Source organism: Phlebotomus papatasi, chromosome 1 (assembly GCF_024763615.1).
Source record: "Phlebotomus papatasi isolate M1 chromosome 1, Ppap_2.1, whole genome shotgun sequence".
NCBI lineage: Eukaryota > Metazoa > Arthropoda > Insecta > Diptera > Psychodidae > Phlebotomus > Phlebotomus papatasi.
In genome coordinates, this window is record NC_077222.1 from 24,989,670 (window position 1) to 25,093,124 (window position 103,455).

Here is a 103,455-nt window from a genome sequence, read left to right on the forward strand (position 1 = left end):
CTTTCCACCAGGTTTTGTCGAATTAACGGAAGGCCTTCCTCCTGGTGGTGACCAAGATCGGAACACATGGAAGTCTCTCAATCGTTTGAGAAGCGGCGTAGCTCTCTTGAGAGACAAGAGACAGCAATTCTCCGAATAGGACATCCTTTGTGACTGTGGAGTGATCCAAACCACCCCTCACTTGTGTGTTTGTCCGTTGTCCCCTGCCTCATGCCGAATAGGGGATTTGATGTCGGCAAGTCTGCTTGCCATTGACGTGGCTCGCTTTTGGACAAGACGGACTTTAGGCCTCGACATTATTAATAATAATAGTTCACTTGTTGGCAAAGTTAGAGACCAAACGGTTTGAGATACAGACTTTGGAACCTCGAGAACATCTTTCCGTTCCTCCTCCAAGCTTCCGCTTTTTTGCAGTGCTAGAGGCCAAACTGTTTAAGATAGAGACTTGGGATCTTCAGGACCTCCTCTTCGTTTTTCATCCAACCTTCCCCTTGTTGGCAGAGCTAGAAACCAAACTCATTGAGATAGGGACTAGGGATCATTCCCCTGAAAGTCTATTTACGCATCAGTAATATGACATTCACTTTCTTTCTTCTCTCTGTTTCCCCTCCTCAAATAAATAATTTAGGTTACTTTCCGTATAAGTCAACTCTGGGCCATACTAATTTTCCCTGTTATCCTTCCAATTAATTAGTAAGACTAGAGAGCGTACTGCTCAATTAATTTGACCAAGTATGGTTTCACCTTGTGCAAGTCTAAACCGTTGTATACCGGTAATGAACTGGTTATAAACCATTAAGTATTTTTGAATAGAAACTCAATCTTGTATTGCCTTGAAAATGTATCTAAATTGGTCTGTTACCGACTTATCCATTACCGCCCTCATTCCATAAACGGGATAAGCGGGACTCTGAAAAATTGACTGTTCAAACTGTTAAATTGAAATTGAAATTCCGATGGGAGATATCAACTTTGGGTTTTCGTTGACCCCCCCCCCCCAAAAAAAAAACATGATCTCAAAATGTTTTCTTTCATTCTCTACGCAACCCATCTTTACCATCCAAAACCACTTTTTATAACTTATTTTATTAAAAACTTACTTTTTATTTTTTTCTAAAATAATTAATTAAAATTCTAAAAAAATTAAAAATATTTTTTTTTTTTAATTTTTCAAGGCTAAAATTTATCCACTGCGTAATTCTTAATACTCAACCAATTTGGTCAAATTTGGATTCTTCAGAAGGGTGTTAAAATTCCCATTATTGTATCAGTTATTGGTCATGAATCGGTATAATACTCGTATTTATTTATCTTTCTTATAAATATTTAATTTTTATTTGTGCGCAAGCTTGTTACTAATCTTCTCCTTACTGAAACAGAAATTTCTATATTTCCGAAATACCGATAGTGTAGATTAAATTTTCATCCACAAAATTGCTAGAAGTGGTGTACAAGTTTTTACCACATAATCTCTGCCCTATTAGAATTGTTTCTTGTCCTTAACTCAAGCTAAAAGAACCGCATCATCTAATCTTCTCTTCCCATCCGCCCCAAACTTGACCAAACCACCCACATTTCCCTCTTCCTTCAAAAGTCCAAACACGTATTTCGTTTCATATGAAAAAGTGAAATGCATTTTACCAGCCACCCCAAGAGATTCATGATGGGTTTTGGAGAACCTCAGATTGCCTTCCAGGTGTTGGGGCAACACATCAGAGAGTAAAACATTAAAATAACAGGTGGATGTGCAATTTGATGCTTTTTCCTCCGCAAAACAGTGCGGTACAAGAGAAATTATTGAATATAGCAGCTAAATTGGACGAACGTGGTTGAAATTTGATTATCTTGTTGGTTTACATGGGCGTGGGGGTGTTTCAAGGCGATTTTCCAATTGGCCAGAAATAAATCGGACACCATCTAATGGGTTAAATTGCAGTATTTCGGAAGAAATATGATGATTTGTCGGTTTTTAATGCAATATTGTACATCAAGTAAATACTTGCAGCATCACTCTATGAAATTCAATGAACGAGATATATTTTGGAGTTCGTAATTGAATTATTGAGGAAGGGGAAAGTGAGCTACTTTCGGACGGCTCAAGCTTCTAACAACTCATTAGTCATTTTTTCAATATATTTTTAATTTATTTGACCCAATATTATATTATATTTGAAAAGCTAGTCCATGTTTCAAATTTACTCAAAAGAGTCATGATTAAAATTCATTGAGAACATAGAAAAAATTGAGTTGTCACCTTCCTCTAATCTGAACTTCAAGAGAAAATAATGTGGCATTTTTCGGTTGGAAATAGTCAAAATAATTCACATTTCTTTAATAAAAATGTCAGCGATCTTACCCTTCCGCACAGTTAAAAATTATTTTAGGCCACGCCCCTTTCAAAGGATATAACCAATTTAATTGATATCCTTAAAATTATCGTGATAAAATGAAGGCATTCAGTTGTACTAGTGATAGGCCACATTATCAAATATAATTATTGGTGAACCCCAAAATGATCCAAATTGACTTTTCATTCTGATATATTACTTCGAAGTTGTCCATTAAAAGTTATCTAAAAATACATAATTCATAGTCCTCATCTAATTCTAAATAATACAAGAATTACGTTTGAATTTGTTTGAGTAGAATTTCAAAATCTGCAAAATATTAACAATGTAAAATGAGAAATAACTTGACGTTTTGTTAACCCTCTAACAGTGTTTCCTTTAATATGCGAAAAAAGTTCTAAAACAATGTTTTCTAGGATAATTATGATCCAATAAAGTCGAAAACACCATCTATTCTTCATTATCTCTTTTAAGCTGTCTATACACTAGAAAAAAATATGGATGAGTGGCCCTTCAATAATACTATTGATAAAATACTTCAATTATTGAAGAGAATTATTGAAGAAAATGCTTAAGGTGTCTACACATTATAAGAAATTTCTATCAAAAATGAGCTTCAAGAAGTGTTCTTCAAGAAAATTGCCTACACATTGGTGAGAATTTTTGACAAAAAGATGGATTTTTGAAGAAAATTTGTCTAATGTGTAGACAAATTTCTTCAAAAATCATATCCAATTGAAGGTAATTTCCATCAAGAATTTTTGAAAGAAATTACCCGCTACACATTGGAATAAAATTCATCAAAGTCATTCTTGACAGAATTCTTGACGGAAACCATCACGATTCAAGATTGTTTTTCACGAAAATTTGTTATTTTCTGCTGGAAAAAGTGAGAAAAACGTTTGGTGAAGTTCCTTGGGATAGTATTTAGTGAATTTCTGAAGAAAATCTTCTAAATATGCAAAGGAATAGTGTTTTTCTGGAGATATCGTTCCTGGTGGAATCCAACCCAGCCTTAAAAGGAACATTTCCTGTGATTTTCCTCCAGAAATTGCCGGAAGATAATCCATCTGTGTATTCTTGAGGTGTTCCACAGTACAGTGGCCTCGTACTCCATGGATTGCAAGACGGATGGAAAGGAGAAAATTTACGGGCACTTTGGAATCTCTATATGCCTTGGTTAGCAAGGTTTTAAGGATTTTACTTTAGATTTTTTATATTTCTCACCACCTTTTCATGCACTACTACTCAAACTGGGAGTCCCACGGAGGAATCGAAGGCCTGTGGTTATCCAGTTCTGGTGTTCCCGAAAGGAAGCAATCCCACATAATTCCTAGTGGTTGAGAAAGTGAATGATGTAAAAGATCATTCTGATGTTCTTCTGGGGGTTCAAGTGATGGCTCCTGGTAGCTCCGGACAGCTCTCGTTTGCATTGAGATCTCCTCGGTGGCTCTGGTTAGCTCTTGTTTTAATTGGTAACCAAGGCATATAGAGATTCCAAAGTGCCCGTAAATTTTCTCCTTTCCATCCGTCTTGCAATCCATGGAGTACGAGGCCACTGTACTGTGGAACACCTCAAGAATACACAGATGGATTATCTTCCGGCAATTTCTGGAGGAAAATCACAGGAAATGTTCCTTTTAAGGCTGGGTTGGATTCCACCAGGAACGATATCTCCAGAAAAACACTATTCCTTTGCATATTTAGAAGATTTTCTTCAGAAATTCACTAAATACTATCCCAAGGAACTTCACCAAACGCTTTTCTCATTTTTTTCCAGCAGTGAAACAACAAATTTTCGTGAAAAACTGTCAGAAGAGCAAGAGACTTCCCCATAGCAAAATTCCGCAAAAATTCCAATGAAAAACTTGCGTCCAAATGGCTAAATTCGCTGGAATTTGACGCTAAAATTCCACTAAGTTTTCCTATGGAATTTAAAGCCGGAAATTCCATGGAAATCATAGTGCTCCATGGAATTTACTAGTATGACATGCTGGAATTCCAGCGTTAAATTCCGCGGAAGATTTATATGGAAACTCACACGTGAAACGTCCGCGGGATAAGCTGGAAAAAACATATGGAAATTTCCACTATCTTTCCATAGTGTTTTATATGGATTTTTCCACTAGTTTTCTGAAATGTCAAACAAATAAAATGGTGTTGCGACAACTTTTAGAATTTGTTTCCAAACCTTCCCCAAACATTTCTAGTGATTCATGTGGCAATTATAATATAATTAATTATGCGATGCTGCGTTTCGTGTAGATAATAATGAAGTGATTACATTAAATAGGTCGCCAACCTAAAATAATACTGTTTTTATGTTAATTAATATATATTTTAGGAAAGAAATTTTTTTTTAATAAAATATTTTTTTATTGCTCAAAGTGTCAATTCGTTATTGCTGGTTTATAAAAACATATTATAATCCTTGTAATCTTTGCCGTTTCTATAAAATTCGGAAGTAAAATCATGAAGTGCATGTGACAGCTTCATTTTTTCTCCATTTTATTTTGGTGGAAAAATCCACATAAATTCCACGAGCATTTCCATGGATGTATTCTATAGAAAAAATCCAGCATAAATCCATTAAATTTTCCTTGGAACCTATTATGGAAAATTCCTATGAAATTTTTTACGGAAAAATAGTGGAAAATTCCAAGGAATTTTTCGCTTGTTATTCCTATTCCGCTTTCTTTTGCAATGGGGTTGGAAATGATGGCAATCTGTCAAAAAAAATTTTGATGGAAAATAAAAAAAACCCAGTGTGGAGGTATTTTTCTTCAAAAATTCCTTCAAAAATATGAATTTTTCTTTAAAAAATTCTTGAAATAATTCTTGATGAAATCAGCTCCAATGTGTAGACACCTTTACACACAGAAACTAATACATTACAATATTGACACTTTGTGTCATTTCTCAAGTTTTCTTGCGGCTTGAGGTTCTTTTTCGAGAAATTTTATCATTTTGCTCCTGGAAAACTTTAGAAAGTGTTTGTAGAAGTTCATAGGGATAGTGTTCAGTGAATTTTAGTGGAAATATTACCAAAAATGTAAGAGAGGAGTGTTTTTCTACAGATTTTGTGCCAGGTGGAATCCAATAAAATTTTAGAGAAGTTCTTTGCGATTTTTCTTTAAAAATTACCGGAAGTGATCCCTTGTGTGCATCATTGAGGAGTCCTTTGGAACTATGACCGCATATTCCAAATTCTAACATGAACGAAAAGGAGAAAATTGAAATATTCATATTTTTCTCTAAAGTCTCGGACAATCGAGAGGAATCTTTATGGAATGCAGCAGGAATTTACCAGGAGACCTCTGAGGATCGAGACACTATAGAGAGATTCTTGAGGATCACATTATATTAAGCAAATTGTGTCGCAACAGGATCAAATCTTGGTTGGAATTCCGGAATATGTATACAAAACAGTGTTTTCTGTTTTCTAAACAATTTGTGTTATCGACAATAAGTGGACTTCATGAATGTGACCATGAGGAGAATCCTATCATCCAGAAGACTGGACACTATCGAATGATTGGAATGTGTCCTTTTCAAAGAATAGATGGAATGGAGGAATGGAATGAAAAGATCTCTTTCCTCTTTTTCTGTTTACCAATATCGCGTTACTTCAATTGTGTCTGCCAGTGTCTCTGCTTCGGAAAATCACCCTCACGGTTTATTCCTGTATCTTGTCCTTGTCTGTCAGCTGATTCAGATACAAATGAAGAACTTCACGACTTGCGTCCCAACTACAAAAATCACGAGACCTGCTTATTCAATAGAATGTCCCATGGCCATCACAATTCAATTCCTTACTTTTGGCAGAGATCTTCAGCCTTGATCTCTTTTCCAGCTGGATTCTAAGATTGAGATCTGCCTTGCGTCAAAAGCCTCAATCTTTGTCCAGATGCTCAAATTATTCCCAATTTACATCCGAACGAAAACTGTTAACAAAATAGCATTGAATTCCAGTAGAAAATCACATCTCCTGAAACGTATACTTTTTCTCCACATTTTTTTTTACTTGCACCTAAATCCACTAAACACATCCCAATAGACTTCAAGAAGTAATTTTCGAGTGTTCTGCAGCAGAAGATTATGGAATTTATGTGATAGGAAAAATGAATTTATTGAAGAAAATATCTAATGAACTTGATATTAAATATTTTCTTCAATATTTCTTCCATTTCTTCCATATTCTGCTTCAATAATATTAAGGAAGAGTTATATTGATGATATTTGTCTCAGTGTGTATGGGTAAACAATATTGAAATACAATATGGAAGAAAAATGATCCATATCGAAAAGAATATTGAAGAAATTGCCTACACACTAGACAAATTCCCTTCAATAATCCAAATTTATGTCCATATATTTTACTAATGTGCAAGCGACTTTCATCAATATCACATATTGATTACAAATATTGATGAAAATTTTTTTCTAGTGTATAGACAGCTTAGTTTAGGCGCTAGGTGCGAAAATAATTTTTTTTTGAAACTTTGCTTCTAAAATTCACATTTTTAGTTTTTTTCAAGTTTTTTAAATAAAATACACAAAGTAGAATGACATATCTTTCAGTAAAAATTAAATTTATTTTAGTTAGATAACTTTAATCGGTATTTTTATGTAAATTGGAAATGAGTTTTTTGCACAAATATTTTTTGTTGTTTTTTCTCTGACCTGTCACACAAAATTGGGGATAGCAACTAAACGAAGAGTCAAAATGAGTTCAAACTTTCAACAGATGTTGGTAAAACTATTACCGATAACACTATAGCACTTTAAAATAAATAAAAACTTTGTAATCGCAGTATATGTGATTTTTGTGAAGACCGTACTGAGACGGTCTTATTGTTAGAGGGTTAAGCTTTATATCCCTTTAGACTTGATACTCAAAAATAAGCCACGCCCCCTTCAAATTTACAGATAAACCATGAACACTACGAGCGGTTGACAGAGCCATATGCGTGAGTAAAAATTGGTAAAAAAAAAGTAATTGTTTAATTGTCTAGGAAATTATTTTAATATAAAATACGAGTAAATATAGTTGCTTTTGAGGAGAAAAGACAAACAAATAATATTGCCACGCCTCTTCAATAATCCCGCCTATTTGTGTGGATTGGCCCCACCCTAAAAGTTCAAGTCTTATCTGCCGCTCTGTATTATTTTTAAAGTCATGGGGTTTTAATAATTTGGATGTCATTTTTAAAATTTCACTTTTTAATTTAATAAAATAAATTTCGTTGGGTGTGGCTTATTTTTTCTAGTAACTACTTTATCCTATTCTAGTCCTACTTTACTATGTGAATGAATTCAAACTGTATAATATTTTTCTATCTTCGATTATTATCGAAATAAAGTTGACTAAAAGTCACATGGCTTTGCAACTCATATCTGAATTAATTAATTTACTTTATCATTTTATAATTATTGTAAAATTTGTTACAAAAAAGTAATAAAAATTATAAAATTGGTAATTAAAACTTGTTAAATATATAGTATTATTTACAACGTTGCAGCAATTTTTACAAAATAAATATTAAACCGATATATTGTTACGATTGAATTTTATACATTTTTAACTGCATCTGGAAATAAATAAATATTAATAAATCTGAATTACAATTAAACAGTAAAATCTCAATTTGCAAATAATAAATTAATACGTATTTGCCAACAGATCCAATGATTAATTTTTGATGATACAATAAAGTTAGTTACTCGAATATTATAGCCTCATGCAAAAGAGACAAAAAATAAATGTATCACTCACTAAAAATATTTTAAATTTGATTTCAGGAAGTATATCATCACGTATTTCAGAATGATTCTCTTCCGACTTTCTAGATGTTTTTTTGTATTTTTTATTCACTTAATGTGTTCCATTCAAGCGAAAAAAATGATATCAAAATTCTGCTCAATTTTTCATGTCATCGATAGTTTCCACGTGCCAGTTTTTATTTTACGTGTGATTTAATATCTGTCCGTTTAACAAAGAATTCAACGGTGGAGAGGAAACACGGCTTTGATTTGAAATTCACACAATTCTAGTGAGTTGAAAAAATAGATATTTCGATGGAAAATTGCAAAACCAATATCAGAATACGTAAAATTGTGAATACCACAAAATTTCTCTTATCCCCATCACATTAAACCGTCTAAAATTCGGAACTTTTTTTTTGCTGTTAAGCCACAAGAGAACAAAGATTTTAAATATTCACAACTTTATTCAAAAGTTTCATATACCATCGGAAAATTCGAGTAAAAATTCATGTAAAGAGGCACATGATTAGGATGGGAGAGAATAATGGAAAATTCATTTTCAACCGCAACGCGATGTAGGAAAAGTAACAGAGTTTTTGTAAGAATTTTAGGTATAGCAAGGTTTTTTTTTAAACACATTTGATATAAAAGAAAAATTTGAGTAAAATATTAAAGTTAATATGAACAGACTTCATAAAACCTGTACCTAAATGAATGAAATGAAATATCGTGTATTTCATTCTTATTTTCAGCAAGAGGTAAAAAATAAACCTTGGAAAATGTTAATAAAGATGAAAAAAACATTTATGGTTAGTACACGAAGGCTCCTTTGAATTAGAGTTTTTTCTCCTATTTTTAAATAGAACTTAGGCCTCTAACATACTCGAGAAATTTGTAAAGAATAGATAGAATTAGGGGAAGGCAGGGCAATTTAAGACACCTGAAGTTTATAGTTCTATAGAAAGAAAGTGACTCATGACTTTCAAATTGTGACCTCTATCTTGATAAGTGAATTGACTTCTACAAGTTACCCTTATACTAAATATAAACCAAAAGATTCTTTTGCATGGTAAAATAGGTCACGCCTCCAATAAAAAATTCCACAAGAAAGTGATCGTAAGAAGCAATGAAGATGTCTTGATACTATCAAGATGTTTAATTGATGTTCAAAGTATTCTTTAAAAGATGGAACAATTTTCATTTGCTGCTTAATTCTGGCACGATCTCTTTTACATCAATTGTTAAAGGGCTTATGACCATAACTCGGCTTTTGAATTCAAATGATAGTAGGGGAGCCCGGGAATGTTTGGGTCACTTTTTCGTGTTTTGACTTTGAAACATTATCCCACAGAGACAAGAAATCCTTTTAGAATTTTATTATAACCTGTAGTATACTTATAGGTATTGACTAATAAGTTAAAGAATTTGACGGAGCATAGAAAATAAATATGCTTCCTTGGAAAAGTGAAAATATTTAATATGTCGTTTTGTTCCTGACAAAATCAATTTACAAAGAATGAATTGAAGCATCTAAACAATAAAGCCCAAGATAGGGTAGTGTGGTACATTTCGGACCAGGTTTTACCATTCTCAACTTTGAAACACATTATTGACAGAGAAATCGTCAATCAGAGCTTTAGGAATTTTTTTTTGTCTCCACTGAGAAAAAACTGGATGGTTTTTGGTGTCACTGGCTCTGATTGATGATTTCTTGTACATAAATACAAATAATATTGAACTAAAGTTCGTAAAAATTCTCACATTATTGACTTCCGCAACATGTTTTCTCTGTTGAAATTAACATTATTTATATTCTTTATTCCATCCATAATAAAATTCTTGCCAAAAACCATTGAAAGGAGCTTTATTTTTTTTATGATAAAAATAGCGAAAAATATGAAGACGTAAAAATGGTACATTTCAGGACGGTGTAGGTGTTTCGAAACAAAAGAAAAATGGGTAATTCGGAACAAGGCGTATTCGTACAAACTCTATCCACTTGATTTTTGGTTATTGGATTCCACCAATTGGAACAATGCAATGTAAAATGAACTACATTAGCTCCTTCTTCTTTCGGGAATAAGCGTTAGGGAATCCAGTCCGGCATTTTACTGGACTATTACCAGTCAGTTGGGTGAAGATGGTACTTTTTTAAACATTGCATTTTATCGCTAACTTCTCTTTTAGAGATTTCACGCTCCTGAATCCTTCTAAGGCCCTCTTTACATCATTCTGAGTAAAGTCCAATTTGACTGAACCTGATTACTGACCTTCGATTACAGGGTGCTAATTTTACTCTTTTATAAAAATTATGTTTCAATTTCTCTTATGAAATGGCTTAAATTGTAAAAATTTAACTAGGATTTTTTATGTTGACATCGGCAAAATTGACCCCACTGAAGATTTTGTGAAATGTGGAATATGACACAGTCAATTATCGCGCGTATTTTTCACCCTACATTAAATAAAATTTCAGAAGTTTTATGTTAATCTGGTACGTAAAGAACTAAATAAGTCAAATAAAACTAAAAAAAAAAACGAAAATAAATATTTATATGATTTTAAGTGACGTAATTTAAGATCCATTCTGAAAAAAACTCACATTAACAGCTAACAGACTGGGCTTTTCTACATGGTCATTGCTTTTTTACGCGTGAAAAAAATATTCACAAAATCACAGTACCAATATAATTTCTGCTCTTATTTAATGTTTTTTACGTTTTATGAGACAATATTTTTTAAAAAGAGAATTATATTTTAGTAAAATTGGCCAAATATAAATACCTTGAACAAAAAGCAAAAAGCAATTGCACTGTCAATTGTTCCTTTTTTGACAGTTACATATCACATAGTCCGTTAACATTCTCTATTTACATTCAGTGTTCAAAATTTCATCGATCACCATCGAAATCAGCTGATGACAGGAAAAATCAAAACAAAGAAATTTTTACTCATAAAACTCTTGTGAAAACTTTTGAAATATATTTAAAATTAGTCTAGGCATTAGTGAAATTAAAGTTTAGTATAAAATACATGTGAATAATGTGAACTACATTGTTTTGAACAACTGAAAATATTTCCCGCCTTCGACATTTTACTTACACTAGATGGCGCTGTTGTAAGTGAGTGATCTAATCGAAAGCTATGAAGTTGTCATATTCACTTTTCCATTGGTTCTTTGAAAATCGATGAAAAGAGCAAATAGCTAGTCTGTTTCCTGTGATTAGATTCTAAAATGTAAATTATGATTGTGTAGTGGTTTAATTCCATTTATTTTGATGATCAATGAAAAAATTGCCCTAACTCAACATCCCCGGTCTCCCCTAAGTAATCCACGAATCTCTGAAGCACTACTCTGTGACATTATGAAATATTTTGGAAGATGATATGAGAAAAAGTCTTGAGAAAATAGTTTTTTTTGCAGATCCATCATAGAAGATATTCTATGATGTGTTAGGGAGTGGGTGTGATCTAATTTTTAATACACTGGTCTTTTATACACTTCATATTTTCTCTTTATGTGATGGGATGATCAAGTGAAGAATGAAAAATTTTAAGAAAAAGTTTCATAAAAATCATTACTTTGCAATTTTTATTTCAAAGTTTTGTGGGGGCGTGGTCTGTCATTTCAATGGGCGGGACTTATATAAATCTTCTGTAATTTTAAATAAGAATCTAAGTGGGTAGTGAATTTCTCTGAATATTTTAAAGCGTCCTCTTGTGATATAAAAAAATCGTCGCGTCGTAAGTAAGAGTTCAAAAGAAGGCGTGGCTTAAAATTCCTCTCGAAGTAAAACCCCGTATTGTACGTTACTGCAAATTGCTTGACTAGAATTATCGTTTTTAAGCTTCGACTTTTAAAATTGTGCGTGGGTAAAGGGAACCTAAATAAATGGCGTAATGGGTATTTTTCGGTTAAGTTTTATTTTCTCACTACATCCAGAATTAAGCTTGAGGTGATATTACATTCCCTACTAATTAAACCTCAGTGTGGTTCAAATGTGAAGTGGTAATCGGGAAAAGATGGTAAAAAAAAAATAATTAAATTCATCCACCCGTGAAAGAGTCAGGAAACTTGTTTAACTTTTTTTTTACTTCGCCAAAAAATTAAGTATATGCAAATTTGTGAGGACTTCTTGGCAATTCCCAGGTATTTTAGGTCTTTTTTTCAGTTTTCTATGTGGGTAGAATGCCTCCATCCATTGTGACAAGGGAAAGATACATAGTTGTGTGTTTGTCTTCTAATTTGTGTGGAAGAAATCTGGTCTGAGATTGACATGTTGGGGAATCGGGAGGAAAAATGGCAGGGAAAAAAGCTCTCTTTCATATGTTTTGTGTGTTTGCAAAGAGCCAACCACCACCCCCCAAAAACCACCCAAACACACATTTTTCCCTCATTTCGTCCATGACTGTTGTTGTCGCATTTTACCTCCATTGCTGGGAAATGGGAAAATGAGGAGAGGATGGGATGGAAAATGCCCAGAGCAATACATCAGCAGAACTTTGTACAAGATCTTTGTCTCTTCTGTCTGTATCATGCGATTCGGGGGGAAATTGTTACAGTGTAATTGTATAACTTTGTGCCCAGGTAGAATAATTGGGTGGAAAAGAAAATTAAATTAAATTCTTGTCACAGAAATGACAATTTCTCTCTTGTGCTCGTGCCTTTTCTTCATGCATATAAAGAAGGGCATACTTTTGTGATAAGTCCGAAACATTTTTTTTCTTGGTTTTTTGTCCCTCCACCAACGTCTCAATACGCAGAAGAAAGTTGTTTGAAGAGATCAAGAATATGGAATTCAAAAAGCATTTCTTATCAATAAATTTTTGATAAGAATTTTTCAAAGGGTTACTTTTGTGAATAAAATAATGCAGAAGAAAAGCTATGCTTCCCTCAGTCTCTAGTCTAAAGCTTCTTGTTATCTTTATTCTTTCAGATTATTTTGCTAAAGAATTTGGATTTGGAGTTTGTTAAAAGAAAATATTAAAATAGTCTGTTATATTGTAGAGGAGAGTGGGGCCGTTTAGCTGGAAATCTTCATTTACCAAAGCAGTATCTAAACATGAATCATTAATTTCTTCTTGTTATTTAAATTTTTTTTTGTATAAATTTTGATATTAGGAGAGGGCGGAAAGGAGCTGTTTTACATAGATTTATTGGGCAATGTCTTGTTCTCTTTAATTAACCTCTCCAAATTGACTCAGTCAGAAATGTCTAATGAGATTTAAACTTTTATTGTATCATTATAATTTTTTAAAGAAAAAAAAAACAAGTTTTAAGGTGCCATTTTAAATGTCTATTCACAGAGGATTTTCCATTTACATGAAATATGCACGGGTATGACCTGGTACTTTTTCTCCTTTATTTTCCCCTATAGAAAAGATTAAATTTTCCATTTACGTTCAAAATTATCAAAATCGGACAATTAACAAATAATTTGAAAACAAAGTGGTTTAAGTTAAACTGATAATCTGAATAAATCTATAGGTTTTCTAAGTTTACTGTATGCTCCATCCTCAGGTTCCCCGTTGGTTTATCGTAGATTCTTCTTAGGTTTTTCTTAGGTTCTTCTTAGGAATAAGAAACTAAGAAAATTCTTCTTAGGAATGTTGAGAATTCTTCGGGAGTTTCAATTTATTTCTCAACAGGCTCCCCCGATTACCAAACTTCGAGTGTCTTATTCGAGTTTTCCTGCCTGACTATTCGACGTAATCATGTTGATCTTAACTTTAATAAGGGTACAGTGCGACACCAGTATAGTATCAACTAATAATATCCAGTCCTGTTGACACTACTGGCTTCATTGATTGCATTAGATTCCGAAAAAATGAATAAATTAGGTAATTGTAAGGGTCCCGGTCTCAATTCTGATAGCTAATATTCCGAAAGCCAAAATCTCGAATAGACAGGAATCCCGAAACTGTCATAATCCTGAAAGCCAAAATCCCAATTAGAAAAAAATCCGTAAAGCCTAAATCCCCAATGATATTTTGACTTTTGGGGATATTGACTTTCGAAATTTCAACTTATGCGGGAGTTTGTTTCTTCGGGATTTTGGCTCTTCAGGATTTTGGCTTTCGATATTTTGGCTTTTGGTATCTTGGCTTTTCGGGATTTTTGCTTCCGGGAAAAGATTTTTTATATTTTGGCTTTCGGGATTTTGACGTTTTGGGATTTTAACCCATTTGGGATTTTGGCTTTTAGAGATTTCGACCTATTCGGGATTTCGACTTATTCTGGATTTTGACTTTCAGGGTTTCGACACATTCAGAATTTTATCTCTTCAGGATTTTGGCTTTTGGTACTTTGGTTTTTGGTATCTTGGATTCTCGAGATTTTTGCTTCCGGGAAAGGGTTTTCTATATTTTGGCTTTCTGGATTTTGACGTTTTGGGATTTTAACACATTTGGGATTTTGGCTTTTCGAGATTTCGACCTATTCGGGATTTCAACTTATTCAGAATTTTGACTTACAGGATTTCGACTTATTCGGGATTTCGACACATTTAGGATTTTATCTCCTCAGGATTTTGGCTTTTGGTATCTTGGTCTTTCGGGATTTTTGCTTCCGGGAAAGGGTTTTCTATATTTTGGCCTTCGGGATTTTAACCCATTTGAGATTTTGGCTTTTCGAGATTTCGACCTATTCGAGATTTCAACTTATTCAGGATTTTGACTTTCGGGATTTCGGCATATTCGGGATTTTGACTTTCGGGATTTCGACACATTCAGGATTTTATCTCTTCAGGATTTTGGCTTTTTGGTATTTTGGCGTTTGGTATCTTGTCCTTTCGAGATTTTTGCTTCTGGGAAAGCTTTTTTATATTTTGGCTTTCGGAATTTTGACGTTTCGGGATTTTAACCCATTTGAGATTTTGGCTTTTCGAGATTTCGACCTTTTCGGGATTTCGACTTATTCCGGATTTTGACTTTCGGGATTTCGGCATATTCGGGATTTTGACTTTCGGGATTTCGACACATTCAGGATTTTATCTCTTCAGGATTTCGGGTTATTCGGATTTTCACTTATTCGGGATTTTGACTTTCGTGATTTCGACACATTCAGGATTTTGACTTATTGGGATTTTGGCTATCGGAATTCGGACCTTTCGGGATTTTAGATTTCGAGATTTTGGTTTTCGTGACTTTGGCCGGCACCAATTACAAAACCAGGTCTTTGCAAACAATGAGAAAAATCGCATCGTTTGAAGGTTCAGAGTGTGCGGCCTATGCACACATTCCCCTAAGTTAAATATTTATTATGAAAATTCAATATTTCCGATCATGACGACTTAAAGATTAATGGCACTACATCTATTTCGATATTGTCTATTTTTTTTCAATATTTAAAAGTCTCAGAGTTACATATGAAATTCATGCGTAATCTGCCCTCTTCGCCCCTACTTCATTAAAATATAAGAAATGATGAATGTGCTTTACAAGCAATATTTAAATAAATTTAATCTTCTCTATTTCAAGGTTCATACAATTCTAAGACGTATTTCTTCCTAAAATGAATAGGCCTTTTACAATGAGTATCCTCTAGCACTGACTGGTTTTTTTTTATATTTTCAAATTGAACTATTTCTTTCATCAGTTTTATTTAATTTTATTTAATGTATGTTGAGTGCTTCAGTAACTCCTAAAGATGAAATCTTTCTGGCTTAAAGTCTTTCAACAGAAATCCATTTAACTGATGGCTTTTTGTTAGTTATTTCTCCCTGATTTCACCAATTTCCGTACCCTGAAGAGCCATAGTGTTGGGGCTGAAAGGAACGGAAGAAAATGAATGTGCAGCGCTGTTAACAATGAGGACGCTCCCAATTGTTCCATCCTAAAATTGTGACTTCCAGGAAGGAGGTGGTGGACAGGCGAAATGAAAACACGAGCATTGGGTCTCATTAAATGATGTCCCGCGGAGTTACAGCGCGCCAGGAGTCTGATTTCGTGTCTTTGACGGTGCTATAAAAATCTCAAATGCCATCAACAATCACGCACCTGAGATGTGCTCAAAATCCTGGGACGGATGGTTGGCTTCCTTTCTGTAGACAAAAACCATCCTAACGATCCTAACAGACAAATACAGTATTTTCCTTAATTACATGCAAAATTGCAAACACTTCCTGAATTAATTTAACAGCATCACAAGCTCATCACAATCCTGCAACTTCCAACTTTTGAAGCTTTAAAAACAAAAAAAAAAGATTCAAACGAAGGAATAACATTTCAAAGCTTGAAATTTGAGAGTGTTTTAAATGAAAAAAGAAATAGAATAACTCCCTAAAACAACTGGAAAGATATGTCTGTATTATTATTTTAGCAAAAATATATGTGATAAATTGGAGTTGTTCTCCTGAATGTCACTCCTGGGGAGCATGTTTTCTTTCAATTTGCAGAAATGAGGGTAGAAGAGACAAATTACGAGAAAATTACAAGCCCTCTGGAAAAACACATACCTTTGATGAGCATGTTTCAGTCTGGCAAAAGCTCCCTTATTGGACTCCCAGAGTCATAAATGTTCTTAATTAATCCCTCCCGGCACTCCATGATAAAAACTTCTGCTTTCCTCTCTTGCATCGGAAGGATTCCTCCTTGGAACACGTAAACTCCTTCCACGGAATAGCGCACTTTTTTTCATCTTTTTCAGAAAAAGGAATTGTGCAGGGAAAAAATGCTATAAATGACATGATTAAAGGAAACAGATTACGCGGAATGCTCGATTTTATTTTAGGAAAGACCACTTTGCGTAAGCGTATCAAGGGATTTAGCATGGAAATCACTATTTTGAGGAGAAAGCTTTCAAGCTTCGTACACACTTTGGCTTCGAACACTGCATAGTTCTCCCATATTCCTTCAATGAATCTTAATTAGGTCAGATTCATTCGAAAATATTCATTCGAAAATATGAAGTATTCGAAGCCAGAGTTGTGCGAAGCCTGAAAGCCTTCCCCTACAACAATATTTTTGCTAAATGTTTCTGTTACGAAAAAATAAATGACTGATTTATGCACATTTGAAATTCTTCGAATTCATAGGCCATATTTTTTGTAGGATAGTAACTTACGATGATATCTTAAAATCCAAGTTCCAAAATGAGCACTACCCATACCCAAGAAGCATTTTCTTCTCCACATTCTAAGTACAACATTTTACAACCGAAGGTTAAAAATTCGAAGATCGATTTCAAAAGCCACATAACGGACATTTTGACTTTTTGATAACTTCGCTAGGTGGTTCATGTAATTTCTTTTTCGAATTTCGAACAGCCTTGACTGTCAAAATATGTCAATCCACATATTGTTGTCTGAAAGAGTAACAAGTGTTTGAATTTTTCGAACATTAACGGCATTCTCTAGAACATAACGATTTTCTTATCACATCAGAATGCTTTATTGTAATTTATCCATGTTATATTGCTGTTGTTTTCCGTAATGGAAGAATCCGCTAAGTCCATTGTGTAGACCGCCCAGGAGGGCCTTCCCCGTAGTGTGGATGTTTCTTCCATGCTCCTAGAGTATTTTTGAGCAGAGTCGGTGCATTTTATTACATTTTTTACAGTGAGAATGTCTTTTCCTGACATTCAATTGCTTGCACCGGGCGGGACTTGAACTAACAACCTTGGGAGTTGAGTCAGAGATCTCGTCCGCTCAAGACCCAAAGGTCTTGCCTATTGCGCCACTGAGATCCACGACATAACGATCGTTTCATTAGAAAAAAAAAGTTTAAAAATATTTCTTTTCAAATAAATCTTTAGATATTCTAAAAAAAAGTATTGAGGAAGTCAAGTCAGATAAAGGTTTTATTATTTTCACATTCCGATACACAGGTTTTCTATTCACAGTAGTAGGTTGTATTTCCACTTTGCTACAAGGTTAATGGAATTTATTGCCGCTCTGAAGATGGATAAGGACGTGAATCATATCCTTATCCATATTCAGAGCAGTAATGCGTTTGCACAAAAAGTCATAGATGTTCGAAGAATTCAAACTCAATTTCGAATTTTCGAACTTACGTTTTCGTACAAAATTGGCTACATTTATGAAATATGACAATAAAAATCTATTAAAAGTAATATTCAAGGGAATTATAATGAAATTAGCCTGGTTGTTTTAATTTTTCGCACGTCAAAGCAAATTCAGATATATTTTGATACTCGAGACACTTCGAAATTCTAACACGACATGCTTCAGCTATCATGCGGTCGAAGTGATAAGTAAAAATGTCTCTCTTTTGGCTTTTAAAACCGATCTTCGAATTTTTTAAACTCAACGCAAGTCCGGTTTTCCCGAGAGAACAGACATTCGAAGATCATTTTCGACAGTTAAAGAAAAGGCATCTTTATTTCTCGTTCCATTCACGCGGTGGGTCAAGTATTTCGTGTTCGAATTTTGTAATGTCATGGGTGCCACAAGTGACAATTTTCACTTTGTTATGGAGAAAGTTAGTGCAAGCACGATCATAATATCCCTGCTTCATTTATTAAATCGGTTAATAATCACCGAAATTCTTCCTTGACTGCTTGTTTTTGTGGTACTTCGAAAAAATGTTACAACATGGATATTTTCTTTGAAAATTCGAAAATATGTTTGAATTTTTCGAATATCAACGACATTTTGTTCAAATAGAAAGCTATTTACTTTTAGCCGAGACGTTTTGGAAGACTTAATTCCCGTCTGTGAATCTTGCTATACTTTCCGTACAGAAGTAGATGTTAAGAAAATTCGAAAATCTATTTGAAGATCCAAAAAAGAGACTTTCATACTTCTTAATACTTTCGCAAGGTGGCGGAAGTTACATCTTGTTTGAATATCGAAGTTCTTAAGTGTCAAAATGTGACGGTCTTTACATTGTTGTGAGGAAAAAAAAACATAACAACAACGTTTACTGTTCTTGCCCCAGTATTTAATCACTCCATTATCACAGTGTAACACTTTTGCCAGCTTTTTAGTGTGATATTTCATAAATTTTCCCCACCTTGTTCGAAAATTTAGCATGAAAACTCGAAATTGAATTTGAATTCTTCGAACTTCAACGACTTTTTGTGCAAATAGAGTTCCATTTACATTCTATCCAAGACACTATTGGAGAACCAAAATTTACTTCTGTTTTGGGTTCGTTATATCTTTAAAAATGTTTTTTTTTTTTTAAATTCATGTATCAAATTCGTGTATAAATGTGTATCTTCTACACGTATGCAATTATTTATGTTTATTATTCCGAATGTCCGTTGTTTTTTTTTTAATCCAGAAATTTCTGTTAATCCCAGGATCCCTTAGAAAGCTATTATCTTTTTGGCAAGATACTTGTCCAAATGTTCCAAATACCTGTAGAGAAAATGCTTCTTGGGCTCCTTGGGTAGTGTGCCTCGGAAAATCCCCGAAGTGGATCGTGTCTTAGCTAAAATGTCTATTTCATCAGAAATTATATCCTTTAGTGTCGTACCTTCAAGTAAGGTAAAGTACCCTCTAGTCGGCCGGTTTCTCAACTCGGCCAGTTGAATTATTTAACCAATTTATTAACGTTTTATAGTCAACTTCTATGAAATTTTCACTTATTTACGTTATATATAATATAATACACCTTATAATGTTAAATCGGTAAGACAACATTGTAACAAATCTAAGTAAATTGAATAAATAGTCGCACTGGCCGAGTTGAGAAACCGGCCGACTACAGGGTACTTTACCTTAATAGGGTAGATTGACACATTCTTCTCTCTATTTTTATTTTCAATATTTTTTCTTAAAAATGTCCGAAAGTATGATTTTAAAAAATTCAAAATTAAATTTAAAAAAAAAACCCTAAGGTAAAACATTCTCTGGTATTTTCTCTAAATAATAAAGGATTTGGTTAAAAGAAAAATTATAGTCAAGTTTCGCTTGTCCATCTCAAGTTATAGGGGGTCCCCTGAAAACCGCAAGTCGCTATCTCGAATCGTATAAGCAATAGATCAATTGAAAAACACTTAGACATTTGGGGTAATTTTTATAATGAGATGAGAATCGACATTTTAAAATGCAAAGATTATGAAAGTAGTTTGGTCTTTCTGTTTCTGAGTTCGAGCAATAAAATCATGTTGCAAAGGCTGAAGATGGAGAAGTGAGGAAGAGAGGAATCTCAATGTAAAGCTGGCAATTGAATGAAAAACTTCAATGCAATTTCTTTTATGAGGGAACTCTCCAATGGATTTTAGCACACCGACTCATTCACCTGCCAAGATGCCATTTGCCAGGACGGAGGTGAAAGGTCTTGCGTGACAAATTTATTGTTGCAATGCGCCCCTGAATACCATTTCTTACCCTTCAACGCGGAATCTGTTGCTTACCAACCACTTCTCTATATCGTTCTGACCAAAGCCCATGTTGAGCTGCAAATGCATCCAATTCTTTCATGTCCACTGAACACAAAACCAAGAAATGTTTTGCTTCCTTTCACTGTAGCCCACCACCTGCTGTCCAAATGGGAAAAGGAGCTCTGTAAGAAATTCCATCTCCTTTTCCTTTTGGGAAACGTTGGAATCACATGGCATGAACTTAAAAGTGATTTTAGAGTACAACTAATGGATTGAATTAATGGAAATCTTTTCCTCTTTTTTTTTGAGTGTGAAATGTACTCCTTTTTGAATTAAAAGTAATTTTTAAAACTACCCTGAAATATGCTAATTACCTGGCTGAAAGTGAAATGATAACCAAGGTGGGGGACAATCACAAAGAAAAATTCAAATCAGACTCTTGCAAGAGAACTTCTCATGAAATAATAATTTTTCCTCAACATAAATCAGCATGAATGGAAAATACGTAAATTCAGGGTGTTTTATTTGATGTGAAAAGTTTGTTTTTGGAAAATATTCTAAACAATTTTCTGTCCCCATTTAATGGCATCCCCTTCGAAGTGACCTTCATGCTATGCATAAAATTTCGCAGTATTTTTGCCACTTGGAAGGGCATACACATAGATATGGGAAAATGGAGAAAAAGAGTATTAGAATAATTTGCTAAGTGAATACTCATGCCTCTTAAAAGCCATCTCGACGTCGCTGTTTTATTCATTTAGCAACGAAAGATCATATTTCCACTTCAATCAAAACCCGGGTGCGAAAGCATCTTATGAATAATTCATTAGGTTTTTATTGCCACCTCAGACTCTGGGTACCTGGGATCAGGGATCATGTAGGTCGGTGAGATTCATAACACTCACCCCTACAATGGTACATTGGATAATCAGATAGAAAATTAGATATATAACATTAATTAGTACTATTATACAAAACAGTTTAATTCGGCGCCTTTGAGTTGATTGCAAATCAAACGATTAATTATCCATCTTAAAAGGGGCTATTCATCAGAGGAAAATAGCAAAAAAAAATTACAATTTGTTTACTGACCAAAAAAATATAATTACCTAAAATGACACAAGAAAAATTTTCCCAGAACTAACTTTAGGCTCTGTCCTTTCCAAAAAATAGGAAGAACGAAGTTGTACATTTCCTAAGAATAAAATATAGACCAAGGTCACTGCGAGACTGTTCTTAAGAACAGTAACATTCGCCGTTCCTAAGAACAACAAAATTTATAGTCCAGAGGAATAGGAAGATTTTTCTCATGGTGGGAATAATAAAATTTTCTGTTCCCAGGAATAGTAAGACTTACTGTTCCTGGGAATACTAAAATTGTACTGTTCTCGAATGAGGATTTTACAAACAAGTTACACTAAAATCATCCAGTCTTCTTCGGAGTGAAGATAAGAAAACATTCCTATAGGAAAATTGAAATTTTTCTATTAAGAAACACAACAAATATTTTCTTTTCTGAACAGAAACTTGGTCTGTTCTTAGGAACAGTAAAATTTGCACTTCGTAAGAACAAAAAAATTTTACTGTTCGTAGGTCAAGCAAAATATACCATTCATAGGAACAGCAAGATTTTTGTATTCCTACGAAAAGTTAGATTTTCTGTTCCCATGAACTCCGGGGAACTTTGCAAACTTTTTGTTCAATATGACAAAAAGAATTGCCAGTCAGAGAAAGTAATTACCAAATGTTCTCCGGAGTGAGGATAGAAAACTATGCCGGGGAACATTAAAACTTTACTGTTCCCACAAAAAACTATAATTTAACTGTTCGAAGGAACTTATGAAACTCTTTTGTTCGTGAGAACAGTAAAATTTTCCTTTTTGGAGGAAAGGCTTTTGTTCTGTTCAAAAGAACATCAAATATTTTCCTTTCAGAACAGAAATTAGATTTGCTCTTAGAAACAGTAAAATTTGGAGTTCGTTGAAATAAAAAATTACTGTTCCTTCGAAGAGAAAAATTTTATCGTTCTCACAAACAAAACAGTTTTATCGTTCCTCTGAACAGTAATATTTGCATGTTGTAACAACAACAAATTTTACTGGTAGGAACAGTAATGCGCTACACGGTAATAGAACTGTTCCTGAGAACAGTGACATTTTTCTTTTCGGAAAAATAGGAAAAATCTCTTTATCAGAACACATTTTTCCTGTTCGTAACTGTAGTAAACGTTGCAATACGTAGGAACAAAAATTACTGTTCCTAAGAAATATAAATTTTACTACTCGCTAGAACAGTAAAATTTGCACGTTCGTAGGAATAATAAATTTTACTGTTCCTAAAAGAAGTAAAACTTACTGTTGGCAGGAGCAGCAAAATGTTTAAGCTCAGAAGAACGCAATTATTTCTGTTTCTAGGAACAGTAAAATTTGCAGTACGTGGAAACAAAAATTTGAACTAGTCGTGGGAACAGCAAAATGTAGCAAAATGTAGCAAAATGTACTGTTCACGAAAGCAGTAACCATTTACTATTTTTCATTGCTTATTTCGTTTACCGAGGGAAGAGTTTGTCAGTTGTTTGTTAAAAGTTTGTCAAAAGGATGTTATTGTACATAAACAGTGTAAGGAAATTGTCAAATTGACGATGGAATATTCTTTTCACAAATTATTAACAAACTCTTTAAAGATTCTTTTCTTTTAATGCCTCTACAAATTGGGAAACATTTTCCTAAAAAAAATGTATTTTTGAAGGAGTATAAAAATACAGGGAAATGCTAACGATATTATGAAATTTAAAATGATTACATTTATGTTTTTCACGTGTAACTTACGTTACACGTGAAAAAATACCTTTGGCAAAAGTCAATGTCAATCTGTATTACCTCAAAATCTTATTTAGATTAACGATCATGTCAGAATACAAAATCAAGTAAATTTAACCACATCGCGACGTTATCATGTCAATGTTACCATCAAAATGATGATCGTTAATTAATGAAACGCTTATGTCTACGTCCTTTTCAATCCCTTTGACGGGGCCACCCTTGGATGCTTTATACATTGCACAAAATCGACATGGAATCTAATCGTGACTCCCTTTTATGACATATTTCACCCATTCCATAACCAAATTTTGTCCAGGAGCTCCCATGGGCCAATTTTGTCCGGAAATTCCGCTCGATGGGAGACAAAGTGGGGCCAATTAAAAATGGAGGCGCACGTCGAGAATTCAAGGGAGGTTTGAAATAAAAGAGCCTGACAGATATTTGAATATCCCTCAGGATAAATTATTGACTTTCACTCATTGGCTCCACACCCCGCGGAAATGGTTCATGTGAATACAGAATTTTCTGTCTAGCTATTTATCACTTTTTTTCTGTATTCTTTCAACCTCCACAACACCCATCGGGGCCTGATGAAAAGCAATTAAGCCACTGATTTTCCTCTGCCACAGATACTAATTAATTATTCTTTTGAATTTTCCTCTGTGGTGAGAACAAAGGAAGATTTTTTTTTCATGTTAATTTATAATAGCTCAAGTCACTGGAAAATCTTCTCCATGGCACTGGGGGGTGGAGTAGAGAAAATCCTGTTCATTTCTTTTTCCAACAGTCTCATCAATATTACAACACTTCATAATGATGTGCGTAATTATGAAAAATAACTCTTGAGAACTCTTCAATGGGAGGGAAGTGTGAAATGGAAATTCTATGGGAGAGCTTTAATTAAGAAGGAGGTATTATAACTTAAAGAGGAAAATTTTTCGATAATGGTAGTTGAGAGGACTAATTAAGTTATATAGTGCATTTTTTAAAAATTAAAATGAAAATCATAGCGCAGTTTAGTATTTAGTACGGTCATGTATTAAATTGGCCCATGAAAAAGATTATCGTAAGAAAGGAATATGTATATTACCTCTTAATGATAATGTTACATCAGATTTACTAAGTTTGTATTTTTAATATTTTTTACAGGCTTGAATGTAGCTCGCTTTCCTCTACAGCTAAGGTAAGTGAGAATATCTTAAACTAAGTAATTTATATTTAAGCCTTGTTTCTGGCTTTTTAAAAACCAATATCTATCCTGCGGTATAGTTATTTAATTTTATAAGGCCGAGTTTTTTAGTTTTTAATATAGCGAATTACTTTAGAATATGTTTAAACCTTTACACAGTCTGTGGTGAATTCACAAAAATCAGTTTTGTAAATCGAGGCTTAGATCAAGACTCACAGTAACATAGACAGGGCTAGAATTTACACATTTTTTAGTAGTGAGTGTTGAAGGAAAATACGTTAGGCACCGATTCAAGCCTTATGTGCATAGGCGTGCAAGAACCGTTGAAACCGAATAAACGTGAAATAAAACATGTCCGTCAATGGTCAAAACACTACTATAACAAACTTATTTTGACGTTAATTCGGTTTCAACGGTTTTTGCACACATCTGCTTATGTGCATTGAAATTTCAGGGTTAGGGCAGGAATTACACGTAAACCACTTTTAAATAACCTTAGGTAATGATCTAGCCTTAATAAAGCTAAATTTAACACTTATAGCATTTTTAGGGGAACAGTCATTCTTAAAATTCGGGACCATCTATTAAAGAGATGTTGTTTTTTTGACTATTTTCTTCCTTGTAAATTGTATTTATGTACGAAAGCTCGTCAGTCAGAACAAATGACACTCAAATCACACAATCCTCTGCGCAATGGAGATATAGGAAAAATTCACTGAAATTCACTTGCACTGAACCGGAATCGAAATTGAGGACCTCTCGTTTAACTAGACAAGTGCTCTAAGAGGCCACAAGTTCTCTTTAATTTTCCAAATGACCTTAACCAATTATTCTGGGCACTTTTCTCTAGAACTCACTCAGTGATTATAGCACTTTTCTAGTAAGACTGGATAAATTTAATGTCGCTTCTCAGATTGACGATTCTCTGCACATAAATACAATTGATCAATATGGAAGACAGATTCGAAAAAAAAAATCTTTTCTTGGTTTCAAAATTTAAGAATGAGTGTTATCTCTAAAGCACGATAGGTGTTAAATTTAGTCATATTAAGGCTTGACCTTTAAATAGGCTTAATACAAAGCGGTTTCTCACTACCTTTAATAGATATATGCACTCTAGAAAAATTCGTGTAGTAATGTCATTCAAGGTAATTTCAAAATGTCACCTACTCTGAAAAAAATGTTTTGTAAACGAACAAATGGATTTTGTTGAAATTTTGTCAAAAGGATGTTATTTACCAATTTGACAAAACTTTTTCTTGCATATTATATATGGAAAAACACCCTTTTGACAAACTTGTCTTGCTAGTTTGACAAAACAGTTTTTTCAGAATACATTGGTATTTTTTGTTAAATTTTTTTCATGAAAATGGTCTGAAATGCAAATAAAATTGAAGTGAAAAATGAGTGTTCACAAAAAAGTTATCTCAGTATTTATTTAAATAATTCATCATTCCACACAGAAGGAAAATATTTTATTAACTTGCTCATAAATGTTTGTGAATTTTCACTGGGGACTTACGAAATGCTCGTAAATCGTATAATCCAGAAAAAAAGTTTGTATTTTTTTACAAATATTGTTCGTAGACTGAGAAAAAAAAGAGGCTACGATTAACTTTTTTTCGTCATAATTTTAACACTTTTCAGGTGTAAAAATATATCAACATTTTTAATGTTAATTTTACACATTTTGAGGGTAAAATCAACATGAAAAAGGGTAACTTTAACACCTAATACACCTAAAAAGGGTACTATTTACACCGATTTCGGATCAATATTGGAGGGTAAAATTAACATTTCTGGAATGCTATTTTGACTTTTTCGAATTTCTCTCAGTGATGATCACTCAACGAGCATTTTCTGTTCTCTAACAAACATTTGTTCGTAAATGTTCGCAAATACACAGAGAAATGTTCGTATAATTTTGTCATTTCTTCGTAAAGTTTTGCCAGACAAACAAAAATGTACGAAGAAATGTTTGTAGGACGACAAAAATACTTGTGAAATGATCATACTACGAACAATATTTGTGAAAAACATACAAATTTTTACAACCGTTTTAGTGGACTATATGATTTACGAACATTTTTTCGAAGTATTTTTTGTGTGTAGTGTAGAAGAACTCCATAAACTAGATTCAAATGAAATTAGTGTTAATTTAAGTGTACTTAAAACACCAAACTAGGGTTTCTGGTAACACTTGCCTATATTCCAATCTAAATACTAAACATTTTTAGGTAACCCTAGACAATACATTTTACTATTGAGTATAAATTAGGTCGTCAAAACGCTACTCTCATGTCTTTGAAATGACCTGGACTAACTCTGAGGTCTTATAAATTCTCTTACTTCAATATTACGTTCTTTTTACCTGAAATAATTACATATAATTGACAACAAAAATAAAGCTAGTCCTTGGAAAGATTTTCTTAAGGAATTATGTAATTTTCTCGAAGTAAGATTACCATAAGTGAAACGTAAATTTTTGCAACTGTGATTACCACTGATTCATTTCTCTGTGGTATTCCAGCGCTTTGCTACTTGGGAGCTTGTAAAATGTATGACGGCATTATCCTCTAATTCACATATCTTCAATTCAAATTAATATTTTTTATCCTTATTTAATTCACAATTAAGTATCATTAAAATTAAAGAAAATGAGTAATTAATTTGACCATTGAAAAGGAAATTTAGATCAACAGTCATTTTATGTGTGTCCTTTCATACAATTTGCCTGAGAATCGAGCATGAAATTTTGTAATTTTTCATTTTGGTACATTTTCCAACATTTTAATCCCTAAGCCCCATCAATTTTCCGGTTGAAACCGGAAGAATGGGCGTTGGGAAGAGGGCTGAAAAGATGATGTTAGTGCAGAGAATAGCAACAACTTTTATTATCATTTGGACGCTGACATTTATATGGTACTTCTCCTATAAATCAAATGATGCATTTATACTTTTTTTTTCCTCGCTTTTCACTTTAGCCATGTGGATAGGAGAAAGTTTCTCGATTTTCTGTGAGTGAATTTTTCTCACCTGCCACATTTAGTTTGCTTTTTCACCTGTTGTTCCATCCAACATAACTTTGTGATATATTTTTATATGGGAATATGACCAATTAGTTGCTAGGAGAAAATTGAAATATCCTTTCTCCCATGAGTCCTTTCGTCTGTTGCTATATAAATATATATATATCCTGAAATTTGAAGCCACTTTCTCATACTTCGATTTAAATTTATATGAGATTTTTTTTTGCACTCGCGACCGTTACGCTAAATATCTAAAAATTGAGAAGTTTTTTCGTATTATAAGAATCATTACCGTGTCGAGGGATAAATATACTAAATTTTTGTTTAAATACATTTTTTCCTCGGATCACTGTGAGCTGAGTCCGAGATCAATTTAGCGAATTGGCTTCAAATAGCTCCATATAAAAAAGTCAACTTGCCACGGGCTTGTACATATCCATCCCCATTGAAGTGAATTAAAAAAGCTTTTCTCGAGCCATGGAGACTCCGTTGAATTGTCTTTTCATATTAACACCTTTGGTGTAGAGCTTTTTGATCCTTGTCATTGAGCTTTTAAAAACAAGTTAATCTTTAATGTATGTTTCATGGAATTTTTTATCAAAAGTCACATAAGAATCATTTGTAGAGAAAAAAGTTATCTAATCCGCCGTGAGAATGACAATGAAAAAGATGATTAAGCATCAGCAGAGTCAAAGCTCTCATCATGAGCTTCTCCATATTCAGCAGGTGCACCTAAAAGTTGTACCATCTTTCAATGCACGTGGTTACATTTTCGCTCTTGGATTAATAATTATTCTCCATTTTGCCATGATAACATCATTATGTGCGACCAGGTACAATTCCGGGGGTCATGTGTAAATTATAAATGAAACACTCAATGTGTTGGAATTATTTAATTGCATGCTATTTGCGTGTTATGAGTTGACTAACATAAAACCAAATTATTTTGGGTGACGCACATAAATAGCCAATGCAATTCGATATTAATGATGAGGCTGAGAATGGTGTTAAAAAAAACCGGAGCAGGTACGATGTAAATAAAATATTTGCTAGTGCTATTCTATTGATTTTTTTGGTCAGAGAAATCCCTATGAAATAGATATTTTGGTGAGGAGATGAAATGGGATGTTTCATCGATTCAAACTGGACCTTCAGTGTCTGCAGGTTATAGTTATCATTGAATTAGTAGCATATGGTTATGCTGTCTGAGCTGGAAGTTTTCATTGAAAACATCAAAGTGTGAAAATGCTCAGGTGTCCCGGTTCAGACATGGGCTATAACAGCGACAGTCCAAAGAGTGTCTCACCCAAAATAATATTTACTTTGTTATTTCCGATTTGCATTTGGGTACTCGAAATGATTGTACCAGAAACACTCACCCATGCCAAATGCGGCTCAACCTTTTGTCCCTACTAGCATTGTTTTATATATTACCTAATCGCCTTACTTGGTATTTTGCATTTTAATTGTGCAATAGACTGTCAATTTTAATTTTACGATCTGTGAAAGTTTTTGTTAGTGATTATATGTAGAATAAAGCTTAAACCAATATATCACATCTCTACTACATTTGACTAATAATAGTGCTTTAGAACTCTAATTTCTAATTTACGTAAAATTGTTTGAAGTGTAAGAAGCAGGGACACTGTACAATGCACTGTACGATGCTCAAGGCGTGCGTCAATTGCACAGGTGCACATGAACGCTATACTTGTCACAGAGAAAAAGGTAAAAATATGTATCGATGAGTACATTTCAGTGTCTTATAAACATATGCTAGCCATATTGCTTAATTTATTATAAAATTTGAGTGAAATCTAAAATTAGATTTTAAAAAAAAGAATAAATTGAAGCCCGAGGCACATTCACGACTTAAACCGAGAGACGACTTAATGTAATTGTATTCAAAATAATGATTTGACTAAAGTCCCATCAGTTTCTCACAAAATAAGCTTTTTATCGGCTTAACCCCAAAGACGGATTGGACAGAAACTGATAGAATTGTAATCTGTAGCCGAATTTTACAATATCAAATATGAGAATGAGATTTTCAAATGTGAGAATCCTATTCTCAAACTCACACTACTCACATTGATTGAGAACGTTGTTCGAAAAATCGCATGCAACTTGCACAATGAGGTGCTCAGAGCAAAAGTGGGCCGTTTTAATAGGGAAATGCATACAATGGAGACCACTCTTGCTCTGAGTGTCTCCAATGTGAGTTGAGTTTCAACTCAATGTAAATAAAATTGTGTGAGTTTGAGCAAAAAAGTTTGAGTTTGATAACTGAGTAAACTCAACCTTTTCATCTTTCACATTTACTAAAAAGAAATATGTTCAAAAACATCTAAAATGATACTATTTATTATTTTTTATGTATATTGCAATATGATTGAGCATCTTATTGTGCAATTGCATGCAATTTTCGAACAAAACGTTCTCAAATCAATGTGAGTAGTGTGAGTTTGAGAATAGGATTATCACATTTGAAAATCTCATTCTCATATTTGATATTGTAAAATTCGGTTACGATCAGTTTTTTGATTAAGTCGTTTATCGGCTTAACGTAATTAAGCGCATAAGAAAACAACCTAAGGGTTCAGAAAACTTTCCAAAAAAAAACAAAAAAAATGGTCTAAAAATTTATTAAATTCCAGTAAAATATTCTAAAAGCCCATTTGCTTCTATGCACTAAAATTTTAGCACAGCTTTTTAATAATTCTTTTGCATTATAAATTATTTGCAAAATTCCTCACAAAACACTTTTCTTCCTTATTTTTCTTTTCACTTGTGAAATTTGTTAAATTCCTTGTTAATAATATAGAGAAGACTGGAGTAGTAGTAAACATGTGGTAGTTCTAAACACTGATATTTATGTCTACACTTGTTGGACTTATTTTGGCCACTTCTGCAGTGGACAAGGATCCCTATATAGTATCTATGAATTCATATAGATTTTGTCCCCTGAAGTCACTTATCTCATTTGAAAAATTGCAGTGTTTACCATTGATTCTTATTTACTACTGCCCCAGTTTCCCATATTTATTATAATTTGTTGTTGTATTTTTTATTGAAGGGAAAACTAGTGAACTAAATCATTCATGCAACAATGGGGGATGTAATTAATAAAGTTATAAAATGCATCAATTTCTATTTTGCATTTTACTGCAATTCAGGAAATTAATTTACGTGAATGTTGCTGTTAAACTTTGCGTGATATATTCCTGTTTTCGAAAAAAGTTTATGAAGTAATAAAACTTAACTTATAACTAAATAGATCTCAACTCTTGTTAAATCTTAACAGGGGGAATTTGAGGGTTATTATAGGAATTTACACAGGACACTGGCTAAATTCACATCTTGCAAAGTTGGGTGTAGACGTTACCTCAGCTTGCAGGGGCTGTGGAGAGAGTCTGGAAACAGTAGAACACATTTTATGTTATTGTTCCAAATTCTCAAGCCAGAGAATTCAGATTTTTAAGAAAGAAGTGCTGACACTGGGGGATATCAAAAAAGCGGCAGCTCAGGATATTCTGCAGTTCAGCCACGTTTTAAAAGAATTGGAGTAAGGTTTGTTGGGTAGACATAAGGGGCTCAAATAGAGCCTAGGTGTCTGCAGCCCACAGATCGTATCATGCTCCCTATACAATCTATCTATCTAATAAAACTTAACAATTATACATAAATTGTTAAAAAGTAAAAGACCTATCACTATAAAAAAAAACTTGCACAATTTACCATTTAGAATGACATTTAAAATTGGTTTGAGTCTATTAGTACTTGTACTAAAAATTACAAAACTTAATGATTTACTTCTTTATTGTCATTTTTCTGTGGGAAGATTCTATAAAAGGATATAGCAAAGCGTCCCAGCTTTGCGAAATGCTCGGACTTACGAGAAAGTCCTCTCTGTTAACATATTTTTTGTATGCACATAGGGTTACTGCTGATATAATCTTGTTTATAGACAATGAGAAAGCTATTAAGAAATTATTAAAACTTATAGGGGATGTAAAATTATTAAAAAATCGGTACTTAACCGGTTCATTACCGATGAAGACCGATTCAGCCGGGTTCGAAATTTCAATACCTCTCACCTCAAAATTTCAATACCTATAACTAGGGAATTTTACTTATAGGGGATGTAAAATTTTTCAAAAATCGGTACTTACCGGTTCATTACCGCTGCTATTCTGCCATCTTTATAATTTTGTAACTGAACAAGAACCAAGAAATTTCGTATTCTCACAGAAAAAATATAAAGCTCTAAAATATTAGTACTCTCTAAATATTTTAGACCTTATTATAAAGTCTCCAACAAAATTTTCAAATTACCATATTCTACATCCAAGAATTTTTCAATTCATCCAAAAATTCTTTGACAGTTCCATACATTTTCTTGTACGATCCAAGGAAAGTTTAGAGGTTCTTTTAAAATTTGTAGATTGAAAGTTTTGTCAAGGTTGAATTGAATATAATTACCTTTAAAGATACATATTTTAATGCTTTTTTCATGAAAAATAACAATTCACTATAAACACGCAGTGTCAAATAATTCCGCAGATGATGTTGCACGACAAGTCTCCAAATTTTTTATATCTTGTTCGATTTTTGCTATAAAACTTCTTGGTGGCAGAATTGCTCAACCTTGGATTGACTCTAACAAGAATTCCAAATTCCGCAAAATCTTACAAAATTATAAAGATGGCAGAATAGCATCCTTAATCGGTTCATTAGCGGTGAAGACCGATGCAGTCGGGTTCGAAATTTCAATACCTTTCCAAAAAATCCAAATTTAACCAAATCGTTTGAAAAATGGGCCTCCAAAGTGGGTGACTTTTGATTTTCAATAATTCAAAATGGAGAATTTTTCTGTCACAGGTATGTTTGGGCGAAATGTTTACCTGGGCTACCTCTAAAACATATCCGAAGCCTGGGACAATTTTGAGGAAAACCAAAAAAAAACATGGTTTTGGAGGGGTTAGAGGGGAGGGGTGAGGAGGGGAAAAACGTCGAGAGATATTGTTTTTTATTGGGGGTCATCGAAGAGACGATTATATAACTGCTCTCTCTTTGAGTTCGAGCAGTTAAATATGACAATATCATATGACAAATTTTCTTCATAAATTTAAGACCACATTATGAGCCAACTGAATGGCGACTACAAAGAGCTGTATGAAACACACTGTAATTGATATTAATTGAATTTTTAAATATTTTTTTCCAAATTTTCCAAAAAACAAATAATTTCAAAAGTTTTAAATTTATCATATGACATTGAGGCCATTTACATCGCAGCATTGGATTGAGATTGAATTGTCCAAAAAACGTGTTTTGGGACAATTTAATCTGAATCTTCGGTACAAATAGCCTCATTGGGACCATTCACACCGATCTTGGACAATTACAACCTAATTTGGCCAATAAAAGCTCATTTTAGGGCAATTGAATTTTAATCCAATGCGACGGTGTAAATGGCTCCATTGTCATACTGTTACAGAATTCCTTTAATGGATATTTTAATAAATCCTGAAATAATTTAAATTCGTCTTGTACAAGTTAATAAATTTAGTACGTACGTGTCGTACGTGTATTAAATTTACACAGAAAAAAATCTAGTAGAGCAATGCAATTGATCTTGTATAACAAAATGATGTAATACACTTTCAGTTTAGTTTATTCTTGTTTAATATACCTTGTAGTAAAATAATATAAACGAGAAAAATCATTCGTTGAATGCTCGAAATTATAGGTATTATGTTAAAAAAAATTATTTGAAGTTAAGTGTTAGGCTTATGATTTCTACGTACGCTAGAGAAATTTCTGTCCATATTGAAGAAAATTCCCTACGCTTGTGTAGAAAAATCTCTTCAATATGGTTATAAGTTTTTCTAGTGTCTAGGGGCCATTAAAGGATTTCCCTTATGTTGCAAGTGGCCTTTTCTTACCCTTTAGCAGCACTCACTAATATATATTACGAAATACTTCGAAATTCATCAAATATTATGGTATTCTAATGACAAATGAGCATTTATGATTTTAACACTGTACTGTTTGTTCTTAACTGCTTCTATATAAATAACTTCTCTTTGTATTGGTTTCTGTCACGACTGCTTGGTGATTTTAGAACACGTCGAGGACTAGGGAAAATGATCGAGACAGGAACCAATACGAAAAACAGTCGATAATGCAGATGCATTTGAGAACAGCAGTGTTAATAAAATCAATATGATTTTATTTCATTCAAAAACGAAAAGGAGAAATCTCTCTACTTACATTTTTTAGCACTTTGTTGTTGCTTCTTTCTAAAATGCTTTCTTTATTAGCGTTATTTCTTTGTACTGGTTCCTGTCACGACTGTTTGATGTTTTTTTTTTGGAATACGATGAAGACAGGGGAAATCAGTCGATAACAAGAAAAGTCGATAATGAAGAAGCACTTGGGAATAGTATAGTGGTAAACATGTGTTCAGAAGAAGGATTTTCCCTTTTTTAGCACATGCTTTTTTAGGACTTTACTGTTCTCAAGGGATCATACATAAACAACTTTTCTATTGGTTTCTATTTCGACGGTTTTCCTCAGACTTCGCCGTGTTCTAAAACCACCAAACAGTCGTGACAGAAAGCAATACAATGAAAAGTCGATGACACAGAAACCATTACTTAAAACAAATCATTTTTCACAGGAATAGCACCATTATTCAGAATAATACCAAGACGGGTTTCAATATGATATAAACTGACAGGCACCCTTTCTTTTTGTGAGACTATTCCTAGGACCCTTTCTAAGACATGCTTGAGATTTGCCACAAAATAATAAAACTAAGCCAAATTCTTAATTAAAGGTGTTTTTACTATTGCGTTTTATTACTCTTCTTCAATTTTCGAATTCCTAACGTTTAAATTTAATTTTTTCAAGGGATTTTTTTAGTACTAAATAAACATTTCTGACCACCAAACTATTCTATTTCGACCCTTGGATTTCATGATAATTTTTAGCTTTTCAAATTTTCCTTTTTCAAGAATAATTTACTGTTTCTAAGCTTTAAAAATTAATGACTTTGAATTTAGAATTTGATTGACATTGTTACCAAAACATTGGAAAATCTGCTACATCAATTTAGTACATGCCTGTACTAAATGTGTTTAAGTATGTTTTGCATGGCATCTAAATATTTTTGGAAAATAAAAGCTATTTTTCTGCAATAATTAAAATTCTCATAAATCAATGTTTCTCAGTATGTCTTTTAAGAATGTATCAGACATGAATTATAGCATCGACTTCATTTCCTCCTTAGAGACCCTCAATGTGATCCGTTGAATGTCTTTTTCACTTTAAATTGGAGCTCGATGGGAGAGAAAAGGAGTGATGTGTGAGTGAATAAATCTTTCAAAATGGAAGAAAGAATCATATAAGCTTTCAATTTTTTCCAACATCCGTTTCCTTCTTTAGGATCTATACCATTGAATAGAGCTAGGGGAGTATGGGATAAATACATGTCACGTACATATAAATGGGTGAGTTCTTGAGTACATTCATATGTAAATTTTAAACATTTATGAGAAATTTATTTGCACTTCCTTTCCATTTGCCGGTGATGGTGAATGTTATGTATATTGTAACATGCGGTGGTGCTTAATAAGTAAAGAGCTTTTTTTTCTTCTTCCCATTCAAAATCGACCAATTTGCCTCACTGGCTTTTTATAGATGCTTTCCGGCTGCACAAACTTTGGCCTATTTTCGAAATTGACGAGATGAAAGAGTTTTGTGTTGAATTATGAGAAGTAATAATGAGATTTTTTCACCGAATATTCAATATGTTTGCAAATATCCCTGGTCCCCTTCTCAAAATACAAAAAAAACATACATAGCTCATACGTTCAGTCATCCGTGGACCTATTAATGAACAGTAAATATTCATTCCTGAATGGCATTTCCCAGAAAGCATCCCCCAATGTAGTCAATTTGTTTTTTTTTTTTGATAGCTTCGTCATGAAAATATTTATTTGTCATGCAAATGTTCACCTTAAAAAGCCTTTCATACTGCCATAGAACAGCATATTTTTGGTTCGGCAACAAAAATATTACCACTTTTTGCTCTTGTACAAACTTTGTTGATTTATTTATTACAGAAGAGTTCAATTGACCATGAAGAAATTTACCAATTTTTTTTTTCAACAACCCCCAAATGATATGTTTTTATATAATTGTTTCAATTGCACAGTAATTTACTTCATTTTCTGGAAAATTAATCAATTTATTGACACGGAGAATTTAAAAAATAAATTATTTACAAAAATATTGATTAAAAACAAAGCGATTTTGTTTAATTAAAAATAATACGTACCTGATGCCAATTGCTCTAATGAAAATTATAAATTGCCAATATTATTTAACTTTGTATAACAAAAAGTCTCGAAGTATTCTTATAAATTAACTTTTAAAGATGTGATTAATTATTTTAGTAAATCTACAAGGGATGATTTAAGATTGTCACTCAAGGTTTATACAAGCTGCAGTAAGTTGATATTTGCAAAAAGATTTATGCAGATTTTCCAATTAGGGGAGACCGGGGAGGTTTGGGACACTTTTTCATGTTTTGACTTTGAGACAGTATTCCAAAAAATCACGATAATGTATTACAATTTCATGCGGTCTATAGGATATTTTATGGGTATTGACTTTATAAAAAGTACCGATAGAACGTGAAAAACAGCTGAATTTTCTTGGAGAAAATAAAACATTTAACTTGACGCTTTGTCCCAAACCTCCCCGATTTGGGGTAGTATGGGACGCAAAAGGGGATGTTTGGGACGCATTTTTTCCCGCATAATTTGCATTATTGGAGCACATTAATTAATTTAAAATACCAGAATAAAAATATTTCTAATCGAAATAAAAATGTTTAATCTTTTATTTCATACTTAGAAATTAATATCAATTTAATTTGTACAGTAGGATGATTTATTGTCAATCACTTATTTAATGTATTTTCTTCTTCTTTACTATCCTAGATTTCTTTGCTTTTATATTCTAAATATTGGAATCATCATCATCAAATTCCTTAGGCGAGTAGATTCTTTTGACACTTTTAGTTTTGAACTCATTGGCGGATTCCTGTTTGATTTCACGACAACTGCATGTTACCTGTTTTTTCCTTAATTCTCTGAAAAAGCTTTCGTCTTGTCCTTTCTGGAGAACTTCTGAGAATTGTAGAGGATATTGCTCGATAAATTTTCGAGAAAATAGTTTTTAACGGTATTGAGCAAAGGTCGAATATCCTTTGGAGAATAAATTTTGATTCCCAAGACATTGATGGTTTACTTGTCCCTGTATTTAGAGAAATCTGCTCCACTGATAAACTTTGCACAAGAGGGAAATTTTCAGTAAAAACTGGGCATTACTCTCCACTTTGACAATAAAAAATTGCACGCCACCTATAATCTTGTCGAAAATCAACGTCCCATTCATCCCTTTTCAGGTGTGCCAAACATCCCCGCGGGTAGTTTTGATATTTAAAACCTTTAAGTAAAAAACAAGAGCGTATAGTCTCTGAAACTTTTATAAAAATATGTTCCCAGATTATACTGCTAGCTAATGAGATAAAAAAGTTTTGATTATATATCGCTGATATAAAATACAAAAAGCAAAACTGAGAAATCAAAAAATACAATTTTTATCAATTTTTAAGAAAGTGTTCATAGAATTAAAACAATAAAACTGAGGATATCCATTCATTTAGTCAAAATACATCTTAATATTGCTTACGATTGAGTAGTGGTTAAATCCCATTTATTTCAAAAATTAATGAAAAAATCGCCTTGTCCCACACTGCCTCTGTCCCAAACCTCCCCGGTCTCCCCTACACTCCTTGAACCGGTCTTTAAATTAAAGGTTTAGCCCAGTTTCCGAAGATCTCCAAATCCTAAGTAGCAAATAGTTGGGCTATGTGCTGGATACACATACGACGAGCCGAGAGACAGCTTAACATAATTATAATCCAAATTATGATTAAACTACATTCCCATCAGTTTGCGACTAAGCCGCCTCTAGGCTTAAGCGGTACGTTTGTCTAGAGCATAAGCCATAGGTCTGAAGCGTATATAAGGTTTACTAAAATACCATCCTTTATACTGTATAAAAAATAGATAACGCCCCCTTAATTATTATTATTATTATAAAAGTATTTTTAAACCTTCTGGAATTTATTCTAATAAAGTCCACTGGATGCATTTCCAATACCTTTCACAGCACGACAATTCCTGCTGATCTACATAGGGCTCAAACCCAGTATACCATCATAGAGTAAGCGCTCCACCAAAAAACCATTGCGTGACCTGAACACGCCCCTTAGTTAGGTCTTATTTTTTAAACCTGTTATTTAATAACGAGATCATTTTCCCAAAATTTTTAATTGACTTTTCTGAGGTAGGATACAGCCTACAACAAAGTAATTTAGTCTTCCTCTTAAGTGAAAAAAATTGTATTCAAGTATGAACTTACTCCTTGTTCTGCACTTTTAAAAAAGACTCAAACTTGGTCTGTAGATGGAATTTAGGCAAATAATCTTATGATTCTTCAGTGGAAATATGAGATATATATAATTTATTTCCCCTCAAAGCTATTGCTAATCGTGGTGAAAGTCAGTAGATCGCAATGCATATAATGAGGCATTTTCCCGCGATATTGTGCATATAAAATAGATAAAATAATAATCAAGTGATGGGAATGATAAGGGGTTGCATCGTTTAGCAAATGGGGTTGAAATAATAAATTGAATCTCTTCTATGGCACAATATATGTATTTAACGTTGAGCTTATGCCTCTCCTGATCCTCCCCATTCCCCAAAATACTCCACCCATATTAAACAGATAATGGGGCTGCCGAAATGCTCCCAGGCAAATTAATCCACCAAATTGACTTTCAATGAAGCATCCCAACCATTAACTGATGCGAAATCTCGTGCGCTATCTCACAATTCATTATTGATGCAACCTCGTGCCTCTGTCAGACACTGAAGATGGATCTGGTGAGATTGACTTTCACCAATTCTTGCAACCATATTGTTCAGAGAAGCCATAGGAATGTATCAACTATTTCAAATGAGCATTGCCCCAATTTCCGCGCAAAGAGGAATTCAGGAGGTATTTCTTGAATTTCTCCATCGTCAATTTGCATCCACACGGTGCTGTTTCCATTTCCAAATGAAAGCCTCTGGCTCAATTAATTTGTCTATATTGGAATCCTTTGGGGAATCTTTCATTAAAATTCTACTGATTGAAATTCGAATGCAAAAACGGTTTTACTTCTCGGAAACGGCTATTCTAGTGAAATATTTCAATTTATGGCATTTTTACTACTCAAACTCCACAGAGAAAAAAGTTTTTATTATTTCTGGATTTTGATATATAATTTTGACTCCTTACCCGTTAAGCAGTTGTATTTTGGTGCAATTTTGGAAATCTGAAGGTTCAATTTTTTTTTATCGTCACGCTGTTTAGCCGTCAACTGTGTTGTCTGTTTAGCCGTCAACTGTCGCCAGCTCTAGAGACCAAACGGTTAGAGATAACAACTTGAAACCCTCGTGAACCCCCTCCATTTGTCTACATAAGGATCGTTAACATGCCCCTCATTTAAGATTATGGGTCGGTTATATTCCTTTCGGAACCGCTGCACCGAGGCCACTTATTTAGGCCTATTATGCACTCCCTATTCTCCTTGTTTTGTTTTAAACCCCAAGGCGATAAATTTGCTTTACGCCACGGTGCTCCGTGTACGTGATTACAGTAGACTCTGGCAAATTCGGCTCTTTTAAGATCGGGCTACTTTTTAATTGGGCTCGAACCAGAGGCCTCATAGTCGTAGAGACACTTATGCCCTAGACACACTTATGACTTAAGCCGAGAGACGACTTAGTGAAAAATGATGGAAATGTACTTTAATCATTATTTCGAATATAATTACGCTAAGCCGTCTCTGGGCTAATCCTCAGGTCTGTCTAGGCCCTTACTCTATCCACTGAGGCCACTTAGGATTGCCACAATACGCATCGTGATTTTTTTTTCATTTTGGGATATGCTTTAAGGATTACCCAGACAAATATTTCATCCTTATACGAAAATCTCGTTGAATTATTCATTATAACGATTTTTCAAGGTCAACGGTTAAAAAGACACTAGAGAGTGTATTTCTGAACCCAATGGCACCATGTTTGGGCTGGTTGGAAAGGTCTTCGAATTCTTCACAAGTCGGATCCGCTTCCAATTGGTTTAGGCCTGAATACCTGAACCGGTTCATAACCGATAACTAGTTTTTATCTAAAATTCAATTCATCTGATTTATAAATCAATTCAAACCACACACTGGTGAAAATAAAAGGGTCAAATTGATCCTTTTCGAAAGGATGGATCATATTTGGACCTTTGAAAGGATCACTAGTGTCTCTTGAAATTTTGTATGCAAATTTATCACGTTAGATTATGTTTTATCACGAACTTATTACTTATACCATATTTCTCTCATCTGAACGAACACCAAAGATGACTTCGTTCGTTTATTCTGGAGGTCAATAAGTGTCAAAACATTGACACTTTCAAAGGATCCTCTGTGATCCTTTCATTTTTACCAGTTGGATAAATTTGACCCTCTTATTTTTGCCAGTAGAGTTATAAACCGGTGATTTTTGTCTGAAAATCAGTATTATTACTCTTATTGTGGAATCCTTTGAGCGATATATGAATCGGTTCACATAGGTTCAAAGCCGATAAACGGTAAATGATGCGAAAATAATTTTGACGTGTATCGTCTAAGTCACGAGTTCGAAAACTTTTTAAACCCTTAGATAGACGCTATGCCATCCCTTTTTGAATATTTTTTGGATATTATGCAGGCTGACATTACGTTCTTATACGAAAATACCGTTAACGCATTCCTAATAACGGGATTTCAAGGTCAAAGGTTAAAAAAAAAACTGTAGAGAGCGCATTTATCAAGCGAATGGGATTATGTTTGGGCCGTTTGGGTTCGTTGGAATTGTCTTGGAATTCGTGACAAAGCCTGAATTATCTGATCTAATAGGTTATATACCGATAACTAAAAGGAAATTTAAATATATTTCATCTAAGGTATTTTAGGCAATATTTAGAGTGATTTATAAATCGGTTCAAATCTGTTGAGGACCGCTAATGAACCGGTTATGAACCGATAAGTAATTTTTGTCCGAAAATCAAGTCTTGCTTTAAGAAGTTCTTGCTTCAAACTATTTTCGGCAATATTTTGTGTAAGTTATGCATCGGTTCAAATAGAGATTAGATCCCCCAAAGTTTAAATCATTTTTATTCTTATTTACTTAATTTCATTTACATAAAAAAGTGAATAATAATATGCTTTTTCCTGGACCCACCAAATCGCTCTTAAGTGTTATAATAAATTTGACGACGAGTGTAAACAATCGATGAATATCTTCGACTGAAACACCCTGTGTCGATTTAAATTTCGAAACATAACGACTTTTCCCGCTCTTTATCACCACAAGAATGTCACGCAAGTATGATTTACAATGCCAACAATTACCTTATTTCGTAATATGTCTCAAGTGGAGGTAGTGAGGGAGATTCACCATAGGTTCAGCCACCCTCAAGAAAACCTCCACGCCTCAGCTTCAACCGCTTTTCGTCTTGGAAGAGCTCTTCAGAGCATCTTGCGGTGAAGCTGCGGTTACCATTAAAATTCCTCTCTTCAGTCGTTTATCTACCTTTCGCGCCCTATAAATCCCATTGAGTGGCTTCTATGGCCAGGAAGTGCACCACAAACTGCAGGAAATTTATCAAGAACTCGAATATTTTTCATGTTACATTTATTCAACAAAATCTTTAATTCTCCCAACAATTTCTGGGAGTTTTTTTGCCTCAAAGACTATGACTTTTCGGTAGGGTGTTAGGGCTACATCATCTTCCAGCCAGTTTCCTGTCAATCCGGTATCAGCTTCAGCTACTGAGTAGTCGAAGGAGATGATGGCATCCTTGGCGATGACTTCTTCTTCTGGATTGGAAAAGTTGATTTCGTCGAAATTCTTGGATTTCTTTTTGGATTCTGTTTTGTAGTATTTGAGGATCATGAGGAAGTACTCAAAGTTGAAGGGCATATTCTTGGACACTGCTCGATTTATCTCCTTCTGGAGGCTGTCCAGGAGGGGAATGGAAATCTGTGGAGGGATATTGATGAAACGTTCATTGACCAGGAAGCCCACGGCATGATCAGTATCCTCGAGGATTTTTTTGAGCGTTCCGGAAGCCTCTGAACTTTGGGATTTTTCCAGCAAATACTCCTGAATTTGCTTTATGCATTCCTTCTGGTTCTGACTGATGTTCAGGACTGAGGTGATGCCAAATATCAAGGATGAATCATCCATATCAGATTCATCTTCCTCCTCATCGACTTCACTCTGCCAGATTACGCTCCCAACATAATTCTGGGCTATCAGCAAGTCCGTCAGTTCATTTGTATTGATTTTGGCATTGAGAAAGAGCTGACTTAGCATCTGCTTGATCCCATCGAAGTCACTATCAATGGGATTTCTGCCCTCAAAGTCTACTTCGAGTTTCTGCAGAGTGAAAAAGACACATTTGAAAATGCGGGAAATCCTTGTCCGGGGAAAGTAAAAGTGAGGTTATGGGCATCAAAACACAAACTCACCTCATTTCCTTTGTAAATGTCCTCATTGCTGTCATCTGAATCACAATCCTCCTGCTCAGAGACTTTAGGGACTTTAGCTCCAGACATTCTTTAACTTAATTTAACAGGGAAAATTTAAATTTTACACAAATTTGTGAAATTGGTTTACCACCGCATGCCAATGTCACTTTATATTTGTCATTTTTCCGTGACAGGAATTCGGAAACGCGTCAAAGTGTGAGAGTTTTTGCCGTTTTTGCGGAAAATTTGAGCATTTCTTTGAGTAATGCACCCAAATTTAGCCTCTAATCTTCACACTCCTGAGTGCAATAGAATAATTGAAGCCCTTAAGAAGTGCCACAAAGAGGTAAATATACATAAAATGAGTATTTTGCATTTAAAAACAAATTGTCATAACCTCATTCTTTTTACATAACCCGCAGAGTTGGTATTGAATTCAGGGAAAGTGAAGTTCTTTCAATCTGATGAGAAAAACTTATGATTCTTGTTTCTTAATACTTCTCTTTCTGAGCTATTGATGCTCTGAAGAAGATCACATCCAAGATCGAAACGTTGGCTAAATTGAAACAATTAAAAAATGCATTAAATTGCACTTGTTTTATTAAGGAATTCCAGTTTCTGACGCTTCCGGTCCGGAAAGAGTTTTACGGATGTCCAGAATAGCATTTTGCTGTATGCGTTGGTTCCAAGAGCATCTTGCTCAATCCTGGTCTTATTTACTAGTTGCCCTTTCCTATACAATATCTCCCATAGAACCTGAGAACCCACAGTCCAAGCAGATTACCCTTTCACTTCCTCCTGAAGAGACACCTTTGACGTACTTTTGAATCTGAAGGCTCTTGATGTCCTATCGGGATATCTCATGTCATAAGTCATTGAGTCGCGTTCTGACCACCAGCATGTTATTGTCGTCCAGTGTATATATACGTAGTTATTTTGTGTCCAGACCCTGTTTCCCACCCATTACTTTGCATCCCTGAGGAAGGGGCCAACAAGCTCCGAAACGTTGTCCTAGTAATAAAGGAGGAGAAGGATCTAGGTCAAAATACGTGCTTCTTTTCATTCAAATTAATCTACTGACCGAGCATCTAATATCTCATAAGCTTCATTATTGGGGCAATTATGCGTCTTCCTGGGGGTGTATCCTCCAAATGTGAGAGTTTGATTTTGTGGGAAAAGCCAACTCTCCGTGTGGAACTCGCCTATTTGGTATCCACGAAATTTTCGATTGGAAATTTTCTCATCAAAAACCGGGGGAAATTCTCGAGATTCCCGGTGAGAGTTTGATTAATTTCCATAGAAAATTAACAAATGGTTTATAAATGGTTTTTAAATGATTATTTCACTTAATAAATACAATTTCCGTATATTTTTTTTATAAATTTCAATGAAGTTTTTTTCTTAATAAACTGTGCAGGAATTGCGAATTTTTTTCCTATCATCTCTTATTATTATTTTTTTTATTTTTTGAGTTTGATACCAATCATTTTCCAAATTGTTTATTATTTTAATATTATTTTGTTTCAGCTCTCGTAAATAAGAAAACGGTTGTGGCCATTTAATGATTAGATCTTTGATTAACCTATTTATATTCATAATAAATACGAATTTGAACAGATTTTTAGCAGTTTACTTGGCAGTGAACTCTTTAAATCTCTTAATATTTGTTTTAACTAAAACCGGAGAAAAAAGATCGCATAATTTATAGGGAGTTTATCGGGAAAAGGTTCTTTTTTTAGTAAGTTGAAATTGTTAGATTTCAAGAACCAACAAAACAAATATTTCAAGCAAGAACATATTACCACTTATTATAAAATTAATGAATGGATAATAAATCGAACAAACATTTAAAAATCGTATAGTTACGTGTTCTTCCTTAAATTAGAAAAAAAATATTGAGTGAGATTCTTGATATTCACATCTATATTATTATCCTATATTATTATCTAATACATCTATATTATCTATATTATTATCCTTTTTTATTCGATATACAATCTAAGAAAAATTGTAACTTCTCTATTGAAAAACTATTTACAATGATTGAAACGCTTTTCTTCAGGTTAATAAAGTCTTTATTTGAGAAAATTCCTTCAAATACTCCACGTAAAATAGAAAAGAAAACGGATAATGTCTAGATACTGATATACATATCTTCTAAATTTAAAATTTTTAACGACTTTTGTATTTTTCTTAAATTTACTGTAGTTCGTATGTGTTTTTATAAAGATAAAACCGGATTCTAAAAGGGAATAAATTTCTATATCTAATTCTCTAATAATCGAAGAATCCTCAAACTGCAATTAAAATAGCGGATGTACGAATTTTTTATTATTATTGCAAAAATATCATGAATATTTGTTGAGGTTCTCAAGTATTGCAAAAACATAACAAAAATACTCGTCAAATCCGAAAACAATACTAAAATAGCGACTAAGAAAACTTTTCTTGGCGAAAACTCGTAACCTCTTAACATTTAATATGCCTGATCGTTTGAAAATTGGTTCGAAAAATCACAAAAAATACAAGAAAATGTGGAAATATTGAAAAAAGTAATAAGAATTGTTGCAGAATGATATTGCAGAGAAAAAAAAGTGAAAATTAACGTTACACCTTACAAAAGAATTGGTGCAAATGCAAAGGGTCTTTGTTTTAAAGTTTTTTACTGTAGTAAAATATTAAAAAGAGAAATTTGGCATGAAATGCCGTTGAAGTCATTTAAATGTTAAGAGGAGTCGCGATGAATAAAACAGAGTTCATAACAATGTTATTTACTTGTTTATTCGGTTTATTCATTCGTTGAATTTATAATTAATGCAGTATTCAGCTTTTTTGCAACCAAAAACACCGCGCGGAATGTCAAAAAAAACCATTTGCACAAGGAGTTCCACACGAAAATCTCACCTGTAGGGTAAAATGATATAATTTGCAATTAGTGTTACAAGTTGTACAATTCGCCGGTACAAATTGGACATGGCTTTTTTCTTGATAAATACAGTACAAAATTTGTTTTTAAGCACGAGGAACCAAATTATGAAACTAAAGCATTAAAAATATACAAATAAAAATGAAGTACTAAATTTATCAAGAAAAAAAAAAGCCCTGTCCAAATTGTACCATTGTCCAACTTGTACCACTACTGTCCAATTTGTACCACTTTACCCTAGGTCAATTCTGAATATCTTTTTGGTAAGATATAATATATACTTTTGAATTACAGTGATATCTTTATCGATGATTAGTTTATTAAAATGCTGCTTTTTTACGTCAGATATTCAGAATTGACTTACTGATGAGTGTAAATTTATACAAAAATAGTGACAATATCCAAGATAATAAACTAACCAAGAATCACTGAAGAAGACACGATATAGTGTCGAAAGCTCTGGAAGCTTAAGTGTTTTAATTTTGGATTAAACCACCTTACCGACGTTCACCGGAAGGACAATTTTGTCCTGAAATAACAGAATCAAGGGTAATATAGTAGGTACAGTAAATTTTTCTAAATTCGAACGCTCGGGGGGTATTTTTTGACATTTCTTACCTCCCAAATTCGAACGATTTTTTCAAAACTAACGAAATTTATGTGAGATTAAATTGTACGTTGAATCAAATTCCCGTACTTTCTCACTTAGTGATAACATACTACCTTATTTTATATGAACATAATGTATATAAACATTCAGGAAGAAGGACATAAATATGATTTTAATTCATCCAGAATACCAATTTTTAACGCATAATCCCACAATTGACATTTTGAATTCAAACGTTGTCGTTTGAATTTGAGTGATTCAGATTTGAGAAAGTCTACTGTAAATGTTCAGTCTTGAACACATTTTTTTCTGAAGGATCTTCCTTCCCCGATGTGAGTGCCTTGAGTTTCCGCTTTCCCTAAATAATAGATGGATCCCTAGACTGAGTTCCCTATGTGTTCCCTAAAATATCTTATTGAGTTTCCTGAGTTCCCTGAAAAAATGGGGTTGCCAGAGCTCCTTGAAAAATGTTTGGGTACCCTGTAAGTTCCTTAAAAATTGTATAGGTATCCCATGAGCGTCCTTTAAAATGTATAAGTTCCCTGAGTTTACCAAGGGTTAACTGCCCAGATTTGCTAGAGTTTTCCGAGAGTTTGCAGAAAAAATGTATGGGTTCTCTGAAAAAGTATATGGATTTCTCGAATTTCCTGATAAACATATGAATTCCCCGCAAATTCATCAATGAATGCACGGGTTTCTCAGGTTCCCTGGGTTCCTCAGGTTTCCTGGGTTCCTCAGGTACCCTGGGTTCCTCAGGTACCCTGGGTTCCTCAGGTACCCTGGGTTCCTCAGGTACCCTGGGTTCCTCAGGTACCCTGGGTTCCTCAGGTTCCCTGGATTCCTCAGGTACCCTGGGTTCCTCAGGTTCCCTGGATTCCTCAGGTACCCTGGGTTCCTCAGGTTCCCTGGGTTCCTCAGGTTCCCTGGGTTCTTCAGGTTACCTGATGTCCTCAGGTTTCCTGGGTTCCTCAGGTTCCCAGAAAAATATATGCATTGCTCTCGAGCTATTGAGTTCTCCTTCATATGTGCATTCCGGGACTTCCCTGAAAATTGTATGAGTTCTCCGTGGGTTCTATGGGTTGACCATGCGTTTCTGTTCCTGATTGATTCGAGTTCCCAGGATTGAGTTACTCCGCTTTTTCAGGAAGCTCCTCGGAATAGGTTTTCCAAGTTCTGTGAAAAATGTACGGGTTCCTTGATGAGGACGATATTCTCAGGTTCCCTAAAAAATGTATAACCTTCTTTCTGATGGGTTCCCTTGCTCGAATTCCCCGAAATGTTTTACCCCTTGAATTCATCTCTATCATCTGTAAAAATTCATACAGCACTGTGTGTAAGATGATAATTCTCATGATGGTTAACCTACACTAGTAAAAATAAAACGATGATCGGTCATCTTTTGAGAAAGCTGATCGAAATTCGCCTATTTTTTATTGATTTGAAAAGCTGATTTTCAGTGTTTCCCAATTGATGATATGTCATTTATTCAAAAAGCTGAAAAGTGTTTTCAGATTTAACAATAAATTCTATCAGATGTCTGTGGAAAACTTTTTGCTCAGATCTAAAGAGTATTCTGAGAGCAAAATCTTGCAACTTTTCACGATTTTCCACAAGAAAATCGAGTAAAAAGTCTTCGTTATTTCATCTATTAGAAACACTGAAAAAAACGTCGCTTATTTTACATACATTCCAACCATCTTTTAAATCACTGTAAATTACTAATATTTTCAGACGGGATTTTCTTGGGGAAAAATTGGTGGGACTGAGCAGGTTACACATTTTTTGCCTTTGCTCTGTCCCAAAAAGTAGGTTGAGCATGAATTATTATTTCAATTTGCTCTATTTTGTTTGTAAAACGGGTAATATTTTTCGTGCAACTTCATTTCTTGAAACACTGAAAAACATCTTTTACAAATATCCGTGGTTGACACATCACAAACATGTCAGTTGTCAAAGAAAAGGGCGTCAGTGCGGTGGCGTCTTCGTTTTTTCTGCGCAATTTATCGCAAAAAAATAAATAAATGGGCACATTTTCTCCACCAAAACTTTTTGGAGATGCCCTACGTGTGTGAAGTGCATTGGAAGTGTAGTGATGATGGTGTGAAAGGGATGTTGGTGCAGTGAAAAGTGAAAGACATCCCCCTTGCCTCTTGTGCCTGTTGCTGTTGAGGAGAAAACGGGGCATTTACGCATAAGAAAGATCCAATCTGAGGCAGGTTGAGTTCACCGGATCCTGCATCAGCTTGATCTCCAGGAATCTCCAGGACAAATTGTGCTGTGTGCTCCACATCTTGTAAGACACATCAGAAACTGCAAGTGTGCAGGTGAAACTGCTTCTCCAGGGAGGAATTTTGTCAGTAAGGTACTCTGTCCTCATCTCTGCCCTCTCTGTCTGGTCCTCTAGGGAATTTCTTGACCCTCTTTTAGAGTCATGTGACAAGCATATCACATGTACCCTCAGAGCCCAGGTTTTTGGGCCGAGGGTGGGAAGAATAGTTCCCGGAAAGCACAAAGTGAGGTTATGTTAACTACCATGTATTTTAATGAATTTAGTTCGGATGCCGGACCTTAGAATCTACTACAAGGAAGACACCCTGGTACAGGAGGTAAGCTGCTGAGAGCTCAAAGTGGTGTGATCTCATCTAGATGCGACAAGATGCCACACGAGAAAGGATGATTGCAGATCTGCATTCCCTGTCAGAGATCGTCAACGAGATTACAATCATCAAATTTCAGCGTGAGGCAGTTAATCGAGGCAACCATTGTTGGGGTGACAGTCGAAGATGCTCTCCTAACCACTTCCGGAAGGAGATAAATAAAGTCACGGATGGTTGAGATGATGGTCTGGATTCAGATGGTTCAGGTGGTAATTCAGGTTGTTCAGGTGAGTTTAATGAAAAATTTTATTTAATTTTTTCATGACAGGCTTCTGATTTTTTTTAAATAATTTTTTTTTCTCAAAATCCCCATTCTCAAAAATTTTGGTTTTTGCTATTGATCAGTAACATTGAGTACTATATTCCCTAAAAAGAAGAGCTTTCCCTTTTGTGTTTAACTTTTCTTAAATAATTAAAATTTTACCACATTTTTAAAATCAAATAACATTAGTTGAACTCGAAATTTAAGTTCAATATTTTCGGGAATATAGTACTCACTAAAACTTGTGAACAGTTAAATAAAATCATTTTTTTTTTAATTCGCATTTATGATTTTCTTATTTTTACATAAAAATGTCTTCTATTGACAAAAAAAACTTCTAGTCATATTTAACTCAAGTAGGGGAAAGTACTCTCCCTTCGAACGTTCATGCCTTCGAATAATATGAATTTTCTTTTAATTTTCCTAAGACACCTACACAATTCTATTAAATATTAGTTAGCTTATTATTAATTATTCGTAATTACGTGATAATTATGTGTAAATCTCTAAGGAAACATAAAATTAACTCACATTATTCGAAGGCATGAACGTTTGAAAGGAGAGTACTTTCCCCTACTATAAGTGTGTTTTGTTTTGTCTTTCCAGTTTTAGAAAAAATCAATTAAAAAAATTTAAAAAAAAAAAATTTAAAAAATGAAATTAAAGTTTAAAAGATCAACACGTTAACACCTGTGTCAAATGATTCTTAAAGTTGTATTTTTGTCAATAAGACACATTTTTATTTAAAAATAAAAAAATATCTAAAATGCAAGTTCAAGAAATTTTGATTTTTTAACTGTTCATAAGTTTTAAAGAGTACTCTATTCTCTGTAAAACTGAACTTCCAATTTTGTGTTAAACTGGTGTTATTTAATTTTTGAAAATGTCGTAAAATTTTAATTATTTAAAAAACGTTAGACGCAAAAATGGTAGTTCTCCTTTTTAGGGCATATAGTACTCAATGTTACTGATCAACAGTAAAAAATTAAAATTTTTAAGAATGGGAATTTTTGGAAAAAAAATTCTTTAAAAAATCAGAACCCTGTCATGAAAAAATTGAACTATGAAATAAAATAAAGTTAGAAAAAATTTCAACCACTTTTCCGGGGTAGAGTGCTTTAAAGTTTTCGTCGATGCCATTTTTGACACCCTGTATCTGAGGCCAAGAATATTTTTTAGCAAAGTGAAAAAAATATATGGATTTTAATATATGTAAATAAAAAAAGCATTTAAAACCATGATGGAGCGATTTTCATTTTTCCCTTCTGAATTGAGATTAGATCTGTCTGAATTGAGATTTTATTTTCAAAACGTGTATATTTTGTACACAATTCTAACCTTTTTTGAAGCCGTGCGAATTTTATACACCGTCTTTGGATTTTTTCTAGCCTTTTTTTTACTAAGGCTGCGTTAGTTTTATAACTAACCTAAACTGTATTCGATTTTTTTTGGAAAAAAAACAAATGGTCAATAAAAAGTCAAAAGTGGTCAACAGAAAATTAAATTTGATTAGCAAATAATTCGAAATAATCAGTAAAAATTTTCAATTTTGTCAGTAAAAAGTAAAATTTTGTCAGTAAGAAGTTAAATTTGGTCAGTAAAAACTTTGAATTGATCAATAGATATATTCGAGTTGATCAGTAAAAAATTAAAAATTAATCGGCAAAAAATTAAAAATGGTCAGTAAAAAAAATGGTCAGTAAAAAATTAATAATGAACAGTAAAAATATTCGAGTTGAACAGCAAAAAATTAAAAATGAGCAGTAAAATATAAAAAGTGGTCAGCAAAAAATTAAAAATGATCATTAGAAATATTCGCATTGATCAGTGAAATATAAAAAAGTGGTCAGCAAAACATTAAAAAGGAGCAGTAAAAAATAAAAATTGGTCAGTAAAAAATTGAAAGTGGTCATTAAAAAATTAAATGGTCAGTAGAAAATAGAAATTGGTCAGTAAAAAATTAAAAGTACTCAGTAAAAAATAAAAATTGATCAGTAAAAAATTAAAAGTAGTCAGTAAAAAATTATGTGGTCAGTAGAAAATAGAAATTGGTCAGTAAAAAATTAAAAACGAGCAGTAGAAAATAAAAAGTGGTCAGCAAAAAATTAAAAGTGGTCAGTAAAATAATAAAAATTTGTCAGTAAAAATTAAAAGTGAACAGTAAAAAATTAAATGTGTTCAGTAAAAATTAAGTGTTCAGTAAAAAATTAAATGTGGTCAGCAAAAAATAAAAATTGCTCAGCAAAAAATTAAAAATGAGCAGTTAAAAATATAAATTGGTCAGTAAAAAATTAAAAGTGGTCAGTAAAAAATAAAAATTGATCAGTAAAAAATTAAAAGTGAACAGTAAAAAATTAAATGTGTTCAGTAAAAAATTAAATGTGGTTAGAAAAAAATAAAATTTGGTCAGTAAAAAATAAAAAGTGGTCAGTAAAAAACAAAAATTGGTCAGTAGAAAATTAAAAACGAGCAGTAGAAAATAAAAACTGGTCAGTAAAAAATATAAAAATGGTCAGTAAAAAACAAAAAGTGGTCAATAAAATATTAAAAAGTTATCAGTGAAAAATAAAATATGGTCAGTGAAAAATTAAAAAGGAGCAGTAAAAAATAAAATTTGATCAGTAGAAAATCAAAAGTGGTCAGTAAATATAAAAAGTGGTCAGCGAAAAATGAAAAGTGATCAGTGAAAAATAAAATATGGTCAGTGAAAAATTAAAAATGAGCAGTAAAAAATAAAATTTGATCAGTAGAAAATCAAAAGTGGTCATAGGAAAATAAAAAGTGGTCAGTAAAAAATAAAAAAAATAGCACTAAATAATCCTACACAATGCTAGTCATTTTTTATTAAAGCTGAGCAATTTCTACACTGCCAGATTGTTTTTTTGAAGACCTGTGAATTTTATATACAACCGTAGCTTTCTTTTTTACTGAAACTGAAAGTTTCAGACTCTGACATTAATTTTATATTTGTAGATTAAAAACGTAAAACTGAAAGTTCTCCTTTTCAAGGAATGAGGTACTCAAAGTTATTGATCATCATTAAAACAAATCTAAAATTTGTGTCTGACGTCTAATAATTTTGAAACGTTTTTTTTTAATAGAAGGATAGTCCAAAAAAATAAAATAAATATCAATGCATCTATCAACAATTGTCGTATCTTCTGATAGCTTAAATAACAATTCTTATACTCTATGTATTACGATATTACTTCAATAATTGCATAATAGGCTATGAGAAAGTTCCGACAATTGCTAATGCAAGCGACGATATTGAAAATCAAAAATATAGTTTTAAGTATTGTTAAATTATCACTTATAAAATAAAAAAGAACAATAAAAAACCTCAACACTTGCCGAAGATAGAGCATTTTTAACATTTATGTAAAAATCTTTATGTCGAGTCCGAAATTTTTTTGAGCAAAGCGAAAATAATTTTTTGTAAGTGTATCCCAATATCCCAAGTTTGAAGTTTGAATACAAAAAAGAAAACGAAAAAACATAGCATCAAAAGGTTTTTTTTTAATTAAACCCTTGTTACACTGATATTAAAAATTAAATACTTTGTATCGAAAGGCGTGAAATCAGAGTGTCATGTAATCTAATACATTTCCGACACTCTGAAAAACCGTGTTCCAGTGATTGAAGTGCAATATTTTCATCGTGAAACACTAAAAATCATTGTTCTGAAACACTGAAAAACAGTGTCTCGAACAATGAAGTGCAAAATTTTCATGGTATAAAACACCGAAAAACATTGTTCTGAAACACTGAAAAACAGTGTTTCGAACAATGAAGTTCAATATTTTCATCGTGTAAAACACTAAAAATCATTGTTCAGAAACGCTGAAAAACAGTGTTTCGATCAATGAAATGCAAAATTTTGATCCTATGAAACACCGAAAAGCATTGTTCCCAAACGCTGAAAATCAGTGTTTCAAAAGATGCTATATATTCCATTGTTTCCAAAAGATGATTTTCAGTGTTTGAAAAAAGATGGTTGGTCATCTATTGACAAAAGATGAAAATCATTGTTTCAAAATGATGGAGTATATATCATCTTTTGAAACACTGAAATTTTTGTCATTTCATCGTTTTATTTTTACTAGTGTAATTGAATATATAGAAATCCTTTGGACGATTTCTGGGGCAGTGCAACGACATCGACAGGGAACTCAACAAGTGTCTGAAGCAGGAGCGAAAGGATAACCAGAAGAAGAATTTGGAGCTTTCCAGGGAGAGAATTAAGCGTGTTCAGGAGCGAATGAGAAATTCCAAAGATGAAGACTGAGTCAAGTGAAGAACTCTCCCAATTTTATTACACTCCCGATCTTAGGTCTTTTGTAGGGGACGTAAGAATCCCAGACATTACCGAGGAATATGATCCTACAAAGTCATATCCTTCGGTAGTTGATAAATTCTATACACGATACTATTTCGTTCGTCCTGAGAAGAAGGACGAAGACCACATGGTTCTTGTGCATTCAAATCGCATTTGCCTCATTGGCCTCTCTCCCAAACACGTGGCTTTGCAGAAGGGTATTGCCTCTGTCACTTATGACATCGGCAACTACGACAGGAGCAAGAATCAAGTTTCCGGAAAGGCCAAAAAGGGAGGGATGCAACTCCAACCAGGAACTGCCTTGGCTCTGGTTAAATGCATTGATGGTTCTGAGTACAAAGTCGTCAGTAGCATTACTGGGAGGCTTATTGAGGTCAATTCCCGGATTGTGGAGAACCCAAAAATGATGGAATCCGAAGGAGAGGGCTATGTGGCAATTGTTTTGCCTAGGCTCGATAAGGTTGAGACTATTAAGGCTTCTCTTATGACTGAGGAGCAATACAATGAGGTCATTATCCAGGAGTTAGATCAATAAGATTTTGAAATATACTTTAGAGTTACTTTCCTAAAAATTTTTAAAATTATCATGTGAAATTAACTCAAAATGTTACAATTATTGAAATAAATCTTTACAAAAATAAAAAACAAATTTGTTTAAAATTTGAAAATCAAAACTTGAATGTGGTTCTAGTCTAAAAATTATAGCGGACACTGATTAAAATAAAAGGATTAAATTAGATCATTATGTAGTTCTTTTTAAAAGGATGGATCATATTTGATTCTTTGAAAGGTTCGATAGTATATATTTATGAATATTTATTACGATAGATTATGTTCTATCGTAAACGTACTACTCACTACATATTTCTCGGTTTTGAGCGAAAAAAAAATTACTTTTTTATTGTTTTATTTAATTATTCCGGAGTTGAGTAAATGTCAAAACAGCGACACTTGCAAAGGACTTTCGGGGATCCTATCATTTTTATCAGTAAAAATGATGTCGCCTCACATTGACTATTACAAACAAGGTAATAAATCAGGCCTGAGCTAAAAGAAAAGCCGAAGCGAATTTGGTGGTGTCTGTTGGCATTTTTCGAAATGCCGCGAAAATTCACGTAGAGAAAATGAGAGGTTTTTTTATTGTGAAAATTGTTTAATTCGTTAGAGTTAAGTCATTTTCACAAGAAAATGCTTTTAGTAATTTAGTTGAATACAGTTATTTGAGTTAATTGTGAATAATTGTCAATATTACAATAAAAACATTGGGATGAAATTGTGAGCTGGAAGACTCATATTCTTTTGAGCTGTCACAAAATTCAGGATGGGTTTGAGAAAAACCCTTTTGTACAACACTACTTTGATTAATAAGGAATGCAAAAGTATGTATTGCAAGAAGGGACACGACTTGCTAATAAGCATAAATTAGAGAAGAAAATATTTTGTGGAATTTGAGAGATTTTTTGCAACCGCAGCGCCGCCAGACGTTTGTCAAGTGAGTTATTTGTGACAATGTAAAGACAATTTCTTTTTATGTGAATTTTTCTTCCTACCCCATAGCAAAATTCCGCAAAAATTCCAATGGAAAACTTGCGTCCAAATGGCTAAATTCGCTGGAATTTGACGCTAAAATTCCACTAAGTTTTCCTATGGAATTTAAAGCCGGAAATTCCATGGAAATCATAGTACTCCATGGAATTTACTAGTACGACATGCTGGAATTCCAGCGTTAAATTCCGCGGTATTCCGCGGAAGATTTATATGGAAACTCATACGTGAAACGTCCGCGGGATAAGCTGGAAAAAACATATGGAAATTTCCACTATCTTTCCATAGTGTTTTATATGGATTTTTCCACTAGTTTTCTGAAATGTCAAACAAATAAAATGGTGTTGCGGCAACTTTTAGAATTTGTTTCCAAACCTTCCGCAAACATTTCTAGTGATTCATGTGGCAATTATAATATAATTAATTATGCGACACTGCGTTTCGTGTAGATAATAATGAAGTGATTACATTAAATAGGTCGCCAACCTAAAATAATACTGTTTTTATGTTAATTAATAAATATTTTCGAAAAAATTATTTTTTTTTACAAAATATTTTTTTATTGCTTAAAGTGTTAATTCGTTATTGCTGATTTAGTAAAACATATTATAATCCTCGTAATCTTTGCTATTTCTGTAATATTCGGAAGTAAAATCACGAGGTGCATGTGACAGCTTCATTTTTTCTCCATTTTATTTTGGTGGAAAAATCCACATAAATTCCACGAGCATTTCCATGGATGTATTCTATATGAAAAATCCAGCATAAATCCATTAAATTTTCCTTGGAACCTATTATGGAAAATTCCTATGGAATTTTTTAAGGCAAATAGTGGAAAATTCCGAGGATTTTTTCGTTTGTTATTCCTATTCCGCTTTCTTTTGCTATGGGGTACTATGTCTTTTTGGCGCAAAAATATTTATCATGGCACCGTAAATAATCGGGATTAGTGTTACCAGTATAGCTATCTGTTATTTCCATTAAAATTATCAACACAAAATTTCTGATATTACACGGCTTTTAATGGGCACAGACCTGTAATAAATAACGATGCTCCGACGAAGTAATAGAAATAGGCAGTGCCCGACTGAGAGTAAACTCTCCTACGACCCAAACAGAAAACTGTAGTACTAGCATCATCCATCTGGAAGTTTGTTGTATCCCATTCGTCATTAATGTGTACAATTGGCGCCCATTTTATTGAATTATTTTCCGTAGATTTGAAGATGTTAATGGCACTTTAATTCTCACTGGGAGTTTTTTTATTTTATTATTTATTTATTTAATTTATTCCAATTTATTTCAATATTTCGTATTCTGTTATTTATTTAAAATCATTTTATGTTTATTGCAATAATCGTTCAAAGTATCATGATTTTGAGGCCCAAATTATGAAGACTGATACATTTAACCGACTGATATTTTTACACCTGTACGAATTTTGCACTAGGTAAAACTCTATTCCCGAATTTTGCTCGTTCTCGTGAAACTCCTTTAGTTACCAGGATCGCCATAAAATGTCCAAATCCATGAAATTGAAAGCACTTTATTTGTCCAGCACAGCAAATAGATGATTATTGGATTCTTCTTGGTCTCCAACTCCAACTTCAACTGAGTGAGAGAACTTTCTTCAAACACTTTAATGACAGCTTGTGTTAATATCCTCGCAAAACTTTCAATTCGTATTAGGCTTTCAACTCACAAAAAACAGGTATATATACCCACCTGTAGCAGTAATAAAAATATCAAAACATATCACGCATATGCGCCTTGTGCAGGTCATGGTTATGATGTCACTGTTGTTATGGGTGATTTATGTAACCCTTCCAGGTTTATTTACCTAAGATTTATCATTGCAGTGTATTTGGCGATACACGCATTTCAGATGATGTGACATTTTATTTTAACGTCACACTTTTGTTTAGGGTAAATTAAGCTAATTCAAAACCTGCTCTAAATGGAAATTTTTCGCTACTCCAAATGGAAACGTCATTGTTTTTATGATAAATACAGTACTAAATTATTATATTTATATATTTTCCATACCACAAATTCATTATTTAGTTAATTTTGCTCCAAATAAAGCTAAAATCCATTAATATTCACAAATTTTAATTTGTCAATTGCTCAGAAAAATTAAAAGTGTACATTTTCACCATCGAATTTTTCATCGATCGACCTAGTTTTCCACTGAAAAACACAATAAATTGACTGTTGTTTATTCGTTTCGTTTAACATTTATATCATATTTCTGGCTAATTTTAGTTAAATTAAGTGCTAATCTTTATTGTTAATAGTACGTGAAGTTTTTAAATGAAATAATTACCTATTTCGTGAACAAAAATGGTTTTTTCTGAAATGTCTGCAAATGCTTCAATGGGAAAGGAGAAACGACCAGGAATAAGAACAAATCCTGCACTCAGGAGCAACTCAACAAGGTTTTGGAAGCCTTTTCACTTACACTGTTTGTCTCCAATTAGAAAATTTCTTTTGTCTCCATTTGTATTAATTTGTTTCCAATTGAAGCATTTTGCACTTGTGTGTTTTTCTTGTATTTAAGAAGTTTTCAAATTATATTTAAAGAATTTTCACTAAACAGTTACATTCTAGAAGAGTCAAGGAGCAAATTTATGAAATTCTGTCCAGAAAAAATATGAACTTAATGTGTTGAATCTTCTGTCAAAGTTAAAGCGTCTGGAAATGGTTTTGAATTAGGACATTTACCCTACGTAAACATTTTATTCCAACGTCATACATTTTTGATGGCCTAACACTGTGACGTAACATTTTTTCTGTTTTGGAAATTGTGCTAACTTTCCTTTTGGAGATTGTTCTGAATTAGGGCATATTAACCTATCGCAATACTTCTGGTAGGTTCTGTCTTTTGATTTGAATACAATTTGTTTTTCTTGTTTGAAAAAATAGGTAAATTCACTTAATTTTGTTATTGGAAGTGAAAGAAATGCAGGAAGTATTGACTAATTTAATGAAACACTTCCAAGGTGCTGGAAATGCTCTACAGATTTTTGTTCCTAATGTCTCCCTCTTGGGTATTTCTGATGAATCTCTTCTTCTCGGACCAAATCTGACAAATTTCTTTGGAATTTCGCAGATATTTTCTTCAAATTTTTGAAAAATCGAACAGTTGTCTACCTTGTCTACGAAGTAATGTAGACAATATGGCGTCAATCGTCAACAAGTGGCTTCAATATATTTGTTACATCAGAATGGCCTTATTCTTTTACTGTCGAATGTGCCGCTTTATTAAACGTAAAAAGACAAACAATTTCTTCTCATATATTTACATCGCCGCAATTTTTATTTAATTCCTTCAATAACTTACAAATCATCTGGTTTAACTCGATTTCAATCAGTTCTCATTTTCAGCATTTTATTTCTTCATTATATATATCTCTCTCTCAAAATCTTGCCGTTAAAAATCTAAAAACACAATTGCGCAAGAGTTGAAGAAAAAACCCACAATCCAGCAGACGAAGGTGAATCTGAGTAATCAACTGGATTGAGGAATCAAGGGTACATGTCCCGATTGTCTTGTCTCTCGAAAGAAAGAAAGAGAAAGAAAGAGCGTTGGGGGATGAAAAAAAAGTGATTTTAAAATGAATTGCGAAACGTGAGAATAGGGGGACAAGGAAAAGGGATTAGAGGAAGTGGTTGCTGTACAAAAAGACAGTTGAAGGAGCTCAACTCTTGCCGGTGGTTTCCTTGCTGTCATCGGCGTCCTCGAGCTGAGCCAGGGCTTGTTCCAGCTGTTTCTTGTACTTCCCGCCCAGTTCGGGAAGATCGTAGGCAATAGATACGTCGAGTTTGTTGATCGGACAGCCACGGAAGTAAGTGCAGGTTTCAGAGAGTTTCTTGAACTCATACAGGGGATTGAGACGGAAGAAGTCGCGGTAGACTTCAGGATCTGGCAGATCGTAGCGTGAGATGTTGGTTAGAGTTGAGAGTCCTTCGTAGATGTGATAGTTCTGTGGATGCTCAATGATCTGATCGGAAATCTGTTTCTTGTTGCCGAAGAGAGATTTGTGATTGTAGTAGGTTGTCAGGTAGCAATCAACCATCTTAGCATGATTCCGTACGCGAACCTAAGGGAAAAGATTTGATTTAGAATTTGGAATCATTCAATTACATACTAAAATTTGAGAACGTAAAATCGGTCGGAAGTTTGATATTTATCCAAATTTCTGCCCTACGATCTAAGATTGTTGGAGCAGTAAAAACCCAGTACCTTTTTCGAGGAATTTAGTTTTGTTAAAACTGTACAAGTAACACAAATACAGTAATTTTCTTAACTTTCTCTACAAATACAGTAAGGTAGATCTATCCTTGCAAGCTTAGAACTACCCTATCCCTAAAACCTGTTAGACCGTGAAGTTTTTCCCTTTGATCTGAAAATTTCGGGATCGGAAAAATCTACTCAAGGTAAGTACCTCGTAGTTGTTGATTACTTTGGATGAAATATGATACCTCGAATTTGCTTGTGTTTCTGAATATCTAGACCTAGTTACACTATCCTCAGTTCTAACTTTCGATCAAAAGTTCTAGGATCAGGAAAAATGTTCTCAAGTCTTATCCCTTAAGTTAGGTAAATTTGATTCAAGATACGTATAACTAACTTAATTATGCTACTAAACCTACTGCATCATTTGTCCTCAATATCTTCAATTAAATCTTTCGATCAGAATGAAACCCATTTTTGAACTCATTGAGGAGTTCGATTTGGTTTCAATTTAGTTCGACTCGGTTCGACCTGGTTAATCACTTCATAAAATCAGTAATCAAAATTGAGCTTTATTTGACGTTGATCTAAATGTTTTAAGGGGTCCCGGTCAAAATCCCGAAAGCCAAAATCCCGAACACCAAAATCCCCAACGCAAAAATCCCGAAAGCCAAAATCACGAAAGGGCCAAAATCCCGAAAGCCAAAATCCCGAATTCTTAAAAGTGTTATAGCTACTCCCACGATTGTACCCGCGCTTGCTGGAGGCAAAGGGAAATCTTCTGTGGCTTGGGAAATTATTCTAAACATTTTCCTCCATATAATTTCATTCCTATCAGGATTTTGAACATTCAGGATTGTGGCTTTCGGGATTTTGGCTTTCGGGATTTTGGCCTTTTCGCGATTTTGGCGTTCGGGATTTTGGCTTTCGGGATTTTGGCTGCCACCGGTTTTAAGATCTTACATTACTACTTGTTAGCATAAGCTTCTCCTCAACGGTTAAACCCCCCGTTGGTATTTGAATTGATATCATAGATGTCTCTCGGAGCGGCTCTGATTTCTCCTAGGAGCGTTCCTAGTATTACGCTATGAGTTACCCCTTCGGGAGGGTTATCGTAGAGAGGATTACTATTGATGTTGAGAGATAGTTCATGTTGTATCGTCGTAAGGGATAGATCATTAGGAGGAACGCTTAGGGTTCAGGAGAAACCCCTGGCGGCCAAAGCGCTCTTACTTGCAATTGCTTTAAGGCAGAGGTGTGCAAGAACCATTTGAAAACCGACTAAACGTCAAAATAAGTTTGTTCAGGTAGCGTTTTGACCATTGACGTACAAGTTTCATTTGCCGTATGTTCGGTTTCAAACGGTTCTTGCACACCTCTGTTTTAAGGGCTCCGCCCTTACAGATTCCCTGTCTGATCTAACATACTCTTACATTAAGGATAGTTCCAGTAAACTTTCGCTTGTTCGCGAAAGCGGGGCCAACATGTCACAAGGATTAAAAGTACACGAAATCTTTTTAGATCCAACGATTTTGATTTTGTTTACGTAGGAGATTTCTGGAGTAAATCCTGATCTGACTTAATTGGCATTCTCCCTGGTTATGAATACCTTCCAAAAACGTTCCAAAACCGGACTATTTTATGTTACCCGGATAAAGGTTTCACAAATAAGCGAGGGTCTACTGTAGGCTTTTCTGTGTTGTCAAAAATTAAATCTAGATTCTTTAGGTAGTCATGAGCCGCTGGGGATAAGCGGACCAGGCTACCAAGTACACTCTAGCATCTTCTGGGGAAATCTTTAACAACGTGATTCATCGTGTGAGGTGCCGTAATAGAATCACATTTGGTACAGTAGACTCTCTCAAATTCGGGTATATGGGACCGAAATGTCAGCCGAATTAGACAGAGATTCGGGCGACAAACTTTTTGAAATGCAACGATGTTTTATTCATGTGCATATAGATATTGAGTTTACAAACTCATATATAACGTAAATTGCATGAAAATCCCTCAAAAATGCAAATTCACATCTAAACTAAGACAAACCATGCCAAATTTGAGCATATTTGATTCATTTGATAATCATAATCAACTTGAAAAATGACAACAAACTTTTTTCAAATGTAACCGCTGCCCGAATTAAAAAGTAGCCCGATTTTAAAAGAGCCGTATTAGCGAGAGTCTACTGTAATAGGTCATTCCCCATTTGTGAAGCAAGTAAACACATGTTCCTCGTGTGGTATGGAATATATTCCACACTGTCCACTATTGACGGCGCAAGTCAGAAGATCGCAAGGATTCAGGATGTTGGATCCTGGGCAAGGTCCCCATTAATTGGTACGGCTCTTTTCCAAGAATCCCTCCATTTGTCTTCTGTGCAAAGCTCCCACTTGTGTTAGAAATATTGATAATCCAGGGTGGTTTCCTTGACTTCAGTCTGCGCCTAGGCAGTTCCAGGACTTTATCGTGTCGTAGGGAATTTATATTTTTTCTACAGACTGAGAATTTCCTTACTGCAACCGATGATCGTGAAAAGTTTTATTGAAACCCGACAATGGTCATGCTTGATTCAAGCTTGATATTATCCAGGACTTTTTACATTAAGCCTGGATACGAAGTCTTAACGAATTTATATAAATCGGAGTGTAATCTCAAAACCGTATTTTATCATAAAAGGCAGTGTTTAGTGTCAACGGTGTCAACCGTTTGTAAATTTACGTCAAAAATGCATTTTTGGTCTAACGAGCTGTTCTTTGTTATTTCCAAAGTTTCCTAAAATCCGTTGAAGGATCCTAGCTCTTCTTGAAGATATAGAAAGAGTTAAAGAAAAACTTACAGCGAATCGACGCGCACTGGCGATTTTATTCTCAATCCTTTTGTCAATGGCTGATCGGAGATCACGCAGGAGAGCCCGCTCCTGCGCCTGAAGAAGCCTCACAGGGGCTCCAGATTCAAATGGTAAGGACCACAGGGATGTGGTGTACATGACTGGAGGCTGCGCAGATGACATGAGTGGTGAGATATTCCAAATAAGTGCACTCTGTACACGCATCAACTCTTCGGGTTTCACTTGGTCAGCCTTGTTCAGGATGATGCGAGTCTGGTATTCACGGCCTTTCAGTTGATCCAGAATAGCCTCTGTCTCTGGTCCAACATCCAATTTCGAGGGATCGTAAACCAGAAAGATGATGTCAGCACGATCAATGAACCACTGGCAGGCATCGTTGAAGGGGAAGAGACGTGAAACTTGCTTTCTGACCTCAAGGATACCGGGAATCTCCACAATGTTCACCTGTGAGGGCCAAAAGAGACGGTATTATTGGGAAGATAAATGGGAAATTCTTCGTGGTGATGTGGAGAATATTGGATGGGTCCACTAATTTTAGATGTGGCGCACACAAAAATAGCACCACAACAGCCTTTCCTAATGCCACCGACGACGTCATTTGCTCCCAAAGCCAGAGAAGCCGTCATGGCGGAGTTATTTTGGGGATGCGCCACGATTAATGCTCACAACACACGGGGACAATATGGCTTTTATGTGTGTGGACAAGCAGTTGCGCTTTCCCCAGAGAGTGACAAAAACTTCTGGCTCTTTGGAGTGTGTGACCTTCATGATTTTACAATGAGACTCTAAGCAAGATTTGGGGCATTGAGTCATTAGATATTGTTTAATTTGAGATCAAATTTCCAAAGTTGATTGGGATTACCTTTTCAAGAAGTTTACTTGGGAGTTTCTGACCCCGAAGACGATCCTCGAGACCTTGACCGAATTTCTGGAGACCGGCAAAGGTCCAGTCAGCAGCAAGCTGAGTTCCATCAAGAACTTCAGCCTTTTCTCCATGCATGAGGATGTTGAAGTAAGCCGGTGATGGTTCAGCTCCCGTTCTCAGAGAATCCTCTGTGAACTCATTATCGGTCAGGTAGTTGATAAGGGTGGACTTTCCTCCACTCCAGGGACCCATAAACAAAACCAAAGGCTTAGAGAAGATCTCAGGATCACTGAAGTGTCTGTTGCTGAGATCGCGATATTTGTAGAGAGTCTCCAAGGGTTTGATCGAATTCTCGTAGATCCTCTTGAGATCCCTAAGGATCACATCAGCCACACGAACGATCGCTTTTTCACGCACTTCAGATTCGTCATCCAAGTGAAGAAGTTCGGCAATATGATCACGACTACGTCGATTCTCCGGGATTTCTGACTCCTGCAATGATAAAGCAAGTATCAGGATTTTAGGGGTACCGACAGAGTTTCATAACAAAAATAATCAAGAACTAATAAAATAAATTAATAAAAACATTTTAACGTAACTTCCTTATGCACATCGCTTATCACGGATTTCAATTAACGAGCTAAAGGTAATAATTGAGAAAATGATGTTTTTTTTTATTCTTTTTTTTTCTGAGAATGACAAGAAATTTTATGAGAACATTCCATGATTTTTTTTATTAAATTCTTTTGAAGTATAGTTTGAAACTCAGTAACTTCGAAAAAGTATTTTTATTATTATTTAAAGGTGTAACGAGTAAATTGTAGTGCAAAGAACGAATATTTTGATCAACGCCATTTTAACATTTGAAAAATATATATATTTTTAAAAATCTAAAAAAAAAAAAGAATAACCGAGGATAGGTGTTCAGCTGGAAGAACATCCATAACCTTTCAAAAAAAACCTACAAACCTTTACTTAACACAATTAATAATTTAAACAATCCATTTTAAAAGTATTTAAAAATATGTTTTAATCTTCTGAGGTAATCTTGTGAGGTTAATCGAATTACGAAATTATTCTGAAAATTTCAAAAGAGTCTTTGAAATAAATTGATATATTTATGGATAGTGGTGGAATAGATAGAAATTTACCAGAGTTAGTTCCTCTTCTGGATTCTCGTCGTCGTCATCGTCATCGTCTTCGGCGTCTTCAGCGTCGTCCTTGTTGTCATCTGCATCATCATCGTCATCCGTCTCTTCTTTGGAGTTTTCATCCTTTATGCCATCATTATCGTCATCATCATCTTCATCGTCAGATAAGCCATCATTGTCATCATCATCGTCTTCGTGATCCTTCAGACCATCATTGTCATCATCATCGTCTACTTCATTGTGTAGACCATCGTCATCGAAGTCATCATCATCATGATGTGTGTCACCTTCATTGTCATCGTCGGCGGATTCTTTGGAGTCTTCATCTTTTATACCATCGTTGTCATCGTCATCGTCTTCCTTGTCCTTAATTCCATCGTTGTCATCATCGTCATCTTCTCTGTCCTTCACACCGTCATTGTCGTCATCTTCATCCACTTTATCATCTATACCATCATTGTCAAAATCATCGTCGTCCATTGCAGCAGATCGTTTTCCACGAGAGAGGACTTCTGCTGATTGCTCTTCAACTTCTTCTTCATCAGCAGCTTCTTGAGATGGTTCATCATCAGCATTGTCATCATCATCGTCATCCCCGTCGTCTTGATCAGCTGTTGCTTCTCCAGACTTTTGATCATCTTCATCGTCTTGTCCGTCATCTTCATCTGCAGTTGCTTCTTGTGAAGCTTGATCTTCTTCATTGTCATCTTGATCATCGTCGTCATCAACATCCTTGTTGTCTTCCTGAGAATCTTCCGGTTGGTCCCCTTCTGCTGTCGCCTCTCTACTATCCTCTCCATCATCTTGACCATCATGGTCATCCTGATCATCCTGGTCATCCTTGCCATCATCATCATCTGCATTATCATCGTCATCTTGATTTTCTGCACTGGCTTTCACATCATCATCGTCATCTTCATCCCCATCATCGTCCTTTCCATCTCCATCTTCATCATTCGTCGCATCGTCGTCATTGTCGTCTTCAGCGGATTTGGCTGCTGCATCATCATCTTCATCATTGTTTTCTCCAGAATCCTCCGCTACTACTTGTTCGTCCTCCTGGGACGGTCCATCATCGTCATCATCATCATCAGCTGCAGCAGCTTCATCCTCTTGTGTTACATTGTCGTCTCCATCGTCATCGTTGTCGTCATCAGCTGCGACTTCAGCTTCTTGGCTCTCTTGTTCGATTGCAGCATTTTCCGTGCTGTCTTCACCATCATCCTCTCCTCCTGGGCCGCCAGTGTCAACTGCATCCGTCTCTGGACTTCCATCGTCCTCGCCAACTGACCAAATGGAATCAAAAACCATCCATTAAGATCGCATCCACATCAACCTTATCAACAATCCCAAGTCCTTACCTGCTCCTGAGTCCCCGGACTTCAAATCATGGATCGCCTTCTCGATGTAGGGTCTGCATTCGGATTCCGATGGTCCAACCTCAGCATGAACCTGTGCATCTGCCACCAAGAAGAGAAATGCACAAGAATCATTGAGATTGCTCTTAAATATTTTAATGATCGAGATGGAGGCGCCTGGTGTCCCACCAGGCGCCTCCACTGGAGCCCCTTCTAAATTTATAACAAAATATTCCTAAATATCTATTTATTTTGATTTTCATTGCGAAGATATTTTGGGAAAATGATAGTGAAATATTGGTAAAAATATACACACTGGCCTTTCCTCCTATCACATACACAGTCAGTGTGAACCTTGAAAACTGAAACTGCCGAAACAATAAACACGAAAGTGAAAAAGAAATGATCAGAGAATTTGTTTATTCTCCCAAGATCTTTCAATACGCAATAGATATGCAGTTTCTTTGCCTCATTCTCCCACTGACACATATATCAAGCGTGCCGCTGCCTGGCCCCAACTATCCCGGCTTCTTTTCCATTCACAATTTATTGCGATCATATGTCTGTGATCACCCTCTGAAGATCAATGAAAAAGACACCATGTGAAACTGAACTTTTTTTCACTCATTCGAGCGACAGAAATAGCTTGCAAATGTGATGAAAATTCAATTATTTTTCACAATCAAATGAAATTTTCTCGATGGAGTGGATTATTTGCTCAAAATCTGGCATTGTTTGTCGCATGACTGGTCTGTTTTTAGATCATAATGCACAAGTAAAAAAAAACCTCAATGAATGAGGCTAAATTGCCTATTTGAGAGATAAAATTTCTTGGCTACATGCCTAATGGGTCACTATGAAGGGATTTCTCAAATATTGAAACCATTTAGATGCTGAAATTTTCATTTTTAATGAGTCCTTGCATATTTTTCTTCACACAAGATCACTAGTTCAATTTTTACTAATACCTTTCTCTATTGGATATTTCAATTCATTGGAAGAATTTTGAGATGAAGTGGCGTTTTAGCTTGAAATTAAAAGTTTAATTTATTTACGCGAGCGGTGTTTAATAGAATAAACCGAGCTGCCAAAACACAATTTAATTACAGTTCCTGTAATGAAAGGCATTCATTCTTTTGGTGAATTTATTTTTGCGTTACAGACAATGCTATTTCAGTTAGGGTGAAAGCTCTACTTATTGACACTATTCCACTTAATGACTATCCTTATTAGACTAAGGCCTTGCCAAATGTATGGTATTTAAATATTTGAAAATATTATCTTCAAAAGCACGCAGTTGTCTATTTGATATATCCTTTAATCGGCCTTGAACTCACTATAAGAAAATTAGGGGAAACCGGGGCAGAATTAGTCAGCGGTTGAATTAGACAGTCGGAGTGTTAATTTTCCCTTAGAAAAAATATTAAGCTTCCTACTATTTATATCAGAATAATTAACAATATTATTTGCTGGGTAATTCTGCCCCAGTATCCCTACAGAAGTTAAACAGTCGTCTGCAGAACTAAAGTTTATTCATAAATGACTTAACTGACTTAACTTATCTAATTTCTTACTAGCCTCTACACACTGGTAGAAATTTCTTTAAAAAATGTCTTTTTAAAAAGAATTTCTTCTATTCTTGTAGGCAGAAACGTCAGATTTTTTTAAAGAGGCAATTTTTGACGAAAATTGCTTCTACTGTGTACACACCATAAAAGAAAAAAATATTAAAAAAAAAATATTCCCATGGTAGGGGAAGTGTAGCACCTTTGAATTGGGATACCTTTAAAATAAGGTTTCTTTTTCTATTTTTAAATGGAATTAAGGTTTACCATAATGGAATTTTGCTTTCCAATTCGTATGTGGAGCAGAAAATATAACATGGTATGGTTAAGTTCAATTTAAAATTAGGAGAAAAATGCCCAATTTCAAGGAGGTTTCACTTTCCTGTGCAAAATTTCAGATATGTTAGAAATCTTAAAATCGTTTTTTTTAAATAATGTTGGTACATAAGCAAGAGCGGCATGAAGTCATTTTTCGATACAAAAACATATTCACTGCTACTTATCCAAACCAAAGATTGTCTGCCGTAATATAGAAACGGCACTGTATGTGTACATCAGGCACGTGAAATCCGAGATATAGAGCTGAAATACCGCCTTTGGGGTTGTAGAAGAATGGGGACTGCATAACGGACTTTATAAATGGCCTGGATGCAATGAAACCGATAAATGTTTAAGCAGACCCATAAGCGATGTTCAGATTAGAATTTTTGGCCCAGTTCCCGGGGGTCTCAAAATCGTAAACAGCAACAAATTTTATTGATTTTTCAAAATTTAATGGATTATTTGTTCTTAATCAAGGGCCTCTCGACATTCACTTTTCCATACGTTTTGCATAAACGCATTCAAGACTAATGGCAAGTTTCTCCGAAAGAGAATTGTTTTATCAGCCTGATATATTTAGAAATTGTGCCCTTAAAGCTATCTAAAACTACATATTTTATAATGTTTGCTGAAATAATACAACAACTACGAGCAAATTTGTTTAAGTTGCAGTGCAATATATGTATAATTTTTACAAGGAAAAGTCAAAAATAGCTTCATTTTTTATTAAACTTGATGAGCCCTCTGTCTTTAATCTTATCCGAAGTCAAATTTTTCAAAAAAAATCTTTGCTTATAATAAGTTATAGCAAGTTATAGTTAAGCCATATGGCTAAACCTTAGGTCGGAAGCCCATAATAGACAAATCTTAATCTTTCAAACCTAATAAATACTCTAGATCTGAAAATCATATTTTCGCATAGGATTCTTTGAACTCGTTTAATTCTAATTATACCTTTAGAACAGTATAGCCTTAAAACCATCAATATTATATATTCAAGTTTATCAGGTCCAAGTCAAGGATTGTCCGTAGTATTAAGTGAAAAGGGATAATGTTCAAATCAGGAAACCCGTAATAAAAGTTTTGTTCCAAAGGATATCAACCAATTCTGGAATAGAGAAAGCTTTAAGATATTATTTGTTAAATAAATAAAAAAAATTAGTTTGTTAAAAGGTAATAACACTTCTTATCTAGGAAATTGATCTTAAAGTTTTCAGTATTTATCTATCTAAAAGATTTTCTTGGCAAGGATTTAAAAGGAATACTTAATTAACCTAATTGCTAAGGTCAAACTAATTACTAGGTCAAAGTCTGCAATTTTTATTGTGTTTAAATAGATAGATCGTCTAAGATTACAAACATTTCAGAAGCTGAATCGAAGTACTTCCGATCGAAATAGAATTTTTCATTGCGTATAATTTGTGTAAAAAATGTTTGTATGAGGCTGATAAATATTTCAATGAATAGTAAGGAAAGTATATATTTAGAATAAAGAATGGTTTCCTCAATATTCCTTCCAAGACAAACTATAACATACCTCTATCTAATATTATACGTGGCTAATGCTACCCCAATCTCCCCTATTGGGGAAACTGAACTCATGGTAGCATCGAACACTACAATTTTTTAATTGGATATTAGACTACAGAGGACGAGATCTGTATGAATTCATTGATACTATCGGGATGCTTGTTTACTGAAGAAATGATCGTCATAGTCCAAGTAGGGGAGACTGGGGCAAAATTTGTCAATTCTAAAATTTTAAAATTCGATATCTTTCAAGAGAAAAGAGACCGAGGCTTCAATTTCTTATCTAATTGCCTTCATGAACCTCAATAAATGTCAAAGGTTTTAAGGAATTCGTGCAAGAAATATAGAAAATAAAAAATATTGAAATTTTGAGCCCGGTTTTTAAAATATTTGCCCTTCAGGAGATATCAATTTTCAGTGAATTACTTTCCGAAATTGATGCATTAGTGTGTGTTTGCTGTATAATTTGGATATCCTGTACACGAATCTGTTGTTCGTTTGCGAATTTTTCAAAGTGATTTCCCTCCAGATTCAGCTTTATCAAAAATGACCAGTCGGGGTAAAATTTGCCAAAACGCATGGGGCAATAATTGGCAAAAACACGAATAATTCCGACATTTCACATGGCGAAAAGACACATCCAGTCACTGGTTCTGATTAAACTAGGGATGACTTCTGAGGCAACATAATTCCAACAGGAAGAGAGAAATGATTTTTGGAAGAATTCCCAACATCATAAACGTGTTTTTAAGGCTTGTTTTTTTTCTGTTTTGCTATCTGACATTTACTCGGCAAACTTCGTTCATTTCAACTCGCCCAATTTGCTCTTCTGCCATTTCTTAGCCGGCGAAGAGGATTTTCTTGCCAAAAACACCTTTTGGAAAATAATTTGAAAAACACGTTTCTGGTTTAGATATTAAAAAGTGGTCTGCATAAAGTTATAAAGGAATAAATTTCCTATCAAAATATCTTGATTGGATAGTTCTGTGATTAACGAGAACTCGTAACAAAACGAAAGAAAATGACAAAAAATACCCCACGTCTGACAAAATTTGCCCTAGCAGTTTCGAAAATTTCCACCTTTTAGAGAATGGTTCAGAAAGCGCATTTCCTTTCGAGTTAGAGGAAAATAACTTTTGCAGAGCTGTAGAGTGGTAAATTTTCTATAAGAATATGCTAAATATAAATCATTCAGATTCACTGAAAAACTTGTAAAAAATAAAATATCCGTTTTGGCAAATTTTGCCCCAGTCTCCCGTAGTTTAGAGGTAAGAATCACTGTTCTTGTAAATTAATGAAATTAAAGATACTTTATTTGATTTAAAATTTCAAATTATAGCTGCAGCATACATTTTAGATTAGGAATGTTTTACAATATCTATCTTACTCCTTCGCACTTTAAATTAGACTGAACTAAATTGAATTTATTGTGATGTTCAAAAAAAGAAAACACAGCGAAAGAGTAGGACAGACTTACATATGCGCAAGATTTATGAGAAAGAAAAGGATACCTGAATTTTAATTTCTTTAAATTTTCTCTATATTTTAAAAAGGTGTGATTTAATTTAAATTTTTATGTTTTTGCAACTTTTAGACCAGAAAAATTTCATTAAATCAAAATTTCCATCTCATTCTTTGTCGAATATATTGAATATGTCTCTCCTGCTCTTTTTAACTCTTCTTCTTCTTCTTCTTCTTCTTCTAAGCTTCACAACAATTTCAATATAGATTTGAGTGTGAGTGAGTGGATCAGAGGTGTTTAATACGTTTGAAAAAGAAAAGTGAAAAGTAATTTCGAGTTCATGATATTTTTTCGTAATCTGAAACATGTGCTGGAGGCATTACTAATCAAAATCTATTTCTTACATGTCATACAGAGAAAATTTGAAATAAAAGTTCTATTCAAATTACAGAAGTTCATAATTAACTAAGTTCTGCAATCTCCAGTTTTGGCATCAATATATTCCCAAATTATTTCGCTTTTTTTCCAAAAATTTTGGAACTTGAAATTAAATTTTCTTTTGTAATAAAGGATGAAGTATTCACTTATCAGTTCTCTAAAAAAAATTGCTTACAGCAATCAAAATAAATAACCATTTTTTAGCAATGTTTTATGCTTCTATAGTTTAGTAGGGTAAAGTGATACAAGTTGGACATAGCGTTACAAGTTGGACAATTCACCGGTACAAGTTGGACATGGCTTTTTTCTTGATAAATACAGTACAAAATTTGTTTTTAAGCTCAAGGAACCAAATTATAAAACTAAAGCATTAAAAATATACAAATAAAAATGAAGTACTAAATTTATCAAGAAAAAAAGCCCTGCCCAAATTGTACCATTGATTGTCCAACTTGTACTACTTTACCCTAATTTAAAACTAAATTATAACAAAGCATCAAAATCATGCAAGTTAATTCTAATAACACATTTTAATCATATTGGGCTGTATATGCCCCTATATTAAATTTACAACAAGCCTAGAGACCATCGATTAAATATAAAATTTGTAATAACCCATTTTCAAATTAAACTACTTTTCCTAATTTTATTATCTTCCAATCTGTGCAAAGTATTAGATCAGCTTTGAGCTTCTAGTGCTGAGTGGTCAATCATACTTTCTGAGACGTTTCTCAAAATATTTCTTGGAATATTTTTCAGGAATATCTGAATGGTTATATCACTTATTTATTAACTATAAAATTTACAACTTTAACATAAGCAACTGCGCAATTTTATGTATCAAATTTCACTGTCAAATTTTGTGAATAATAAATTTTAATTTGCAAATTATCCTTCCAAAATTCCAAATAGTTTAATGAGTAAAAACTTTCTCTAAAGTAATTTAAAGTTTGGTGGAGGAAAAGCATAAGAGCCTTTTCTAGGGCTTTCAGTGTATAAATAAACATTCTTTCCAGGTGTATTAAACCACCTACATTTGAGGCATAATTTAATGAGAATTGACCGCGAATGAAAAGTATCCCTGAAAAAAAAAAGATGAAATAGAGATGATTGGGCGAAAGTGTGCGAGATTTTCCTTTAGCACTGGCGAAAATTCATAAATATACACATATATTGAGAATCCCACATTTTTCGTGGCTAAATTTAAATATTACACATAGCTGTAAAAATATAACACACACTCTCAATTGCATAATTTTCACTCGCACTTATTCACGAAAAAGATCAATGTAAGTGAGAAAAGAGCTCGATCATGGGACTGTCTTTATGAAAAATTGATTTGTGAAAATTACATAAGTTTCCCGCAAGTTGATAGAGGCCACATTTCATTTTCTGGGGTGTAAGGGGGCGAAATTTTCCCACCAATTTGCAAACCTACCATGCAGGGAGACCGTGACGAAGGCAAATCCTAGCAGAAGGAGCAACCATGTCACAGATCGTGTCATTTCTCTGTGGATCCCCAAGATACCACAGTCCTGTTCAGTAGATAAAGGCTTCCCACAGATAAATCACTTTCACGATTAAATTTAGATCCACTTTTGCGACATGAGAATGTCTTTTATTCCACCCTCAGTGTTCACACGACCTCTGAACTTCTTAACCCAACAATTTACAACAAAACAAAACCACAGAGAGGCACAGCCGATGGCAAAGGAAGGTGAAGAACTATCCGAAAAAAAAATAATTTGTCTTCCCTTCGCAATTCGCGAAAATCCACAGACACTGAAATCAATTAAAAATTAAAAGAGTGTGGCGTGTGAAAATTTTCGTGAGAGAGCACAAAAGTGTCACTTCTATCACAGGCGATTTCTTTTGTGGGGATAAAATTGTTCTTAACGGCCAAATCGAACTTTTTCTCCTCTTCGCACACACAACAGCTCTCCTGGCCACTTTTGCCACTTTTTCTCACGCCGATCTGGCCCCGTCCACTCCCAATTCGAAACAGGGAAGCTCCAACACTGACCACCGAGCCACTTTGCTGCAAAACACGTTGGCGTTCAATGTGTGTTCTACCGCCAAATTCTGCACAGAGGATTTGAAAATTTCATGAAATTTTCCACATTTCCTCGGCCTGAGGCACATTGCAAATCAACAAAATCATTAGGGTTAAGTATAGAGGAAAGCGGGGATGTATAAGGGACCTCACCATCACATTAGGTCTGTCTTATAAAAGAATAATAAATCTAATGTGGAACTCCTGGATCACACCTGTTTCACTTTGGTTTAGATTGGAATATATTCGTTTTTGAATAATCCCTGCATTCCCGTATAAATTTACAATATATTAAAAATAAAATGAATTTACTACCATTTATGAAATTTTCCTATACCGAAAGATATTTTTGAAAATGCAAAATTCCAAAAAATCGTACTATATAGTAAGGTGTGGTAACTGGATCATTTTCCGAACAGTGCTACTTAAATGCTTGTTTTTGGACTGATGAAATTCTTTATTACTTCTTCTAAATTCATAGAATTATTCACTGTTTCATTCAGAAACATAATATAAAAAAAATTATCAAAAATATTAACGAAAATTTTTAAAATAGTGATAATACTGAAATAAGTCAGCATGCACTAACTGGGTCGCCTTTTCGCTAATTCACTTTTAATTAAACCTTTGGATTTAAAATACTTTTTTCACAAGGAAAAAACAATAAATATTTTCAATCAACCAGCTGTCATTAGCGAAAATATTACTGCTGGAAAATTTATAGTAAAAAATCCAGCTGACACAAGATTAAAATGAGTCGATTACAGTAAAGTGTGCTAATCCGGGCACTCACTTATTTAATGGATAAAAATATTATTTTAAGTGGATGAAACATAAACGATCCAGATAGCGAAGCGCCCAGATTAGCATACACTAAGAAAAAACCTAAAAAGTTACCGCAACTCTATGACAGAGTTGAATTAACTCTACGAATATCAATGTAATTGTTACTCTTTTTCGTTTTAAATTTAAGTAAATAGAGTTGAAACAATTCTTCGTGCGAGTTGAATTAATTCGTCGGATGTCGATGTAATTATTACTCTTTTTCGATATAAAATTTCATCTCGACTGAAGTATATGCTTAAGCGTTTTCGTTTTAAGAATATACTTCAGTCAAGAAGATTTTCGTGTGACAAAGTTCACATGGAACATCAATTAGATATGTGCCTAACAGTGCTTCATAAAGACATGTTCTTGCATCATACGTGATATTTCGCTCGGAGCATAGGGAACTTGAAGTCAAGAAAATATTAATAAAGGAAATGATAAAATAAAAAAAAAACATAAAATTGCAAAACGTATTCCTTTTGGGATTTGAAAAAGTTATTTTAACTCTAAAAAAAAGATTGTTTTAACTCTCGAAACGAGTTATTTTAACTCTTAAAACGAGTTATTTTCAGTCTTAAAAAGAGTTATTTACACTCTTTTGTCATGTAAATTTTAGGAAAAATAGTTAAAACAACTCATCCGAATATTACACCTAAATAGAAGTAAAATCAACTCTAAAATATTGTTAATCGAAAATCACAACGAAAAATAGTTAATTCAACATCGATTCGAGTAAGTTTTAGTCGAATATTTTTCTGAGTGTACTTGAATAAGCTATAACCAAAAAAAATAAGCCACCTCTGGCAATATAACCATTTGCCATATAACCATATCCAGCAATATAACCATTCCATTATATCTTATGCCTGATACTATTTGCCCCAGCATTTTTAAGAATGATCACAAAATTACCTTTTAGAATACGGCTCGATAAATATATTCCCTTACAAAATAGAAGAAAATGATTTTCATAGAGTTGTAGAGTGGTAAATTTCCTATAAAACTGTGCTAATTAGAAATTTTTGGGGCGTTCAGATAGCTAATAAAAAAATTAAATATCCGTTTTGTGACTTTTTGCCCCAGTCTCCCCTAATGAATCTGTAAAATTAACTATATATACCCCCCAATTCTGAGATAAATCTTTAAGCCTTAAATCTTTAAATCGTTCTTTAAAGACCGATTCGTATTCTGTGATAAAAATCTTTAATTTTAAAGTGTCAAATTTATTTAAACCTTTAAGACTGTAAATTTCGAATTCTACGCTAAAGTTTTACAGACATAAAGATGTCAAATGTCTGTAAATCGCCTTTAATTTTAAAGCTGGTCGAGAGGGCCTTTAAACCTTTAAGTCCAGTTCAATTTGAGATTGTCAATTGTTCAAGGGGTGTGTTTAATCAAAAAGGTGAGTTTAATTTATCACAAAGATGTATATTTTTCTGGAGAGTGATGTAGTTGATCATTTACATAATGTTTTTGAGGTGTTCCTCTCGGGTGGCCCCATAGAATTCAATTTTTCCGTGAGATTTGACCAAGGAGATCATGTCTGTCACTTAATACATCCAGAGTATCTCTGTGTTCTAGGACAAAATTGAAGAAACACTCCTTTTGGCTGAGAAATCTTTGGTCCAGATGACGCACCTGGAACCATAAATTGACCTCGTCACTTATCTACAACCACTTCTTGTTTGAATTACTTACTACTCGAAATTAATTGACCTGAATTGCTCATTTTTTGCCAGAAAAAAATTCTGAAACTGGGAAATCTGTATTAGTATCTTCCTGTGCCTTCTACTGAATGGGTTTGGAGTTTCGTGGAGCAACTGCTGATATTTCGGCGATAACTGAACTCTACTTGATTTACTGCGGCGGAATTGCAACATTGAGGAGAGGAGGAACTGTGGAGATTGTTATTTTTGTTGACAATAAATTTTGAATTTATTTGAATTTATTTATTTGTTTTAAATCAAACATAATTAGGGTCCGTCCCTCTTACAATGTCTGATTAGATAGGAAGAAAAGTGCAGGAAAAAGAAAGAAAATGAAAATATATTAAGACAGAATATTTAAATAGAAAAGAGAAAGAGAAGAAAAACAAAGAAAACACTCTACCCCGACTGAAAGGCACTAGAAATGCCGGCCTGCGACGTCCTAGCGCGCGGTGGAAGGGAGTTGTAAATAACAACACCCCTGACAAAAAGAGTACGCGAAAGCTGGCTCGAGTGAGCTCTCGGAACCAAGAGTCCCCGCTGCCTGGCCGAAGCCCCCAAAGCCAGGAGCGAGGCTAAGTAACCCGGTCTCCGAGAAGTAATCAGACGGAACAGGAATAACACAGCTCTCAGACGGAGGAGGGAAGGCAGATCACAACCAACCAGAATGTTTCGATACCGTGAAATGTGATCACGAGCACGTAGAGCACAAACGTACCGGACACAGTTGTGGAACGTCACAGAAAGCCTCCTGATTGTTTCACAGTCGGCATCAAAAAAAAGTTCTGCTCCATATATGATAATGGGCAGTAGTAGTGCTCTCACGAGCATAAGGCGTGTATTCTGTGGGGTTACCTCACGAAAGCGCCGCAGAGTCCTTAGTGTGCAGTAAACTCTTTGGTTGATGTGAGAAATATGGTCACACCAAGAGAGGGAAGAGTTGAAAATCAACCCCAAATTGCGAGCACGCTCAACAATTGGAATGATCTGTCCATGAACAGTGAGTGGAATCAAGTCAGTGACGAGAGGTCTTTTTGAAATAATTAAGCCCTGAGACTTCTTGGGATTTAAACAGAGCCCGTTTGCGAGAGTCCATGCTTCAATTCGAGAGAGAATTATGTTCATTTGAGTTAAAGTGAGATTAGGATCACAAGGATCGCCATCAATGTGGACTTGCAGATCATCCGCGTAAAGGTGGTAATAGGCATTCAATAGAACAGATGGTAAATCATTTATAAAAAGTAAAAATAGAAGAGGACCTAGGAGTGAGCCTTGAGCAACACCAGAATGTAAGCAGGTGTAAATCGGAACTTCATGCACTATTAAAACTGGAACGTCTTGTTTTGACATCTTGGATAATCAAATTTCTTTAGGGGCGCTAAAGGCTATTTTATCCAAAGTTTCTCTAACTCGGAATTCGAAATCTTTAGTGTCAAACTTAAAGCTTTAACTTAAATCGTTAGGCTTCTTTATCTCAGAATTGGGGGGATAATTTCTTAAGTGATCACCACACCTTTCCCCATTTACTAATTTTGTCCACTCCGAGTCTAACGCATTATTTACAGCCCACATACATGCTTATTTGGATCTAATAGGGCTTGAATGTTCTAAATTCATCTATAAGATAGTTAATAATAAAAAAAACTGCGTCGGACAAAATTCTTGTTCACATTTTTTTTGGATAATCTTTTAAGAAATCAAATTATATCCTTAAATGCTTTTTTATGTAAAAAAGTTCTCAGTGATCTTGTTTTTATTAACAATTATAGTTATAAGTCTGGAAATCCATAAAATTGTTTAAACTTTTGGTCATACTAATTTTCTGTTATATTTTTCTCAAAAAATGGAGAGGCGGTTGACATATTCTTTTTTATATTTAACTATGTGCTATCATTTAACATTTAATAAGGAAAATATGATTTTTTATTTAAAAAAAATCACAGAAATTGAGGAAATTTCTTAAGGATATGACGCGTTGATAATATTGAATAAAGCCAGTTCATATCCTGAATTGTATGATAGTGATTCTTAATCCTGATCCCTTTTCTATAAAACTCTAAACGTAATTTATAGCACAAATTCCTAATTTGAAATTCTTATTAATCTTAGAATTAAAGAAATGATTTGAAACATTTTATTTTGCAATTATTTAAAAAAAAATATTACATAAGAATTCAGGTCTTTAAGAATAGTTTGGCAAAAGGTAAACTCGTCACTTGTATCAGCAAATATCGTAACTTACTCGTCATCTATTAAATCAACAAATTTCGTGTAGTCTGAATTAATTAATAAAAATCAAGAATATTGCCTTATGACTTTCCATCACAATAACATTTCTCATGTAAAGCTACTGTAGTTCAATAACAATGTTTGTTTATTGAATAATTATATGTTGTACTTTATTTGGTTAAACTTCAACATGAAGTTAACATTATAATTATTGCCATACAGCATAAAAATCTGCAATGTTATTCCGTAAATAAAATTAAATCTAACCTCGAAATCAAAACAGTCGTAAAGTTATTCATAGTTAGAGAAAAATTTGGGTGAGGTTGTCTACGGTAAGGAATTAGAATTTTTCTTAGGCCAAAACTAATTAGGAGGTAGAAGCTACAAACTTTAGAAAATTGACTGTTCTGAGTAATAAGTTAATAATTTTTAATGTTCTTTTCTCATAATGCCTAATCTATGTCAATACCTCAATTCTAGTCTGTGATGCAATATGTCTCCTTTTATTCACTTTAAAGTAATTGATTAATTAATTTGATTATGATCCCATTAGAACAACTCAACAAAATCACATAGACAGGACTTTAAGCTAATTCTGTGAATGTTTCAATTAAAATTCTCTCTTACCAATCCTCACTTGATAATAATAAACCCAGTGATTTTGCGCCAAAGTCCCCTCTCAATACGTGAAAAGTCATCAATCGTCTTCCGTTCTCAACGACAACATTTTCGTGTTCTGTGCGGCGAATTTAATTATAAAGCATCATGTGGTTGAGGTGCAAAAAGCTCGTCTTTCGCCTAACAATCTCAACTGCAGCTGTTGAGACTTGTTTTGATCGCACTCCTTCGCACAAGAAATGCATGAATTGCTATCATAGCTTGAGTGCCAATGTCCTAGAGAGAATGCCCGCCAAAATGTGACACTGTCTTCAATCACCATGCAAAAGAATTGCCATTGTCTGACCAGCGCCAATGGGCCAAGTATATACCTTACAACACTACAATACATTTCAATTATTTATCACTAAATCACTGTAATGTGTTTGGCTAGACAATTGTATTTTTGACGCCTTCAATGGACATTAAAATTCTCACTTTATTAGTTCAATTCCCTATTTCAAAACCAAAACTTAGATTCTTCACTTCGCATTGTACAATTTGTTTTAGATCGTGAAATAGGGTCAGAAACCTCCCAAGACTCAAAAAAGTTGCCTTTGCTAATATTATTACTAGGGAACTTTAAGATAATTTCCTTATTTCATTATTTAGTTTTAGTAAGCTGCTTTGGATGTGCTCTTTAAACCAACTCATTTACACGATGTTAGAAGATCGTATTTGTACTTCAGCGTCCACTGCCACCTTACTAGCTTTAAGTATACTTAAAAAAGCTTCAATTGCAGCGGTCGGAAAAGTCTTTAGTTTTTTTTTTTTTTTTTAGATTTTAGATTTAGATTTATTCAATATATTGCTTTTGAGCTTGCACTCTTGAAAGCTTAATACACAAAAAAAAAATTCCAGAGATACATATAAATAATAAACAAATAAATAAATAAATGAATGTGGTCAGGAAGTCTTCAGTCTTCAAAGATCTTTAAAATAGCCTGAAGAAAAGAAAAGCCTAAAGAATAGAAAATATTTCTGCTTTACTAATATCGAGGTGTCACAAAAAATGCACTTGAGGAAATGCTACTTTACCCAACTTGAGAGAAAAAGCAAATAATTAAATCACGTCATTTGGTTAAAAAGATCAAAAGCTAACATTTTGGGGAAACTGGGGCACCACCAAACACCGAGTAGCACCAAACACTGATTTTTATTTCTAAACTTACTTGGACTATCTCAACCATTGCAGTCTTTGATTCTACCCCGTGTTTAGTGGTGCCCCAGTTTCCCCTACTTATAGACAAACATCTCAGAAAATTGGTTAAATGCTTAAAAAATGGTGATTTCGACGTAAAGAACCAAAAGAAAACAAATACAATTAATGGCGCCGATCTGTCAGCGTTTCTGAATGACGATTATAAAATTTTCTTTTGAGCGCGTTACATGTAACTCTTGGTAAAATATTTTCAAGTGGTTGTATGCCAAAAAGAATCAAAATAAAAGAAAACGGTTGCCGTCATGAGTTCATCAAAAAGGCAAAAATTTATAAATCCACTTTCGAAATTTTTTTGGTGAGAAAAGGATATTGTTCGAGAATCCTAAACTTGAAACGTAATAGCTTTCATATTGCAAATGAGGCAAATGTTTAAAATCGGCAAAATGGCCAAGTATCTCCAGGAAGGAGGCTAATCACTTGAGGGACTATCGAGGAATTATGCATTATGAGTTGCTAAAAACGAGCAAAATTTCAATGAGAAACATTATTGCCAACTTTTGATAGATTTGGATCACGCATGGAACGTAAAACAGCCAGCATAGGTCAATCAACACGACAGAGTGATAGGATAAAGTGATGTAAGCTGGACATGGTGTTACAAGTTGAACAATTCGCCGGTACAAGTTGGACGTGGCTTTTTCTTGATAAATACAGTACAAAATTTGTTTTTAAGCACAAGGAACCAAATTATAAAACTAAAGCAATAAAATTATACAAATAAAAATGAAGAAGGGAAAGTGCCCATGCTTGGTACCATTAAGGAAGCTTCGTAATGACTAAATTTTTCCTATGTTTTTCAATAAACGTGACTCACCAATATATTTTAAAAACTGGCGACTTTCCCATACTTTTAAAAATTGGTTGTAATGAGTCACATATGTAATGTAAAAGATAGAAAATTTAGTCATTACGAAGTTTCCAATGTTATCAAGCATGGGCACTTTCCCCTTTTAAATTTATCAAGAAAAAAAGCCCTCTCCAATTTGTACAATTGTCCAACTTGTACCACTTTACCCTATTGTAGCATGACTATGTTTCGTGGCATTATCTTTGGTCCAAATTAACATTAAAATGCTTAATTCGGATGTGTTACCACCTTCGCTGTACACTTCGTTATCCGGGTGACAGCTGCCAAACACTGGCGGTTGATGTATTCAAAATTATTTTTACTAAACATGAAGCTTCTCCAGAGTGAATTAAAGTATTATTATCATTGTATCGAAGTTTTTAATACATAATTGTGATAAAAAAATGAAACATAAGCACACCATGAAGAAAATTCTCTTGTTCTTTGTCAGACAGAAAATAAATTCACACAGCACAAAATAGAAAAACCGTTGATCATTCAAAAAACCTAAATGTCATTTTGTCCTCCAGTCAGCCGGATAATGCTCAGTCGAGTGTATTTTCTACGCTCAGTCCGTTCCGATAACCTTTTGTTTCGCTCGATGGCACATTGCTTCACTATGCATCATCATCATCATCATCATTTTCAACCGGTTATCCCTATTATGTCGAAAATATACAGATGCCTGATCCTCGAGAATACTTAGCTCGAAAAATTTGGCGGTAAAAGATCAGCCCAAATTATCATACACTGAGGATTTAGTATCAAGGATAAGCGTTCTTTACGTAAATTTTTATTAAATGTGCACATTTTGACTGCAGAAAGGTTTATTAATTGCAATATCAATGCATTTTTCAAACAGACAGGAACACTTGCGTACCGTGAGGGGAAAGCTGCATTAACAGATTGGGAAGCCAAATTATATCACAATATATCTCAATTTTATTTAAAAATAGGTGAAAAATACCAATTTCAAAGGTGCCCCAGTTTTAAAGGTGCCCCAATTCCTCTTACTCCCTATGTTTTTTAATCCAACTGACATGTCGAAAAATACCCAAAAATACCCAAAATGAAGCTTTTTATTTTTAGCACTGGCGCTGATGTCGCTAAACCTCGAAAATTTCACTAGACCTCGTGAATTTATAATCTCAGCCTGATCCTCCAAATTTTGAGCTGATCCTTGAGTGTATCGACACCAATCCCCATTTCTGAGCTGATCCCTTAGCCGATCCCTGTGTCTATTTTAGGATTTAGGGTCGTGATCCTATGACATCCAATTTGGCAACCCACGCCTGTTGACTCTCCGCCACTAGGTGAAGGTGTTCGGGTTCAATTTCAAGGCACTCCAAGGCAACATCCTGAATTTGTTTCAGCCACCTTGTTCTATGTCTGACCTGAGGTCGACACCTCCTCAAAATGGCTTTCATAGCTTTTCTGGGGAATTTTTTTCTATTCATGTGCTGAACATGGCCATACCATTGAAATTGTTATCTCTCAACCCAAAGAAGCAAGTCCTCGATTCTTAGCTCCTTATGATCGGTTATGTTCCTCACTCGATCTCGGCGAGTGATTCCCCTAACGAGTGAAAGTTATTTTGCCCTCTAAATAGTCCGAAAAATTAATTATTTTTGGGACACCAGTGTCCCATTGATTCTTAAATGGTTGAACGACTGGAGGTATCATATCTCGGCAGCGTTTCGCTAAGCAGAACTTCAATTTAAAAGAAGAAAATTAAATGGTTAAACGGTTTCGGTTCAAAGACGCATCGTTTTATCATTGGGGTATCTATGTATGGGGAAGGCTTTCAGGCTTCGCACATACTCTAGTTTTGAACACTTCATATTCTTCCCATATTTCTTTTATTACACAGACTTATTTTTTCCTGGTAATTTGTTCCTGAAAAAAATCCTGAAATGTGTTTTTTCCCGGGTTCTAACCCAGAGTGTGTGCGAAACCGCAAAGCCGTAACTTATTTTCAAAGAGATGGAAAAATGTGTATCGAGCGCGGGCTGATATTTTGAATATATTATTTTTCGATTTTCGTCTGATTATTTCATATTTCTTTAGGCAATTTTTTAAAGTTATTAGAATTAATTTCGAATATAGATACAAGCAGGAAAGCACCCATAGGTTAATAAATATCACACTGAGATAGTTCTACACAAAAGATACCGATGAGAAAATGTTTGTGGGGGCATCACAATCCAGACCATGAGAAATAAATGCTGTTTGTATTACATATTTAAAAATAACTTTATTTTCTCAGACTTGTTTCAATGTCAATTTGTTATAAATTACTGAATATTGTTATCGCGGTTAATTGTTTAAGTAAAATACAATTTCTATATATAAAAAAATTAAATTTGAACTGCAAAATTTTCTTATTCAGATACAAACCTGTTAATTTTTGTCTAAAGACTATCTGGCATGTAACTTAATCTGGCTGATCTCTGATTCAAAAAACGAAACTTGTAACATAATTATTTTGCTTGTTAGTGCAAAAATATCTGTATAGATTGATTGCATTTTTTGTATTATTCAGTCAAATTCTCAGACTGAGGCTTCTTCCGTTCTGCCAGAACTTTTCTTGTACATTCGGTCTGTCTCACATTATCTGGCCAGTCGCAGACATTGGTCAATGTATTGAAGACGGTACCTTCGCGACAACTGAACTCAAGCGGTTTTCCATGATCACAGCGATAGTACTGAAATTTACAAGATCTTTAGGATCAAGACTTTAAGATTAAATGATGGTTCTTGTAACCTTTTCGCAGTCTTGATGGGGAACATAATCGTTTCCTTCGCAATCAATATCTGCCTCCGGAGAATCAGGAGATGATTCATTGCTAGCTCCTTCGGTAGGAGCTGGAGGTTGAGGTTCAGGCTGATCGTCTTGCTCCTTATTATCCTCCATGTCCTCGACATTCTCCTCCGAAATGGGTCTTTCAGGTTTCCTAGTTGTAATTACCCTGGTCGTGGTTTCCTGTATTAGAGAAAAATCGATCATATCCATCAGGGATTGTCACTCAGACAGAAAAGATAAATGCCGATGATCATTGTGTAAGAGTTGAGAAAAACGTGGGATTGAGGAAAATGCCGTTTAGATCTTACATTTGGCTCCTGTCCAAGTGCATCTGTTGGCTGTTTTTAATCTACAATATTACAGAATATTGCAAAAATAAACATCCAATGGATTCATTTGCAGAAATGTGACTTGCAATGGGCAATAATGCCAATTAACTGTGACTAGAATTTCTCACCTTTTCTTAAATGAAATTCTAAGAAGAGGCTGATTTATGGTCTAACGATTGAAACCGAGAAAACTTAAACTAATAGGGCGCTATTTAAACACTTCTAGAGTTGTAAAATTTGTCGTAAGCCTGCTGACCTAATAGTAATATAAATTCGAACCCGGGACATTTGCATCAGAAATCGAATGCTTCACCATTTAACCCTTTAAGTGCCCTATACCCTTGTCTTTAAGATTTTACGGTTGATGAATTATATTGCGAACTAATTTGTGGACGTGGAGTTGTCGGTACTTGGCTTGTAGGGACATCTTCTGGATTTACAAATGACTGAGTTAAAGGTGGTCCAGCCCATTCAGGTTGCAAAAATTCCCAAAGGATGTTTAACCCATTCCTTACCATGGTATTATACATCATACGAAAATTAAATGATTTTAGATTATTTATTCCAGGGAAATAATTATTAAAATTGCAGTCGGGAATGGATTTTTAGTTACTTTAGTCCTTCAATTACTTGGAAAAAATAGCCCGACAGAGATGGGAATACATGTTGTTGTTCTTTTCTCGCTTCGCGTGAAGTCATGCAAAAATTTTGCTCAAAATGGCGGACGGAAAATACGACATTCCGTCAAATTTGTTAAAATTGGCCTTCATCCTCTTTCCTGATTTGAATTTTGGTTGCCAATGTGTTTTCTTGGATAGTTACTCTATCTGAATTAATAGAGTTTGTAATGAATTAATGTACAGAATTTAAATTCAGTGACCGTTAAGACGCGTGTTTGAGGGCGGCTCCCAGCGCCCCCATAATGGATGAAATTTTTGTCTTTTCAAAAAATACATCTATTAATCTGTAGGAAACTAATCCCAAAATATGAACATTCTATCTCAAGTATTTCTGGTACATTGACTGAATGGGTTAATCGAGAGTCTAACGATTTTGGTTTACAAAACCCAACTAATAGGATACAATTCAAACGCTTCTAAGGTCAGAAAATTAATGATAGTCAAAAAGAGATTCGAACCCAAGACACTTTCACAAAAGAGCGGGTGCTTTACCTTTAACCCCGTGAGCAGCCCCATAACCCTGCGTCTTATCATTTATGGATTAGAATATTGAAAAGGGGTGTCAAAGCGTGCCAGGCTTTGCGAAATGCTCGAACTCGTAACTTAGATGCTATACCGCAAAAGTACTTTCGCTTCATTTACCGTTTACCGGTTCTCAACCGATTTGAACCGATTCACAAATCTCTCAAAAGATCACCCAAAATAGTTTTAAAAGTAATAGGATTAATTTTCAGATACAAATTTTTATCGGTTATGAACCGGTTCATTACTGATTCAAAACCTATTGGAACCTGTACAGTTTTATAAGAAATTCCAAGACCTTTCCAACGACCCCAAATATGACCCCATTTGCTTGATAAATGCGCTCTCTAGTGTCCTTTTAACCTTTGACCTTGAAAACACGTATTAGGAATAATTCATCGGTATTTTCGTATATAGACGGAATATTCGCCTGGGTAATCTCTAAAACATATCCAAAAATGAAAAAAATCGCACGATACGTTTTCGAGCATTCCCAGAAAAACATAGTTTTGGATTGGGTTGGGGGAAAATAAGGGGCATGTTAACGATCCTTTGGCCGACTTATGGGGGGGGGGGGGTCCCCCGAAGATTCCAAGTCTCTGTCTCTAACCGTTTGGCCTCTAGAGCTGGCGACAGCCGGACGGACAGACGTACAGACGGACACACAGTGTGACGACATTCCTCAGAAATCATCTGAAACGTGAAGATTTGTTGAGAAAAGTGGTATCTGGAAGGTGGGAATTTAGGGGGGTGAAAAAATCATGGTATTATATACTGGTCTCTCCGTAGAGTTCGAGCAGTAAAAAAGAAGTAAAATAGGTTTTGAGCTGTTTGCCCATGATTCTGTTATGTACCTCAAGCCAAACGGTTAGAGATATCGACAATGGGTCCTCAATGATTGACTGTATTCTTTTCATAATGCCGCAATATCAAAAATAAAAGCTTTCGAACATTTGGCGAATTCTACTTTGCTTTTGTTGTTGATTGAGTTTTAAATTTAAATTTTATTAAAGACTCACCTGAGGACGTGCAGTTGTTGGTCTTTGAGTTGTGGGGACATCTCCTGGTTCATCAACTGATTGGGTTGAAGGTGGTCTTGCCCATTCAGGCTACAAAAAATTTCCAAAAAATGTGTAATGAAAAATGAACAAGTTTCTTTTTAGCACTCTACTGTTCTCAAATCTCACGTGCTTCTACGTAATCGAGTTTTCTTTGTATTGATTCTTAACACGACTGTTTGATCGTTTTAGAACACGATTAAGATAGGTTTGAGGAGAACAGTCGAGACAAGAATCAACACAAAAGGAATGTCGATAATGTAGAAGCACTTAAGAACAGTATAGTGCTAAAAAAGGGTAATCCTTCTCCTGAATTTTTTTTTAGCAGTTTACTGTTCTCAAGTGCTTCTATAAAATCGACTTTTCTTTGTGTTGGTTCTTGTCATGACTATTTGGTGGTTTTAGAACAAGACGAGGCTGGGGAAAACAGTCGGGACAGAAACCAACACAAAGAAAAGTAGATAATGCAGATGTACTTGATAACAGCAAAGTACTAAAATATGTGTGTTATAAAAGGAGATATCCACCTCCTGAGTACATTTTAGCACTTTAATGTTCTCAAATGCGTCTTCATTTTTGACTTGTTTTTGTGATGCTTGCTGTTATGACTGTTTGGTGTTTTTGAAACACGATGAGAACTGGATAAACAGTCGATACAGAGAAAAGTACAGAAGCATTTGAGAACAGTAACCTACCGTAACAGTAGTGGCCCTTGTGGAAACCGGAACTGTGTAATCCTTCATGTTGTTAAAGAGAATCTTTCCAAGGACATTCTTTTCTCCACAGATCCCCCTAAAGTCATCCATATCAATAGCCCAAACCATCGCACCTCCATAGCCTTTAGACTTGATAAAGTCCATTTTGATTTGAACGGATTTAGGATCCTCATATCCAACCCATTGGGTTCCTTTGTAGGTATACGGCACCATTCCATGGGAATCCCACCTTGTCGTCCATCCTTTCTCCGGATCAGCAATTTCTGTGCAGATTTCGTAATAAGCCAGGAAACCTGTTGCATTGGTGTAAGGTCCAGGAGCCCCTCCTCCAGCTTCCTTGTTGATATAAGTTCCCAATTCGTAATTATTGTTTCCAGCACTTAATGTGTAAGTGCGACCATAGTAAGGAATTCCCACTACGAGCTTCTGAGCAGGACATCCTTTCTCCTCCCATAGACTCAAGCCGTCAGCCTGCAAGAGGCATTTTCAGACTATGAAACTCTGTATAACAATTATATACAATTTCCCACAAATATTTCATAATTACAAACAACTTTTAGTTGAAGCTTCTTGGGAGAAAAGAAACTTTGAGTAGAATCTTGAAAGTTTCTCTTGAACCTTTTGTGTATTCACTCCTTCCAAAATTCTTCTAGTTAAATATAGAGATATGCAGTGAGAAACTTGTTTCATACCGCATTCATCCGAATTTCAGAAATATTGTGACAAACTTTTCCTGCGACATATTAACATTCAGTGAAATGAATTGAAGTTGAGGGATGTTTGTTGCATTGTAAACCATGCAATAATTTTGAATTCATCATAAATAACTGAAACGAGTATGATGATTCTGGGTTTGAATAGCTGCCCAAAATGCGACAAATTCATAGCTTAGAAACTACTGTTGCCCTTTCATTTTATTACTAATCAAATGATGTCACATTTATATTAAAATTTAGTATACATGAAATGAAATCGATTTAAAATAATTTAATGATACTGACACAACATTTTATAGAGGAACTAAACCTTGCCGTAAAGAGAGTACGAGACAAGTACTATTATTGTTTTTTTTCACAGAAAAAAATAATTTTGTAAAAATGTTCGTAAATGTTTGTGAATTCGTATGGGGGAGTTACGAAATGCTCGTGAATCGTATAACCCACAAACATGTTCGTAAAAGTTTGTACTTTTTCACAGACATTGTTCGTAACATGATCACTCGACGAGCATTTTTTGTACTTTTATAAACATTTGTTCGTAAATGTTCGTAAACACACAAGAAATGTTCGTAAAATGTTGTCATTTGTTCGTAAATGTTTGTTTTTCTGTCGAACATTTACGAACAAATTACACAATTTTACGTACATTTTTTGTGTGTTTACGAACATTTACGAACAAATATTTGTAAAATATTTGTTTAGCTTTGGTTGAGACAGTTGCAGTGAATGTAGACTATCAGGATAATTGTACACAATTTCGCTCAGCTTGCAATTTCGGCCACTTCTGTTCTTCCTCAAATTTCCATATTTTTTTATGTTTTTACATACTCTACAGATTATAGGGGAAGTGCTCATAATTTTGGACAGTCTGCATATAAGCATCGATATCCTAAGTTTGAAGTGCGATATTTTCAATACTAATTGACTTTTTTTGTTACTCTCTTTTCAGAAGGATTGTTTAGAAACTTGGCAAGCTATTTATCATCTCATTTTTACTAAAATTAGTTTTAATACGTTTAAAAATGAATTGATATGTAGAGGTGAATTTGACTCTTATTTTGGACAACTTGGCTGTAAATTTGGACAGATAATCCGCCACAACAGGATGCCCATTGTTCTTCATTTTATGAACCAATCTTACCAAGTCCTCTTCCTGGTCATGTAAGGGAAACGTGGAATGTCACAAGAAGCCCGGAAACTTTCCATATCATTCATTAAAGTGAGTTGACTTCGATACTCCAAGTACGTGCAGATTCGCTCATTCCCTGACCTTTCCGGGAGCCTTTCAAGGCATTTCTCGCTACATCTCTTTCGTAGAGATGATGCTCCTTTGTTTCTCCAGGCATTTGTCCAACCTAGTCATCACAAAAGCTAAAACTTTACGAAATTTCGTGAGAAAAACACCTGTCCAAAATAAGAATCATCACCTAACTGGTGAATGTCTTAAAAAATTTCCCATTTTTCACACGAAAAATATAATTCACAAGGCAAATCTCACTTCAGATCAAATGTACAAATCATCAGTAACGTGAATCAACACAATATTCAATGAATATTCAATAATATCACTCAAAAACAGCGAACAAACTTTGTTAGTACTTCACCAAAACTAAATAAGACTGAAGTAAGCCACGAAGTTCTGTCATATTTCTCGTAATCAATTGCTCTCACTGAATTTTCAACAAAGCAATTTCAACTCAAATCATATTCAAATTTTAACGTATTTAGTGTTAAAATCTTCCAAAAAGAACAAATATTTAGATAGAATTCATTATTCATCAAATATTGGAATAAAAATCCATCATTTTAATCAATTTATTTTTAGTGTCCAATGTTATCCTCAAAGTGTCCAAAATAAGAAACTGGACAAAATTATGAGCATTTCCCCTACACTGTAAAAAATTAACAAAAAAAGTCGCTTAAATGAACGAGATGATGTGAAAAATACTTTCGAAGAATTCCGGAGAGGCAAGGATATATGAATGAACCAAGAACATTTTTCCAGTGACGGGATTCCTTACTCCCAAAATTCAACTCACAATCGAATTTTAAATTATTCCGAGTTGCAAGCACTTAAGTCCCATGTAAAGAATCTTAGCTACGATAAGCTTATCAGGGTTAATCTTTGTTGTACATGAGAGTAGCTGACTCATTCAGAGTAGATGATTCTACTCTAAATAATCTTGTCTACTGATAAGTAAGTTCAAAAAAGGTCCTTAAAAAAAACTGGTCCCAACGCAACGGATAAATTTTTAAAATTCTTAAATGAAAATTTAAGAAATATAGTTTAAATGTTGTCCTTATATATATACCCAAGAGCTTGAATTGCATTTTTTTATAGCGTTGTAAGAAAAATATTTGAAGGAAATATGGTGGTTTTTGTGTTCTCGTGACTTATGTAACAATGCAACACATTAAAAAACTAATACGGGCTTCAGACTTAACGCTTCGCCATATGGTTTAACTTCTCTAATTCCTAATCAGTATTATCAGTCAAGGCTTTCACTAAAGTTTTGATAGAATTTGATATTAAGGGAGAATGATTCAACACATTCGTAGAAACAATAACGCTGGCTTCTTTTTAATATTTTGAGATCCTTTGGAACTAAGTTAAACCTTTTAGTCTGAAGACTCTTTAAAAGTATGCGATATCTACTTAACCTATTCACATTTATCGCTTTAAAATTAGCGATTCCAGACAATTCAAAAGATTGTTACTTACTTCAGTACTTGAATAACATGGGAAAGATAGTCCGATATATGCAGAAATAGGTTTACTTTCGAACGTTTGACATAGTGTCGATTTTGATTATATTTTCCTTCATACATTTTCCTGATTTTAATTCTGAATGACAGATCCATTTCTTAGACAGTTACACTATAGAAACACATATTATTTTAATATGTTTAAGCTAAAGAATGTAAATTCGGTGACAGTTTTGCCGCATCTTTGATAATGCCATCCCGTATCGCTTTATTAATACTTCAAAATTCAAAGTTACATTTTACGCCAATTTGTTTGGGATACTTTACAACGATTAAAAGTGTGAAAAGAATTTATTTGGCTAATTTTTCTATTAAAAGATGATTAAATGAAAAAAATACGTAGAAAACAGTGTTGCCGTAAAATGCTACAATTTTTTATATGTGATTTGACATCAGAAATGAATAAATTCGTCGTGTTATTAGAAAAATTGTTAAAAGACGGTACTTGATTAAAACAAAAAATACAAATTTTATCTCAGCGAACCCCTTATTGGCTGAAGCTCTTGAGGTTTGTTTCGCTTTCGATTTTTTGATTTTAAAGATCTTTTTTTCCGATTTTGGTGCCCTTTTAATCTTAGTCCTTTGGTTTTTTTTGTGATTTGTTTTATCTCAAAAGAAGTTTCGTGGGCTTTCAAAATAGTAAGTAAAGTTCTTAAAGCATGGAAAAGTTGGATTACTTACAACATTGAGCTTCTCATAGGCCCACTGGTCGTGAGGTCTCTTGTGCAGGGCACTATGGACATCAGCAAATCCAGCCCAGTTTCCTCTGAGATCGTAGGTCATAGCATGAATTGCGTCGAGCATTTGACAAAGTTCAGGTACATGGTAGCCTTCATCCAAGCGGAATTTTGCAACAGGAACCGCCATGGTGATCTCCCATCCTTTTTTCTGGCGATCAAAAGCCCTTCTCAGCTCCTGGACGAAGAAGTAGAAGGTATTCTTGTCCCCAAAGCTACCTCCTCGATCCGCAGCTCCTGGATATTCCCAGTCCAGGTCAAAGCCATCAAATCCGTATTGATCCATGAACTGGATCACGCTCTGAATGAAGCTGCGCCTGCGATCTGCTGAAACTACCATTTGGGAATATTTTGAGCCACCTTCAGCCCATCCACCAACTGCTATTTGGGTTTTGAGATGGGGATACTTCTTCTTGAGAGCCGTGAAATTCCTGAATCCTCCACGGTCAACATCGAGCTGGAAAAGCAATCGAAACGATTGTGAATCAAATTTTAACTGATTTTCACTCATTAACGCGCAAAAATCACGCTTTGCAAATGTTTTTGCATGCAATTAAAATAAATTTGCATCTCTCAATTAATGCAATTAATACTGATGGAATCATAAATTTCACAATTAATTGGATAAAAAAAAGATCTTGCGTGATGGTCTTGACAGGTGTAGGGTGAGAAAGAGGTTTTTGCCAACTCACTTCTGGATCGATGACCAAGACTTTCCATGTCGAGTCATCGACACCAATAAAAGAGTAAATCACGTGGGTGCAGAGATCACCTGGAACATCATCAATCCCGTAGCTTCCGATGCCCTCGCGATAGATCGCCCAGTTGCTGAAGTAGCAAACAACTCGGGCGGGACCTTTAAGATATCCATTTAATTTTAAATTCAGAAATGATAAATTTTAGAGAATCACAAAATCCATCACCTTGAGCCAAAACGGAAGACACAAACGTGCCCAGAAGAAGCGACACGATCACCAAACGATCTACAAAGAATATTGAGGGTGAGAATGCATCGGGAATATTAATTAACGCACTATATTACTCCTACCCATCGCGATTAACACTCTTGAGCTCCAAACACAGCACTGATCATCCACAAACTGAAGAAGATTCTCCCTCGGACGCCAGTATTTATACCTCGCCACTTCCTCCGATAACTCGGGAATTCTCCATTGACTGGAGTCTCGATACATAAGCTGCAGTCCGGGGGTCAATAGCACAGTCAGTGCATTCTATGCTTAATCAATTTTAATCATTGATTATATTCCTTTACAATTAACATCAATGAAAAAATATTTACTCAAAATTTGATCATTATAAAAGAAGAAAGAAGAGTTTATTAAAAGAAAAATGCTGTTATGTATTACACGAGACTTTTATATTCAGAATTTTGTTGTTTCAAAAGAGAATTTTGAAACTGAAATAGCAATTTCTAAAATTTATTAACAGACTTTTTTTTAAATAACAAGAAAATAAATTTAAGGGCTAAAGTTGTCTCTAAACTAGAAGTTTAGCCTAGATCCTGAACATCTAAAAATCCTAAACAGAAGTCAATTTCATCCATTTCATCAGGTTTCCAGAATTTTTTTTTTTTTCTATATCCCCACCCATCCCTCTCTAATTCAGGTCTCAGGCTCTTGGCCTATCATGACCGAAAACCAACATGGTAGAACAATGTCACTAACTCGCAATCACTAACAAAAATAAATAAATAAATACATAAAATAAGAAAAATAAATGCATAAATAACATAAATCTGTACTATACACTTTTAAACACTCATGGGAGTGATACTGCCAGGATTCCTAGAAGTATTATATTTGGATGCCATTTCTCTTGACAAATCTGGCTATCATAATTAAAGGTCCAGTGAGCTTGCGCTCGAGACACAGTGCTAATATGTCCCTAACCTGGAGGCTAGGGGATATAGCACTGCATGAGGCCACAAGCTCTTCTCTGCCAACCACAAATCGCGGACACCTGAAGAGGACATGATGACTGTCCTCATATTCATTACAGCGCTCACATAATGGATGATCAGCTATATTTATCCTGTGTAAATGTACTCTTAATCCTACATGGTTCGAAATCAGTCGACTTACTATAACAATGGTCTCTCTATTCAGTTTACCTAGTCCCGCAAACCATGGTTGTACATTACACTCTGGTAAGATTGAATGACAATATCTGCCGAGTTCGTCCACGTGCCACGCCATTTTCCATTGACTTACACACTCCCATCTAGCAATGGTGAACCAATCTTCTGTTCTAGTCATTTCATCTTGGACAACTGAGGAACATGCTCCTTGTCTCGCTGCTTCGTCTGCCATATCGTTACCAATCACTCCTACATGCGATGGTACCCAGCAAATGCTCACAGATTTTTCCCACTGCCTAAGATCTTCAATTAACCCAGCAATTTCCCGATGCAGTAAGCCACCAACATTCTTGCCATTATAGTGTTTTATTGATAAAATGCTGGACAATGAATCTGACAGTATGCAAATCTGCTCGTGTTCTGTAGGGTGTTCAATAGCAAATCTGAGGGCCATTTTAATTGCTGTTAATTCTGCAGTAAAATTAGATGCATTATAATTCAAAGCGATACAGTCCTGTGATCTGGTTGTGACGTCCCAAATTCCCACACCAACACCTTGCTGTGATTTAGAGCCATCAGTGTATATCACACGGGCTGCCACTAAATTCTCATTATGAAGCATTTCGAAAACAAAAGAACTGGCCACAGAACTCCACATATCCTTGGGGAAGCCTCTTAGCTGCTCCCACACAGATATACTTACCACTGCATTAATCCTCTCATGGAAGACGCTATGCAAGTTCTCGGAACCATGCGTAGGGCTCCACCCTATTTCGTCCAAAGCCCCTACTATATGGGATAATGTGTACCGTGATCCTGTTTCTTGGAGTTGTCTGAGGTCTTCCCACAGATCTGGTTGACGCACCGCAGCCTTTATTAAAAATCTTTCGCCAAGTAAAATAAAACGCAGCTCCAATGGACAAATACCCGCCAAAACCTCCACTGTCATTGTGTGTGTTGACTTCATTAATCCAAAACATATACGTAAACAACGCCACTGGATTCGATAGAGTTTTATCATATGTCCCTTGGCTGCCGTTCTAAACACCAGGCATCCATATTCAAGCACAGATCTGATGGTTGTAACGTATATAGTTCTTAAGACCGCCGGGTGAGCTCCCCACCTTTGACCACATACTGCTCTTAAGAAGTTAATCCTTTTACTGCATGATGCTGTGATACTTCTTATATGGGCTGCCCATAAACATTTGCAATCAAATATTACACCAAGGTATTTGTATGATGTGACACCTTGCAGTACCCCATCGTTCCACTCCACTCTGATAACCGGAGGATTGTGCTTTCGAGTGAAAAGCACAAAAGCTGATTTTTGAATAGACAAGTTCAGGCCTTTAGTTTCCAAGAAATCCTGTACCGCTGAGCATGCTCTGGATAAAGAATTTTCAATCACACTGGGATCGGCATGGACTACACCTACGGCTATATCGTCCGCATATTGTAAAATAAAACAGTCATCAGGTATCACAGATTCGAGCTCCCGTACATAGAGGTTGTAACATAGGGGTGACAGCACCGATCCTTGGGGTAATCCTCTAAATCCTGTGCGAACGATTTGCACCCTGTTATTTTGATAGAAGTGTAGCCTTCTTTCTGTAAGCAGGCGACTAATCAGAAGTCCAATTTTCAAAGGAAGCCCATGTAACACGAGATCTCTGCAGAGTATATCCACTAAGATGTTATCGTAAGCTGATTTTACATCAAGAAACGCACATCCCAGCATTTTCTTTTTACTCCAAGCATATTGGATCTGCGTGTGTAGCTTCACTAAGCAGTTTTGGGTGCCCACGCCACTTTTAAAACTCATTTGTGATTTTGGGATCAAATCTTCCTGTTTGGCCCAACGATCTAGTCTACTCAAAAGTAGTTTTTCGAAAAGTTTGCGGACTATGGAAAGCAGGCAGATAGGTCTGTAGTGATCACAGTGTGAGCCATCTTTACCAGGTTTCTTTATAGCTATGACCTTTGACACTAACCATGAATCAGGAATTATATTTGACTCTAAAAAACTATTAAATATCTCTAAGAGCAGTGTTTTTGCTTCGGTTGGGATATTTTTCAGAAGGCTAGCTCTTATTCTATCAGCCCCCGCTGCTTTATTCTTGAGTTCCTTTATTGCGGTATTGAGTTCGTGACTCGAAAATCTTCGCCACTCAGTATTTAGGTCATGTTCATTAATGTCATTGTCATGGTAAGATTTATTAACAAATGTTGGGGCCAGTTTATTTGCAAATTCTTCTAATACTTTCTCATTCATTGTTGAATGTTGCCTTCTTTCCCTTCCACGAAAAGCCTTAGCCATGTTCCAAAGTTCGGCAAGCGAAGTAGAGCTGGAAAAGCTTTCACACCTATCCCTCCAACAGTCAATTCGTTTTTGGCGAAATAATCTTTTTGCTCTTGCATCTGCCTGCTTATACGCAAGGAAATTTTCTCTAGTTCCTGTATTCCTGAACAGTCTAAATATGACCCTTCTTTCTTCCCATACATCCACACACTCCGAATCAAACCACAATTTATCTCTTTGAAGATTCGAACTTCCGTGGTGCACATTTCTACTCGTAGCACTCAATCTTTGAGATGCAATTGCCGCTTCCCAAAGACCCTGCACGAGCTTTTCAAGTTTTTGTGCTCCAGACATATTTACTGTCGAGAGATTTCTAACAAATTCCTTGACCTTGTGCCGATATTTCCCCCAATCAGTCCGCGCATCTCTAACAAGTTGATCTGGGGATTGGTGTTGTTCACTCTCCAAACTCTGAGTACAACTGAGAAATGAGGCAATAATCGGAATATGATCACTTCCGAGTGGCTCTTCCAAAAGATTCCAACTCCAGGATAGGGCTGTATTCGGTGATACCATGGTGACATCTATAGCGCTACTCGAATTGGGCGGACAAGCTAATCGAGTATGCCTTCCATCATTCAGAACAACCAGATTTTTAGCCTCAATCCAATTTTGAAGAGTATTACCTCTAGAGTTAGTGACATCGGAACCCCAGAGATTAGAATGAGCGTTAAAGTCTCCGCCAATAAATACGCTATCTACCTCCCCACTGACCATACGGTCTAGCTCGTCCGACCTTATATGTGATGTGTTTGAGATATACACGGATAGAACTTCAAAATTCCTTCTTTGCCAGCAAATTTTTGCTCCTACTATCTCACTAGTACTGCTTTCTGTGTCAGTAATATTCATACGGGTTGCAGGAATGGAACTTCTAACTCCTATCAGCACACCACCTCCACTATTTGTTCTATCATTTCTAAAAATTTTATAGCCAGGGATTCTCAGATGACACCTTGGTGTAATTTTTGTCTCCTGCAAAAGTAACACATCAATTTTTTCTCGTTCACACAAAATAATGAGATCCTGAAGTTTTGATCTAACTCCATTCACATTCCATTGCAGAATTCTAAAAGACATAGTACTCTCATTGTCCATGATGATTCAACATTGAACTAAATAGCTTAGGCCACACTTTCTCAATCAAGGGAAATACAACTTCCACCACCATGCTTAATATCTCCTTGCTTAGTCCCAGTTTCTCTAACACCCAAATAACTATTTGTTTCCAGTCAAAACCTGATGGTAAGCTGTTGGTATCCTGAGCAGTTTTTTGATATGCGAAGGTCTGTTGTTTCGCAATGGGCGTATTGGTAGGGCTACTGGTTCTCGGGTTCTTCCTGCTTTGAGCTTTATCGTGTTCTTCTGCCCATTTAAACCAAACGCTATCGTTCTCTGGTTGAAGGTTTCCGCTATTTTTTCTCTTCAATACCCTCCCACTATAGTTTCCCTCTTTAGGCTCACTATCTTGCACCGATGATATGCTCAGAATATCCTCATCTCCTGGAAATAACACTTTATAACGATTGCGAGTCGTTAAAGGAGGAAAATTCTGATCAAATTTGACTTTGGCGTTTCCATTCTCCTTCGCGTCACGAATTTTCTTAAATGGAGGAGCTTTAATTAGATTCGAACCAGGCACCCTCGATTCCTCTCTTTTAGCCAGAACTTTCTCGACAGCACGATCTTTTATTTCATCAATCCTTGGACATATATGATCCTTCCCTCTATACATCATTCTGCAATTTGGGCAGTTATACGCCTCCTCTCGACAAGATAAGCTGGATTTGCTATCCTCATGTATAAGGCCACATCTTTCACACCTTTTCCGATTACCACAATGTGACTCAGAATGTCCAAGTCTGAAACACCTCTTACATTGCATAACCCTAGGTGCATAAGGCTTAACCGGAATTCTAAGTTTGTTCAAAATCAGATAATCAGGTAGCACTGTACCTTCAAATATGACCCTGACAAAGGGTGTACGCTCAGTTTTCGCAGCTCCATTGTCTTCAATCTTCTTTGCTAGTCGCGATACCTCAATAATTTTGATCTTTTCAGACTGTCCATTCAGAATGCCATATCCTGCGCTCATGATCTGATAGATCTCCGCACAATCGTTCAAAAGTATCCTACCACTAACTTCTGCATCTTTAGCTGGTATATAAACAAAAAACTTCTCGCCAAGTTCCTTGTTTGCTGCCAGATCATTAGCTTCGTTCTTATTTTTAACCGTAATTTTAAGTTTGTCCCTATTGACAGGATCTACAGTATCAATAGTAGGATATCTCTTGAACAGATCCGCGGCAACTTTGGGGATGTTCAGTGAGTGTCTCTCTTTCGCTCTTAAGTATACGATATATGGCCCTTGTGCTTTATCACCATATTTTCTCACTCTTCCCAGCTTGATTTGATCCCCACTTATAGTATTCCCTACTGTCACATTTCCACTCTCACTCGCAGATTCTCCACACATCTCTTCATCCATACCCCCTCCATTGGGATCTGGTGCTTTTGGCTGCACATCTTCACCCATACTACCTAGCGCGTGTGTATCTCACACGACTTTCAATTCTCCCACTTAACTCTCTTATCAGTACCCACTCTTATCTGTATCTACTACTACATATACAAATCACCAGTCTCAAAGTGCACCTCGAAGAGGCAACACCAAATTTGCTCCCCAAAATACTCAAAAAAAAACCCAAAATACCCCAAATCACCAAAAAAATAATAATAATAATAGGAATAAAAAAAATATATATACAATAGCAATAATTCAATGATATGATACAAAGGGAAAATCGCAATCGCAGAGTTAAAAACTCGGTATCGCTGTGATCAGCCAGATGTTTACCCTGTGACGGTCAGAGAGCGAATGGAGGTTTCCAGAATCTAATGGATCATTTGCCTTTAATGCCTAATCCTAAGCCAACATTCTCCGAAAGAATTGCGAGTAACTAGAAATTAGAGAAGTTATGCCACATGGCTAAGCCTTAACCGGTGTTTAGATTAGAGTGTTAACCCAGTTCCCAAAAATCTGCAATATCTGATATACCAACTACAAACCATTTAAGTGATTTTTGTAATAATCTTTGGTATTGGAATATTACGGCAATTAATCCACAAAGAAAAGCCTCATGTCTAAGGGTCATATTAGATTTTAAGCTTGTATAACGAAACTAGTCTAGTATTAAGAAATAGATTATCTTAGAATAAGAATCAATTTGATTTATTTTTTGTAATATATTCTCGAAATAAGGAAAACAAATATTAAAGGAAAAACGGACACTAACGGTCACTGAATTTAAATTCTTTACTTCAAATTCTGTCGATCACTGTTTATTTTTATAGTATAACTATCTAAGAACAGAATTTGTCAACCTAAATTCCAGTTTGAAAAGAGAATTTAGAAAAATATTATCAAAACCGGCGTAATGTCAATGTTTCCGTGCATAACTTCGTGAAAAAAAGACTTTGAATAACTTTCGGGACCTTTGTCTCAATACACTAAAAGGTTGGAGTAAATAAAAATCCTTTCCCTGTTGAAGTTTGCTCATTTGCTTATGACATGTTATATACTGTGGTCACTGATGGGTTAAAAATGGGTTAAATATTTAAAAATTCCAACATATAAAAGAATGACTTTCTTTTATAGGTGATGAAAATGGAATTCACTGAATAGGTGCCAATTTATAGCCTTTTCTGTAATGATTTTAATAGATTATGTTTTCTTGAGTGAGTAATATCATATTTCAAGTGACTTTTATTTCATCTTCAATTAATTGTAGTATTAAGAATTATAATTGTGAGAAAGGGTAATCATTAGTGCACTGAATACTGCAACAAATGCGCCACTTTGCATTCTTCTTCTCTTCGGAGAAAACTAAAGTTATGGCTTTTGGCTACACCCACAACATTGGACCTGTGTCTTGAAGGAAGAGCCCTGGAAGTTGTTTCAACTTTTCGCTATCTAGGGGTAATAATTGACTAGAAGTTGGAGTTCAAAGATCATGTCCAGAACCTTATTTCACGTCTCTCTGCGATTTCTGGAGCATTCAGGCGAAGCAATGCAGGAAGGATGAGTGAATCCACGCAAAAAACCGCCTATTTTGCCCTGTGTCACTCCTTAATTCTTTATGGTGTGACCATCTGGGGGGTTTGCGCGAACAAGGACCTCTTGGGTAGACTCCAGAGAGCACAAAACAAGGCCATCAAAGCTGTTTTCCGATTGAATAGACTTACTAGCTCAGAATTTCTTTACTCCAGATTTGAAATAAATAACATAGATCAAACGATAAAAGCTCAACAACTCATTCATATCTTTAAAATTCACAATAAATTAATTCACACCAATCAATCACTACATGAACAACAAAATCTTAAAAACACTAGACAGTTCACTACGATACAGTTATCTAAGCCTAGCACTACAAAGTATGGAATCAACTCAATTAAATTTTCTGCAATTAGCTTATATAATAAAACTTTGCCACTCTTATCGCAAAACGAACTTAAAGAACTTCACCTTTTCAAAAAAAAGATAAATATCTTAGTCAAAAAATTATGAATTATGCTTTCTTTATTATTATGCTTTATTATGCTTTCTCGTTTCTTGATTTTTTCAATTGATGCTTTGTAAAAATTTGTTCTTTTTTTTATGTGTAAATGCTATTATGTATTGTATAGTCCTAGATGTATCATATGTGTACTATGGGCATGAAACAATAAATATTATTATTATTATTATTATTTAGTTTTTTCGCAGTGACCGGACGTCTTTTGACATCCACAATCCATATAGTCCCCTGTGCATTCAAGCATCGGTCAATAAAAATCAAGTTTAGTAAACAAATAATTAAAAAGCAAATAATAAGTTTCACGTCAGTTTAACCACTTCGGCAAATAATAAGTTTTAAATGCTTATACATATATAGTTGATTTTTAATGCCATATTTGTATGTAGCCATATTCCTCTTCCATGATCTAATCTAGATTGATATATGGTTTTCTTTTTGAGAATACTATTATCCTCACATTTTGAGCTCAATTATAGTAGTATAGATCGAACTGTTTCTACTGTCAGTTAATAGGGCAACTTGAACATTAAAGCATTATTGATTAATGATAACAATTTCTTTTTGTACGATGAACTAAAAACGTATCGCTTTGTTCTAGTCTTTTGGCCCAGGTTTGAATGATTCAAAAGGTCGATTAACACTTAATATCCTACAGATCCTACAGTAATTAAATTTAATTTAGGAGAGTGTTCAATTTATTTAGAGCAGCAGTTGATGTGAAACATCTTAGTTTTAATCTAGGACGGACAGGGTTAAACTTATCTTTCCACAATATGATCGAAAGCTTTTATTTGGTTTGAGACTGAGGCTGATTGCCTCTTGTGGTTGGTATAGAGGTGACCTTTTCTGCATGCCCTGTCACTATAGTTTGTTTCCTATTCGTCTTTGCCTAGGGAATAGAGGACCGTACATCTGTTCTTATCGTTCTTATGTACGGTCCTCGTTGTCCTAGCCAAATTTCTTCTTGTTGCGGCTCCGCGGTTTTACGCTTTATGGAATTCTTTATCGCAGCGTTCCTAGATTATTTTACCTGAATTTACAAAATCAATTTACAGAACAAACCTGCGATTTAATTGGCCGAGATTTCGGGTGCCTTTCCGCAGTCTGTTTCCAAGGTTTTATTGCCTTCTTCCTGCTTCATGGGATATCTCTATCGAACCTACAGAGTTTTCTAAAATTAATTACAAAGTTTAATTTTAATTTTGAGGTAGAGAAGCACAACTTGTTTAATGGACTCTATCTCTGTAAGTCGCGTACACAGTGGGGTAAGTGGTAGAGTTCTAAATCTATTATGCAAGAAAGGGTTCGAATCTTCGGTCGGTTCACATGATTTTTAGTTCATCTTTAAGTGCCCTTATGATCTCTGAAAATTAAAGAAAAAGCTTACGAAAAGCAAAGTCACTCACATCTATTTTATGACAAACTTGCTTTAGTTTCTTTACAGAAATAATATTTGCTTTATTAAAAAAAAAGGATTCAAAAGAAGTTAAAATTTTCCTTTTCCTTTGGAAGTTTTTCAAAAGTTATGAATACATACACGGGATCATTGTGAAAGATCTATACAAATGGACTTTCTTTACGAAATAAAAACTGAGAAAATTTCTGATGAAAGAAAACTGCTTTTTGTATATTCAAAAATCTATTTTATACTTTTACACCTGATGACCCAGATGAATTTCACGAACTAAAAGCTTGACAAAGACACCAAAAAAGACTCTTTGTTGCAGAAAACTCCGGGTAATTGATCAAAAACTAAATGCACAATCATTTTTAAACTTTTGAATGCCTTTTTTCAAGGTTTGTTTCTAAAATCTGCCAAAAATTCAGTGTTTAACCGATTTTGATTACTTTGGGCTGTTGTTGAAGGGTCCTAATAAGACAGCACTGTAGCTTTTTGTTCATAAAAAGTGTATTGAAAGCTTGCTCTGAGTCTTCTGAAAGCTTCTATACACTAGGAGTAATTAAAGAAATATGTTTTTCAGAAAATTTCAGACAGAAACGTAAAAACTTTTTAAAAAGGGCAATTTTTGAAGAAAATTGCTGCTATTTTGTAGAAGATATAAAGAAATCAACTTAAAGTCCTTAACATTAAATTTTAAGTATACTACCAAGTTGTAAAGACTAAATATTCCCGAAGATCAACCTCAGTCTATTTGGGCCCTAAGACTAATTCCTAAAACGAGTCAACCTTACTATGCTGTCCTAATTCTTTTTGACATTTTATAATTCTTGATTAATTAATTTATTATACTATTTAAATTTTGCCCCATTCTTCTCTCACTTGCAAATACTTAAATCAGTAAATATTTTTATAAATTTTAAAATGCAAATATTACTTACCAACTAATTATGGTCAATTTGTAAGTAGAATTGCAAATACAAGGAGTGTTTGACCCCTCGGCCGTAGAGGTCCACAACACCAGGAAAATGTATAATAACAAAAAAGCGTCCACAGAAACATTGTTGTCGGTGCATCAATGATTATGTTTGTGCTGATTTGAGGCCATTTAGCACGCGATTCGCCTGACAAAAAGCCAAACGGTGGACAAAATGAGAATTTTAATTAAGTCAATTCCTTCCTCAAAAATTCAGGTGATACCCAAGTGATGCAGCAGAAGGTTTCTGTTCTTGGGAGAGACATATAAACATCATCCCAACAATTAACTGTGAAATTGATCAGGTGGCTGATCAAGTGGGATTATTATGTGGGCTTTTTTTTATTATCGCAACAGATGAAGATGGTAAAAGGGAAGAGGTGAATGTACTGTCCACCAATAATTTTGTATTTCATTTGCATAAAATCACAATTTATTTACCGGCAATCGAACCACAAGTGAATGGGGCAGAGAAGATGAGAGAAAGAGAGATTATCCAAGAATATTCTATGTCATTGAACGCGATCACACTTGGAAATTCTTCTGCATCTCAATAGTCTTCTGTGAGATTATTTACATTCTGGGGAGACAATCACCTGAGAAATAAATGCACGCAGGTGAAAGAACAACCTCGAATTTTTATTGGGACATTTTGCAAGGGAATTGAAGTCAGAAAAAGACGATTTTTTTTAATTTTCTTTTTATATTTTTGTCAACCATTAACTCATAAATATATATACTTTCTTCATTAATATTCTTTTCTTCTTCTCATAATTTTTCAACTTTTAATACTACTTTTTTTTCTCTTATAATTGTTTTACAATAATCTTTTTTTCAGCATTGTTAAATTGCTAATGTTTTTTTTTAATCTTTTATAAATCGATAATTCTACAAATTTCTCACTATTCAGCTACTCTGTTAATGAATTTATATTTCTTCTGCATAATTTACTCACTATATTTATCTCTAGAGACTAAATTTATTTAACTTAGCGAATTGTAATTGAATTAAATTGCTCTCGAATTATGGTTTATTTATCTTTTTCAACGAGCTCCACTAACATTTTCTTCCATTTCTTTCCTCAAAAAATCTCCTCAAACTCGCTAAATAATCCTGTATGTATTATTTCAAGATATTGTTTATTTCTTTGTTTACTATTTATAAATTTTTCTAATAATAATTATTAAAAGTACAAAAATTGTGTATGATTTATTTTAATCTTCGTTTCTTCAATTTGCTTTTGGAATTGATCGCTAAAATTAGAAATTATTCTTAAAAAAGACATTGTACTCAATTTTTTTTCTTTCCTGTTAGTAAAAACTAGCACCAAATAAACATGAAATACAGGTTTTACTTTTTTTTTAAATACTCTAATATGGTAGTTTTTAATCATTTACTAAATACTACATATCAATTTGACAATAAAATCTGGGAATACCTTAACTAAATTACTGATAATAGATGGCAGATGCGTCAAAAGTAATTCACAAAAATATACAAAATATTATGCAATTTTTTTTCTCAGGTTTCTATAAAATACTAAAAAATTCATACTCTATTTACAATTAATAATAAAATCATTTTTAAATATTTGTGATGGCATATTTGTTGCTTATCTGTTCACTTTTCTAACCTATACAATGTACGTTCTATTCAACCAAAATAATTACAATGTTGGTTTCTTTCTCTTAAAAGAAGATACAGAAAAATAGCATGAGATTTTTATATTTTGTCACTAAATAGCTGCACTAATGAAGGGGAGATTTTCTCTAAAATTATTATACAAATAAAGGTTTGAGATTCATTTATGATATCGCATGTTTACTTTTAGTCAGGAGATTATGTACAAGACTTTGAAATGAAAGCTTTGCTCAAATTGTTCCTTGCTGCGAAAGCTGAAGAAATTGACTCGA

General features: G+C 34.4%; 4 protein-coding genes and 1 long non-coding RNA gene across 5 annotated transcripts; 2 read left to right on the forward strand and 3 right to left on the reverse strand.

Annotated features, from left to right (window-relative positions):
- Window positions 1-41,285: 41,285 nt before the first annotated feature.
- On the reverse strand, window positions 41,286-42,342 carry LOC129798310 (protein BCCIP homolog). Its single transcript, XM_055841409.1, has 2 exons — window positions 42,142-42,342; window positions 41,286-42,049 (listed from the first exon to the last, which is right to left on the reverse strand). Exons 1-2 carry the CDS (start codon window positions 42,226-42,228, stop codon window positions 41,303-41,305), a joined length of 834 nt encoding a protein of 277 aa, XP_055697384.1. The 5' UTR covers window positions 42,229-42,342; the 3' UTR covers window positions 41,286-41,302.
- A 4,698-nt stretch (window positions 42,343-47,040) lies between these two features.
- Window positions 47,041-51,040, forward strand: LOC129798312 (uncharacterized). Its single transcript, XR_008751409.1, has 2 exons — window positions 47,041-48,039; window positions 48,231-51,040. It is a non-coding gene; the product is annotated as an uncharacterized LOC129798312 (long non-coding RNA).
- Window positions 51,041-52,734: 1,694 nt separating this feature from the next.
- On the forward strand, window positions 52,735-53,584 carry LOC129798311 (protein Abitram). Its single transcript, XM_055841410.1, has one exon. The coding sequence runs from the start codon at window positions 52,874-52,876 to the stop codon at window positions 53,468-53,470; it is 597 nt and encodes a 198-aa protein (XP_055697385.1). The 5' UTR covers window positions 52,735-52,873; the 3' UTR covers window positions 53,471-53,584.
- Window positions 53,585-57,766: 4,182 nt separating this feature from the next.
- LOC129798296 (uncharacterized) lies at window positions 57,767-72,292 on the reverse strand. Its single transcript, XM_055841361.1, has 6 exons — window positions 71,694-72,292; window positions 64,943-65,041; window positions 63,582-64,867; window positions 62,428-62,922; window positions 61,554-62,009; window positions 57,767-58,583 (listed from the first exon to the last, which is right to left on the reverse strand). The coding sequence occupies exons 1-6, from the start codon at window positions 71,758-71,760 to the stop codon at window positions 58,182-58,184; spliced, it is 2,805 nt and encodes a 934-aa protein (XP_055697336.1). The 5' UTR covers window positions 71,761-72,292; the 3' UTR covers window positions 57,767-58,181.
- Window positions 72,293-82,025: 9,733 nt separating this feature from the next.
- Window positions 82,026-91,262, reverse strand: LOC129798309 (endochitinase). Its single transcript, XM_055841407.1, has 8 exons — window positions 91,176-91,262; window positions 91,051-91,110; window positions 90,820-90,983; window positions 90,072-90,584; window positions 85,885-86,376; window positions 85,151-85,240; window positions 82,562-82,780; window positions 82,026-82,502 (listed from the first exon to the last, which is right to left on the reverse strand). The coding sequence occupies exons 1-8, from the start codon at window positions 91,177-91,179 to the stop codon at window positions 82,332-82,334; spliced, it is 1,713 nt and encodes a 570-aa protein (XP_055697382.1). The 5' UTR covers window positions 91,180-91,262; the 3' UTR covers window positions 82,026-82,331.
- Window positions 91,263-103,455: the final 12,193 nt, after the last annotated feature.

Bases quoted from the DNA above. Each gene is read 5' to 3' on its own strand.
- LOC129798310 (XM_055841409.1), bottom strand. From the start codon at position 42,228: ATGTCTGGAGCTAAAGTCCCTAAAGTCTCTGAGCAGGAGGATTGTGAT. The intron at 42,050-42,141 runs GTGAGTTTGTGT...TTCACTCTGCAG, and splicing joins ACATTTACAAAGGAAATGAG to AAACTCGAAGTAGACTTTGA.
- LOC129798311 (XM_055841410.1), top strand. From the start codon at position 52,874: ATGAAGACTGAGTCAAGTGAAGAACTCTCCCAATTTTATTACACTCCC.
- LOC129798296 (XM_055841361.1), bottom strand. From the start codon at position 71,760: ATGACACGATCTGTGACATGGTTGCTCCTTCTGCTAGGATTTGCCTTC. The intron at 65,042-71,693 runs GTAGGTTTGCAA...TCTTGGTGGCAG, and splicing joins CGTCACGGTCTCCCTGCATG to ATGCACAGGTTCATGCTGAG. The intron at 62,010-62,427 runs GTAATCCCAATC...TGGCCCTCACAG, and splicing joins CAAGTAAACTTCTTGAAAAG to GTGAACATTGTGGAGATTCC.
- LOC129798309 (XM_055841407.1), bottom strand. The intron at 90,984-91,050 runs GTGATGGATTTT...GATATCTTAAAG, and splicing joins GTCTTCCGTTTTGGCTCAAG to GTCCCGCCCGAGTTGTTTGC. The intron at 85,241-85,884 runs GTAGGTTACTGT...AATTTTTTGTAG, and splicing joins CAAGGGCCACTACTGTTACG to CCTGAATGGGCAAGACCACC.